Below are 129618 nucleotides of genomic sequence, written 5' to 3'. Positions count from 1 at the left end.
ATTCAGCAGCGAGGTAGGTAGTGGTTTGCTGAGTTCGCGAACTTAATTGTCCGTCCTCATACCTCTTCCCTAGACCTCCTTGTCACCAATTTTTAAATCGGGTTTCTTTCAAGTCCCTGACCATTCATCTAAATCATTGGCCGCAGCTTATGAGTCTGTGCAGACTTGTACCTCTAGTCACTTCTTCCAAAGAAAATGGTAAGGTACACTGCTTAAAGTTCTGCCCACTGGGAGCATTCCTTTCATCATGGTCCCTTAGGGATGTCTCAGAAAGGACCTGCAGGGCAGCACTGTCCACCTCCAGGTGGTAGCCACACAGCATACACAACTGTCTGTAAGCTAGTCTTCTCTCCCTGTCACCTGACCATGGGGAACTCCCCATGAGGTGATAGGTACTGGCTGAGAGAGAGAAGGCAGCATGGCAGGAGTGGGTGCCTTGGGCATTTTGGCCACTCCTTCACGTTAACTTACTTGTGTCTTCAGGTTCTGTTCATGTAAAAACTTTGTTTGAGGATGGGGTACTACTCTATGTGCCTAACTTTATGGATTGCTGCATCAAATGACACTGAGTTTTGTGATGGGCAGCTCAGGTCATATGGTAACTTGGTGGGTAGGGGTTTATTATTTAGACCCTAATAAGGGTTTTGCAGGCCAAAACCTGGTTCTCAAAAGAAGAGTAGTTACCTGCATAACATGTCAGGGCTTTGCTCCAAAATACTAAGGGCCTGTGCAATGACTCACCTATATAGGCCCTCCAGTTCCAGACAGCATCCCTGTCTGCTATCAACACCTCAAACACCATTGGATCTGCTGGGTCACGTGGCTCCAGTGACAGAGAAGCCTGCACCTGTGCAGAGCTTTCTCTTGTTCTGGACCTCACTCAAAATTAACAGCTTTTTAGGTCACCCAATAAGTCAGTTGACGATCAAGAAAAAAAAAAAAAAGAGCACGTTTTAGGGTGCTTTCATGAAGACTATCTTCATGAAATGGGGTAGGGGTAAATTTTTTGACAAAAAACAAAATAGGGCCGTGCCTGTGGCTCAAGAGTAGGGTGCTGGCCCCATTTACCAGGGGTGCCCGGCCAAAACTGCAAAGAAAAAAAAAAAGCAAATTACAAATTCCAATTAGACAAAGTTGTTTACATGCACATTGCCCTAATAGCAAAATTTAATCTAGCATCTGAAGAAGCAGTGCAAATGTCCATCGACACAGGTGGAGATGTTTAACTGAGCAAGTTTCAGGCAAATCAAAGTGTGTACCATAACAAAACCCGGAAATGGAAATAATTGTCAAAGCCTGTCAGTGTGTGAGGCTTGGAGGAAATGGAAATTTTGCTGTACTTCTGGTGAGAAGGTGACCTTGTGGAGAGTCTTTGACCACATTACAATTTTGTTTGTTGTGGGCCTTGTGGGTCCATTGCAGCCATAGGAGAGTTGGTGAGCCCATACTGTCCCTCTGTAGGTGTCTGCAAAGGCATCAAGGGAGAGACTGGGAAGTCAGTGTGTTCTTTCAAATCTGGCTATAGGAACACTGTCTTTTGTGTGGATTTTAAGATGTTATTACTCTATATTTGACCAAAGGAATATAATCCTAGAACACTAGTTTCTTAAGCATTTTAATGAATTCATCAGAATGTAAATGTTTTTATTTGTTTCTTTTTTTTTTTAGAGGCAGGGTCTCTCTGTCCCTCAGGTAGGAGTACAATAGTACAATCAAAGCTCACTGAAACCTCAAACTCCTGGGCTCAAGCAATCCACTTCCCTTGGCCTCCTGAGTAGCTGGGACTACTGAGGGTGACAAAGTGAGACTCTGTCTCAAAAAATAAATAAAGGTGGGCGGCGCCTGTGGCTCAGTCGGTAGGGCGCCGGCCCCATATACCGAGGGTGGCGGGTTCGGACCCGGCCCCGGCCAAACTGCAACCAAAAAATAGCCGGGCGTTGTGGCGGGCGCCTGTAGTCCCAGCTGCTCGGGAGGCTGAGGCAAGAGAATCGCTTGAGCCCAGGAGTTGGAGGTTGCTGTGAGCCGTGTGAGGCCACGGCACTCTACCGAGGGCCATAAAGTGAGACTCTGTCTCTACAAAAAATAAATAAATAAATAAATAAATAAAGGTTTCTGATTTTTAGAATCAAACTGTGGATAAATTGCCAAAATTTTTCTTGTAAATTCAGAATAGGACCAATGTTGTAATCCTAACCTTATGAGGAGAAAAAGCACAGCTGATAAAGTTGTGGAAAGGACTTGGGAGAAGTGCTGGAAAGAAGGGTGGGAGGGCTGATCCTATCTTAGAAACATGGAAATGTTTTAAATATGAAGAAATTGGCATAAGGAGGACATCTGAAGAGATAGCAGTGACAAGAGATGAGACTGAGCAGTGGCACAGTCTACTATAGGTAGACTGGAAAAACAGATTAGAGAAGAAAATTGAGTTATGTTTATTTTATTTTATATTTATTTATTATTTATTTTCATTTATTTTTTGAGACAGAGTCTCACTTTGTCATCCTCAGTAGAGTGCTGTGGTGTCACAGCTCATAGCAACCTCAGACTCTTGAGCTTAAGCAATTCTCTTGTCTCAGTCTCCCAAGTAGCTGGGACTACAGGTGCCTGCCACAATGCCCGGCTACTTTTAGAGACGGGGTCTTGCTCTTGCTCGGGCTGGTCTCAAACCTGTGAGCTCAGGCAGTCCACCTGCTGGGATTACAAGCGTGAGGCACCATGCCCAGCCTATTTATTTTATTTTATTTTTAAATTTCAATTAAATTAAATTTTATATTTCATATTATTGTCTTGCTATGTTGCCCAGGCTGGTCTTGAACTCCTAGCCTCAAGGAATTCTCCTGCCTTGGCCTCCCTAAGTACTGGGATTACAGGTGTGAGCCACTGTGCCCAGCCTATGTTTTATTTTTAACAAAAAACAAAGATCATGTCTGAAGTTCTAAAATAAAAAAGTTGGGTTTTTTGTGTGTGTGTTTTGAGATAGAGTCTCACTTTGTTGCTAGGCTAGAGTCCTATGGTGTTAGCCTAACTCACAGTAACCTCAAACTCCTGGGCTCAAGCAGTCCTTCTGCCTCAGCCTCCTGAGTAGCTGGGACTACAGGCACCTGCCACAACAACTGGCTAATTTTTCTATTTTTAGTACACTTGGGGTCTTGCTCTTGCTCTTGTTGGTCTCCCTTGAGCTCCTGAGCTCAAACAGTCCTCCTGCCTTGGCCTCCCAGAGTGGTAGAGTTACACGTGTGAGCCACCTCACCTGGTTTAGAATCAAAAAGTTTAACACATTACTTATAGATTTGAAATTCACAAATGAAGAAATAAAAACAAGTGATGAAAATTGGTTGCTTAGTCCCAGCACAGTGGCTCAGGCCTATAGTCCCAGCTACTGGGGAAGCTGAGGCCAGAGGATTGCTTAAACCCTACAGGTTGTGGTTGCTGTAAGCAGGCGTCCTCAAACCTTTTAAACAGGGGGCCAATTCACTGTCCCTCATACCGTTGGAGGGCCGGACTACAGTTAAAAAAAAAACAAACTATGAACAAATTCCTGTGCACACTGCACATATCTTATTTTGAAAGTAAAAAACAAAATGGGAACAAATACAATTCACATCGCTTCATGTGGCCCGCGGGCCACAGTTTGAGGATGCCTGCTGTAAGCTATGATGCCATGGCACTCTACCAGGGGTTCTCAAAAGAAGAGTAGTTACCTGCATAAAATGTCAGGGCTTTGCTCCAAAATCCTAAGGGCCTGTGCAATGACTCACCTACAAGGGCCCTCCAAGGGTTCCAGACAGCATCCCTGTCTGCTATCAACACCTCAAGCACCATTGGATCTGCTGGGTCATATGGCCTACAAGGGCCCTCCAAGGGTTCCAGACAGCATCCCTGTCTGCTATCAACACCTCAAGCACCATTGGATCTGCTGGGTCATATGGCTCCAGTGACAGAGAAGCCTGCACCTGTGCAGAGCTTTCTCTTGTTCTGGGTCTCACTCAAACTAACAGCTTTCAGAGTAAGACTCTGTCTCAAGAAAAAAAAAAATTGGTTGCTCACAAGCTACAGCAGAATTGAGGTTTATGAAAACAGGGGAAAATCATATATATTTTTAGCTTTAAGTTGCTTCCTATTTCACAAATGGTTATTTTGATAATGTTATTAAATAACATAGTCCTTATAATAACTTGCTTCTAATGGAGATGTGTATTACATAAGCACTACTGTTTCTCCTAGAATATAGCTGACATCATAATTAGTAAACACAATATTATCTACAGTGAATTCAATTTACATAAATTTTTCAAAAGTCAATTTCATAAATACACTAAACTTCAACATTTGCTAACATCACAGTGACTTATGAAAAAGTTATATTTGTCAATAATTAGATTTTAAGACAGTTCATACTTGGATGGGATGATCTCTAACTTTGAGGCTAACCAGGAAGTTTTAATTGAACCAGTTATATTTTGTTTTAATGGGACCATTAAAAATTATGTATTGACTGTCAGGGTGATTTAGTCTTCTAATGAATATAATATTTACTTGTAAGTGTATACTTTGTTGTTAGTACCCCAGATTCAATGACAAACTGGTAGAAAGGGAGATAAAATCAGAAAACCTACTCAGAAAAAACTTGCCATAATAGAATAAAGTGTCCCCATCTAGAGAAATTTCTATGAGTCCGATAGTTAAAGAAAACAAAAAGCTCTGTGTGACCAGGATACTAAGGGAGAATTCAGACTACAAAAGAAAGGCCACATAGGATTCAGATAAATACAAGACACCATATTTATATACATAGTTAGATAAATCTTTAAAGTGAAACTCTAGTATTCTGGATGTGGGAACTCATATTTCATGTAGTTCAATTATTCACTTGAACTTCATACAGTAGGTATATTCTACTTTTACTAGTGATTTAAAATTATTCTCTCCTTTCATAAAAGGAGATGTGCTCATGCAACTTTCTATTTTGATGTTCCTTTCTAACTACTTCTAGTCCCATCCCATGTCCCACCTGCTGTCTCTGAGAAAACCCCATTCAGAAAGCCCAAAAGCTCTTCTTTAAGTCAGATAGGTGATGGACCAGCCTTTGTAGAAATTTAGAAAAGGTACATTAGCCAGTTTTTATAAGCAAAATGTCAAATGTCATATAAAAATGAAACTCTGCTAAATTTGCTAAAATGAATAATGTATTTTAAAATTTATAGTTAAGAATCAAAATAAAATAAGAATGTCCATTAGTAAAGATTTTAACATGGTGGCATATATTCCTACATGTAAGTTACAAACAAGGGATAAAATAGAGTACAAATCACACACAAACACACACACACAAACACACAAAGCCAGGAACACAGAAACACAGATGACCCAATTGTCAGATCAGCTGGCTAAAGAAAGCTACCCGGGAATAGTATTTATTTATTTATTTTTATGTTTGTTTGTTTGTTTTTTGGAGACAGAGTTTCACTTTGTCACCCTACGTAGAGTGCTGTAGCGTCACAGCTCACAGCAACCTCCAGCTCTTGGGCTTAGCCAATCCTCTTGCCTTAGCCTCCCGAGTAGCTGCAAGTACAGGAACCCGCCACAATGCCTGGCTATTTTTTTATTGCAGTTTGGCCAGGGCTGGGTTGGAACCCGCCACCCTCGGTATATGGATCAGTGCCCTACTCACTGAGCCACAAGCGTCACCCAGTTTTTTTGTTTTTATTTATTTTTTTGAAACAGAGTCTCACTTTATCGCCCTTGGTAGAGTGCTGTGGCATCACAGCTCACAGCAACCTCCAATTCCTGGGCTTAGGCGATTCTCTTGCCTCAGCCTCTTGAGTAGCCAGGACTACAGGCGCCTGGCTATTTTCTGTTGCAGTTTGGCCAGGGCCAGGTACAAACCTGCCACCCTTGGTATTGGGGCTGGCACCTTACCCACTGAGCCGCAGGCGCCGCCCTGTTTTTTTTTGTTTTTTTATTTTTGAGACAGAGTCTCAAGCTGTGGTTCTGGGTAGAGTGCTGTGGTGTCACAGCTCACAGCAACCTCAAACTCTTTGGCTTAAGTGATTCTCTTGCCTCAGACTCCCAAATAGCTGGGTCTACAGGCGCCTGCCACGATGCTCGGCTATTTTTTGGTTGTACTTGTCATTGTTGTTTGGCAGGCCAGGGCTGGAGTATGTGGCTGGCACCCTAGCCGTTTGAGCTACAGGCGCCGAGCCCAGGAATAGATTTTAATAAACCCACAATGGGGGATTCATGTTGTTCCCATACAGAAAGCCAATTACTGAGACAGCTAGGATTGAGAAGGAAGAAAAGATGTATTGCAGGAGAGATGCATTTGCTGTGAGGGAGAGGCACAGTCTGCCTCAAATCTGCCTTCCAAATCAAAAGGGTCCAGGGTTTTTTTTCTGGTGGTGAAAGGAATAATGTAATGAGGAGAGTGAACATCATTGCGTTTTTGAGGTGGAGTGTGGGGCACGTAAGCATAATGAATATTCATGCTAGTACACACATCCTGTGAACAAAAAATGGTGGAAAATGGGCGGTGCCTGTGACTCAGTGGATGGGGCACCAGCCCCACATACCGAGGGTGGCAGGTTCAAACCCAGCCCCGGCCAAACTGCAACAAAAAAATAGCTGGGCGTTGTGGCAGGCACCTGTAGTTCCAGCTACTCTGGAGGCTGAGGCAGGAGAATCGCCTAAGCCCAGGAGTTGGAGGTTGCTGTGAGCTGTGTGATGCCACGGCATTACCAAGGGCGATAAAGTGAGACTGTCTGTACAAAAACAAAACAAAACAAAACAAAAAAAAGGTGGATAAGTCCCTTCCAATGCAGGGATTTTAGTATTATAATGAGCTAGGAGTTACTATTGGTCATTCTTGCAGCCTTGTGTGCAGGCTCAGTGTGTCCTTGGGCACCATCTGTGTTGGTGTACAGCGAATTTTGTCTCTTCTAGACAAACTGGTGGGGTAAAGCTCTTTAGTAATCTCATGGCTGCAAGGAAGTTTTACCATTCCTGAGAAAGAAACTTCAAAAGTTTCTTAGTAATTTTCAGTGCAACAGAAAGTTACTAAGTCCTTGTCAGCAAATCTTACTGGCCTGGGAACTTGAAACATAAGAGAACTACAAAGTTATTATTATTATTATTATTTTTTATTTTTGTAGAGACAGAGTCTCACTTTATGGCCCTCAGTAGAGTGCCATGGCATCACACAGCTCATAGCAACCTCCAACTCTTGGGCTTAAGCCATTCTCTTGCCTCAGCCTCCCGAGTAGCTGGGACTACAGGCGCCCGCCACAACGCCCGGCTATTTTTTGGTTGCAGTTCAGCCGGGGCCGGGTTTGAACCCGCCACCCTCGGTATATGGGGCCGGCGCCTTACCGACTGAGCCACACAAAGTTATTTTTTAAAAAGTTGGGAGTGGAGATGAGACATGATTCTAGAGGTCCAATTGAAAGATTTATGTGATGGATGTAAACTACACAGAAGAGAAAACATAGTATTGTCTTGCACTGGGACTCAGAGGTTCACTTTCTGGCTGCCCAAGGACATCTGTGTACAACCTCAATTTCCTGTTGAAACAACAAGGGGTTAAACTAGATGACCTTAAAAGGGTCTTCCAACTCTCACATTCTTTTTTTTTTTTAATTTTTAATTTTTATTATTATTTTTTTGAGACAGAGTCTCACTGTGTTGCCCTTGGTAGAGTGCTGTGGCATCACATCTCATAGCTACTTCAAAATCTTTGGGCTTAAGTGATTCTCTTGCCTGAGTAGCAAGAGACTTGAGCCTCCTAAGTAGCTGGGACTACAGGTGCCGGCCACAATGCCTGGCTATTTTGGTTGTACTGGGCTGGATTCAAACCCGCCAGTTCCAGTGTATGTGGCTGGTGCCTTAGCCACTGAGTTGCAGGCACCAAGCCCTAATTCTCATATTCTAAAGGAGAGGAAAAACTTGCAGTAGCAGAAAGACCCATTAATAACAATATTCATTTGGCCCTTACTAAGTGCAAAGAATTCTAAGTAACTTATACTTACTGCATTCAGTGCTCAGAGCGATCATGCATTATGCACTATTATCATCACCATATATGCTCACACATTAGGAAACTGAGAGACTGAGTAGTGCTGAAGTTATTCATTTAGTGTGTGTCACATTCAGGACTTGAGCCAGGCAAAGCCTGCCATGCAAGCCACTGTACTCTGCTGGCCCTATACTGCAGGCCAGAGCAGTTGTGTGGCAGTGAATCATTAGGGGACTGACATGATGTATTGAAACAAGAGCATAATTTGGTTCCAGTCTTTATATCAGGACACAAAGGTAAGGAGGACGACTGCATTCTAGCATGGGAGGCCTGAGAAATGTTGGTCCCAGTGACAAAACTAAGACAGAAGGCAGGTGGGAAAGGAAGTTAGGGCAAGTGGAGACCATTTATTTCAGAGTTACAAGAGTATTAGTATTATAATGAGCTTATAATACTATAAGAGACTATGCACTATTTTAGAGGTCTAAAAACTATTGTTTTTTTCCCTTTGTTCCTTTAAGGAACCTTGGAAATAGCTAAAACAGGTGTTATACCTACTTTAATCAATACCTTTTTGATTCAAAGAGACTGAATGTGGCTGGGCATGGTAGCTCAGACCTGTAATCCTAGAACTCTGGGAGGCCGAAGTGGATGGATCACCTGAGCTCAGGAGTTCAAGACCAGCCTGAACCAGAGTGAGACCTCATCTGGCCCTGGGAGGGGCGTTGTGGCAAGCACCTGTAGTCCCAGCTACTCAGGAGGCTGAGGCAAGAGGATTGCTTGAGCCCAAGAATTGGAGGTTGCTGTAAGTTATGATACCGCGGCTGTCTACACAGGGTGGCAGAGTGAGACTCTGTCTCAAAAAGAAGAAAATAAATTAATTAAATTAAATAAAGTAAAAGATGTGTGTACTACTAAGTGCAGAGCTTATCTAGCACAAACATAGGCCTCCTCCAACCCCCCACAAAAGTGGTGCTGTGTTAACAAATGTGTGAGCTAGTGGTTTCTCATCCTTAGTTAGGATTATAAAACCCTAACTAAGCCTCTCAAAGGCAAAAGCATGCAGTACCCACACTCAAGTATCAGTCAAGAAAGGGGCTTCATTATGTGGATGCCACTGGAGTGAGGCATTAAGGCAGAAAAGGAAGCCAAGTCTCCTCATAGGCAGAGCGCTGGATATGGAGATAGGGAGTCCAGTCTGGCATTGACAGTGATTTAAGGTGTGGTTATTGGCAAAATGCCACCCATATATTCAAGGAGGATTTGGATTAAGTGGTATCTGATGGAGCTTCCAACTTGTAAAGCCTGCATTCCTGGCCAGACCTCCCTTCTCCAGAAGGCACAGAGTAGATGTGGATAAATCTTATATACTGTGCCTTATTTCAGCTTTCCTTGTTATGCTCCTGATACCCTTAGATTATTAGCATACCACCCATTTAAGCCTCAAAGGATTAGGGGAGTCCCCAGTGTAGTTTGTAAGAAAAGTAGGACATTTTCCTTCTGTGCAGACCCCAGCCACCTAAGATAATCGCAGGGCGCAGCACCAATTCTTAACAGCATTACCACTATCACCATCATCACCAACTGAATTGTGAGGTTCTTTTCTCTTTGTGTTTTAGGTGTATCTGGATTACATTTTGGAAATTGATGATGCAGATTTAGTTTGGGATAATTAGTTGGACTGGAAGCCAAAGTTTACTTGCAAATTATTCCCAATGACCACACTCACACACAGAAATTCATTAAATAGTTTACTCAGTAAACACATGAGTACACAGATTTTTCTTTTTCGTCAACAGAGTCTCACTGTATTCAGTGGTGTGATCAATACTCACTGAGGGCAGTGCCTGTGGCTCAGTGAGTAGGGCGCCATCCCACATACCAAGCAACAGAGTCTCACTGTATTCAGTGGTGTGATCAATACTCACTGAGGGCAGTGCCTGTGGCTCAGTGAGTAGGGCACCGTCCCACATACCAAGGGTGGCAGGTTCGAACCAGGCTCCGGCCAAACTGCAACAAAAAAATAGCTGGGCATTGTGGTGCCTGTAGTCCCAGCTACTCAGGAGGCTGAGACAAGAGAATTGCCTAAGCCCAAGAGCTGGAGGTTACTGTGAGCTGTGACACTATGGCTCTCTACCAAGAGTGACAAAGTGAGACTCTGTCTCTAAAAAAAAAAATTCACTGTACCCTCAAAATCCTGGGCTCAAGTGATCCTCCAAGCTCAGCCACCCAAGTAGTTGAGACTACAGGTTCCTGCCACCACACCCAGCCGATTTTTTTTTTACTTTTTGTAAATACAGAGTCTTGCTATGTTGCCCAAGCTGATCTCGAACTCCTGGCCTCAGTAATCCTCCCACTTTGGCCTCCCCAAGTGCTGGGATTATAGGTGTGAGCCACTGTGATTTCCTTTTCAAACAGCACTGTAATTTTCTTTTCAAACAGCACAGAAGAAAGCATCAAAAATAGGTCTGAGCTAGCACAGCTCCCTAGCACTGATCCCCGGGTATAAAGTCCACGGTCACACAAGGTGCTCCTCACAGAGTAAAGTACAGCCAGCCATTCTTTTTTTTTTTTTTTTTTTTATTGTTGGGGATTCATTGAGGGTACAATAAGCCAGTTACACTGATTGCAATTGTTAGGTAAAGTCCCTCTTGCTGGCCAGCCATTCTTAATTAGCTTTTCACCCTGTCTTTGTATGTGACACACAGCTGACCATAGATCTCAGATATCATCTCTTCTGATACATTCTGCTTCATACAAACACATTATACACAACAGGATATAGTGCACATAATTTGTTCATACCTTCAGAGAGCTGCCTTGCAGTCATTGTGGTTTGGGAGGCTACAGTGGTAACACTATATGTTTAAAAGCTCCCTGCACATGACCACTCTCTAATGAACACTGAAATGTTAATTTACTTCCTACCATTCCATATTGTTAAGTCTGAACTTAATCTGGTTTTTATGAGTATTTTTAATGATAGGACAGTCTTTAAATGAAAACCTCAAGTTTTAAATGTCCCTTCACGTGTCCCTTCCCTTTTCATCTTACCTGTAACTGTAGCTTTTATAGCTACATTTCTTTTTCCTGGGCACTTTTAGTGATTTAGGTATCATTAAATTAATATTTCTTGGTTTATTTCATCTTAACATTCTGACAAGATGTTAAAACTACCTGGCTATAATGAGTAATATATATATATTTTTTGAGACTGAATCTCAAGCTGTCACCTTGGGTAGAGTGCTGTTGCGTCACAGCTCACAGCAACCTCAAACTCTTTGGCTTAAGTGATTCTCTTGCCTCTGCATCCCAAGTAGTTGGGACTACAGGTGCCTGCCACAACGCCCGGCTATTTTTGGTTGTAGTTGTCATTGTTGTTTGGCAGGCCCAGGCTGGATTCAAACCTGCCAGCTCTGGTGTGTGTGGCTTGTGTCCTAGCCGCTTGAGCTACAGGCACCAAGCCTATAATGAGTAATATTATACTCTAAGTTGTGAAGATCCCACAAAGAAAATAATTACTAGATAGTATCACCAAATTCACATCTTTGGTCTCACAATAAATCCACTACTCAATAAGATATTTGAGTTGATATGGTAATGGGTGTGGTATTAGAAGGAAACTTGTAGAAGAAAGCAGACTTAACTTAGTTGAATTTCATTCTTTTTAGCTAGTGAAGACTTGTTATATTGCCTGCTTCTAAACTGTAGACAGACATCATTGAAGTAAATAAAATTTTTTTTTTTTTAATTTGGCCGGGGCTGGGTTTGAACCCGCCACCTCCGGCATATGGGACCGGCGCCCTACCCACTGAGCCACAGGCGCCGCCCGTAAATAAAATTTTTTAAGATAATGGGAGAATGGCTCTTCTTTCACTATACAGCAAATAAACAAAGCCATGGGAGAATTCCAAGGGTGGAAACCATTTATTTTCACACATAATACAGTACTATTACAAAGAAACAATTACAGTGATTCACATGCTATATTCCAATTATGCCCACATCCCAAAATATTCGTTTCATTTGCTAGATCATTCCTTAAAGATAGGATAAAAGGGATACACATTTATTAACACAGACTGCAACGTGAATGAAGTCTCTTGGATTGCTCCAGATACAAAACCTGCACAAAGAGCTCCTTCAAAATGCAGACTGAAGTGCAAATCCATCTGAAAGGAAAGGCACTTCTGTGTAGCCTGGTGGTAACTGTTTCCCTTCTAAGGTCCTCTGTGTGCCAAGAGGAGAGAATAATTGGTTGAGAGAGGATATAGTGAATTTTTTTTATTATTAAATCATAGCTGTGTACATTAATGCAATCATGGGGCACCATACACTGATTTTATATACCATTTGACATATTTTCATCACACTGGTTAACATAGCCTTCCTGGCATTTTCTTAGTTATTGTGTTAAGACAATTATATTCTACATTTACTAAGTTTCACATGTACCCTTGTAAGATGCACCTAAAGTGAAATTTTTAAGTGAGATGTTTAACAAATTTTTAAGTGAGATAGGGGATGCTGCCATCTACATTGAGCCTCTTTCGTTAGTATGTGTATGTGTATTTTTAGACACAGGGTCTCACTATGTTGCATTGCCTGGTCTCAAACTGCTGGGCTCAAGTGATCCTCCTGCCTCGGCCCCCTAGGTAGTTGGGACCACAGGCACACACCACCATATCCAGCTTGAATTAATTATGTCATGAGATCATAGGTAAAGCAACTCTGGAGACAGAGTCTCACTTTATTGCCTTTGGTAGAGTGCATCACGCAACTCACAGCAACCTCCAACTCCTGGGCTCAGGCGATTCTCTTGCTTCAGCCTCCCAAGTAGCTGGGACTACAGGTGCCTGCCACAACGCCCGGCAATTTTTTTGTTGCAATTTGGCTGGGGTCAGGTTTGAACCCGCCACCCTCAGTATATGGGGCTGGGGCCCTACCCACTGAGCCACAGGTGCCACCCAAAAGTTGATTTTCTTTCTTTCTTTTTTTTTTTTGCAGTTTTTGGCCAGGGCTGGGTTTGAACCCGCCACCTCTGGCACATAGGACTGGCGCCCTACTCCTTTGAGCTACAGGTGCCACCCTGATTTTCTTTTTGACATAGTTTGTGATGGGAACTGATAGGAAAGGTGGTATGGAGGCGCTGAAGAAGTCCCTGAAGTGGGAAGGAAGTCTTGCCCATAAGTTACAGATGACATAAATTATACATAATAAAGAACAGATTATGACACAAGGTTATTGTACTTGCATGGCACAACTTTTCAGAGCACTGAGAAGTATGGTACATCATTCCCTCCTTTCTTCACTCAGTAACTGGTTATCTTGCTTCCTGTTCATATATATTTAACCTAAGTACCAATGTTTTCTTCAGGTTGTACAACTAACCCAGAGGTAGCATAAGACTTCATAAGCATTTTAGTTTCTACTACTGATGAAGAGTTTAGTAATAACTGCGACATCTTTTACATATGTAGCAGATGGCAACAGTCTCCACAGCCATTTATATATTAGTACAAAAGCAAAAAGAACTTTATTTGGTATAACTTCTATTGCACTGTTAAAAAATACAAAGAGGAAATATTGATGTTTAGTGTAGGAAATCTTGGTAAATGGCAGTCTATGCCCTGTGAGGCATGTGCACCACTAACTAATGTTCACAATTTTATTAAATGCTTGTCATTTAGTAAATGGCACAGAAAACATAGGGCACACTCAAAATATTCACTCAAGAATCTTTTAAAGAGGAACTATTTACAGATGTGTTCAACTTAAAGAAATCCAACCAGTAATGGGGAAGTACCCTGAAGTAGTTAGTCTAAAGCAGGGGGTTGCGACCCACAGGAACTGAATTAAAGGGCCACAGCATTAGGAAGGTTGAAAACCATTGGTCTAAAGAGTAAGAAGAGGAAATGTTAGCTGAGAGCTGGAAAGACCCACAGCTAAAGAAGGGAGCTGCAGCATATAAGAAGAGGAAACTGGCAGAATCACAGTCCAGAATAGACGGAGGGAGGGTGAGGTAATAAAAATTCCCACCTCTCCACTCCCATGCTTTTATTTCTTTCTGGTACCTCTCATTGTTCAAATCTAAGAAGAAACCCCAGTGAAGCAGTCTCTTGAAGATAGGCTTGGGCCATGCAGGGCAGACAAGGGTGGAAACCTGCTCTGGAGAAGCTGAGAACAATCAGTGTGTATACAGAGCCATAACGGGTGAACTTCCTGTTGTGTACAGAGCCACTATGGGTGTACTTACTGTTGTGTACAGAGGACAAGCACAATTCCTGTTGGGTAGCTGCTGCAAATCCAAATCACCTGAGCTCTCTAACTCAGATGATACAGTCTGTTCAATTACTTTTAAAGATTTATATGTAAGTGCTGTTCCAGTCATATACTACTTCTAAATATATCATGAGCCCCAAATATGCTACCATTATTTTTGACTTTAAAAAGTCAATTACCGGTGGTGCCTGTGGCTCAAAGGGGTACCGGCCCCATGTGCCAGAGGTGGTGGGTTCAAACCCAGCACTGGCCAAAAAAAAAAAAAAAAAAAAGTCAATTACCTTGTTAAAAGATTTAAAAATGAGAAAAATATCTTGTATATCTACCCACATATTCACTACTTCCAGAACTTCATTCCATTATGTAGATCCAAATGTCCACTTTGTATTATTTTCCTGCTGCCCCCAGACTTCGTTTAATGTTTCCTGCAGGTAGGTCCACAAGTGGTAAATTCTCTGACTTTGCTGATTTCAAATAAATGTTCATTTATGAAAAAAACATTTTTTTGAGACAGAGTCTTACTTTCTCACTCTTGGTGGAGTGCCTTGGCGTCATAGCTCACAGCAACCTAGAGTGCTAGATTTACAGACATAAGACACCTGCCACAGTGCCCAGCTATTTTTAGAGATGGGTCTGGCTCTAGCTCAGGCTGGTTATGAACTCCTGTGCTCAGGCAATCCACCAGAGTGATAAGATTACAGGCATGAACGACTGTGCCCAACTTTGAAAGATGTTTTTGATGGAAACAGAATTCTACTTTATAAGGTTCATTGTTTATTTTTCCCCTAGTAATATAAAGATAAAATTCCTTTGTCTTCTTCCTTGTGTAGTTCTGACCAGAAGTATGGTGCATGTTATTCTTTTCTCTAGATGTCTTTTTTTTTTTTTTTTTTTTTGAGACAGAATCTCACTCTGTTAACCCTGGGTAGAGTGCTGTGGCATCATAGCTGACAGTAACCTCCAATTCTTGGGCTCAAGCAATCCTCTTGCCTCAGCCTCCTGAGTACCTGGGACTACGGGCGACCCACCACAATGTCAGGCTACTTTTCCCTCCTTTTAATAGAGATAGGGTCTCACTCTTGCTCAGGCTGGTCTTAAACTCAAGAGTTCAAGCAGTCTACCTGCCTGGGCCTACCAGAGTGCTAGATTTACAGACATAAGACACCGCACCAAACCGAATTATTCTCTTTATGGTTATTTTTGATCAATGTGACTGTGATGTACATTGCTGTTATTTTGTTTATTCTGCTTTGTGTTCTTTGAGCTTCTGGAGTATCTGTGTTTTCATCATATTTGGAAAATTTTCTGCCATTATTTACGCAAATACTTAAGCCTCTTCCCTTTCTCCTCTTTCTGAAACTGCAATTATATATATATATGTATGCATATACATATATATATACACTATAATTGTTTTCCTATTCTCTATTTTTAAAAAGTCTTTTTCCGGGCGGCGCCTGTGGCTCAGTGAGTAGGGTGCTGGCCCCATAAGACGAGAATGGCGGGTTCAAACCTAGCCCCAGCCAAACTGCAATAAAAAAAATAGCCGGGCGTTGTGGCGGGCGCTTGTAGTCCCAGCAGCTCAGGAGGCTGAGGCAAGAGAATCACATAAGCCCAAGAGTTAGAGGTTGCTATGAGCCATGTGCCATCATGGCACTCTACCCAAGGGTGGTACAGTGAGACTCTGTCTCTACAAAAAAAAAGTCTTTTTCCAACAAAATGTGGTACATGTCTACTATGAAATATTATCCAGCCATAAAAAGGATGAATTAATGCCTTTTGAAATAATTTGGGTAGAACTAGAGACCATTCTCCTAAGTGAAGTATCTAAAGAATGGAAAAACAAACACCACACATACTCACTATTGAGGACTAAACAATGTGTACACATGTGCATAGAAGGGAGTAAAATTCAGTGTCAAGCAGGGTGGAGAAGGAAGGAGAAGATGGGGGCAAACCTATCTCATGGGTAATAATGAACACTATCTGTGTGATGGGCATACTTAATAGCACTCAAGCAGTACAAAAGTGATCCATGTAACCAAAAACATTTATACCCCTCTATTATTTTGAAATTTTACAAAAGGTCTTTTTTTCTCTATATACATTATTTGGATAGTTTTTCTTACTTTTCAAGTTCATTGTTATTTTCTTCCTGTCTAATCTGACTACCCAGCATTTTTTTAAAAATTAAGATACTGTTATTTTTATCCTCGGAAGTTCCATTTGGCCTGTAAGAATATGTCTTACACCTCAGTTTTTGTCACATTTGTGTTTTCCTCTACCTTATCTATATTAACATTATTGTCTAGTAATTCCATCACCTGTCTTTCTGGGTGTTTCTATTGACTTTTTTCTCGTAATTTTGAGTCCTATTTTGTTGCTTCTTTGCACATCACATACTGGAATGCCAGACTTTCTGGGTCCACAACAGCTATTAACCTAGGGCTAATTAGCCTCATTACCATGACAATATCCTTCTGAAAATTCTACTTAATGCCTCAAGTGTTAGACTTTGCTACTCTGACTGGTGGGAACATGAGCTATTCCCAGTCCTGCATGCGCCCCAGGGATTGTTCAACCTACTGCTTTCCAGTACTTCTTTTTTTTTTTTTAATTTTTTTTTTTGTAGAGACAGAGTCTCACTGTACCGCCCTCGGTAGAGTGCCGTGGCGTCATACAGCTCACAGCAACCTCTAACTCTTGGGCTTACGCGATTCTCTTGCCTCAGCCTCCCGAGTAGCTGGGACTACAGGCACCCGCCACAACGCCCAGCTATTTTTTTGTTGCAGTTTGGCCGGGGCTGGGTTTGAACCTGCCACCCTCGGCATATGGGGCCGGCGCCCTACTCACTGAGCCACAGGCACCGCCTCCAGTACTTCTTTTCCTGGCCACAGGAAGTTTCCTTTCACACATGTGTAAATCATTACTAGGCTGGAATGCTCAGGGGACTCCTTGATTATTTGTGGAGCATTCACTCTGGGAAGCTCCCTCTTCTCTAGTATTTCCCTTTGCAAATTACAGTTACTGTGGCTTTCCCAAATACCACTCCTACTTCTTCAACTCAGCAAGCTTTTGTTCCCTTCTCTGAACTACAACTTGGTAACTGTCACTTTACAGTAGGCTGGGTAGTCATGGAGTTCACCTCACTTTGTCTGTGTCATCCAGGGATCACAAATATGCTTCCTGTGTGTCTAAAAACCATTATAGTTCATATATTTTTTAGCTTCTAGCTGTTTAAGGCAGGAGTGTTAATCTGATTCTTGTTATTCACCACAGCAGAAAGCAGAAGTCTTCATATTCAGGTAAATATACCTGCCATTTAAAATTCACTGCTATTTCTAATAATTTATATACAGTGAATATAATTTCCTTACAGAATTATTTCAATAAGGTGATGCTTATCAAATTCTTAAAATTATTAAGACTACTCTTTTGTCTGAATCTCTAATACTTCATATTCAGCATTTTCTTTCTGTAACTATTCTCTAATGTATAGTTAGTTATACTTGCTTGATGAAATCTTTCACCCATTTGTTACAGCATTACTTTTTTTCCTTTTTAGGTCTTTGTAACTTTTGACTGAAAGTGTCTATACTATCACAATACTATCAGTATTCACCCTGATGACTAACCCTGAGTGTAATACATTATCTTCTGGGAGAAGGCTTTTCTATATCATGTATCTTTTAAAAACTTTTCTCCTTTCTGAATTTTTTTTTAGTGATTTAACTCCACAATTACAGCTTTTCTAACAGTTACTGCCTCAATAGGATTTCCCTCCTATATGTCTCCTAAGAAGTGTTAGAAAATAACATCTGAGACAAGGTCTCTCACATTCATTACTCTCACATGGTTTCTTTTTAATCTTTTTGTTTGTTTGTTTGAGATAGAGCCTCAAGCTGTTGCCCTCCGTAGAGTGCTGTGGCATCACAGGTCACAGCAACCTCCAACTCTGGGGCTTAAGCAATTCTCTTGCCTCAGCCTCCCAAGTAGCTGGGACTACAGGTGCCCTCCACAACGTCTGGCTGTTTTTTGGTTGTAGTTGTCATTGTTGTTTGGCAGGCCTGGGCTGGATTCGAACCCGCCAGCTTTGGTGTATGTGGCTGGCACCTTAGCAGGTTGAGCTACAGGCACTGAGCCATGGTTTCTATATTATATGATTTTTCTGATGTATCATAAGCTGTGACTTCCTGTTGAAGGTGGTCCCACATTGACTGCACCCATAGTACTTATCTCCTGCGTGAATTCTCTGATGCCTCATAAGGTGTGACTTTCTAGTAAAAGACTTTCCACATTCACCACATTTATAGGGCCTCTCTCCTGTATGAATTCTCTGATGTATAATGAGCTGTGCCTTCTCAAAGAAAGCTTTTGCACAATCACTGCATCTGTAAGTTTTCTCACCTGTATGGTTTCTCTGATGCTTAATGAGCTGTACTTTCTGAACAAATGCTTTCCCACATTCACTGCACTCATAGGGTTTCTCCCCTGTATGGATTCTCTGATGTCTGAGGAGCTGTGGCTTCCAGGCAAACGCTTTCCTACATTCACTACACTCAAAGGGCTTTTCTCCAGTATGGGTTCTCTGATGATGAATGAGACTCGACTTCTCGCTAAAGGTCTTTCTGCATTCACTGCACTCATAGGGTTTCTCCCCTGTATGTGTTCTCTGATGTGATATCAAGCTTGATTTCTGGGTGAAAGCTTTCCCACATTCACTGCATTCATAAGGTTTCTCCCCAGTGTGAGTTCTCTGATGTGTTAGGAGTTGAGACTTCCCAAGGAAGGTTTTTCCACATTCAACACATCCATAGGGTTTCTCTCCTAAATGAATTTTCTGATGTCTCATTAACTCTGACTTCTTAAAGAAGGCTGCCTCACAATCACTGCATTGATAATTTTTCTCTCCTGTATGAGTTACCTGATGCTTAATAAGCTGTGGTTTTCTGATGAAGGCTTCACCACATTCATTGCACTCATAAGGTTTCTCACCTGTATGAATCCTCTGATGCCTAATGAGAAGTGAGTTCCTACTGAAGGCTTTTTTACATTCACTACATGCGTAAGGTTTCTTCCCCGTATGGGTCCTCTGATGAGTAATAAGCTGTGACTTCCAGAAAAAGGCCTTTCCACAATCACTACATTGATAGGGCTTCTCTCCTGTATGTGTTCTTTGATGTGTAATGAGCTTTAATTTCTGGGAGAAAGCTTTCCCACAGTCACTGCAACAATAAGGTTTCTCTATTGTATGGGTTATCTGATGTCTTTTAAGCTGTGACTTTCTGCTGAAAGCTTTTCCACATTCAGTGCATGCATAGGGCTTCTCTCCAGTATGAGTTCTCTGATGTAAAATGAGCAGTGACCTCCTACTGAAAGCTTTTTGACATTCACCACACCCATATGGTTTTTCTCCTGAATGAGTCCGTTGATGAATAGTGAGCAATGACTTCTGTGAGAAGGCTTTTCCACATTCATTGCACTGATAGGGCTTCTCTCCTGTATGAGTTCTTTGGTGTATAACAAGCTGTGACTTCTTGTTAAAAACTTTGCCACACTCCATGCACAAATAGACTCCTGTATGTGTTATATGATTCATTATAAGCCATGACTCTTTTCCACTGGTTTTTCTACATTTCTTGCAATTGCAGCATTTTACTCCACCATGGGTTCTGTCAGCTTTAATATAACATGATATTTTCTTACTGAGCTCCACAAGTTTCCTTCTTTCACAGTTATTTTTTGAAATAAGAAAATCAAAAGGATGTTTTAAACGTTTTTCACCTGTGCCAAATTTTTGAGATCTTATTCCTAAATGAACAAAGTTCATGCTTGAATTAAATATCCTCCCCAAAACATCATATTCATGGCCACTCTCCATACTTTTAAGCTTGTCTTGATTATCCTGGTGCAGCATTTTGCATTTATTATCTAGCCAGACTTCTAAAAAGGAAAAGAATAAACCATACTGTGTAATTCCCCCAGTGATTATGCTTACTGAATAGAGCTTCTGAAATGGAGCCAGGATCCCTGTCCCCCCCCAACCCAAAACAGTTCCCTCAAATAATGTCTACTTATTGGGCATTGAAATTTTTAAAAGAAATGAAAATGTATTTAAAAATCATAATTGTTTAAAATATAAAAACATAATAAGAAAAAAGAAATATTCTCAAGAAAGAGTAATCATAAGATTAAAAAATATGAGCTCGGCACCTGTAGCACAGTGGTTACTGTGCCAGCCACATACACCGAGGGTGGTGGGTTTGAACCTGGCCTGGGCCCGCTACACAACTGCAACAAAAAAAATAGCTGGGCATTGTGGCAGGCACTTGTGGTCCCAGCTACTTCGGAGGCTGAGGCAAGAGAATCGCTTAAGCCCAAGAGTTTGAGGTTGCTGTGAGCTGTGACGCCATGGCACTCTACTGAGGGCAACATAATGAAACTCTTTTGAGACTCATAGTGAGTCTCAAAAAAAATATGGAACAATATCTAATTAAATGCTGGGATGACTGATTTACTTATTCAATAAGAATATTCTCTGTATCCATATCTTTATTAATAAAAGATCAGTCAAGAAGATAAGTAAGTACCCTACGACCAGAGAGCTTCACAATATAGTTAAGGTAAATAAAAAGAACACAAAAGAGCAACATTAACATACATTGTTGAATTATATAAAACAAGAAATACTGGCTATAATAAAGAATAAACATATATTAATAAAGAATAAACTTTATACCTGAAAAATTATAATAAAGAATAAACTTTATACCTAAAAGATGAGAAATATTAATTTGCTGTACTGTTACATTGTAAAACATTCTCGTTCAAAGTAATTACCAGAATCACTGATGTCCATACTCACCATTACTAAAGCTACTTTTTTGGAATTATCTATGAGTTCTCTGGAGGTCAAGATCACCACTTAAAATTTCTTGCAATTTACTCCTTTTGTATTGGATCTATAACTGAATCTATGTTTTCTATATTGAATCTATATATAATGCTATCAATGGAAATCAAACCACAATAATTTTTTGAATAATATTAGGACAGATTTTTTTCACTCTGTAAGTATAAGTATTTTTTATTTTATTTTATTTATTTATTTACTTTGTAGAGACAGAGTCTCACTTTATGGCCCTCAGTAGAGTGCCGTGGCATCACACAATTCACAGCAACCTCCAACTCCTGGGCTTAAGCGATTCTCTTGCCTCAGCCTCCAGAGTAGCTGGGACTACAGGCGCCTGCCACAACGCCCAGCTATTTTTTTGGTTGCAGTTCAGCCGGGGCCGGGTTTGAACCCGCCACCCTCAGTATATGGGAACGGCGCCTTACCGACTGAGCCACAGGCGCCACCCGATTTTATTTTTTTTTTGAGACAGAATCTCACTATGTTGCCCTCAGTAGAGAGCTGTGACATCACAGCTCACAGCAACCTGAAACTCTTGAGCTTAAGTGATTCTCTTGCTCAGCCTCCCAAGTTGCTGGGACTACAGGTGCCCACCATAATGCCTGGCTATTTTTTATTTTTTGGTTGCAGTTGTCATTATTGTTTAGCAGGCCCATGCCAGGCTTGAACTCACCAGACATGGTGTATGTGGCCAGCACCCTTCTCACTGAGCTACGGGCACCTAGCCCAAGTCTTTATGATTTCCACGACATGACCATTTATTGAATATTTTAAAGTGATATTTTAAAGATTTGTTTACTTTTTCTTTTTCTTGAGATATTCTCACTTTGTTGCCCTTGGTAGAGTACCCTGGTGTTATAGCTTACAGCAATCTCAAACACCTAGGCTTAAGCAATTCTCTTGCGTCAGTGTCCCAAGTAGCTAGGACTACAGGCACCTGCTACAATGCCCAGCTATTTTTACAGACAAAGCTCTGTAAAAGTTCTGGCCTTGAACCTGTGAGCTTAGGCAATCCACCTGCTTCAGCCTCTCAAGTGCTGGGTTTAAGGCGTGAGCCACTACTCCCAGCCTACTTTAATTTTTAATGATATTCTTTTCTAGCAATTGCGTGGTAATATTCCCAGGAAGTATTCTGCCAGATGAAAGATTTGGCAAGTCTCAAATAGAAAACAATTATTTCCTGAGGAATAATCACATTAGGGAAAAAAGCCCCATCTAATTCTCAGACATCAAAATTTCAGATTAAGCACCAAGTAGAGCTGCTGATACAGAGAAGAATGAAAGGAAGACTTGATGTCTTGGGCATAATTAAATGAAGATGATAATATTAAGATGAAAAAGACTATGGAAAGAAGTTTGGAGATCAAAAGCAAGAGTCATGGGCGGCGCCTGTGGCTCAAGGAGTAGGGCGCCGGTCCCATATGCCGGAGGTGGTGGGTTCAAACCCAACCCCGGCCAAAAAAAAAAAAAAAAGCAAGAGTCATATGTAGACCAAATGGATCTCACTTGAAGAGGTTACAGAAAAATTGTTTTATGAAGTATGAGAACAAAGAAAAGCAATTCTAAATTAAAATCTAGCCAAGAAATAAGATCTAAAAAGTATGTTTATCCACCTTAAATTAAATTGTATTAAACAACAAAGTTGTTCATCTATAGAGTTAGATATTCAACTGCATCAAACTTTAAAAAAATTTTAAATCTTGTTTTTTTAGAAAAGAGGTAGATCACCTTTTATTGGAATTATATAGGGGTACATGTATATCTCTCCACTCCCTGTTTTTGCCTCACTATGGTTCATACAACCTTCATTTCATCCTATTTCTCCAAACTTTCCTCTTACTTGCAGTTTATCTCTCATTTCTAGTCACCAGTAATCTTCATAAATGTATTTTTTGAGACAGAAATACATCTGTCTGTCACCCAGACTAAGAGTGCTGTGGCATCAGCCTACCTCACAACCACCTGAAACTTTTTTTTTTTTTTTTTAGAGACAGTCACACTTTGTCACTCTCAGTACAGTGCTGTGGCGTCCATCACAGCTCATAGTATCCTCCAGCTTTTGAGCTTAGGCGATTCTCTTACCTCAGCCTCCTGAGTAGCTGGGACTACTGGCACCCGCCACAATGCCTGGCTATGTTTTGTTGCAGTTTGGCTGGGGCTGGGTTCGAACCCGCTACCCTTGGTATATGGGGCCGGTGCTCTACTCACTTAGCACAGGCACTGCTCCTCTTCATAAGATGTAATCAGACCTGTTCATACCCCTGCTCTCTTTGATAAACTCAAACTGTTACCATGGCCTGCATGACCTGGTTTCTTCCAACCCCCCCCAACTTTATCTTGTAATATTCTCACTCACCACTCCTTGGCCATACTGGATTCCTTCCCACTCCTGTGATCACAAAGACACTTTTTAGGGATTTTGCATTTGCCATTCCATTTATTTAGTATCTCTTCCCAATTTTTAGCATGAGCACCTGGCTCATTCAGATCTAAAGATCATTTTGGCACAGTAACAAATACCCTGCTTATTTCCTACATAGTCTTTATCAAATAGATAATCCTCTTCTGTGTCTCCTACTAGAATGTAAACCTCATAATGGCAGGGGATAGGTTTGTATTTTTCACTGATGTACCCCAACCTCATAGCACATAAGCCCTCAATGCTTGGTAGAAGAAAAAACGTTCACTTATCATAGTACTTTTTTTTTTTTGAGAGAGAGTTTTACTTTCTTCCACCTCATAGAGTGCCGTGGCATCACAGCTCACAGCAACCTCAAACTTTTGGGCTCAAACAATCCTCTTGCCTCAACCTCCCAAGTAGTTGGGACTATTAGTGCTCTCCACAATGCCCTGCTATTTTTTTTTTTTTTTCTTTTGAGAGACAGGGTCTTACTCTTGCTCAGGCTAGTCTGGAACTCATGAGCTCAAATGATCCACCCACCTCAGCATCCTAGAGTGGCTGGGATTACAGGTGTGAGCCACCACAACTGGCCCCTATCATGGTACTTCTAAAGCATTTCCTTTCTGCATCATTAATCTTTATCATTAACTTTGTACTTTCACACAAATACTAACTTACAGAATATTTTACAGTTTTGTATTTCCCTCTAAATTAAAATTCTATGCTGTGGCATCATAGCTCACAGCAACTCCAACTCTTGAGCTTAAGCAATCCACCCGCCTTGGCCTCCCAGAGTGCTAGGATTACACGTGTTAGCACCAAGCCCGGCCTAAAAAATGATGAATTCTTAAAGAGGAGGAAACAGGGGTAATGCCTGTGGCTCAAGGAGTAAGTTGCCAACCCCATATAGTGGAGGTGGTGGGGTCAAACCCAGCCCCGGCCAAAAACTACAAAAAAAAAAAAAAAATTGCGCAGTGCCTGTGTCTCAAAGGAGTAGGTCACTGGCTCCATATGCCGGAGGTGGCGGGTTCAAACCCAGCCCTGGACAAAAACTGCAAAAATAATAATAATAATAATAAAATAAAAGAGGAGTAAACAAACTTAACTCCACAGGTTGTATTGGGAGCCAGGACAAAGAAGGAATGGGGACTAAAGAAGCTAAGAAGCAGCACCTTATGTAAGAAGGTAGGGTCTTGAGTGACTGGTCTCAAACTCCTGAGCTCAGGCAATCTGCCTACCTTGGCCTCCCACATGAACAAATTTCAAAAGTGCCTCATTAAAAACCTGAAATTTCAGTTTGGCACCTATGGCTCAAGCAGATAAGGCGCCAGCCACGTACACCTGAGCTGGAAGATTCAAATCCAGCCTGGGCCTGCCAAACAACGTCGGCTGCAACCAAAAAATAGCCGGGCGTTGTGGCAGGTGCCTGTAGTCCCACCTACTTGGGAGGCAGAGGCAGGAGACTCGCTTGAGCCCAGGAGTTGGAGTTTGCTGTGAGCTGTAACGCCATAGCACTCTACCCAGGGTAATAGCTTGAAGCTCTGTCTCAAAAAAAAAAAAAAAAACAACCTGAGATTTAGGCTCCACGCCTGTGGCTCAAGGGGTAAGGAGCCAGCCACATACACCTGAGCTGGCAGATTCGAATCCAGCCTGGGTCTGCCAAACAACAATGAGGGCTGCAACCAAAAAATAGCTGGGTGTTGTGGCAGGCGCTTGTAATCCCAGCTACTTGGGAGGCAGAGGCTAGAGAATCACTTGAGCCCAGGAGTTGGAGGTTGCTGTGAGCTGTGATGCCATAGCACTCGAACCAGGGCTACAGCTTGAGGCTCTGTCTCAAAAAAAAAAAAAAACAGATCTGGGCAGCGCCAGTGGCTCAAGGAGTAGGGCGCTGGCCTCATATACTGGGAGTGGCGGGTTCGAGCCTGGCCCCGCCAAAACTGCAAAAAACAAAAACAAAAACAAAAAAAACCTGAGATTTAATTTTCACTGTATGCTGTAAACCTGATTATTTCTCACCTGAAAAGTTTTGACTCAGGATTTCTTTATCCATTATCCATGCCTCTTCTTGCTCCAGTTGGAAAATCCCAGAAGGTTTGACAATTTGATAACCTGTTGATTAGAAACACAGAGGACTTAGACACAATTGTTTAGGCTGAGAGACCTGTAAATATGAAGAATGTTCTATTACAAAGAATGTTAAATAAAGCAAGTCAATAAAAATCTTTCAATTTGGCATAGAAGTCAAAGAATAGTTGACATCTGAAACTTACATCCAAAATTAGTAAATACCACAGAGGCCCCACAGATACTAAATTACATAAGAAGAATGTTCTTACCCAAGAAAATTAGATGGCTATAGTTCTCCAGCATCACATCTCTATAGAGGTTCTTTTGGGTAGGATTAAGAAGCTGCCATTCCTCCCATGTGAAATCCACAGCCACATCCTCAAATGATATCTGGAAAACCATAATCTCAGTTAAATCTGAAGCAATTCTGATTAGGTCTCATAAAATACAGGCTTTCTTTTCTCCTTGTGGTGGGAAGGTTCTATGATGGCCCCAGTAACCTTGGATCCTGGTATTCATCCTCTCCTCCTTAGTGTGAGCTGGACTTACCCACTTCCACTGAACAGAATAGGGGAAAGTGATGGGATGTTACTTCCAAGACTGGATTATAAAGCATAAGTGATTTCCATTTTAGGAGCTCTTTCTTGCTTTCTCTAGGGGAATCTGGCCACAATACATGAGGCAGCTGGGAGGAGAAGCTCTGTGGCAAGTAACTGCAGCTATCAAGAGCCACGTGAATGAGCTTGGGGAAGGGGTTCATCTCCCCATTGCACCTCAGATGACAGTAGCTCTTCTCAGTATCTTGATTAATGCATCATGTGAGACCCTAAACCAGAGCCCATTGAGTAAGGGACTGTGATTCCTCAACCACAGAAACTGTGAGATAAATATTTATTGTTTTAAACACTGAGGTATCAGATAATCTGTTATATAACAATTGATAATACATTATGCTTGAACAAAGAAACAAAAATGTTATTAAAGTATTTATTATTGTGAATTCATCTAACCATCCACCCATCCTTTGAAAAAGAAATAAGAATACAGCTCAATTTACAATCTCTAAGACGTGGAAACAATCTACTTTTTTTAAACTTTATTTTATTTTTAATTTTTGTGGAAACAATCTAAATGCCTATCAATTCAGGAATAGATTAACAAATCTGTGGTATTTGCATACCATGCAATACTATTCAGCCATAAAAAGATGATGATTTTATATCTTTTGTATTAACCTGGATGGAGTTGAAACACATTTTTCCCAGTAACGTATCACAAGAATGGAAAACCAAATATCCAGCGTACTCAATACTAAAAAGAAGCCAGTAGATTAATTCACACCCACATAGGAGTAAAACTCATTTCAATTCAAGTTAGGGGGAGGGGGAACGAGGAAGGAAGGACAGGGAAGGAGGATTTTGGGTGCTTCCACTGAATGAGCACAATGTAGGAGTGTGTGGCACACCTGTTGGGTGTAGAACATAAGCTACAAGAGGGCCTCTGCCTAACAAAATAAAATATTGGAATTTGGTTGTTTGTACCCTCACATTTGCCTGAGATTAAAAAGATTTTTTAAAAAGGGATAAAATATGAAGAATGTACAGTTCTTCCATGCAATCAGAAAACTTCTTCTGTAGTACTTTTGAGCCTCAAAGCTTAATTTATGCTTATGTGTTCTAATGATGTCTTTAAAATAACCTCATACTTTATAACCCTTCATCACTTGATCCTGGAGAGAAGTAATAATCTTCTGTTTAGGGCAGCGCCTGTGGCTCAGTGGCCAGCCCGCCCAAACTGCAACAACAACAAATAAAAAGATAGCTGGGCATTGTGGCGGGCGCCTGTAGTCCTAGCTACTCGGGAGGCTGAGGCAAGAGAATTGCCTAAGCCTGGGAGTTGGAGGTTGCTGTGAGCTGTGATGCCACAGCACTCTACTGAGGGCGATAAAGTGAAACTTTGTCTCTGAAAAACAAAACAATCTTCTGTTTGTTGCATAAGAGTCTGAATTCATTAAAATCATCATAAGACTATAAAAGAAAATGAAATCAGGTTAGCTTTTCCTTAAATAAGCACAGTGCTTCTCAAAGTAGGTGCCCTGGTATTTGAGAACAGTCCTTAGCTGAGCAAGACTGCCACCCACAGTGTAAGGCCTTCAGTGTGACTGGTCTCCAATTCTAAATGACAATATCTCAGCCACTATCAAAACCTAAACTGCATGTACGTATTTAAAACAGTCTTCTCCTGGGGCATGGTGGCTCAGGCCTGTAATCCTAACTTACTCTGGGAGGCCAAGGCAGGGGATTACCTGAGCTCACAGGTTCGAGACCAGCCTGAGCAAGAGTGAGACCTCCCCCTCTAGCCTCTAAAAATAGCCGGGTGTTATGGTGAGCACCTGTAGTCCCAGCTACTTGTGAGGCTGAGGCAAGAGAATCACTTGAGCCTAAGAGTCCGAGGTTGGTGTGAGCTGTGATGCAATGGCACTCTACTGAGGGCAACAAAGTAAAACTCTGTCTTAAAAAGGCAAGAACAACAACAAAAAGTCTCCTCCCTCTGTGGGTAGTTCTGCTCCCAAGTAAGGATACCTAGCCACCTCTTTTAGATATCTGGTACCACGTAAATATTGAGCAATTGAAGTTCCAGGAACTGTAACAGGTACTAGAAATAAAAATGAGTAGAAAAAAATCATGTTATTAGACATTTGTCTGGCCAGAGGTAATAAGGTGTTACTGAGGCTATGAAACAGGAATTCACAGAACATGTAGAGAAAACAAGGGTAAAAAATATTGGCTATGAGAACATTAGGTTAGGTGTATTAAAGAGGATAAGGCTAAGGAAGAGTCCTAAGAAAGCCCTAACTACAGAGCTGGGTAGGGAAAAAACATGCCAGGGGCAGCAGTATGAACAAAGGCACAGAAACAAAGTTTGTTTCCTTGGTATTCAGGAATATAAGAGACCATGGGAGAGATGTGGTTTCTTTTTCTTTTTGAGACCTAAGCCTCAAGCTGTCGCCCTGAGTAGAGTGCTGTGGCATCACAGCTCACAGCAACCTCTAACTCCTGGGCTTAAGTGATTCTCTTGCCTCAGCCTCCCAAGTAGCTGAGACTACACCGGCCACAATGCTGGCTTTTTTTTTTTTTTTTTTTTTTTTTGGTTGTAGTTGGCATTGTTGTTTGGCAGGCCTGGGCTGGATTCCAACCTACCAGCTCTGATGTATGTAACTGGCACCTTAGTCAGTTGAGCTATGGGCACCGAGTCGACGTGGTTTCTTTTAAAGTGAACTGAAACTGAGTGAGGTAAGCTCAGGCCAGCTTTTATCTGAGCTCAGGTAAACTTAAACACTCTACCCCAACATTAGAAAGGACATAGAAGGGGCAGCCCTTGTGGCTCAGTGAGTAGGGAACCGGCCCCATAAACCAAAGGTGGCAGGTTCAAAACCACCCCTGGCCAAACTGCAACAAAAAATAGCTGGGTGTTGTGGTGGGTGCCTGTAGTCCCAGCTACTCAGGAGGCTGAGGCAAGAGAATTGCTTAAGCCCAAAAGCTGGAGGTTGCTGTGAGCTGTGACACCATGGCACTCTACCAAGGGTGACAAAGTGAGACTCTGACCAAAAAAAAAAAAAAAAGGACACTGAAGACAGGAGAAAAGCTTAGAGCAAGTCCAAGAACAGAGGCACAATGTGATAGCTTCCCTAATAAACTGGAATGCCAAAGGAGTACTCAGTGTTTGCATCAAAGAAAAACAAACATGAAAGAAAACTAACTGCTTGCCTCAAACCCTGGTGTTACAAGAAGTGGTTAAAAATTGGCCTCTGAGAATTCATGTATGAGCTAAATTGCTATGGGTGTGTGTGTTAAATTCACAGTAAGGTTTTTGCAAAGAAAGTCTTAAAGTAGTTTCGGGTTGGAAGTGTATTCAGGTATATGGAAGAATCAAATGTATATGCTTTTTTTTTTTGAGACAGAGTCTCAAGTTGCCCTGGGTGGAGTGCCAGGGCATCATAGGTCATAGCAACCTCCAATTCTTGGGCTCAAGCGATCCTCTTGCCTCAGTGTTTCTACTTTTAGTAGAGACGGGGGTCTCGATTTTGCTCAGGTAGGTCTTAAACTTGTGAGCTCAAGCTGTCCACACGCCTTGGTCTCCCAGAGTGCTAGAATTACAGGCATGAACCACCTCTCCTGGCCTCACATGTGTATTCTATCTACAGAAAGAGATCCAAATAATTCCCATGAATTAAGTTTCAAGAAAAATGAATGTGGAGTAAAAAAGATATCAGACTGCATACAAAAAATAAAGCATCATGAGAGAAAATTTAAAACCAGTAGGGATATGTAAAGACTTGAAGTATTTGAACTTTCAGCATAGAGAAGAAATTTCTTTTATACACAGAAACAAAAAAGGTTTAAAAAGTATGAAAAAGGATCAAAGGACTATATAAATGCATAAGGAGATCTGAAAAAGAACCAAATAGAACTTTTAGCGATAAAATGTATGATAAGTAAAAAGAAGAAGTCAATGGATGGGTTTATGAGTAGATTAGAAGGTGTGGGGGCTAACACCTGTAACACTAGCACTCTGGGAGGCCAAGGCAAGAGGATCCCTTGAACTCAGGAATTCGAGACCAGCCTGAACAAGAAAACTAGCTGGGTGCATTATGGCAGGTCCTTGTAGTCCCAACTACTCAGGGAGAAGCTGAGGCAAGAGGATTGCTCAAGCCCAAGAGTTTGAGGTTGCTGTGAGCTATGATGCCACAGCAGTCTCTACCAGGGTGACAAAGTGAGACTGTCTAAAAAAATAAAAATTAAAAATAAAATATAAGAGTAGATTAGAAAAAGATGATGAAGAGGGAATAAATGAACTGGGAAATCAGAAGAAATTCATAATGAAGCAAAGACATAGAAATGGAAAATAAAGCAATATGCTATCTAGAAATGGAAAATATAAAGCAATATGCTACAATATGCTTACAGGAGATGCACATCAAAGACAAAAGTAGTTTGAACATAAAAAAAACTACTACTACTTGATTTCTTTTTTTTTTGAAGTTTTTGGCTGGGGGCGGGTTTGAACCCACCACCTCTGGTATATGGGTCCAGTGCCCTACTCTTTGAGCCACAGGCACTGCCTCACTACTTGATTTCTTATATAACCACAGTTATTAACACAGGGTGATATAAGTGAAAGGATAAATAAATAGATCAATGGAACAGAATGGAGAGCCCACAAATATATTCAATTTTTTGCAAAAGCACAAGAAAGCAGTACCACAGAGAAATGAGTCTTTTCAACAAATATTGGAAGCACAATTGTATGCTTATAAGCAAATGAATAAACCTCAACACATTCATACCTTTTATCAAAACTAACTCAAAATAGGTAACAGATCTAAACATAAAACATAAAAAAGTATAAAGCTTTTAGAAAAGAGGAGAAAACCTGTATGATCTTGGGTTTGGCAATGATTTTTTTTTTTTTTTTGCAGTTTCTGGCCGAGGCTGGGTTTGAACCCACCACCTCCGGCGTATGGGGCCGGTGCCCTACTCCTTTGAGCCATAGGCACCGCCCAAGCAATGATTTTTTTTTTTTTTTAATACAACACCTAAACCCTGATCAATTTAAGAAAAAAAAATTGATAAATTAGCCTTTTTCAAAATGAGGAGCTTTTGCTTTGTGAAAGACAATGTTAAGAGAAAGGAAAGACATGGCATAGACTAAGAGAAAGTATTTGCAACTTACTTGCTAAAACAGTCATATCCAGGATATAAAGAATTCTTAATAAGAAAACAATCTAATTTTAAAAATGGGCAAAAATCTTTTTTTTTTTTTTTTGAGACAGAGTCTCACTATGTTGCCCTCGGTCGAGTGCTGTAGCGTCACAGCTCACAGCAACGTCAAACTCTTGAGCTTAAGTGATTCTTTTGCCTCAGCCTCTCAAGTAGCTGGGACTACAGGTGCCTGCCACAACGCCCAGCTATTTTTTTGTTGCAGTTGTCATTGTTGTTTAGCTGGCCCAGGCTTGGGTTCGAATCCACCAGCCTCAGTGTATGTGGCTGGCACCCTAACCACTGAGCTATAGGTGCTGCCGAAAAATGGGCACAAATCTTAACAGACACTTCATCAAGGAAGACATATAGATGGAAAATAAACATATGAAAAGATGTTCAGTATCATTTGTCAACAGAGAAATGCATATTAAAACTGTGTGTTACAGGGCTGGGGTGGTGGCTCATGCCTGCAATCCCAACACTTGGGAGGTCAAGGCAGGTGGATTGCTTGTGCTCAGGAGTTTGAGACCAAGCTGGGCAAGAATGAGACCCTATCTCTAAAAAATATTGGGCATTGTGGCGAGCACCTGTAGTCCCAGCTACTTGGGAGGCTGAGGCAAAAGAACTGCTTGAGCCCAAGAGTTTGAAGTTGCTGTGAGCCGTGACTCCATAGCACTCTACCCACACGGTAGATCAGCTAACAGACTGAACTTCCTTGTAACATGAAGGCAGACAAAAATGCCTTCCACTCCAAGTGAGACTCTGTCTCACAAAACAATAAAAAGCTATTAAAAAAAAAAAAAACCTGACAAATGCTGGCAAGAGTGCAGAGCAACGGCACTGTCATTCTTTGTGGTGGGAATGCAAAAGGTACAGCAAAGTTAAACACTCACCATACAACCCAGAAATCCCACTCCTACCTGTTTACCTAAGTGAACTGAAAATTATGTTCACTGAAAGCTTATGTTCAAATTCATAGGCAGATGAATGCCTTATTCATAATTGCCAAAAAGTGGAAGCCATGAAGACATCCTTAAACAAGTGAAGGATAAACAAATTGTGGTGTATCCAAGCCATGGTATACTATTCAAGGATGCCAATCAGCAATAAAAAGGAACTACTGATACAACATCGATCAGTCTTAAAGACATGAGTGAAAACACCAGTGCCAGAATGGCACTTATGATACTTATGATCCATTTATATGATATTCTGGAAAAGGCCAAACTGTAGTGACAGAGAACAGGCCAGTTATTTCCAGGGTTTGGGGATGCAGGACCCAGCTACAAAGGGGTAGCACAGGGAGTTTCTTTGGGATGAGGGAACAGTTTTAAGTCCTAAACTTATGCATATTTTAAAATTCATATGAAGAAGCCAGTCCCTAGTTAAAAACCTCTGTGTGAGTTTTCAGGCCCAACCTTAGTTACGTAATCAAAAAGGCTTGCCCCTGTAGCTTCACCAAGCAGCTGTCCCCTTGTCAAATAGCACTTTGGAAGGCTGAGGTGGGTGAATTGCCTGAGTTCAGAGGTTCAAGACCAGCCTGAACAAGAGTGAGACCCTATCTCTAAAAAATTATTTGGCATGTGGCAGGTGCTTGTAATCCCAGCTACTAGGGAGGCTGAGACAAGAGGACTGCTTCAGCCCAAGAGTTTGAGGTTGCCTTGAGCTATGACGCCACAGCACTCTGCACCACAGAGACCCTATCTCAAAAAACAAAATCCAGACTCTGCAGTGTAGACTCTACAGAGTTGTCACCAGGACACGTTACTTAAGGTAGGAACATCTGCCTCCCACAAGCCTTTGCCCATGCCCTAAAGGGCACTGCTGCAGTTAGACCTCACAGAGTGGCACAGGGAAGATTGTGAACCCACTGACTCAGGGGCATTGCTAATATCCCTGGTTGTTTAATCAGGCCACTGGGAAGCCTAAGGCTGTCATATAAAACAAGGTCTAGTAGAAACAAGACATTTGGATAAAAATCAGTTCTGTTCCTAATAAGCTTCTGCATTCCCCACATGGATGCTCCAGACCAAAGAGACAGACCAGCTAATAGACTGCTCTTGCTTGTAACATAAACACAGACTAAAATGCCTCCCACTCCAGAGCCAGTAGATCCATGACTGATCACCTCCTGGATCTACAAGTGAACAGAGATTCAGACTTGAAAAACATCAGTCCTATTTCCCAGACTCTGGCTAAGGCTAAAACACTGCCCAATGACAGTCTGCCACATTAATGGGCAAAGATATTGTTGGCAGGTAGATCAATTTTTATTGGATCCTGACTACAGTCGATACTTTCTCAGGATTTAGCCTGGTTATCCCCACACCATCCACTGATAGTATGTTCCAAATGGCCCTACAAGACCAAGACCACACATCTGTTTCCTTTTCTGGCTTCCTGAGCACTCTTCATTTGACAATAGCCACAGATTTTCAGTCCAAGCTATTTATCAGTGAGCCAAATCATGGGGAAGTCCATGGACTATATCACCTCCCCATCAACAGGGGTAATTGAGAAATTTATGTATGTATGTATTTTTTTTTTTTTTTTGAGACAGTCTCATTATGTCACCATTGGTAGAGTGCCATGGCATCACAGCTCACAGCAACCTTAAACTCTTGGGCTTAAGCGATTCTCTTATCTCAGCCTCCCAAGTAGCTGGGACTACAGGTGCCCACCACAACACGTGGCTTTTTTTTTGTTTGTTTTTGTTAGAGTTGTCAGAGTTGTCATTGTTCAGCAGGCCTGATCCAGGTTCGAACCTGCCAGCCCTAGTGTATGTGGCTGGCACTCTAGCCGCTGCGCTACAGGCGCCAAGCCTATGTATGTATGTTTTTAAGACAGAGTCTCATATTTTTTTTTTTTTTTTTTTTTTTTGTGGTTTTTGGCCGGGGCTGGGTTTGAACCCGCCACCTCCAGCATATGGGACAGGCACCCTACTCCTTGAGCCACAGGCACCACCCGACAGAGTCTCATTTTTTGACCCTGGTAAGTGATATGGTGTCATAGCTCACAGCAACCTCAAACTCTTGGGTTCTAGCTGTCCTCTTGCCTCAGCCTCCTGAGTAGCTGGGACAATAGGCGCTCACCACAGTGTCCAGGTAGTTTTAGAGACAGGAGCTCACTCTTGCTAAGGCTGGTCTGAAACTCGTGAGCTCAGATGATCCACTTGCCTCAGCCTCCCAGAGTGCTAGGATTACAGACATGAGCCACCAGGCATGGCCCTAATTGTGCATTTTTTTTTTTTTTCTGGTTTTTTTTTTTTTTTTTGGCCGGGGCTGGGTTTGAACCCGCCACCTCTGGCATATGGGACCGGCGCCCTACTCCTTGAGCCACAGGCGCCGCCCCTAATTGTGCATTTTAATACACAATTAAAGAGGCTTGGTGCCTGTAGCTCAAGGGGCTAAGGCACCGGCCACATACACCAGTACTGGTGGGTTCAAAGCCAGCTTGGGCCTGCCAAACAGCAATGACAATTACAACCAAAAAATGGCTGGGCATTGTGGCGGGCACCTGTAGTCCCAGCTACTTGGGAGGCTGAGGCAAGAGAAATGCTTAAGCCCAGTAGTTGGAAGTTGCTGTGAGCTGTGATGCCACAGCACTCTACTCAGGGTGACAGCTTGAGGCTCTGTCTCAAAATAAATAAATAAATAAATAAATAAATAAATAAACAATTAAGTACAGGCTTCAGTGGCTGATGGGAGGGACAAGATGACTTCAGCCTAGACGGTGCAGCTCAGTGGGTAGGGCGCCAACCCCATATATCAAGGGTGGCAGATTTGAACCTGGTCCCGGCCAAACTGCAACAACAACAAAAAATAGCTGGGCATCGTGGTGGGGACCTGTAGTACCAGCTACTCAGAAGGCTGAGGCAAGAGAATCATCTAAGCCCAGGAGTTGGAGGTTGCTTTGAGCTGTGATGCCACAGCATTCTACTGAGGGCAATAAAGTGAGACTCTGTCTCTAAAAAAAAATTTGCCCTGCTGGGAACCCTGCACATCTGCTTTGTTTGGGGCCTGGGGACCACAGATTTACTTCTGTGTACCCTATCACCACACTATCTCGAGTGGAAAGATGTTCAGGTTAGTTTCCACCTTCTAGCCAGAGTTCTGCTAGGCCTAAATTGAAGCCTCCGGCTAGTTTAAAAAGATACAGGCAGAAATTCAGGAAGCCTCCTAACTCTTTGATGGGTTATGAGAGGTCTTTTCTTGACATGTAATTGTTGAGGCTACCTTTGGTCCCATAGGCCAAGTCACCATGCTCAGAGTGGCCTCAGTTATGGCCTTGGTCTGCTGTTGTCACAGCCCCTCAAAGTCTGACTATTAGGGCCCACAATGAAGTTGTCCATTTTTTTCACATTCAGGTTCTGAAAAATCAAGGAGTGGAGGTAAGGAGTTCAGTTCCCAGTTAAAAACCTATATGGGAATTTTTACATCAAACGGCAGGCAATCACAAAGGTATTCTCTGGCAGGTCTCTAGGGAAAGCTGCCTGCCCCACACAGATTTGGTGTATCCACTGGAGGGAGATGCAGCCTCACATCTTTTTTTTTTTAAAGAACTCTTTTATTTTATTTATTTATTTATTTATTTTTTGTAGAGACAGAGTCTCACTTTATGGCCCTCGGTAGAGTGCCATGGCATCACACAGCTCACAGCAACGTCCAACTCCTGGGCTTAAGCGATTCTCTTGCCTCAGCCTCCCGAGTAGCTGGGACTACTGGCACCCGCCACAACGCCCGGCTATTTTTTGGTTGCAGTTCAGCCGGGGCCGGGTTTGAACCCACCACCCTCGGTATATGGGGCCGGCGCCTTACCGACTGAGCCACAGGTGCCGCCCCTCACATCTTTTTTTTTTTTTTTTTTTTTTTTCTGTACAGACAGAGTTTCACTGTACCACCCTTGGGTAGAGTGCCGTGGCGTCACACGGCTCACAGCAACCTCTAACTCTTGGGCTTAAGCCATTCTCTTGCCTCAGCCTCCCGAGCAGCTGGGACTACAGGCGCCCGCCACAACGCCCGGCTATTTTTGACATCTTTTTTTTTTAATAGAGACAGAGTCTTACTTTATCACCCTCGGTAGAGTGCTATGGCGTCACAGCTCACAGCAACCTCCAACTCCTGGGCTTAAGCGATTTTCTTGCCTTAGCCTCCCAAGTAGCTGGGACTACAGGTGCCCACCACAATGCCCAGCTATTTTTTTTGTTGTTGTTGTTGTTGCAGTTTGGCCAAGGCCGGGTTCAAACCCACCACCCTTAGTGTATGGGGCCGGCACCCTACCCACTGAGCCACAGGCACCACCCTCTGCGCAGGTTCTTGAGCTCCTATGTCTTCATTTGAAGCCTTTCTCAGGTGCTTACACCAAAACCTCCTTGGGGAGGGGAATCTTGAAGGTGGAGAAAATCCTGATGATTCCTTCTCGCTCTGACTCAGTCCCCAGTGCTTTCCCACTCCCAGCCCTTCCGCCACCCCCAGAATCCATAAAACTGCTAGAGTGTTTTGTTTGGAGCTCCCTCAGCAGTGGGTAATGAGGAGACCCCCCCCCACAATCCACATCTTCACCAATGGACCTAACCCTGACCAGTGTGCTATTCCTGTAGGGTAGCAGTTCTCAATCTATGGGTCGTGACCTACAGTTATGAAGTAGCAACGAAAATAATTTTATGGTTGGGGGCCACCACAACATGAGGAATTATATTAAAGGGTTGCGGCATTAGGAAGGTTAAGAACCACTACTGTAGGGGACATGGAACAAAGAAGTCAGCATGTCTCCAGTTCTAGGCTCTGCTTGTACCAACACAGTGAGTGATAAAAGGGTTCTCTGCATTTTCATTTTGACTGGCTCCCTTAACTGACCACTCAACACTTCTCAGCTCAGCTGAGCTCTTGGTATGGAACTGTACATCAAAAAAGGGAAAAAGTCAGAAAAAAAGGGATGAAAGGAGGGAAAAAATGAGAGGGGAGAGGTTAGCTAGGTGAATAATAAATCCTTCAAAAGGTGAGAGGACACTACGATCTGTTTCTTGAGTATTAAGTGTGGAAACTGAGCTAAAGGCAAATCCCTGTATGCCAACCTTTTGCCTACAGAAGCAACATTTCTACCTAAAACACATCAAATTCCAACTAAGAGACTTTTTATGGGGATTAATTGACAGTTTTCTAATGATCAAGTCTGCCAGATGACTTAGGTCTCTTTCCTAAAACTAGAACCTAGGTAGAATGCATACTCAAGGCCTGTGTGTCATTCCTGGAAGAAATGGTGTTCTGAGTTCTTTACATTCATGCTCTGAGCTGACACTGAGGAACTCTAAGAAATAGTCCTAGGAAATATGTTTGTTTATTACTAGGTTGCTAGTTAGGACGTTGACCACTGTACCGCCTATATAAATAGTTATCAAAATGTTTTCTTGGGGCGGCGCCTGTGGCTCAGTCGGTAGGGCGCCAGCCCCATATGCCGAGGGTGGCGGGTTCAAGCCCGGCCCCGGCCAGACTGCAACAAAAGAATAACCGGGCGTTGTAGCGCGCGCCTGTAGTCCCGGCTCGGGAGGCTGAGGCAAGAGAATCGCTTAAGCCCAAGAATTAGAGGTTGCTGTGAGCCGTGTGATGCCACGGCACTCTACCCGAGGACGGTAAAGTGAGACTCTGTCTCTACAAAAAAAAAAAAAAAAATGTTTTCTTGGCTCAGCGCCTGTGGCTCAAGCGGCTAAAGCACCAGCCACATACACCTGAGCTGGTGGGTTTGAATCCAGCCCGGCCCACCAAACAATGACAGCTACAATCAAAAAATAGCTGGGCGTTGTGGTAGGCGCCTGTAGTCCCAGCTACTTGGGAGGCAGAGGCAGGAGAATCGCTTGAGCCCAGGAGTTGGAGGTTGCTGTGAGTTGTGATGCCACGGCACTCTACCCAGGGTGACAGCTCTGTCTCAAAAAAAAAAAAAAAAAAAATGTTTTCTCTGTGTAATTAGAAGGAAATGTTTGCTTCTCTAAAGTAATTGGTCTGCTTTTTCCTTTTGACAGAGGAAACCACATAACTATTCCTGTTTCCCTCTCTAATATGGATTCTGGGAATATCTGAGAGAAACCTGCAGCTTAACTCTGCAACAATGAAAGATCCTATTATTTATCTATGTTCCAACTTTAAGACTTATGTATGTAGCCGGGCGTTGTGGCGGGCGCCTGTAGTCCCAGCTGCTCGGGAGGCTGAGGCAAGAGAATCGCTTAAGCCCAGGAGTTGGAGGTTGCTGTGAGCTGTGTGAGTCCACGGCACTCTACCGAGGGCCATAAAGTGAGACTCCATCTCTACAAAAAAAAAAAAAAGACTTCTGTATGGTTCGATAATCTACTTTGTGCTTCTTCTGACACCTTCTTTCTGAGTTTATATTGTCTCTTATTTAAATGTATTGAGACCTTTCTGTTTGTTGCAGATTCCTGTAAGCCTTATCACATCCCTGAAAAAAAATTGCTAGAGGATAAACAAATAACTTACCTGTGATTTGATCATTTTCTGCTGCTCTTGGGAAATCTTTTGTTTCATTATTTCTCTCTGCCCTGACACTCTGGAGGGAGGCCTCTGGTCAGAGGTCTGTAAACTGAGACTGCATCCTCAGTCTTGTGGCCTCTTCTTTCTTGTCTCACACGAACTGTCCTGTTCCTGCGAGTTATCACCTGTGTATGCAGTAGAAATATTATTTTAGATGATGTAATTTATTGGGGAACTTAAATCTAGGTTTTCTCTTGCTGGGAACTTAGATCATTTAAAGGCTCACACTAAGCTGTCTGGCACACTCAAATCAGGGCTAGTGCTCAGCTGGCATGTCTCAGCTGCTGCGCCAGGTCTGCACCAGATACTGCATTTAATAACCCTGGCTCTGGTCCAGGCGCAGAGGTTTATGCCTGTAATCTTAACATTCTGGGATGCTGCAGCTCACAGGTTCAAGACCAGCCTGAGCCAGAGTGAGATCTTGTCTCTAAAAGTAGCTGGGCGGGTGGCGCCTGTGGCTCAGTGGGTAGGGCACCGGCCCCATATAACGAAGGTGGTGGTTTTGAACCCGACCCCGGCCAAACTGCAACAAAAAATAGCCGGGCGTTGTGGTGGGCGCCTATAGTCCCAGCTACTCAGGAGGCTGAGGCAAGAGAATTGCCTAAGTCCAGGAGTTTGAGGTTGCTGTGAGCTGTGATGCCACAGCACTCTACTGAGGGTGATAAAGTGAGACTCTGTCTCAAAAAAAAAAAAAAAAAAAAAGTACCTGGGCGTTGTGGCGGGCATCTATAGTCCCGGCTACTTGGGAGGCTGAGGCGAGAGAATCACTTGAGCCTAAGAGTTTGTGGTTGCTATGAGCTGTGACGCCACGACACTCTACCAAGGGTGACAAAGTGAAACTCTGTCTCAAAAATAAAAAAATATAAGAAATAATCTGGGCTCCTACCCACAAATGCCAAGTTGAAGCCACTGACCTCACTGGTTCAAGCAAACACCCCTAAGAAAGCACTACCACACCAAACTGCTCAGCAGAGACCTCAAGAAGTGCTGAAATACAATGATGTCTCACTCATTCTGCTGTAGTATTTTCTGGGGGTACCCAAATTATTTGCATAGGTGCTACTGAGTAAAATGTAAAAAAAAATGACTTTTAGATCAAGACTGAATTAGTCCAGGCTTTTGGCTCCTTATCTGTAAATCAGCCCTATAATAAAAGAAAAGCATAAATCAAAATAATTAATAGTAATAGTAAGAAAAAGAGAAAAGAGACACCAGGGCAGACTAGGCTGTGGTAAGGTTGGTGTCTGGGTTGGGGGCTCAGTAGGGCTTGCTGCAATGTCTACAGTGGATGGTAGCTAGACAGAAGTCTAAGGAAATCTTTTATGTTATCTCTTCCTAAGTTGACACTGGGACAAATACTGCCTAACTCAAAGATCAGTTGTAATAAATAAATAAATACGGGCGGCGCCTGTGGCTCAGTGAGCAGGGCGCTGGCCCCATATAACGAGGGTGGCGGGTTCAAACCTGGCCCCGGCCAAACTGCAACAAAAAAATAGCTGGGCATGGTGGCAGGCGCCTGTAGTCCCAGCTACTCGGGAGGCTGAGGCAGGAGAATCTCCTAAGCCCAGGAGTTGGAGGTTACTGTGAGCTGTGTGATGCCATGGCACTCTACCGAGGGCGATAAAGTAAAACTGTCTCTACAAAAAAAATAAAAATAAATAAATAAATAAATCAGTTGTAATAGGTTTCCAAGGGGTAACTGAGACAACTAGAATGAAACCATCTACATTATAATAAAACAGTGTTAGAGACATAGGTATAAAGTTATCAAAAGTAGATTTTTATAAAAATATAGATACAGGTAGAAGTTAACCATCATTGTTCCCAATTTCCTTGCTGCTGTAACTGGTCACTGCACCATCCTCCCTGAAAGGCAGAACATTTGTGACTCCCCAACACAATTCCTAAGACATGATTCCAAAGATATCACTGCTGTTGTAAATCTTATGACTGGTCTTTGAGGTGTTTTTCCGACTGTACGTCTGGAAGCCCAGATGGGTACCCATAGGAACAGGTGACTGGAGTTGTCTAGGGATCCTTGGGACTCAGTGTTTGGAGGTTTAACTGATTTCATTTATAGTCAGTGAATAGACAATCGTGGTAATTATTTCTGGGGGGTTAGAGGAAACCAGTAATTTGGATATCCAGACAAATGTGTTTAGAAGCCTGTGAGACTTAGTGATTAGGGGAGATAGCAAATAATCTACCATGAGACCTGTAGAGATGACACTGTGGCTGGTCCATGGGATTGAGGTACTGAGGGATTGAGAGAATTGTGTGGTGTGCTCTCACCACCACAGACTGCCAAAATTAGCCCCAGTCCCAAAACTCCCAGGAAACCACAATCCTTCATCCCACAGGGCCTCCAGGCATTTATCCCCATGATATCCCATTCTCTAATCCACTCCATGCTAACCCCCATTTGCCGACACCCCACAGGTTCTCCCACTCATCACCTGGAAAGGCTTTGTTCTGCACTATACAACCATTGAGCCCCTCCAATGACTCCAGTTCCTACCCCCATTGTCTACTTACAACCCAAAGAAGCCAACCTCTAACCTATACCCAGGCTCTCTTGTCACAGACAGTGTCCCCATCTCTGATGCTTCTTTTTTTTTTTTTTTTGGCCGGGGCTGGGTTTGAACCCACCACCTCCGGCATATGGGACCGGCGCCCTACTCCTTGAGCCACAGGTGCCGCCCTCTGATGCTTCAAATATGCCATCCCCCAACCACTCTCCAGCATAGGTAACCCCAGTCATTCACCTACCCTGAACAGCAAGCACTTTTACTCAAGTAAAACACAATTCCAGATGGAGTAAGGAAAGACTTTATTCCAAAGGATAATTTGTGGGGTAGGGGGAAAAGGGGGACCTTTGCATTAGGGAAAACATTGAGGCCATGAGAAGTGCATCTTCCCTAGGCAAAAAAGGTTTTTCTTTTATATAGAGAAGTAAATCAGAGAGTAAATTAGAAAAGACCAGGTGTGTTGGAAGGTAAGACATACAGTAGAAAAAAAAAGAAAAGACCAGGTGTCCGTGAAGTAGGATGGAAGGGGTGGAGTAACCCAAGAAAAGAGAAAATTTTACCCTGAGCCAGCCTGTTCTCAGGAGAGGCTGTGTGTGTGGTGGGTCAGGTTGGCAGTTGGCCAAGTTGCAGGAAAGAAAGAAGCTTAACCAAAGTTTGGTTAACATTCATTTTGTCCTGCGTGATCAGTGCCTGCAATTAGTTGAGTTAATCACTGATGAGGCAAGGAATGAAAATTTGGAGAACCTGTATCTGACCTGTCATAGGTAAATATGGGGGCATGTTTGGAACCTATCTAAGTCATATGGGGGACCCGGCTCTTCACAGTGAGCAATGTCCTGGGACACAAAGGGGTTGGAGATTACTGAGCCTTCTGCTGTTTTCCAGGAGCACAGGGCTCAGGTAAAATGCAACAATGTCAATAAAGATCAACAGGCTTCCAGTTAGTAAATTAAATCCACATACAATCCCGAGTCCTCTAAAACCCACTAAAGCCTTAGCATTCACCGCACTGGCCTCCAAATTTGCTAACCCAAAGGCATCCAAATCACTGATAAAGAATCCTCAATTTACAGCAGCTTCCGGAGGCTGAGGCAGCGGGGTGCCCGCAGCCCCAGTCTGAGGTTGTGGTGAGCTACCACGCCCACTGCACTCTGCTCAGGGACATAGGGTGGGACCCTGTCTCAACAACAACAAAAAAGAATCCTCAATTTGTATCCCCAGAGTGTCACCGCAGCCTGCCCCTCCCACCACCGTTTACAAGTTCGCTCCCCGAAAGTTCACTACTCCGAGTGAGTCGCCCATCGAATTCCTTCCACTGGCCTCACAACCACCAAAGACTGATTTACAGACATTCCAATATCCGACACTCAAGTGTCCCCAAATTAATCACTGGCAGTCAGCCCAGCAGTCTCTGTCCGCCCCACAAGCTGCTCGGTCACTGTCTCTATCTCCCCCCAACGTAACATTCACCGCCCCCGCGGGCCCTACAGACCCGGGTCCAGCGATCCCGCGCGCCCCTGGGCCACCCCCATCCGGGCCGGGTCAGCGCATGCGCTGCGGGACCGCATCGAGGGCCTTTTCGCACCAGGTCCCGCACCCGTTCGTGCTCACGCCGGGACCATCGCGGGCCGGTCCACGCCGGGGTCAGCGTGAACCCTGAGGCAGACTCAGAGGCTGCCTCATCCCCCGCAGCACTGCTGTCCTGTCCGGCCTAACACACCCTTACCCACTTTGGCCTCGCAATGCTGGGCGGACGCACCCAATGGTGGAAATGTCCACACAGAACTACATCTCCCAGACTCCCGCTAGCCTGCGAGCTGCGTTTCCCAGAGGGCCGCGCGGGCCGCCGGGACCGGCGCTTGGGCTTCCGGTTTGGGGCAAGCCTGGCGGTCCTCGTGGGCGTGGGCGTCCCGGAGCAGGTGCTACCGCCGGGCCTCAGCCCTGGACGCGTGTCACCCGGGGAAGCTTCTGCTTTTCCACTTGGGCCACAGACGTAAGTAATGTAGGTAAACTGCAGTTCAGTCCAGCAGTACTGAAGGAAAAGACTGAAAACACACGGGGAATTTAGGAGGTAATAAAACACAGTTGTGGAAAGAGAAGAAAATTAGTGACTATAAAATCAGAAATTAAGGGGCGGCGCCTGTGGCTCAGTCGGTAAGGCGCCGGCCCCATATACTGAGGGTGGCGGGTTCAAACCCGGCCCCGACCAAACTGCAACCAAAAAATAGCCGGGCTTTGTGGCGGGCGCCTGTAGTCCCAGCTGCTCGAGAGGCTGAGGCAAGAGAATCACCTAAGCCCAGGAGTTGGAGGTTGCTGTGAGCTGTGATGCTACAGCACTCTACCGAGGGCGATAAAGTGAGACTCTGTCTCTAAAAAAAAAAAAAAAAAAATCAGAAATTAAGGAATTAAAAGTAGGAAGAAAGATAAACTTACAAATACAACTTTGAAAAAAATTACAATAAATACATATTAAAGTTCCTTACCCCCAAATGGGGAGAAAATGGATCGCCTGAGTTCAGGAGTTGGACCAGCCGAGCAAAACTGAGAACCAGTGTCTACTAAAGAGAGAAAAATTAGTCGGGTGTTGGGCCCGACGCCTGTGATCCCAGCTACTTGGGAATCTGAGGGAGAGATCGCTTGAGCCTAAGAGTTTGAGGTTGCTGTGAGCTAGACAAGACACCTTGGCACTCTACCCAGGATGACAAAAGTGAGGCTGTGTTTCAAAAAGAAAGGGGGGGGGAGGGGAGAGAAACAGGAAAAAGACACAATTAGCAATGGAAATACCCATGAAGAGGAAATTAAAATATTTGTGAGGTTTGATGCCCTTTCCCCAATGGTTAGAGCGTTGGCCACGTGCACTGCGGCTGGTGGGTTTGAACCTGGCCCGACCTGCTAAACAACAACAAACAGCCACTTCGGAGGTTGAGGCAAGAGAATCGCTTGAGCCTGAGAGTTTGAGGTTGCTCTGAGCTATGATGCTACCACACCCTAATGAGGGCAACAAAGCGAAACTCTGTCTCAATAAAAAATAAATTAATTAAAATATTTGTGAAATATTTTGCTCAATTTCATGTTAATAAATTTGGGCCCTAATGAAATAGATGATCTAAAGTTATAGTTAATTAGCTTTTAAAAATATCCTGTTAATGGGTGGTACCTGTGACTCAAAGGAGCAGGGTGCTAGCCATATATGCCAGAGGTGGCGGGTTCAAACCCAGTCCCGGCCAAAAACTGCAAAAAAAAAAAAAAATATCCTGTTAAGATCTAAAGTCATTGAGAAATTTAAAAATCCTTAAGCTCCACGCTCAGCTTCTGTAGCACAATGGTTACAGCACCGACCACATACACTGAGGCTGGCAGGTTGGAACCCAGCCGGGGCAGCTAAGCAACAATGACAACTGCAACAAAAAAATGGCTGAGCATTGTGGCAAGCATCTGTAGTCCCAGCTACTTGGGAGGCTGAGGCAAGAGAATGGCTTAAGCCCAAGAGTTGGAGGTTCACCTACATGCATCTTACAAAGGTACATGTGAAATTTACTAGGTGTAGAATATAAATGTCTTTTTTTTTTTGCAGTTTTTTGCCCGGGCTGGGTTTGAACCTGCCAACTCTGGCATATGCCACCGGTGCCCTACTCCTTTGAGCTACAGGCACCGCCCAAAATATAAATGTCTTAACACAATAACTAAGAAAATGCCATGAAGGCTATGTTAACCAGTTTGATGAAAACATTTCAAATTGTATATAAAACCAGCACATTGTACCCTATAATTGCATTAATGTACACAGCTATGGTTTAATAAAAAAAATTATAATAACGAACATAAAAAAAAAAAAGAGGGCGGCACCTGTGGCTCAAGGAGTAGGGAGCCGGTCCCATATGCCAGAGGTGGCGGGTTCAAACCCAGCCTCGGCCAAAAAAAAAGAACATTTAACATGAGATCTATCCCTTAGCAAAAAAAAAAGTTGGAGGTTGCTGTGAGCTGTGACACCATGGCACCCTACCTAGGGTGACATAAGGAGACTGTCTCAAAAAAACAAAAATACTTAAGCTGCAGGCACTTTTTTTTTTTTTTTTTTTTAGAGAGTCTCACTTTATTGCCCTTGATAGAGTACCGTGGCGTTACACAGCTTATAGCAACCTCCAACTCCTGGGCTTAGGTGATTGCCTCCCAAGTAGCTGGGACTACAGGCGCCCGCCTCAACACCGGCTATTTTTTTGTTGCAGTTTGGCCAGGGCAGGGTTTGAACCCACCACCCTCGGTATATGGGACCAGCACCTTACCACAGGCGCCACCCAGGCACATGTTTTAATTGGGGAAGTTTCAAAGAATATAAATCTTTCTAGACACTTACAGAAAAATGTAGAATGATCACAAACCATTCTTGACACAAAGCTTGCAAAATACTTATTCCATAACGAGACAAAGGTAGGATTAAATAAACAATAAAGCAATTATGTGAAATTCCTGGAAAATAGCAAATAAAATCAAACAGTACATGTAAAAATACATAAGTGCAGAGGTTACAGCACCAGCCACATACACCAGGGTGGCAGGTTGGAACCCGGCCCCAGCCAGCTAAACAACAATGACAACTGCAACAAAAAATATCTGAGCGTTGTGGTGGGCATCTGTAGTCCTAGCTAGTTGGGAGGCTGAGGCAAGAGAATTGCTTAAGCCCAAAAGTTTGAGGTTGCTGTGAGCTGTGACAACATGGCACTCTAACAAGGATGACATAGTGAGACTGTCTCAAAAGAAATAAATAAAAATACATAAGTAGAAGCTACAGAAATGCTGTATAAATTACGAACAAAATTCACTGTATCAGTAGATTAAAGGGGGAACATGAATTATCTCAATGGATAGTGAAAAATCACTTAATTAAACTTAGACAAGAATATGTATTTTTTAAAAATGTACACAGAAGTATTGCAATATTAACATATGAAGTAAATATGTCTCATAAATGGGTAACACTTGTAATCCTAGCACTCTGAGAGACCAAGACAGGTAGATTGCTTGAGCTCAGGAGTTCAAGACCAGCCTGAGCAAGAGAGACCCCATTTCTAAAAAAAGTAGCTGGATGTTATGTCAGGCACCTGTAGTCCTAGCTACTTAGGAGGCTGAGGCAAGAAAATCACTTGAGCCCAAGAATTTGAGGTTGCTGTGAACTGTGATGCCACAGCACTCTACCAAGGGTGACAAAGTGAGACTCTGTCTCAAAAAATAAATATATTCATAACACTATAAGAAGTATTGCTGGCTCCATGCATGTAGCTCAAGTGGCTAGGGTGCCAGCCACCTACATCTGAGCTGGCAGGTTCGAATCCAGCTTGGACCTGCCAAAGAACAAAGACAACTACAACCAAAAAATAACTGGGCATTGTGGTGGGCGCCTCTAGTCCCAGCTGCTTGGAAGGGTGAGGCAAGAGAATCGCTTAAGCCCAAGAGTTGGAGGTTGCTGTGAGCTGTGACGCCATGGCACTCTACCCAGGGTGACAGCTTGAGACTCTGTCTCAAAGAAAAACAACAAAAAAAGGAAGTATTGCTATTAGAAATTATAAAACTAGGCTCAGTGCCTGTAGCTCAGTGATTAGGGCGCCAACCTCATACACCCAGGCTGGTGGGTTCCAACCTGGGTGGGCCTGCCAAACAACGACAACTAGAATAACAACAAATAGCTGGGTGTGGTGGCGGGCGCCTAGCTACTAGGGAGGCTAAAGCAAAAGAATTGCTTTGAAACTGTGGAGGGTTCCCAATTAAAACATGTGCCTGGGCGGTGCCTGTGGCTCAGTCCCAGCTACTTGGGAGGCTAAAGCAAAAGAATTGCCTAAGCCCAAGCGTTTGAGGTTGCTGTGACCTGTGATGCCGCAGCATTCTACTGAGGGTGACATAATGAGACTCTGTCTCAAAAAAAGAAAAAAAAGAAATTATAAATCTATAAACCACTAGTGTTTGCTTAAATTTAGATTTTTTTTTTTTTTTTTTTAGAGACAGGATATTGCTCTGTCACAGTGGCTAGAATGCAGTGCCACAATGATAGCTCAGTATAACCTTAAACTGCTGGGCTCATGTGATTCTCCTACCTCAGCCTCTGGAGTAGCTGGAACTACAGGTGTTTGCCACTGCACTTAGCTAATTTCTTTATTTGTTTTGTAGAAACAGGGTCTTACTCTGCTTACTATATTGCTCAGGCCTCAAGTAATCTTCCTGTCTTGGCCCCCTCAAAGTGCTGACATTGTAGGCATGAACCAACGTGCCTGGTCCAGAATATCTTAAAATACACAAGAAGAGTTCTCTCCAGGGGCGGCGCCTGTGGCTCAGTGAGTAGGGCGCCGGCCCCATATGCCAAGGGTGGTGGGTTCAAACCCAGCCCCGGCCAAACTGCAACAACAACAGCAAAAAAAATAGCCAGGCGTTGTGGCAGGCGCCTGTAGTCCCAGCTGCTCAGGAGGCTGAGGCAAGAGAATCGCGTAAGCCCAAGAGTTAGAGGTTGCTGTGAGCTGTGTGATGCCACGGCACTCTACCCGAGGGCGGTACAGTGAGACTCTGTCTCTACAAAAAAAAATAGTTCTCTCCATGATACTGACCCTGGACTTGGACTGAGCTACTGGACTCATATGATCTTTTTGCCTTGGCCTCCTGAGTAGCTGGTAGTACGGGTGCATTCCACCATGCTTAGCTAAAAAAAAAAATTTTTTTCTTTTTTTTTTTTTTTTAGAGACAGAGTCTCACTTTGTCGCCCTCAGTAGACTGCCCTGGCGTCACAGCTCACAACAACCGCCAGCTCTTGGGCTTAGGCGATTCTCTTGCCTCAGCCTCCTGAGTAGCTGGGGCTATAGGCGCCTGCCACAATGCCCAGCTATTTTTTGTTGTTGTTGCAATTTGGCCGGAGTCAGGTTCAAACCCGCCACCCTTGGTATATGGGGCCAGTGCCCTACTCATTGAGCCACAGGCACCGCCCTAAAACATCTTTTGAGCATATAGTAGGCATTGGAGCAGTAAGAAAGATACCAACCCACAAATAAAGAGGAGTCCACCAGTGTTGTTGGATTGTAGCTAGTGGCTGAAAATGTCCCAAAACTAGGGAAAGAGATGAATATTCATATATATGAATCTAAAAAGTCTAATTAATTTCGACTCAAATCACTTCCAAGACATACTGTGATTAAATTGTCAAAAGTCAGAGATAGACTGGGTGGAGTGGCTCGCTCCTACAATCAATCATAGCACTCTGAGAGGCTGAGGCCAGTGGATTGCTCAAGCTCATGAGTTTAGGATCAGCCTGAGCAAGAGCAAGATCCCATCTCTACTAAATATGCAAAAATTAGCTGGGTGTTATGGCAGGTTCCTATAGTCGCAGTTAACTTGGGAGGCTGAGGCAAGACAATGGCTTCAGCCCAAGAGTTTGGAGTGCTGTGACCTATGATGCCACAGCACTCTACCCAGGGCAGAGTGAGACTCTGTCTCAAAAAAAAAAAAAAAAAAAAGTCAGACAAAATTTGGAAAGTAGCATGAGAGAAGAGGTTCCTTATGTACAAGGATACTTCTGTAAGACTATCAGTGGATTTCTCAGCAGAATTTTGCAGGCTAGGAGAAAGTGGGATGATGATTTCCAAGTGTTGAAAGAAACAATAAAGCTCTGCTAATCAAGAATACTTTAACCAACAAAGCTTGGGGCAGCGCCTGTGGCTCAAAGGGTAGGGCGCCAGCCCCATATGCTGGAGGTGGCGGGTTCAAACCCAGCCCTGGCCAAAAACTGCAAAAAAAAATAATAATAATAACAAAGCTGACCTTCAGAAATGAAGGAGAGAAAGATTTTCTCAAACAGAGGCTGAGCAAGGTCATCCCTTCTCTTATTTAATATAAGAAATGCTAAAGGGAGTTCTTCAAGCTGAAATGAAAGGTTCTTAATTAGTAACATGAAAACATATGGAAGTATAAACTCACTGGTAAAAGTAGTCATATTACACTGCAATCTTATGTAAATCATTTAATCTCTAGTAGAAAAGTTAAAAGTAAAAATTAAAAATAGGTACAGATATAGTCATTTGTTACAGGACATACACTGTAAAAGAATGAAGGTTGTACCGTTAAAAATAAAATGGAGGGGGCGGCGCCTGTGACTCAGTCGGTAAGGCGCCGGCCCCATATACGGAGGGTGGCGGGTTCAAACCTGGCCCCGGCCAAACTGCAACCAAAAAGCCGGGCGTTGTGGCGGGCGCCTGTAGCCCCAGCTACTCGGGAGGCTGAGGCAAGAGAATCGCTTAAGCCCAGGAGTTGGAGGTTGCTGTGAGCTGTGTGAGGCCACGGCACTCTACCGAGGGCCATAAAGTGAGACTCTGTCTCTACAAAAATAAATAAATAAATAAAATGGAGGAAGAATAAAAAATCTAGAGATTTTAGGCTGAGTGGAGTGGCTCACACCTGTAATCCTAGCACTCTCGGAGGCTCAGGCAGGTGGATTGCTTGAGTTTAGGTAGCATTCTGGGAGGCTAAGCAGGTGGATTGCTTCAGTTTGGGAATTCAAACCAGCCAGAGCAAGAGCAAGACCCTGTCTCTACTGAAAATAGAAAAATTAACCATGCGTTTTGGCACGTGTAGTCCCAGCTACTTGGGAAACGGGCAAGGAGTTTGCTTAAGCCCAAGAGTTTGAGGTTGCTGTGGTCTATGATGCCGTTGCATTCTACCTAGGGCAACAGAATAAGATTCTGTCTAAAAAAAAAAATAATAATAAGAGATTTTTGTATACAAAGGCAATTTTTTTTTTTTGGGTTGCAGTTTGGCAGGGGCTGGGTTTGAACCCGCCACTTTCGGTATATGGGGCCAGTGCCCTGCTCACTGAGCCACAGGCGCCGCCCCAAAGGCAAATTGTTAATCAGCTTAAAATAGGCTTATGGCTATGTTATATGTAAACCTAATGGTAACTTATAAAACCTACTCAAAAAATAAAGGAAAATGAATCAAAGGTTACTACTACAGAAATCATTATCACAAAGGAGAACAGCAAGAGAGGAAGCAAAGAAAAAAGAATCTATAAAACAGCCAGATAAGCAATTAGAAAAATGGGAGTAGTGACTCTTTACATATCAGTAATTACCTTGGATATCAATGTATTAAATTATGCAATAAAAAGACATACAATAAAAAGACAAAGATTGGCTGAAAGGATTAAATAAGAAAACAAAGCCCAAATATATGCTGCCTACAAGAGACACACTTCAGCTTTAAGGATAAGGATTTACATAGACTGAGAGTGAAAGAGTGGAAAAATATATTCCATACAAATAGAAACTACAAATATGTGAAAATTATGGCTCAGTACCTGTAGCTCAAGTGGCTAAGGCACCAGCCACATACACCAGAGCTGGTGGGTTCAAATCCAGCCAAGCCTGCCAAACAACAATGACAACTACAACCCAAAAATGGCTGGGTGTTATGGCAAGTGCCTATAGGCCCAGCTACTTGGGAGGCTGAGCCAAGAGAATCGCTTGAGCCCACGACTTGGAAGTTGCTGTGAGCTGTGATGCCCCAGCACTCTACCCAGGGCGATAGCTAGAGGCTCTGTATCAAAAAAAAAACAAAAAAATAGGGCAGCGCCTGTGGCTCAAGGAGTAGGGCACTGGCCCCATATACCGGAGGTGGTGGGTTCAAACCCAGCCCCGGCCAAAAACTGCAAAAAAAAAAAAAAAAAAAAAAAAGGTGAAAATTAAAGAATATACTCAGGGTTGGCACCTGTGGTTCAAGTGGCTAAGGCACCAGCCACATACACCTTAGCTGGCAGGTTCGAATCCATCCTGGGCCCGCCAAACAACAATGACGGCTTTAACCAAAAAATAGCCTCACATTGTGGTGGGTGCCTGTAGTCCCAGCCACTTGGGAGGCGGAGGCAGGAGAATCGCTTGAGCCCGGGAGTTGGAGGTTGCTGTGAGCTGTGATGTCAAGGCACTCAGCTTGAGGCTCTGTCTCTAAATAAATAAATAAATAAATAAAAATAAAGACTATACTCATGAATAACTAATGAGTCAAAGAAGAAAACAAAGGGAAGTTTCTTAAAGATCTTGAGATAATGAAAATGGAAACACAATTTATAAACACTTACGGAATGCAGCATAGGTTAATTCTAAGAGGAGCATTTATAGTGCTAACTGCCTACATTAAGAAAGATCTCAAACAAGCCAATATTACACCCTCAGAATCCAGAAAAAGAACAAACTAAGCCCAGTGTTAGTGGAAGTAAGGACATGAAAAATACATGAAATAGAGACTAGAAAAATGATGCAAAAGATCAAAAAAACTGAGTTGGTTTTGAAAAGGTACAGAATTGATAAATTTTTAGCAAGACTAACTTAAGAATAAAGAAAAGGGGCAGTGTCTGTGGCTCAGTGAGTAGGGCGCCGGCCCCATATACCAGGGGTGGCAGGTTCAAACCCAGCCCCAGTCAAACTGCAACAAAAAAATAGTCGGGTGTTGTGGTGGGCGCCTGTAGTCCCAGCTACTCGGAAGGCTGAGGCAGGAGAATCACCTAAGCCCAGAAGCGGGAGGTTGCTGTGAGCTGTGATGCGACAGCACTCTACCAAGGGCAACTAAGTGAGACTCTGTGTCTAAAAAAAAAAATAAAAGACTGAAAATCAGAAATGAATGAGATGTTACAACTAATACCATAGAAATAGAGGATCATCAGAGACTACTATGAAAAAATTATGCACAAAAAATTGGAAAACCCAGAAGAAATGCATAAATTCCTAGAAACATACAACTTAAAAAGACTGAATCACAGAGAAATAAGAAATCTGTACAGATCACAAAATATCTATTACAAAGATCTTTTACCATCTGCTCAACCAGACCTCACAGGAAGGCTGGGAGCCCAGCTGGTAAGTAAAATATCTCACCACGTCTCGGCTGGTGTCGGGGTTCCACTCCTGCTGCAGCTTTCAGGACAACAGCCTGATTTGGGGGATCCTGCTGACTACACCAAACTGAAGGGGAGTCTCAAGGAAACTTGTCCTTTTCCCCTAGGTTGGTTTGCTGAAAAGATCAAGTCACAGTTACAATATATTAGTAAGAGAAAGGTTTATTTCCAGATACCTGGGGGGTATGCACCTGGGGGGAACCACAAAAATGATTTCCCAAAGTTTCAGTGATTTTTTTTTTTTTTTTTTTTTTTTTTTGTAGAGACAGAGTCTCACTTTATTGCCCTCAGTAGAGTGCTGTGGCGTCACACAGCTCACAGCAACCTCCAACTCCTGGGCTGAGGCAATTCTCTTACCTCAACAAGAGAAGCAAGAGAAAAATAGCCGGCCACACACCCAGCTATTTTTTTGTTGCAGTTTGGCCAGTGCTGGGTTTGAATACGCTACCCTCGGAATATGGGGTTGGCACCCTACTCACTGAGCCAGAGGCACCGCCTTTTTTTTTTTTTTTTTGTGACAGAGCCTCAAGCTGTCGTCCTGGGTTGATGTCACAGCTCACAGCAACCTCCAGCTCTTGGGCTTAAGGGATTCTCTTACCTCAGCCTCCTGAGTAGCTGGGACTACAGGCATCCGCCACAAGACCCGGCTATATTTTTGGTTGTAGTTATCATTGTTTGGCAGGCCCGGGCTGGATTCGAACCCGCCAGCTCTGGTGTGTGTGGCTGGAGCCTTAGCTGCTTGAGCTACAGGCGCTGAGTCAGTGATAGTGGTTTTTAAAGATGCCTTTTAGAAGGGAGTGGGGAGAGAAACTGGAAAGTATACGTGCAGCAGGTGGTTGCTAACGGGATGGATAAATGGAGGGAAACAGATTGATTAGTAAATTAACCTAAGAGACAGGTATTGTGGTTTAAATGACCTTAGGGCCAGGTCTACTAGCATGTGATAAGGAGTCCAGAAGCCCTTTTTCTGATTCTAAACCAGGTTAACTCAGGTTTTATAGAGGAGAGGGTGGTGCTTTCTAATCAAAAATAACCTTTTCACTGAAAATATTCTTTATACCAAGGTATCATATTTTGGGTTGGAATTTTCTTAGCTCCTTCAGTAACTTTGGTTTATAACTCCACATTTTGTTTTCTACATAACTTAAGCGATTAATGTATTTAAAAGAATTATTAGTTTATGTTTAGGGAAACACCATGTATAAGGATGTACTGTTATGACATCAACAATCCAAAATGCAAGAGAGGGAACAATGCTGGAAAGGAGCAGAATTCTCACTGCTGTTATTATGGATGTTGAGGTCATAAAAATTCAAATTGGTGATTTATAACTTTAGTCCCCATGGCAGCTGAAATTGCGGCACTTGACCGGCAGAGATCTCACAGACCACCAAGGCTCGTAAGAAAGGTCTTTATTGGCAAGGGATGCTGCAGAGCAGCACCAAGGAGGAGAAAAGAGAGAGAGAGAGAGAGACCAAAAGAAAAGTGCACCTTTATAATAGGATCGGTTAGGGGAAGTCTCAGAATGGTGACGGAACGATAGAATAGCCAATAAGGAGTTACTGCTCTGGCGGGAAGAGCCGTTAGGGGTGTGAGGAAAGGTAGAAGTGCAACCCAGAGGGGGTTTTGAGTGAACCTAGAGAAGTCTGATGACTCTGATTCACATTGTTTTTTTCCGAGTTAGAGGCTTTCTTGGAGTGATTGGACTTTGTTAGTGATGATTCCAGACTCACTACCAAAGAAAAAACATTCTTCTTGGAATGCCAAACAAAGTCCCCCCTTTTCTGCCAAAAGAAGTTTTAATTCCTTGCGGTTTTGTAGGACCACCTGAGCTGAGCTAGTGAATTAATTTGTCGCTAGAGTCCTAAAATCATTTCACTAACCTGTTGAATGTCTTCTTCATGTTGACGCTCTAATTCTTTTTTTTTTTTTTTTTTTTTGCAGTTTTTGGCCAGGGCTGGGTTTGAACCCACCACCTCTGGCATATGGGGCCGGTGCCCTACCCCTTTGAGCCACAGGCACCACCAGACGCTCTAATTCTTTTTTTTTTTTTTTTTTGTAGATACAGAGTGTCACTTTATGGCCCTTGAGTAGAGTGCCATGGCATCACACAGCTCACAGCAACCTCCAACTCCTGGGCTTAAGCGATTCTCTTGCCTCAGCCTCCCGAGTAGCTGGGACTACAGGCGCCCCCCACAACGCCCAGCTCTTTTTTGGTTGCAGTTCAGCCGGGGCCGAGTTTGAACCCGCCACCCTTGGTATATGGGACTAGAGCCTTACCGACTGAGCCACAGGTGCCGCCTGCTCTAATTCTTTATAACGAGTTATTGCGTAGGAAATGCCAGCTGTTCCTGTGCCTATGCCAGCTGCAATTCCCACCACTGTTAGTAAGGGAAGTATGGCAACTTGGACAGCCCGTTGCATACAGTTTGTTGAATAGAAAGAGGAGGCAGTGGAACAGGTTCATCTCCTACAATAATTTTAAAATCAGGTAGCAACACAACTACAGAACAGAGATTCTGAATGTGGACAGGGGGAATTCGGTACAATTTTTTCCTGCAGAGAAACTGGAAGGAAGGATGGGACTTTCTGTGTAACTTCTTTTTTGGCTTGGAAGGGAAAGTGACTATATTTGGGCACTTTGATGGGTTCAGACCCAATAGGTGAGTGGTGCCAGTAAAGTTGAAGCAAAGAGGGTATAACTGGATGACTTGATTGAGTGAGGGCACAAAAGGTTTAGTTTCATGTGTGCAAGTTGTTAAATTAAGAGATGCAGGGTCTGGGCGGCGCCTGTGGCTCAGTGGGTAGGGCGCCGGCCCCATATGCCGAGGGTGGCGGGTTCAAACCCAGCCCCGGCCAAACTGCAACAAAAAAATAGCCGGGCGTTGTGGCAGGCGCCTGTAGTCCCAGCTGCTCGGGAGGCTGAGGCAAGAGAATCGCGTAAGCCCAAGAGTTAGAGGTTGCTGTGAGCCGTGTGACGCCACGGCACTCTATCCAAGGGCGGTACAGTGAGACTCTGTCTCTACAAAAAAAAAAAAAAAAAAAAAAAAAAGAGATGCAGGGTCTGAAAGGTTGAAAGACAAAATGTTAGGAATCATGCCTGGGACAGCTTGAAGTTTAGTGTGTAAGAGACGTTGAAGACTTAATCCAATCCAGCAGCCCAGCCTATATTTAGGGTGATGTTTTAAAAGAGAGTACGTTCGTAAGATAGAATCATAAGTTAGATTAAGATTTAGTTGGGGTGTAAGGGTGGAGAGATTGAAACCTTGGATTTGATTTGGGCCAATTTCCTTTTTTAAAATTTGAGAATGAGGGCGGCGCCTGTGGCTCAGTCGGTAAGGCGCCGGCCCCATATACCGAGGGTGGCGGGTTCAAGCCCGGCCCCGGCCAAACTGCAACCAAAAAAATAGCCTGGCGTTGTGGCGGGCGCCTGTAGTCCCAGCCACTCGGGAGGCTGAGGCAAGAGAATCGCTTAAGCCCAGGAGTTGGAGGTTGCTGTGAGCTGTGTGAGGCCACGGCACTCTACCAAGGGCCATAAAGTGAGACTCTGTCTCTACAAAAAAAAAAAAATAATAAAATAAAATTTGAGAATGAGTATTAATGATTTTCTTTTCTTTTCTTTTCTTTTTTTTTTTTTTTGCAGTTTTTGGCCAGGGCTGGGTTTGAACCCACCACCTCAGGCATATGGGGCTGGCACCAATGATTTTCTCAATGTCTGTCAAAGGAGGGGGAATAAACTTTGGTTTTTCCCTTGTGATGGTAAATTCTGAATATGCATTTTCTGGACCAGCCTTCTTATATGTTCTTATTTCCCACTTTTGTCCCTTAAGCCAAGCAGGGTTATTTGGTTTTAACACTCTTTTGGTGAGTTTGTAAAAGTATGGCCAAGGGCATGGAAAAGTAGTTGTTGATAGTTGTATGTTAGTGTCGGTGACCTTCTAGGGGGCTGTGGACTCACAGCCCCAGTAGGCACATCTTTTTTACATTTTGAGTCAGGATTTTGAGTACTGCAAGCATATATTTGGAGGTTATGGTTTAAATCACGGTGTTTGCCTAAAGAGGTTAAGGTATATGAATCACATTTTAACAACTCACATAAGGTGACATTAAACAACACATTAGAGTGATTTGATTTTCTAGTTAATGTTTTATCAATGGAGGCATGATATGACTTCCAGAAGTCTGCCCAGGAGTCGATGTGTAATTTCCATGTTTCCTCCCAGTGGCCAGAGAGTGAGGGAAGTTGAGAGTCTTGTAATTGAGATCTGTAAGTGTTAGGAAAGGTTATTAGGAATAAGAGAATTATGAGAGACTACTTAGGAAGGCAAGAGAACCTATTATGAACATTGAGTAAAGGGATAGAGAGTAATGACCATTTTAGTGGAGTAACTGCGATTGGATTAACTTTAAAGAGTAATATTAGAAGTATAATTATTATTACTATGAAGATGCCTATTGGACAGCAATAAGGGAGGCAACAATCGAAATTTATGAGACCTATCTTTTAGAGCAGGGGTCCTCAAACTGCAGCCTACAGGCCACATGAGGTGGTGTGGTTGTATTTGTTCTCATTTTGTTTTTTTACTTCAAAATAAGATATGTGCAGTGTGTATAGGAATTTGTTCATAGTTTGTTTTTTTTAAACTATAGTCTGGCCCTCCAACGGTCTGAGGGACAGTGAATTGGCCCCCTGTTTAGAAGGTTTGAGGACGCCTGTTTTAGAGTGTTGGGACCTCAGGCAGAGGATGGATTTTGGTTTCCTGGACCTCTGGAACTTGAGTGAGCTTAAGCTTCAGGAGGCCTGTTTCTTGAGCTGAGTATGAGGGAAGATTTCCTGGTGTCGTCTGTTGACCTGTAGCAATAGTTGGATCAAGGAAAGGCTTAATGCGAGACACATGAAACCACCCAGGAAATGAGGTCAATTTTATTGCAGTGGGTGTTGATGAAACTACTCTATGAGGTCCTTGCCATTTTGGCTCAAGTTGTCTCTTGGGATGACTAGGAGGAGCTACTAGAACTCCTGGGTGAAAAGAGGTGGGCAAACGAAGGTGTCAGGATAGGAAGAAGTGTGTCTGTTTGCTTCCACAAAAGGGATCGGACATACTGAAGAAGAGAGGACAAGATTGAGGGAGATAATGGGCTATCTGATGGTGTAAGTCCTGGAGGAAGAATGGGTTTACCAAACATCAACTCAAAAGGAGAGAGGTTGGAGGGTTTCTTTGGCAGGAAATACAGGTGTAGAAGTGCCAGAGGTAGAAGAGTGACCCAGTCTAAGTGAAGTTCAAGTGAAAGTTTGGTTAAGGTAGATTTTGGGGATCTGTTAGACCTTTCAACTTTCCCTGAAGATTGAGGATGGAAAGGAATATGGAAGTGCCATGTAATACCTAAGGCTTTGTTTAAGGTTTGAGAAATGGTGAAGGTGAATTCAGGTCCATTGTCAGACTATAAAGAACAGGGGATCCCAAGCGGGGAATAATATCTTTGAGTATGATAGAGGCAACATAATATGTGGTAGCCCTCTTGTTTGTAGTAGGAAAGGCTTCAATCCAACCTGAGAAGGTATCTACTAATACTAAGAGGTATTTATAACATTTGATCTTAGGCATGTGTGTGAAATCAAGTTGCCAGTCTGTTCCAGGAAGAAATCCCCTAGCCTGGTGAGTTGGAAAGTATGGGAGGTGAGACTTTGTTTGTGGGTTGGAGCGCTGGTAGATCTCACAGGATGATGTAAGTTGATTTAGAAATTCTGAATCTATCTGTGAGAGAGGAAAAAAAGCTTTGAGAAATTGTAGTAAAGTTTTGAAAGATGAGGTGAAACAACTTGTGGAGATAGATGAGGGAGGTCATGAGTGGGAGGTTGATTCATTTCCTTTACTGCAGCAACAATGGGAGAAGAAATAAGTAGGAGGTGAGAGGAGGTGTCAGGAGATGAGTGTTGGAGAGCAGCTACACATGCTGCATGGTCAGCTCGGTTGTTACCCTTTGATATATGCGAGTGGTTAGATTGATGTGAACGGCAATGGACAATGCCTATAACCTTAGGCAATTTAGAAGCTTCTAGTAGTTTAACAATAAAGTGAGAGTTAAGAATAGGGTTACTTTTGGGGTTACATAAGCCTCACTCTTTCCATATAGCTGCATGGGATAATAATATGTGGAATGCATACTTAGAATCAGTATAGATAGTGAGAGATTTATCTCATGCTAGGGTGAAGGCTCTGGTTAGTACTGTTAGTTCTGCTTGTTGGTTAGTGGTGGAAGAGGGAAGAGAGTGTGCCTCGATGATCTCATTGGAGGACACAGTTGCATAGCCTGCTCTACGAGTTCCCTCATACATAAAGGAACTGCCATCTGAAAACCAAAGGAGACCAGTATCGGGTGGCGCCTGTGGCTCAGCGGGTAGGGCGCCGGTCCCATATGCCTGAGGTGGCGGGTTCAAACCCAGCCCCGGCCAAATTAAAAAAAAAAAAAAAAAAAAAAAGGAGACCAGTATCAGGAAGACGTCCTTCTTATAAGCAACTGGAGCAAAGGTGGGGCCTAGTTGATGTCCAAGCATGCTGAGAGCAAACCCACGGTTTTCTGTGACATATAGGAGGAAGTGGCGAGAAAGATCAGGAAGGTGCACACTGTAGAAATATAAAGGAAGTGGAAATGGAGGTTAGGAGAGGCTCATGAGGGTCACCTCGAGTACCATTATATAAAGGAGCAGCTAGGAGAGAAAAGTTTGGAATCCATGCTCTGAGGTATCCAGCTAATCCTAAAAAGGAGAGGAGTTCTTTTCTTTTGTGTTGGGTAGGGGAAAGTCGCAAAGAAGGCTTTTTCTGTCTATGGTAATGGCTTTGAAGCCTGGGGACTAAAGGACACTAAGGTAAATGGACTTCCTGTTAGAATAATTGAACCTTGGAGGGAGAGACCCAATATCCCCTATCTGCAAGGAAATTAAGGAGGGAACAGGTCTCTCGCTTAGAGTCATGTAAGGTGGGACTATAGAGCAGGTCATTGACATACTGAACCAAAGTTGAAGGAGAGGGATCATAGGACTAGAGGTCTTGTGATAATGTCTAGCCAAATAAGTGGAGGCTGTCACTAAATCCCTGGGGGGAGTACAGTCCAAATAAGTTGGGAAGAAGTCTGAGAAGTAGGGTAGTCCATGTGAAGGCAAATAGGTCTTGACAATTAGGGTGTAAGGGAATGGAGAAGAAGGCATCTTTGAGGTCTAGCACAGAGAAATAAGAGGTGAGTGGTCTGAGGTGAGTGGTCTTGATAGGAGGGTATATGGATTAGGAACTACTGGGTGTATAGGAATGACCACAGAGTTGATGAGTCTTAGATCTTGTACTAAGGCTAAGCGATAGGTGCCATTAGGTTTTTTAATTGCTACTATGGGAGTATTATATGGTGAGTCGCAAAAATCCTTTTTCTAGGACATGGTGTATAATAGGTTGAAATCCCAGGAGACTAGATTGGGTAAGTGGATATTCACGTTGAGAAGGAAAAATGGAGGGGTCTTTTAGCTTAACAAGAACTGGAGAGCAGGAGGCAATTGAGAGGGTTTTAGTATCCCAAACCTTAGGATTTACTTGCTCTGGTGGAATGGGCCAGGGTGACGAGTCTTTGATGGCTTGGGAAAGGACGAGGCAGAGTGAGACAGAAGGAGATGGGTCAGCACCTATTAATTTAAAATCAAAAGTGAGGGTGGTACCTAATTTGGAAAGTATGTCACGTCCCAGAAGGGGAACTGGACAGGAAGGCAACACCAAAAAGGAATATATAAATGAGAAATTGCCAATCATGCAGTGTAAAAAAGGAGTTTGACATGGACGGTGGGAAAAACCCTCTACCCTGACAATAGAGGTAGGCGTCAGGGAGGTAAAACTGTTGAACTCTTTAAGAACTGAGAAGCTATCTCCTGTGTCTAATAGGAAGACGATCATTCTACTTGCCACCATCAGGGTTACCCTTGGCTCTGCAGAGGTGATCTTCGTCGGGTGAGAGAAGCCAGGGTTTCGTCAGTCTTCAGAAGAGGCAAGCCCCAACAAGTCTGCTATAGGTGCTGCAGGTTGGCTGGCCCCATGTCCTCTCTGGGCCAAGAGGCAGTCAGCCTTCCAATGGCCCTTTATTTTGCAGAGAAGGCATGGCCCTGGCGGGGGCCTGGGATGGGGACAACATCACACCCAGTGGCCTTCTTCACTGCATTTGTAGCATGGTCCAGGTAGTTGAGTCATGAAGTGGTCCTTGGCCCTTGATGACTTATGCAGGTTAGGAATGATGGCCTTAGTGACATTGTTTGTAATGTTTTGAACTAGCATTTGATAATCTTGGGTTTGAGATTTTTTTATTTTCTCTTCGGAAAATTCATCTCGCCCCATGTAAACCTTAAAGGCTGTGTCTAAGATCACGGCCTGGGGTGTCAGGGGTCCGTGCTCCAAGCACTTTAGCTTAAATTTGATGTTGGGGTAACTTTGGTTAAAGAAATAAGTCATAAGAACATTTTTCCCATTATTGTTTCAGGATCTAAGTTAGTATACTTAACAAAAGCTTCGATAAGGCGTTGGAGGAAAGCTGAAGGATTCTTAGACTCATCTTGTATGACTTCCTGTAATTTATCATAATTGATAGCCTTTTTGGCAGAAGCTCTAAGTACGCAAAGAATGCAGGTAATAAAAATGTCTTGGCTTGGCGCCAGTGGCTCAAGGGGCTAAGGCGCCAGCCACATACACCTGAGCTGGTGGGTTCAAATCCAGCCTGGGCCTGCCAAACAACAATGATGGCTGCAACCAAAAAATAGCCAGCCATCATGGCGGGTGCCTGTAATCCCAGCTACTTGGGAGGCAGGAGAATTGTTTGAGCCCCAGAGTTGGAGATTGCTGTGAGCTGTGATGATGTGGCACTCTACCCAGGGACACAGCTTGAGGCTCTGTCTCAAAAAAAAACCATATGTCTCTACTTTTTTCCCCAGCATTATTATTATAATTCCAATCTGGCTGGGAGTTAGGGACTGCGGTGTGACCTGTAGGATGCTCATTGTTTGACACATGAAATTAATCTGCTGCCTCTTTCTCCCTCTCCCACACTCATTTGCGCTCCTCAGAGGTCAGGGTATTACCTAAAATAACAAAAACATCATTCCAGGTAAGTTGATAGGACATAGTAATAAATTGAAACTCTTGAATAAAATGAGAAGAATTAGAAGTAAAGGAACTTAGTCTAACCTTAAGGTATGTGAGTTAAGTCATGGGGAAAGGAACATAAACAGAAACTATGCCATCGACTCCAGTTACCTTGTGGAGCAGAGCCAGGAAGTGAGAGGGCGCTGAAGGTCCCTCTAATTCTGGAGACCGATGGGAATGGGATTGGGTGAGGGGACTGGAGGGAAGTGAAGGATGAGTAGTGGACACAGTAGAATTAATTTGCAATTTGTCTACATTGCTACATGGTGGCACTATAGGACCATCATAGAAGGAGCTGGAGGAAGAAAGGGGTAAAGAGGTCCAGAAGTGTTTTTTGGAGCAGTCAGCGGTGGAGTGAGAGACAACACGGAGGAACTGAGGGCTAGTTGGAAGGGATGAGTTAGGAGACAAGCTTAGATTGGTTGACAGGAAAGTAGGAGGGAGAGAGAGTGGAGGCAACTGTGTGGTTGAGGAAGGAGCCGAATATGGCAGGGCCAGAACAGGAACTACTCTGGTTCTGGAACTGGTGGCCATTTGCCTGCATGGCAGAGGTTCGTCTGCTGGGTCGAATAGGTCTGGTTCAGGGGGATAGAGAGCAGAAGAACCCTTTGCTAAAGAATTTTGGAATCAACCCAAACACAAATTAGGCTTGGTTCTAACATATGAGAAGCCCTGAACATAGGGGACCTTGCTCCATTTGCCAAGGCGCTCAAAATAGTTATATAAGTCTCTAATTAAAGAAAAATCAAATGAACCATAGCTTGGCCAGATACTTTGGTTGTCTAGTTTGTAAAGTGGCCAAACCTGGGTAGAGAGTTTAATTAATTTTTTTGGCTTTAAGTCTAATCCTAATTCTACCAGGTGGCGCAGTAAGCACCCCAAGGGGGAGTCAGGTGGGACAGAATGGCCTGCACCCGTGACGATTCGTTGCAGGAATAAAGCGTGAGCAGAATCACGCAAGGACCAGGACAAAGGGCAAACGTCTCCGCTGCTTTGTTTCTTGCCGTGAAGACGAGAACACAGTCATCACTGTACCCCAGATCAGTGTCAGACCCTTGGGGCCGAGGAGGGCTTGAGAATTGGTGCCAGGAGTTTTCATGTGAGGCGTGGAAGCCCTGGGCTAGGCCACACAAGGTCAATGGGAATAGGGAACTCAAGCCTCGAGAAATGAGTGAATCGCCAGTAATGTAAGCAACCCAGCCCACGATTAGGGAAAACTCGCTCCCATAGTGGTACTCACCAAGTCTGGATGAGGCCAGTGTTTTGAGTGCTGGTTAGAGCGCCTTGGCGAATGGACACAAGCCAATGCAGTGCTGAGCACCCGGAGTGCAAGAACAGGACAGGGCAGCTACCCTTGGGAGACTTCCCTAATTAGATCCCACTTCTGACACCAGATGAAAGGATGAACCTTGACCGGCAGAGATCTCACAGACCACCAAGGCTTGTACGAAAGGTCTTTATTGGCAAGGGATGCTGCAGAGCAGCACCAAGGAGGAGAGAAAAGGGAGAGAGAGAGAGACCAAAAGAAAAGCACACCTTTATAATAGGTTCAGTTAGGGTTAGTTTCAGAATGGTGACAGGACAGTAGAATAGCCAGTAAGGAGTTACTGCTGTGGTGGGAAGAGCCATTAGGGGCAGGCCATAAGTTTGAAATTTTCAGCAGGTAAGTTTTGGGACTGGGAGATAAGGAGATGTCTAGTAGGCAACTCCCTGTTGTTCAGAGGGCAACTCCCTGTGCTTGGAAAGGAGCTGTAACCTTAAGAGTGAGACAGTGTTCTGTTGAAAGCAGGAAGGGACTTTCTGGGGAAGGGGCTTTTCTGGGGCAGTTACCTAACAGCAGCCACAAAAATATATATAAAATATATATAAAATGATTTTTTTTTCTTTTTTGGTGGTACAGACTCTCATTCTGAGAGAGGATACCCGAGAAGATTGAGATCTAGGAGAACAGGTCTTGTCCAGGAGACCACAAGGATACACCTGCATGGTGACTCAGCTCTTGGGAATTTGTAAACTTAATTTCCTGAAACTTGGAAATTTCCAAGTTCTGTGAAATCCTGTAGTTATGTAGGGGCTGGAATAGCATCTCCCACTTGATTCACACTGGCCAATGAGAAGGGTACCTATGGGGTGGAACTTTTTGACTGCCAATAAAAAGGGAAAGACCAAGCCAGTGAGAGAGCATGGCCATTTGGAATTCTTCTATGCTGTAAGCTTCCAGCTGGTGAATAAAGCCCTTCCTCTTATAAATGTGGTATTTGGGTGCTCTTTCTCTCCCCTGGGCCTCATCTTCCTGCAACGTTTTTGGTTCCCTGATCGGGAAGCAAGATCACCCTTGGAGAGAACGTGCACCTGGTAGTTGCCGCCAATCCTCTGGACACCCACGTGGGGGCCCCTGATTGGCCTGGGCGACGTGAACCACTGAGCAATCCAAGGAGGCAATTTGGCCTCCGTGTGTGGATGCCTTGGCTGGGTGGAGAAAGGATCCCATCGGTGGGTCTTCAAGGAGTCAAACACCGGGAGGAACTGGCATCCAGGAACAGGTGCCTGCACAGGGAAACGTCTAAGGCAAGGTATGATCTTTCTGGGGTTCCCTCTACAATTTTAGTGGAAGAAGGAGCCCGATTAACTCCTTGGGTGTTAGATCACCAGCAGGTCTGTTGAGAGGTGTGACTGAGAGAACTCTGAGGGTGGAGTTGGACCTCCCTTCACAGGGCCTTGGGGCATGTTGGTTTGCCTCCTATGGCTAAGTGACGGCTAGAGGGGGAAATTGAGGTTGCCCAGGTTAAGAAATGGGTTGGAGGGCGGCACCTGTGGCTCAAAGGGGTAGGATGCCAATTCCATATGCTGGAGGTGGCGGGTTCAAACCCAGCCCTGGCCAAAAACTGCAAAAAAAAAAAAAAAAAAAAAAGAAATGGGTTGGAATTGTGTGCATGTGAGTGCTTGGAGAATGACTGAGATGGGTAACAATAGGTGGAGTTTTGCCCTGCCCCCCCATTCACGGGGTGAAATGAATTTGTGAGTGTGCCCTTCTTCCCTGCTCCAACTTTGCCCCCTGGCTATTCTGAGAGAAACTGGAAGTTCCCGGTTTTCTGCTTTCTGTCTATGGCGGCGTGCACGTGGCCATGTGGGACTTGGGGGAAAATGAAAAGACATTAGAAAGGATGTTGTTTTGGTTTTGTTACTAGGATTTCTTCAGTGAATCTTTGGTCTCAGGAATTTTAGAATTGAACCTGCAGGCCACAGATCAGTGATAAAATGGAATTTTGTTGGACTGAGGGGCATTTAGAGGGAGTGGAAAGTGTCAGAGCTATTGGCAGAGGGGCCATGCCTTGGAAAGTGTTGCAGTTCGGGCAGTCTCGTGAGCTCTGGATGGCCCTTGAAAATCTGGGGAAGAGAGTGTAAATGTCATGCTGGACGAGGCTGTATCCATATAAGCAACAGGTCTCCAAGATGAACAGCCTCTGGAAGTGGGGAGGAGGCCTAGGTTAGAGGTTTCCTGCATAAGTCCTTTTTCTAGGGGTAAATAATTGGCCCTGAGAGATATTTCGGCCAGGACTTGGTAGATGGAAAAATACCTTTACAAACTGAAGGGGTGTTCTAGCAAATGAATGAATGCAGCCCCTCAACTTGGACAAAGTTATTAGGTCTTTGCTGCAGTTTTTGTCTGGGGAGGGGATTAGGGTGTGTGCTCCTTAGTTGGGATGGAGCCATCCAAAAGGTTTCGGGCTGCTTTATCCATGACCTTGCTGGGACTTAGAGAGTTTGTACCTGGAATTGGGAGTCTGATATCTGAGCTCGCCTGAGCCTGAAAAATGGGGGTTCCCTGTCTAGCCCTGAGTGGGAAAATTCAGTATCAATGTTATATCTCATAAAACATCTCTCATTTGTAAAATGTAATAATTCAGTTATTTAAATTGTTGGGGACACTGAGTCTTGGTCAAAGGATAAGATTCTTGCTTTTTAAACCTACTAATTATCAGTTTGGCCAAGTGAATGGGTGACTTCATGGTAAACTGGGATCCTGTTTTGTGGGAAGTGAGTTTTTGAGGGTAAGAGAAATTAGGCAGAAAGGAAAATGGCATTGTGTAAAGAAAGAATCTTATGTGATAAATTTTGTCCTGAAACAGAACGGTTGTGTAAGAAAGCGAAAGGCAAGGCAAAAGTTAAAGTTTAGAATGTTTATAGATGGTCTGGGTTAAATGAAGCTCATAAAAGAGAATTTGTGAAAGAATTTGCATGTAATCTAGTTGACTATGTATTTCCTTTAAAACCTTTTGGCTTGTAATTTTGTTTAAAGAAATGTTTTAGGCCTTTGATATTTGACAAACCTTCCAAAATCAAAACTCTAAATTTGGGGCTTGGTGCCTATAGCACAGTGGTTGTAGCACTAGCCACATGCACCGAGGCTGGCGGGTTCAAACTCAGCCCAGGCCAACAAAATAAAAAACCAAAAAAGCACAACTGAAAATTTGGTCTTCTTGAAATATTAAGACCACTGAATGTCATAGGAAAACAAATGAAACTTACTTGATTTATTAAAAATATATAGGAAACATTGTCAAATATGAAATGGTGATTAATTTTGTATGGGTTATGGATATTTATATGTTGCAATATTATAAAGCATTTGATATATCCTATTGTATAAAGCATTGGTCTGTCCTAACGTATAAGACATTGGTCTGTCCTAACATATATTGTTGGTAATAATTTTAATTCATCTAAAAAAAAGGAAAATGTTTTTGTAACTGATTGAGTCCAAAGTTTGTCCCTAAAAAGAAAAAGAAATATTAAGAGACACTGACGAATTCTCTTGAATTCAAATTCCTGATGTCTTTAGAAATTGAATACCTTCAGACTAAAAGCAGATTTTTAGAACTTTCACTGGAAAGTTAACATGTCTATGAGTATTGCTAACCTAACTTCAAAAAGAACAGAAATCAGTTACGTGGAACTGAGCTAGTTTGTTATGGCTTTTTGTTTGAAATATTGTTGATTCTTTCTATGTTCTGTTTTCCAGAAGTCAAGAAAAACATTTTCTGTCTTTTGAGCTATCTGTAGCTTTTCAAGCAATGTATGTACTTATGAGCAGAATTTGGAACATGTATTTTTTTCTCTCTCCTTGATTTCTCCAGACTTCGAAAGCCATTTGTAAGTATTCTATATTTCTATATTGTAAGTATTCTATATTTCAGTTATTTGCATAAGTTCAGTAAGAATCTGTTTTGTTCTATAGGACATGATGAAGGCACTGGTTATTTTACCAAGGCTTTGGCTGGAATAGTACTTCTGGCGTATCCAGACTGTGTTAAGTAATTAAGGTTGACTATATAAAGCCAATAAAAAAAGCCCTTTGAAAAACTGGCCAGATACCCATCAGTAACATTTCCTGATCTGTGGTAAGTAACAAAGGTCACTTGCTGACGGGTTCGGGAATCGAAGTGTGCTTGGGGACCTCAAGAAAAGAGGAATTTACCCAAATGCATGCAAGTATCTAATGGCACAGATGAAACCTGGGCTCTGAAAGGCTTTCAGGAAAGTCCAACTTAAGGTTCCTTATAAAAGATTCCAGCAAAGCCAATTTTAAAGGAAAAAAGAGCCTAGATGGCCAATAACTAATTATTCTTACTGCACTTTATGCAAATAATCAGACCCAGTATACTGAAGGTACAGTTTATTTTGTCAAGTAAGTTAGTTCTGCTATACTTTGTTTTTAGTAAAGAGAGAAATTGGACGGGCGGTGCCTGTGGCTCAGCGGGTAGGGCGTCGGTCCCATATGCCGGAGGTGGCAGGTTCAAACCCAGCCCCGGCCAAATTAAAAAAAAAAAGAGAGAGAAATTGGAGAGAGAAAAATGATTCAAAGAGAAAAGAGGCTGTGGCCCACCTGTATTAAATCCCAGCCTTGTCTGTACTATCAACTCATAAAATGAGACACAACTGTTTACTACGTTAATCTGTTAAGTGGAACTAAAAGACTGGTCAAAGAGTATAGAATTATATACAGTAGTTATATTTACTCTGAATTATATACAGTAGTTATATTTACTCTGAAGCCTTAAGACTCAACAAAGGTCGCCTGTTGGCTACACTGGAAAAATTTGTGCAGTATTAAATATTATCTACTGTGTTTATATAGATACCTCAGGAAAAATTAAAACCTAAAATGAGAATTTCTTAGTAAATGATGTAACTGTAACAGTGTATCCTACTGTGACTAATCTTTATACTCTGCTGAGTCTGCTATCACCAGAAGCCAAGTGGCCCACTTGCCTGGACTTAAAAGATGCCTTTTTCAGTATAAGGCTGGCTCCAGGAAGCCAGAGGCTATTTGCTTTCCAGTGGGAGAGACCAGTTATGGAAACTGCAATCCAGTACACATGGAGCAGGTTGCCAGAGGGGTTGAAAACACCCACGATTTTTGGAGAAGCACTGGCTTGTGACCTCCAGAAATTCCCGGCTGAGAAATTAGAATGTGTGCTGCTCCAATATGACGATGACCTCCTTTTAGGACACCCTACCCAAGAGGCTGCACCCAGGGCATGGACTGTCTTTTATGACATCTAGAGGTGTGAGGTGTGTGACTACGAAGTGTCTAAATGAAAGGCCCAGATTTGCCAGTGGCAAACACGTTGTCTAGGATTTACCATCCAGCAGGGGTAGAGGTACCTAGGCATGAAATGGAGGCAGGTCATTAATTGCCTCCTCCCCACCACGAGCCGAAAGCAGGTTCGGAAAGTCCTAGGCCCCATTGGCTTCTGTCGCCTTTGGATTCCCAACTTTGCCATCTTGGCTGTCTTGGCTAAGCCCTTATATGAGGCAACTAAAGAAGACGAAGGAGAGCCCTTAGAATGAAGGAGAACAGGAACATGCCTTCTCCCAGCTAAAGATGAGGCTGATAAATGCACCTGCACTGGGGCTACCAGACTTGGACAAGCCCTTCACTCTCTATATCCCAGAGAGATGAAAGATGTCTGTAGGTGTGTTAACCCCACTGGTTGGGTCCTGGCCAAGGCCTGTAGCTTTCCTCTCTAAGCAGTTGGAGTGGCAAAAAGATGGCCACCATGCTTTTGGGCTCTAGCTACTACGGCTCTCCTTGGGCAAGAAGCTGATAAGCTGACTCTAGGGCAGAATCTCAGAGTAAAAGTACCCTACTCTGTGGTCACTTTAATGGACACTAAAGGACATTTTTGGCTTTCTAATATAATAACACCCTGAACCAAGCCACGTTCCTTCCAGTCAGTGGAAGAGAGACTGAGCATGACTGTACAGAAGTTAATGTGTGTTCTAGCAGACCTGACTTGCGCAAACAACCTTGGACATTTGCAAACTGGGACTTGTATGTAGACTGAAACAGTTACATGAAGGCACAAGGTGAGCAGTAGGCTGGGTATACAATGGTTACCTTAACAGAGACTGTAGAGGCTAATCCCCTACCCCAAGGAACATCGGCTCAAAAAGCTGAGTTAATTGCCTTGACTGAAGCCTTAGAACTAAGTCAAGGGAAAAATGTGAATGTTTTTCTGACTCTCCAAGTACGCAGGACATTGTTCAAGGAGAAGGGACTATTAAATTCTGGGGAAAAGGACATTAAATATCAGTAGGAGATACTTCAGTTACTAGAGGCAGTATGGAAACCCTGGAAGGTGGCAGTGCTACATTGTCGTGGACATCAAGGAGATGTTTCCACCATCACTAAAGGAAACACTAGGGTTGATACTGAAGCAAAAAGGACTGCATCCAAACTGTACCAGGTGTCACGAGTGGCTCCCCTCATCCCATGGGTTCTGGAGCTCTCACCTATCTACTCCTAGGAAGAGAAGGAACAGTTGACAGCGGCGAGGAGCCAGGAAATGGAGGGAGAATGGATAAAGATGCCAGACGAACAAGTAGCAGTCCCCCAGGTTCTAGGAGCCACCATGGTGACAAGAGTATTTGGTGAAGTTGCTGGGCCAGTACCTCTACATCTCCCACCTGGCAGCCCTGGCCAAAACTGTCAGTCTATAGTGTGTCACCTGCAGCCAGTTCAAAGTGCGCCAAGGACTGATGGTACCCCTAGGAATCCAATCATATGGAGCAATGTCCTTCGAGAACTTCCAGGTAGACTTTACTGAAATGCCCAGGTTTAAAAGGAGTAAGTACTTGCTGATGATGGTCTTTCAGACTTGGAATAGGTAAAAGCCTTTCCCACCAGGAAAAAAGGACTCCTGAAGTAGTGAAGTATTGCCCAGAGAAATCGTCCCATGGTTTAGGTTGCCACGCTGGTTTAAATTTGACAATGGGCTAGCCTTCATAACAGAGCTAGTGCAAATAATAAGCTAAAGCTTTGAATAACTTATGTGCCTCAAAGTTTAGACAGGGTAAAATGCATGAACAGAACCATAAGAACAGAAATTGGTAAATTCTGCCAGGAAGCAAAGCTTAATTGGATACAGGCCTTGCCACTGGTGTTGTTCAAAGAGGCCTCTGTCAATCCTCTGCAATTTAGCAGACACTCCTAAAAGAACTGGGAAAGCATGACCTGAATAGACAAAAACCCTAGAGAAAGTATCAAGGAAAATATCCACTGGGGTAATTAACTGTGTTCTGTTTAGTCTTTTTTTTTTTTTTTTTTTTTTTTTGCAGTTTTTGGCTGGAGCTGGGTTTGAACCCACCACCTCCGGCATATGGAGCTGGCGCCCTACTCCCTTGAGCCACAGGCACCACCCTGTTCTGTTTAGTCTTTTGTTGTCTGTACATCCTTTCTCTCTGGAGGATCATGGGGACCAAGTCTAGGTCCAGAATCAGAACCTGGTCTCCCTGAAACCAAGGTAAAAAGGACTTTTCACCATCATCCTGACCACAAGCACAGCAGTGAAGGTAAAAGGAATCCTCACCTGGAGTCATCACAGCTGGCTGAATAGGGCTTTACTGTCCCTTGGAAAGTAAAGGTAACTTTTAAGACAGTCAACATGCCCTGCTCCAGCCATATACTGAAAGCTGACTGGTCAACGCATGGCTGAAGCCTGAGGAAACTCCTCAAAGGACTTGTCTGTCTTAATTGGACTTTGGACTTTGGAAAAAAGGGGTGGGGGGTTGTCACAAGGAAAAGTAAAAACTTGCATGTAAATTAGCCCACCACCATGGTACTATTAAGGCCTGAGTAGAGAACCTAAAAACCTTAGTGCTAAAAATTAATATTGGCACCTGCAGAAACAAGCTGATATTGAGACCCCAAATTAAAATATATTGGAGTCTCAAAAGGGGGGAATGAGAGAGGATACCTGAGAAGGTTGAGATCTAAGAGAACAGGTCTTCTCAAGGAGACCACAAGGCTACACCTGCAGGGTCCTCTCCACGGTGACTCAGCTCTTGGGAATTTGTAAACTTAACTTCCTGGAACTTGGAAATTTCCAAGTTCTGTGAAATCCTGTAGTTCTGTAGGGGCTGGAATAGCATCTCCCGCTTGATTCACACTGGCCAATGAGAAGGGTACCTGTGGGGTGGAACATTTTGACTGCCAATAAAAAGGGAAAACCAAGCCAGTCTGGAGCATGGCCATTTGGAATTCTTCTATGCTGTAAGCTCCCGGCTGGTGAATAAAGCCCTTCCTCTTATAAACATGGTGTTTGGGTGCTCTTTCTCTCCCTTGGGCCTTGTCTTCCTGCAACAGTTCTGTAGCCCTGGATACAGTGCTGTGGCATCATAGCTCAAAGCAACCTCAAACTCTGGGGTTTGAACAATCCTCTTGCCTCCGCCTCCCAAGTAGCTGGGACTATAGGCATGCACCATGACATCTAGCTAGTTTTTCTCTTTTTAGTAGAGATGGGGTCTCACTCTTGATCAGGCTGCCTTCAAATGCCTGAGCTCAAACAATCTACCCACCCCACCCTCCCAGAGGCTAGGTTGTAGGTGTGAGCCAGATAGTGGAGCCAGATATACCCAGCCCACAAAAGGAATTTAAACATTCCACTACAAATATTCCACACAAAGGACAACTGCAATGCAAGAAATTAGCAATTAAAAAAGCTACAAGACATCTCAGGGTGGGAGGCAAAGGCAGGTGGATTGCTTCAGCTCAGGAGTATGAAGTTGCTGTGATCCAAGATGCACTCTATTGATAATCTGTCTCAAAAAACAAAAAAGCTATAAGACAATCAGCTGAGGGGCAGTGGGGTACCAGTAGGAACAGCAGTGGCCAGTCAGCCCAGGTTGGCGAAGGCCCTAGGCATGTTTTGAGCTGCAGGTACCTGACACTCACCCTCCCTACCACCAAGATGCCCTAGAGCAGCGGTTGTCAACCTATGGGTCTCGACCCCTTTCTTCAATTTGTAACAATGCAAGCATTAGGAAGGTTGAGAACCACTGCCCTAGAGGACAGTTAGCTCTGCCAAAGGCTTAGTGAAGGAAGTACTGAGAGGAGATCTTGTGGACCTCAGCTAAACCTGCTCCACCAAAAGTGGAAATGAAGCACACACACACACACACAAAAAAACAGCAGTGAAGGATAGATCTTCAGACAAGAAAGTGTCGTGCCCAGATCTTGAAATCCCCCACAAAGAACACCAAGGAGCCGAGTCCGATGCAAAAGCCAAAGGGCCTTTTATTGCAAGTTCGAACTTGGGCTCCCAGGGACTCTGCAGCAATGGATCCAAGCCAGGAGCCCGGAGCTCTGGAGCAGGGGGTTCTTATGGTCCCGCACAGCGGGTGGGCGTGCACAGCTTGAAACAAAGGGGGCCCTAAGGGTTGGTTAGGTGGGGGGGGGTCCCTGATTGGTGGGCAGTTGTCTCATGATTTTGGGGAATTGCCTGGGCTTGCTTGGGCTGTCTGGAAAGTGAAACTTACTGAGTGAAATGGCGGGGGGAGCAAAACTTAACTCCTAAGATGGTGCTGGTCTGGTTCTTTCAAAAGCACAACCAGGGTGGCGCCTGTAGCTCAAAGGATTAGGGCACTGGACCCATATACCAGAGGTGCTGGGTTCAAACCCAGCCCAGGCCAAAAAACTGGGGGGAAAAAAAGAAAAGAAAGCACAACCAGGCTTGGCACCTGTGGCTCAAGCGGCTAAGGTGCCAGCCACATACACCTGAGCTGGCGTGTTCAAATCCAGCTGGGGGCCCACGAAACAACAATGACAGCTGCAACCAAAAAATAGCTGGGCATTGTTGCAAGCGCCTGTAGTCCCAGCTACTTGGGAGGTGGAGGCAGGAGAATCGCTTGAGCCCAGGCGTTGGAGGTTGCTGTGAGCTGTGATGCTACGGCACTCTACCCAGTAGAGTGCTCTGTCTCAAAAAAAAGAAAGCATAACCAAAAGGGAAAAGGGAAGCAAGGGGTAAAGTTAGCCACTTCAGCTTGAAACTGAAGATTTGCCTGCAGAAAATGTAGAAACTAAACCTGAGGAGAGTCCACCTGCTGACAAAGCAGGAGGCAAAAAAGCAGAGTCTGATTAATATCACCTATCATGTCTTATGGGTGTTCTCCCTTCTTGTACAATCCAGAGAAATACATTTATCAAACTGTTTTGTAAATGCAAGTTTTTTAGTAGCTCTAGAAACATTTCTAAGAAGGAGGGAATCCTACCTCATTCCAATTTTTAAGTGTAAATGCTTCTTTTTAAGAGGTGAAATCATTTGCTGGTTGTTTGCTTTTTGGTACAACCAGAAAAATAGTGTGGGCTATTGAATTATGGTATTGCAGGAAGACAAGGCCCAGCGGAGAGAAAGACTATCCAAATGCCATGTTTATAAGAGGAAAGGCATTATTTATCAGCTGGGAGCTTATGGCATAGAAGAATTCCAAATGGCCGCGCTCCCTGACTGGCTTGGTCTTTTCCTTTTTATCGACAGTCAGAAAGTTCCAATTCACAGGTACCCTTCTCATTGGCAAGTTCGAATCTAGTGGGAGATGGTATTCCAACCCCTACAGAACTATAGGATTTCATGGAACTTGGAAATGTTCAACTTCCAGGAAGTTAAGTTTAGAAATTCCCAAGAGCAGAGTCACCATGGAGAGGACCAGACAAGTGTATCCTTGGGTCTCCTTGAGAAGACCTGTTCTAGACCTCACCCTTCTCAGTTATCCTCTCTCAATGGGAGGCTTTTATTGTCGTGGGTATCAGCTTAACATTGCATGGGGTGGGGGGTTAGTTTTTAGATTATGTAATACAAAGTCTACTAAATGCCAGTATAGAGCCCACAGTCCTGCATTTAATGCCTTGAACATTTTAAATTATTTCTATTCCCATGTTGTTTTTTAGCAGAATTGTTTCCTAAAGAAAACTGCTCCCTTGATCATGGCTCTCCCTTTCAGATTTTTGTACACTCTGCAACATTTTGGTTGTGGTAATGCTATGTTCCTCATAACTTCATTAATGTGTTGTGGAAAATTGAAAATTTGAGTATGTATTGTAGGTAATAATAAATTATGAGTTGATGGGACTTATGTTATAGCTTATCAACATTTGAAGATACTGGTACTCAATAGCCTTATAAGGAAACTTTGCCTCCAAATATTAAGGTGGAATAAACTGTTTAAAAAAGAAAATAGATGGCTTTTTATATTTTGGGTACATATGTTAAGAATTGTGTACAAATTGAAATATGTGTACTGATCCTCAACACTACCAATAAAATCTCAACTACAAAGGAAGGCTATATGGCACTTAGAAAACAAATAGCAAGGCCAGTGCCTGTGGCTCAGTGGGTAGGGCACCGGCCTCATATACCTAAGGTGGCAGGTTCAAACCTGGCCCCAGCCAAACTGCAACAAAAAAATAGCCGGGCGTTGTGGTGGGCGCCTGTAGTCCCAGCTACTCGGGAGGCTGAGGCAAGAGAATCACCTAAGCCCAGGAGTTGGAGGTTGCTGTGAGCTGTGATGCTACAGCACTCTACCGAGGGCGATAAAGTGAGACTCTGTCTCTACAAAAAAGAAAGAAAACAAATAGCAAAGTGACAGAAGGAATTCTTTACCTGTAGCTAATACAAAGGTAAATGAATTAAACTATCTAATCATAAAGACTTTGATTAGCAGAATGAATAAAACATGATTTGACTATATTGTGTATATAAGAGATTGACTTTAGATCCAAAGACACAAATAGGTAGAAAGTGAATGGATTAAAAAGATATCCCCTGCACATATCCAAAAGAGAACAAGGATGACCCTACTAGTATCAGGCAAAATAGTTTTTAAATCAAAAAAGGTTACAAGAGTCAAAGAAGGACATTATATATTAATAAAATGTTCAGCAGAGAAGGAAAATATTACTGTTATAAACATTTACATACTTAACCACGTAATATCAACATTTATGTAACAAATCCAAACAGAATTGATGAAAGGAATAGGCAATTCTACAATAATAATTGGAGTCTTCAATACTCTCAGTAACAGAGCAAGAAGACAGAAGATAAGGACGTGAGGACTTAACACAATAAACCAACTAAGTCTCACAGACATATACAAAATACTATTACAACAAAAATAGTATACACATTGTTTTCAAATGCACATGGGGCATTTTCCAAGACAGTCCAAATATTAGTAAGAGTTAAAAAGATAAAGGTTTGTCAGGCACAATGGCTCATGCCTACAATACTAGCCCTCTGAGAGCCCAAAGCAGGAGGATTGCTTGAGGCCAGGAGTTCAACACTTTCCTGAGCAAGATCAAGATCCTGCCTGTACAAAAAGTAGAAAAATTAGCCAGGCATGGGGTGTGTGCATGTAGTCTTAGCTACGAAGGAGGCTGAAGCAGGAGGATCACGTGAGCCAGGGACTGGAGGTTGCAATGACTTAACGGTGGTGCCACTGTACTCCAGACTGGTCAACAGAGCTAGACTCAGTCAAATAATATTACAATATTAAAACTACTAAAAGTAATAAATGACTTCAGCATGTTCAAAGGATACGAGATCAATACATAAAAATTAACTTATTTCTGGGTGGCGCCTGTGGCTTAGTCGGTAAGGCGCCGGCCCCATATACCGAGGGTGGTGGGTTCAAACCCGGCCTCGGCCAAACTGCAACCAAAAAATAGCCGGGCGTTGTGGCGGGTGCCTGTAGTCCCAGCTACTCGGGAGGCTGAGGCAAGAGAATCGCTTAAGCCCAGGAGTTGGAGGTTGCTGTGAGCTGTGTGAGGCCACGGCACTCTACCGAGGGCCATAAAGTGAGACTCTGTCTCTACAAAAAAAAAAAAAAAAAATTAACTTATTTCTATATACTGGCAGTGAATAATCTGAAAATGAAGTTAAAATATGGTGTATCCCCAGAATGGATATTAGCCCTTAAAAGGAAGCAGTTCTGACACATGCTACACAATGAATGAACCTTGAGGCCACTGTGCTAAGTGGTATAAACTGATTGGAAAATGAACTCTATGATTCCATTCATATGAGGTATTTGGAGTAGTTAAAAACAGACAGTAGAATGAATGGTAGTTTCCACGGACTGAGAGGAGGGGGAAATTGAAAGTTAGTATTTAATGGGTATAAAGTAGTGATTTTCTTTTTCTTTTTTTTTTTTTAGAGACAGAGTCTCACTTTGTCGCCCTCGGTAGAGTGCTGTGGTGTCACACAGCTTACAGCAACCTTCAACTCCTGGGCTTAGGCGATTCTCTTGCCTCAGCCTCCCAAGTAGCTGAGACCACAGGCACCCACCACAATGCCCAGCTATTTTTTTGTTGCAGTTTGACTGGAGCCGGGTTTGAACCTGCCACCCTTGGTATATGGGGCCAGTGCCCTACTCACTGAGCCACAGGCACCACTCTAGAGTAGTGATTTTCAATGGTGTGACACTAGTGTGTCATGAAAAATTTTAAAGATCATTATTTTTGAAGGAAGTTCTAAGCACAATAAAGTGTATGTGTGTATATATATATATATAGAGAGAGAGAGAGTCTCACTGTGTCACCCTGGGTGGAGTTCTATGGCAACATCATAGCTCACAGTGACTTCAAACTCTTGGGCTCCAGAGATCCTCTTGCTGCAGGCTCCGTTAGTACCGCCTGCCAAGATACGTGGCTATTTTTTTCTATTTTTTTTAGTAGAGACGGGTCTCACTCATTTTTAAGCTAGTCTCAAACTCATTAGCTCAAGCAATCTATCTGCTTCAGCCTTCCACAGTAGTAGGATTAGAGGTGTGAGTCACTGCATCTGGCCAGTATATTCCTTTTTAAACTTTTTTTTTAAAAATCAACATAATTTAAGTGTGCCATGTAAGTTTACCTATAGGTTCAAGTATGCCGTGAGATAAAAAAAGGTTAAAAAACACTGGTATAGAGTTTCACTTTTACAAGATGAAAAGAGTTATGGAGGGCGGCACCTGTGGCTCAGTGAGTAAGGCGCCAGCCCCATATACCAAGGGTGGTGGGTTTGAACCCGGCCCCAGCCAAATTACAACCAAAAAATAGCCGGGCGTTGTGGCGGGTGCCTGTAGTCCCAGCCACTCAGGGTGAGGCAAGAGAATCGCCTAAGCCCAGGAAGTTAGAGGTTGCTGTGAGCTATGTGACCCCTTGGCACTCTACCAAAGGCGATAAAGTGAAACTCTGTCTCTACAAAAAAAGAAAGAAAAGAGTTATGGTGATGGTTGCACATCATAAATTTGTTTAATACCACTTTTAAATGGCTAAGGTAATTATGGTAAACAACAATGACAACCTCAACAAAAAAATAGGCAGGTGTTGTGGAGGGTACCTGTAGTCCCAGCTACTTGGGAGGTTGAAGCAAGAGAATCGCTTAAGTACAAGAGTTTTAGGTTGCTGTGAGCTGTGACATTACAGCACTCTACTGAGGTGACATAGTGAGACTCTGTCTCGAAAGAAAAAAAGAAAAGAAAAAGAAGAAAATTGAATCTTGAGTGAAAGAAGCATAAACCATTTGGAGCTAAATAGTTTAAAGATATTACTCTTCACATTCAATCCATTAGTTTCTACCACAAACATCTCTAAATGTACCCTGGCTTTACAAATCCTTAGTTACAAGTTACCTAGTATACTTCCAGTAAAATTGTTTTCCTGGTTTTACATTTAGTTTTTTCCCCCTTGTGGCTTACAACTAAAGTGGACTTAGTGATACATTGTATTCCTTGCCTTCATCATGCATGTGACACTCCATTTTGTATGTTTTCCTAATATAGCACAGCAATTTCCAGTCTCTGAAGCAGCCCAAGAATTTTGTGGAAATATAAGCCCTCCTGGGAATTGCTATAACCCAAAGATGATGACAGATTCTTGACTTTTCTGTCTGCTTTCTTGGTTCTCAAGAATTTCTGTGAATGCTGTAAAGAAAAATTAGCTGGGGCATTCTCAAAGGTGCTGCTTGTTTTGTATTCAGTACTCAGGCTTAGGATTTTATTGCTGTGCTGATTATGAAGTAAATTAATAAATATTTAGGAGTAAATATGCTCCATAATCATCTTTGGAAGTTTGTTTTTTAGTTTGAGGCACAGAAACCTTACTTATTCAAAGTTCCATTATAAAATTAATAATTACTGTTTGCTGCTTGTAGAGCTTGTAATGCAGTAATTACTTACAAACCCATAGTTACACTGCACTTGTGCTAAATTCAGTAAGACAGAAGTGTAAAAGCACAAAGTTAGCAATAGAGGAATACAATCTAAGCCAACTTTATCAAGAAGAAATGGTTTTTAAGATGACATTAGGTGGGCTTGAGGGAAGAAATTTGTGTTCTCCATGAGATAGGATGAAGATGGAACATTTAAGGTAAAGGAATAGCACCTGCACTGTGAGGGTTTGTTTTAATATTTTTAAGTTCCATGTTGCTGAAGTTAAAAATATGGGTTATCAGGAGAAAGGGATAAGTGTGGCTGGAAGTATAGGCAAAATATAGATAATGCTAGTGCTTGAATGTTGCAGCTGAGAGTTTGAACTTTGTTTTCAAGGCAATGGTAGGTTAGGAAACATAATCAACTTTGTATTTGAATAAACTTAGTTGTGAGTAAGGTAGAGAAAACGGAGTACACTGATGACAGGGGCAGCAATTAAAACTCTATTAGAGGCTCAGTGCCTGTAACTCTAGGGCTAGGGTGCCAGCTACATACACTAGACCTGGAAGGTTCAAATCCAGGTGGGCCTGCTAAACAACAATGACAACTACAACCAAAAAATAGCTGGGTGTTGTGGTGGGCACCTGCAGTTCCAGCTACTTGGGAGGCCGAGGCAAGAGAATTGCTTAAGCCCAAGAGTTTGAGGTTGCTGTGAGCTGTGATGGCCTAGCACTTTACCCTGGGCGACAGCTTGAGACTCAAAAAAACCCAAACAAACAAACAAAAAACCAACTCTGTTAGAATTGGCTGGGCACAGTGCCTCACACCTGTAATCCCAGTCGCAGGTTGAGGCAGAAAGGATCCCTTGAGCTAAGGAATATAAGACCAGCCTGGGCAAGAGTAGACCCCTTCTCTACTAAAAATAGAACTAGCTGGGTCACAGGTGCTGCCTGGAATTGGTTGTTTTGTGAGGCTCCTGGAGTCTCAGCTACTCGGGAGGCTGAGACAGTTTTATATTGTATTTTCTTTTGATTCAATTCAAAGTATTTTCTTTTTTTGTAGAGACAGAGTCTCACTTTATGGCCCTCAATAGAGTGCCGTGGCTTCACACAGCTCACAGCAACCTCCAACATCTGGGCTTAAGCGATTCTCTTGCCTCAGCCTCCTGAGTAGCTGGGACTACAGGCGCCCGCCACAACGCCCGGCTATTTTTTGGTTGCAGTTTGGCCGGGGCCGGGTGTAAACCTGCCACCCTCGGTATATGGGGCCGGCGCCACCCCAATTCAAAGTATTTTCTAATTTTCCTTGTGATTTCTTCTGTTATGCCCAGGAGCTCCCCCAAAGATAAGTCGAATTAAAGAGGAGTCTTTTTATTGAAGAGCCAGCCAGCAACTGCCCCAATGTTCCCAACATGGGGTTTCTGAGTGCAACTCCGAGTTGTCTAAGGCTCTGATTTTTATAAGGCGAAATATTTGCAGAGGGCAGATAAACATAGTCATAGAAGCGAAACACAGCACGTAAGGGAAATCACAAGGGGCGAAAACAGTAAGTAGGGGAGATCATGAGGGTATGGCAATTTAATTTACACAATGTTATGATGAGGAGAGCACTTAGTAATTTTTTTTATTAAATCATAGCTGTGTATATATTAATGCAATCATGGGCACTTAGTAAGTTTTACAAAACAAATACAATCTACAACGTCCTTAGGTAATGTAGGGAGGGGGACTTGCAGGTGAGGCTCATAAACAACATGATCATAAAAAGCTATAATCATAGGGGCTATGTGGTCAGTAACTTACATTACTAACAATTTTAGGTAAAGGCATTTACAGTTACACTGGGAGGGAAAAGAAGATGAACTAGTTTTGAAGGTAAAAAGGAGTAAATAGTAAAATGGAGTTAAATTTGTTCTGTTAACATTTCAATATTATATACGGATGGTATGAAGATCACTTTAACATAATCACGAAGGTGGTTTGTCACAAGGGTAGTTAGTGACTTTCTTTTTTTGTTTTGTTTTGTTTTTTGTAGAGACAGAGTTTCACTTTATGGCCCTCGGTAGAGTGCCGTGGCGTCACACAGCTCACAGCAACCTCCAACTCCTGGGCTTAGGCGATTCTCCTGCCTCAGCCTCCCGAGTAGCTGGGACTACAGGCGCCCGCCACAACGCCCGGCTATTTTTTTGTTGCAGTTTGGCCGGGGCTGGGTTTGAACCCACCACCCTCGGTATATGGGGCCGGCGCCCTACTCACTGAGCCACAGGCGCCACCCGGTAGTTAGTGACTTTCTACATACTATTAATAATTTTAACAGTTCTAACCAGGTACACGTAAAATACTACGCAATGGGCGGTGAGGCAAATGGAACCATTTTTTTTTTTTCTTTTTTGTAGAGACAGAGTCTTACTTTATTACCCTCACTAGAGTGCCATGGTGTTACACAGCTCACAGCAACCTCCAACTCCTGGGCTTAGGCGATTCTTTTGCCTCAGCCTCCTGAGTAGCTGGGACAACAGGCACCTACCACAACTCCTGGCTGTTCTTTTGTTGCAGTTTGGCCAGGGCTGGGTTTGAATTTGCCTCCCTTGGTATATTGGGCTGGTGCCCTACCCACTGGGTCACAGGTGCTGCCTGGAATTGGTTGTTGTTGTTGTTGTTGTTTTAAGCAATAACATGTAGCAAAACAACAGCATGGAATCAGGTCTATTTTGCCTTCCCACTGATTCTCTGGAAAGAGAATTATATCAAAATGGAGTTAGGCTTGCTTCTCTTTCACCTTAACACTTCTTTGAGTTAGGGGTTGTAAAAGTATAAAATATTATAAAAAGTATAATAAAAGTTGATTTCCAAACATTTGGAGATTTCCTACATTTTTCTGTTGATTTCTAATTTAATTACATTGTGGTCAGCAAACATATTTTATATGATTTTAATCCTTTTAAATTTATTGAGATCTGTTTTGTGGCTTAACATATGATCTATCCTGGAGCATGTGCACATAAAAATTAAGCATATTTAAGAGTATTTAGGTGGAATGTTTTATGTATGTCAATTACTTCAAGTTGATTCCTAGTGGAGTCTTTCCTGTACTTGCTAATTTTGCCTAATTTGCTTTTCATCTTTAATATTTTCTTTCTTTCGACTTTGTTCTTTTACTAGTTTTTTTGTTGTTGTTGTCCCAGATTTATTAAAATATTACAGCATACAGAAGATAGATTCAAACAGTTCCATGTGGTGTTTTGAAATTCATCCCAACTGTAGGCTGAGTGACCTGGAGGTTGGACAGACTGCCAAAGTCCAAAAGCTTCAGCATTTCCTTAGTGTCAGGATCTACTTCAATGATCTCCTGATCTATGGCCGAGACCTCAGGGACATAGTTGTCTCTCCTCTCTCTCTCCTCTTCCTGCAGCTTGATGGAGATGCCTGTCACTGGGCCCCTCTGGATCCATTTCATCAGGTATGTGACCCAGCCCGCTATCTTGTTGCCTAGCTCCTTGCTGGGAATGATGGTGATCTCCTTGCACTCGTTTGTTCGTGTGAAAGTTGTTGCCCAGACGGTGTAGTACTTCTCGATGATGACCCCAGCTGCCTTCTTCACAGTTTTGGTGTGAACGTGGCCCATGTTTGCAGGTCCTTGGCAAAAAAGAGAGCATTTACTAGTTTTGAGAATTTAATTCACTTTGTTTTTTTTCTTTTCCTTCTATAATTGCTCAAGATTATGAACTTTCCTGGCTTGGTGCCTGTAGCTCAGTGAGTAGGGCGCCCGCCACATACACTGAAGCTGGTGGGTTGAAGCAGTCTCGGCCTGCTAAAGAGCAATGACAACTGCAACCAAAAAATAGCCAGGCGTGTGGTGGACACTGTAGTCCCAGCTACTTCGGAGTCTGAGGCAGGAAAATTGCTTAAGCTCAAGAGTTTGAGGTTGCTGAGCTGTGACACCAGAGCACTCTACTGAGGACAACAAGGTGAAACTCTGTCTCAAAAAAAAAAAAAAATTATGAAATTTCCTGTGACCACAGCCCTGTTTCTTCCATAAATTCCTTTTATAAAGTGTTGTCTAGTTTTGCCTGTATTTCTTTAGTTCACTTAATATTTGTGTAATAGAAAGCTTTTGAAAGAAAACAAAATTTTCAAGAAAAGAAATTTATTTTCTGTTGCCCTGGGTAGAGTGCTCAAGCCATCCTCTTGACTCAGCCTCAGACCCCTCAGTAGCTAGAGGGACTATAGGCGCCCATGGCTATTCCTGGTTAACTTTAATTATTAGTAGAGACGGCTCTGGCTCTTGCCTAGGCTGGTCTCCCAATTCCTCAGCTCAGTTAATCCACCTGCCTCAGCCTCCCAAAGTGCTGGGATTTACAGGCATACGCCACCACGCCTGGCAGTAAGAAAGGACTTTTTATTTATTTATTTATTTATTGTACCAAAAATTGTTTTAATTTTTTAGGGGGGGTTCATAATGAACATATAAATTACCTAGGCTTTTTTTTTTTTTTGTGGTTTTTGGCCGGGGCTGGGTTTGAACCCGCCACCTCCGGCATATGGGACCGGCGCCCTACTCCTTGAGCCACAGACGCCGCCCAATTACCTAGGCTTTTTATTCTTATTACTTTTGGTAAACTTTATTTCTTGAAGACCAACATTATTATTATCACATGGTATATTAGTTTCCTGTGGCTGCTATAGCAAATTATCACAAATGTGGTAGCTTCAAATAACAGAAATATATTCTCCCACAGAGTCTGAAATAAATTACACTGGGCCAACATTAATGTGTAAGCAGAGCCACACTTCCTCCTGAAGCTCTAGAAGATAACCTGTTCCTTTCCTCTTCCAGCTAACTGCTGGCTGCTGACACTTCTTGATCACATCACTCTGATCACTATCTCCATGATCAGTCCCATCACTTTCTCTGCTGTGGTAGCATTTTCTTCTGCCTCCTTCTTAAAGGATGTAAGTGACTGCATGTAAGGTCCACAAAGATAACTCAGATAATCTCCCCATTTCAAAATCTCCCATTTAATAACATCTTTTGATTTACAATATTCACCTTTTGTCATGTCAAACAACATGTACAGATTCTAGGGATTAGGCTCTGATATCTTTGCGGACTACCATTTAATTTATCAAACCTGTGAACTTGTTGGAAATGCACATTCTCTGGTCCCACCCCAGACCTCCTGAATGAGGAACTCCAGGGATGCTATCCTCTACCTCAGTGGTATATCAACTCTCCAGCTCCATGTCATAATTTATTTTTCAGGGATTCTGATCACCTTTCCCTTCATGATATCACACTGACTTCTTATATATATATATATTTTTTTTTTGCGTTTTTTTTTTTTTTTTTGGCCGGGGCTGGATTTCAACCCACCACCTCCGGCATATGGGGCTGGTGCCCTACTCCTTCAGCCACAGGCACTTCCCTTGACTTCTTATATTGATGACATTTTGCTGAATGGACTTAGTGAAGTCAAAGTAGCCACTATTCTAGACTTACTGGTAAAACATTTACATGTCAGAGGGTAGGAAATAAACCTGACTAAACTTTAGCAGGAAACTGCTTCTGTTGGGGATTAGGATAGGATAGGTACAGAGAAAAAAGACATTTGCCAGATGAACAGCTGCAAAATAGGCACCAGGGGATGTGTTCATTTGCTCAGTAATGAAACCACATCTGGTACAACAGTTCCAAGTGGAGTCACCACCTGGTTAAGCTTATGAAAATCCACTGTCATTCTCCAACATTATCACTGTGCAAATGAAAGGCCACCACCAAAGTTCCTCCATTCCCATTTTCTATTATCTCCAAGATGCATTTATATACATAAACATCCCTCATTGTTGGTTTTTTTAAAATATGCATATAGCAAATATCATTCTGCAACTTGATCTCTTCACATCATGGATCCCCTTCTGGTACAGTACATACAGACTGACTCATGTTCAATGGCTGCAAGTTCAGTGAAATGAACATGCTGTAATTTATTTAACCAATCTCCTTACTGCTGGATAGTTAAGTTGATTCTATTGTTTTGCAATTATAAACAGTGCTGAAATAAACATCCTTTCATACATATCTTTTATATATAAAATGTAAATATCATGCACATATTTACTTGCACTTGTGCAAATAACTCTGTAGGCCTGATTCCTGGGTGAAAGGAAATACCCCACCTTTCCATCTTCTTTGAGAAATTTGAAATGACTCAAATGTCGTTCATTAATTAACAAGGAAATTTGTTTATAACAAATTCTTATATTGATGATATGTAACAAACTTCTTATATTGATGACATTTTGCTGACTGGACTTAGTGAAGTCAAAGGAGCCACTATTCTAGACTTACTGGCAAAACATTTACATGTCAGAGGGTAGGAAATAAATCTGACTAAACTTGGCAGGAAACTGCTTCTGTTGGGGATTAGGATAGGATAGGTACAGAGAAAAAGACGTTTGCAAAGATGTACCTTTTATGTTTAAAATAAAAATATACACATAGTTCCTTGCACTTGTGTAAATAACTCTGTAGGCCTGATTCCTGGGTGGAAGGAAATATCCCACCTTTATATCCATAACAATATAAGAAACTGTTATATATAAAAGGTATGATAACAAAGAAATTTTGAGAAATTTGAAATAACTCAAATGTCATTCCTTGTTAATCAAGACATTTGCCAGATGGACTTCAGTTCCAAAACATGCTGAATGCACTGTTTCCAGTAGCACTCAGAACGCACTGTCAGGACTTGGTGAACTTGAGGACTGAAAGGACTTCTTGGCCTGTTTGCCTGGAAAGTGCAGTGGTCCTTCGCAGACCTTTTGTCTTCATTGTTTTTAAAATGTCCTCTGGGTTGTTTTCTTTATTGGTAACTAAATAGAATAATCCTCTTGGTGAAAGGAGATCTGAAGCCACTGGGAAGAATCTGTCCATGACTTCTCCACCGTTTCTGCCGCCAGCCCAGGCTGCTGTTATTCCTTAACTTCCTACCTCTTCAGGGGGAGTCACTACATATGGGGGATTAAACACCAGAAGATCCACTTTTTCCTTCAATCTCGGTAGCAAGCCTTTGACCAAATCTGTAATTACTGGTTGAATGTGGACTTGGTTACAGTGTGCTGTCTCCAGGGTTCAAGCTGCTGCCTCGGGGTTGTTATCAGTGCACATGTACAAAGCCTGAGGACCTATCATGGTGGCTAGGAAAGCAGATACTACACCAGATCCTGACCCTACTTCAAGGCATATTTCTACTCCGGTTAGGTCGGTCGTTGCTGCCTCAAGCGCATCCAACAGCAAGAACATGTCCTCCGCGGGCTTGTACACATCACGAAAGCAGCCGCGGCCCATGTGCCCGTGCTTTGGCGTGGGTAAGCTGGGCGCTGCCATCTTCTTTCTAAGAAAGGACTTTTTAAAAATCAAGCTATTAATTTATAGTTTTATTGCATTTTTATCAGAAAGGATCGTTTGATCTGTCTTGGACCCGGAGTTTTAATTTTTTTTTTTTGTAGTTTTTTTTTTTTGGCCGGGGCTGGGTTTGAACCCGCCACCTCTGGCATATGGGACCGGCGCCCTACTCCTTGAGCCACAGGCGCCGCCCGAGTTTTAATTTTTTTTTTGGAGACAGAGTCTCAACCTGTCGCCCTGGGAAGAGTACTGTGGTGTCACAGCTCACAGCAACCTCAAACTCTTGGGCTTAAGCCATTCTCTTGCCTCAGCCTCCCAAAGTAGCTGGGACTACAGGCGCTCGCCATAACACCTGGCTAATTATCTCGTAGTATTAATGTGTTTCTTTTTATTTCTCTGTACTTACACTGTGGATTCTCCTTTATGAAGTTGATTTCTGTATTATTTGACACTCAATGGTATTCTGATACTGAAATGGTTACATAACTTTGTGAACTGCTGCTTTTAGCCTGGCAAAGTGTCCTTTTTTGCTATTCCTCTACGATTTAGAGTCTAAACCCTGACTTATGTCATATAGAGATCTGAGCACACCTGAGTCCCAAGTCTGAGTCGGCTCCACCCACCACTGGCACTGGCGCCAGGCTCCCACTCAGAGCGACAGAACCGATCGCTGCCAAGAGCCGTCGCTCGCTGCTCCAGGATTGAAACCAGGCGCTCTTCACAGAGAACGGTGGGACATGTAGTCCTGCCGGCGCCGTATGTCCCTGCGTCTCAACACGTGACGCACTTCCGTACGCGTCGCACTCCCTGCGGTAATTGGTGTGCACTTGGGAGGCTGTTTCCGGTTCGGACTCAGAGGCTCGCTGCTGGGAGAGGGCATTCCTTCTTTGAGAGTCTGTGGCGGTGGATTACACGAAGTTATCTGGCCAAGCGCATCCTGGGCCGACCGGGAACTTGACCGTCTGACGGTCCGGGTAGCGGACCGCGCCTGGCCGGCTTCGGTACCTCTCACGTAAGGGAAATCTATCTACCCGACTCCTTGTGCCAGGCTGGGAAGTCGCCGGCCACTCGCGGTTCGTGCTGGGGAAGAGCTGAGGACGCCGTGTCCCTGCGAACAGCTCACAGCTCAGCCCCGGCACCGTTTGGTGCTGGTGCCTGCACCCGCCTCGGAGGCGGGCGCAGCAGGGACGCTCCCTTTGGCACGGATCACTCCTCACAGCCCACGGTCCTCCACGCCCAGGCGGTGCGGACGAAACCCGGCGCGGGATGGCCAGCAGGTTCGGGACAGCTTCGTGTTGGGTAACTAGGCACTTTTTCTCACTTTTTAAAAGCTGGCACGACACTGAGAGTCGGCATGTTCATCTCCAGGATCACATCCAGGACCTGAACTCACATGTTCCCCATCCCCGCCCCCACCCCGGCTTGTGGGCCTCCAGATAAGTTCCTTCTGGTATTTTGAGTCCAGTGTCCTGTCCTTCAGTAGTAACCCTGTACTTTATTGCCAGCTGGGAACCCTGAACTTTTGAGAGTCCTTTTTAAGGTAATGCTCATACTCTTCCATCGTTTTGTGTTTTCTGCAAGAGTTGTTTCCTTATGCAGTCTGTTAGGAGTTCATTAAGGTATATATACCTTTCTCATTTTTCGTTTGCCCAAAGGCTTATTTACTGTCTTTGTGTGCAGGACCTTTTGTGCTGGCAAGGATAAATTGTGTATGTCCCTTGTTTTAGAGGAGCTTTGGTCTGGCCTGGGAGGAGAGTAAGTAATTAAGTTGAACCATGGGCGCCATTACAGGTGCAAGGGGAAGGAGAGGAACTTGAAGGTCCAAGGAGAAAGGAGAGATCTGCGGGGAGGGCTGCGCCAGTGCATCACCTGCATGAAGTGAATGAGAGGGGAGACTTCATAATGATTTGATTGTCCAACCCATTGCCCTTAGTGGTGGTGAAGTTTCTCAGACTAGGAACGCTATTTTGAGAGGTGTTCTGGAAAGGACTTTCTCAGGTGTGGACACACAGTGCCTATATTTGAGTTTATGACTGTAGTTTGTGGGCTTCTAAAGCGGAAATATACAGATTAAAAGCACCTGTATATTGGAGGAAGCTCAGGCTGTGACCAACTACAGTCCTGAAGAGGACCAAGGAGAGGACTCAGGTTAATGACAAGGATAGGACATCAGGTGAAGAAGGACTGAAGTGCTAGAGAAGTCGGAGAAAGAAGTGGATCGCTCCCTCCCGCTGAAGATTGAGAAAAGAGTCTCGACGCCCGTAGCTCAGCGGTTCTGGCGCCGGCCACATACATCCAGGGCTGGCGGGTTAGAACCTGGGCCTGCCAAACAGTGACAATTACAACAAAAAAATAGCCGGGCGTTGTGGCAGGCGCCTGTAGTCCCAGCTACTTGGGAGATTGAGGCAAGAGAATCGCTTAAGCCCAACGGTTTGAGGTTGCTGTGAGCTGTGATGGCATGGCACTCTACCGAGGGAGACATAGTGAGACTCTGTCTCAAAAACAAACAAAACAAAATAAAAAAAAAAGATTGAGCCGGGTGCGGTGGCTCACACCTGTAATCCCAGCACTGTGGGAGGCTGAGGCGGTAGGATTGCTTGAGTTCAGGAATTCTAGGCTTGTCTGAGTGAGAGTGAGACCCCCGACTCATGAAAAAAATTGAAAAAACCAGCCGGGCTCCGCGCAAGCATCTGTAATCCCAGTGGCTTTGGAGGTTGAGGCAGCAGGATGCATGAGTCTGAGGTTGCAGTGAGCTACCACGCCATTGTGCTGTGCTCAGGGCATAGGGTAGAACTCTGTCTTGACCCCCCCCCCAAAAAAAAAATTGAGAAAAGAAACTTCTTAAAGGCAGTGATATGAAATGCCTCAGAGAAGAAGTTCATGAGATGAAAAGTTATATGTTGAATTTTGGAATTATAGGTCTTAAGGCATTTTTTCCAGAGGAGGGAGAATTTTGAGGATGGTGCAGGTGATAACTTCCTGAAAGGTAAAGGGGTGCTGCAGGGTGGATTATTGTGGAACTGGTTAGGAATAGTATAGCATTTTTAGGTGGTCAACTGTGAAAGGAAGAATTAAGGTGCCATGGATAAGGGATTTCAGTGAGGTAGTTAACTGAACAATGCAATTAACTGTAAAATTTATGTACCTTTTATTTGAAAACGGTAATTATGCAGAAACTAATTCTATTTACAATAACAGTAAAAAAAAAAAGTCAAGTATAGGGTACCTAAATAAAAGACTTTTTTTTTTTTGACACAGTCTCACTTTGTCACCCTTGGTAGAGTGTGGTAGCGTCACAGCTCACAGCAACCTCAAATACTTGGGCTCAAGCGATTCGCTTTTCTCACCCTCCGGAGTAGCTGGGACTACAGGTGCCTGCCACAAAGCCCGGCTATTTTTTTGTTGCAGTTTGGCCCTGGCTGGGTTCGAACTCGCCACCCTCGATATATGGGGCCGGCGCCCTACTCACGGAGCCACAGGCACTGCACTTAATCTGCTATTTTGCATAACACTACTATGAACCTTTTTGTACATTTCTTCTGATATCACTCATTTTTGTAAAGCATATACTGGGATTTGTCAATATCAGTCTATTGACATTTTGGGCTGAATAAGTCTTCCTTGTGGATGAATGTCCTGTGCTTTATCCACCTTGAGCAGCATTCTTGGCCTCTACTCATTTAGATGTCAGTAGCACTACCCCAGTGTGATAGTCATAAATGGCTCCAGACATTGTTAAATATCCCCTGAAGGGCAAAATCCCCCTCCTCCCTCTTAAGAACCACTGGACATATATTTAAGAGTGATAAGGTTGGGTCTTTGGGTCTATATATATTTATATTTAGTATTTACTACCAATTCCAAAAGTGGTGAAGCTACTTTGTAGTTCCACCACTAATATATGAGAGTTCCATTTGTTTTATGTTCCTACCAAACTTGTATTGTCACCTTTGTTTTTAACCTTTTCTCATGGAATGGATATACTACACTGTATGCAACCATTCTCCTTTGATGTTCATTTAAAATGTTATCAGCTGTTTATTTCTAAATGACTCCTTTTTTTTTTTTTTGAGACGGTGTCTCCCTTGTCACCCTTGATAGAGTGCTATGGTGTCACAGCTTCCAGCAACCTCAAACTCTTGGACTTAAGTGATCCTCTTGTCTCAGCCTCCCACATACCTGGAACTATAGGTGCCTGCACAAAGCCTGGGATCTCACTCTTGCTCGGGCTCGTCTTAAACTGCTGAGCTCAGGCAATACACACTACCTATCTTGGCCTCCCAAGCATTGAGGTTATAGGCATGAGCGACTGCGCCCGACCGCTTCTTTTTTTTTTTTGTAGAAACAGAGTCTCATTTTATTGCCCTTGGTAGAGTGCCATGGCATCACACAGCTCACAGGAACCTCCAACTCCTGGAGCTTAGCCAATTCTCTTGCCTCAGCCTCCCAAGTAGCTGGGACTACAGGTGTCTGCCACAATGCCCAGTTATATTTTTGTTGCAGTTTGGTTGGGGTGGGATTTGTACCCGCCACCCTTGGTATATGGGCTGGCGCCCTACCCACTGAGCCGCAGGTGCTGCCCTCTCTCCTTGTTTTTTTAAAAATAAATTTCCGGTTCTCTTTTCATCCACTTCGTACAGCCTTTACTCTGTATTTGTAAGTGTTTATAATAGTTATAAAGTATGACATTTGTGATATTCCTTGTCTACTAACAACTTCTGGGCTTTCTGTTTATCTGTATCTATTATCTGCTTCATTCCTTTGTCAGTCATATTTTCTTGTCTCATGTCTTGAAGTTTTAAAAGAATTTTTACTAACTTTGCTTTAAAAGGAACAACCACAGGCTCGGTGGTTAGGGCACCAGCCACAGGCAGCAGTGTGCCCTAACCGTCGAACCCTGCTCCAGCCTGCTAACAAACAAAAAAATAGCTGGGCGTGTGGCGGGTGCCTGTAATCCCAGCTACAGGGGAGGCTGAGGCAAGAGAATCGCTTGAGCCCAAGAGTTTGAGGTTGCTGTGAGCTGTAACACCACTGCACTCTACCGAAGGCAACATAGTAAGAATCTGTCTTAAAAAAAAAAGAAAAAGGAACAACCGCAGAGACTGAAGTGCGCTATTATTTTTGACCAATTTTTTTTTTTGAGACAGAGTCTCACTGTTGCCCTTGGTAGAGTGTTATGGCATCACAGCTCACAGCAACCTCAAACTCTTGCGCTTAAGCAATTCTCCTGTCTCTACCTCCCAAGTAGCTGGGACCACAGATGCCCACCACAACGTCCGGCTATGTCTTTGTTGCAGTTGTCATTTTTGTTCAGCTGGCCCTGGCTGGGTTCGAACCTGCCAGCCTGGGTGTATGTGGCTGGCACCATAACTACTGTGCTATGGGTGCCGAGCCCGTACCAGATTTTTTTTTCTCTTTTCTTCTGTCGTACAGATAGGAAGAAAGCCTGGCTGGTCACCTCAATCTACACAGGAATTGAGCCAATTTAGGGCTGGCTTGCTACTTTAGTTAGATTCCACTCATCTGTGCTTGTGGGTGTCTGGAGGATGTGTTTGTGTTTCAGGCCCCTCTCTAGTAGTACTTTGTGTCTGGAGCACCTTGAGACTGGGAGACTCAATCTGTATTCCAGCTAAGGTGGCGGCCTTCTCTACTGACAGGCACTCAACAGGTGTCCTTAGGAAAAACTTGCTGTCCCCTGAGGCACATCAGACCTCCACTGTTTTCTCTTTCTCCTAGTATATTCATCTGTCTGGGCTTGATCCTTCTGCCAACTATTCTCAGGTTGGGCAGATGGTCTAGGGAAGTGAGCAGTCAGCAATTTTAGCCCACCTAGGAGGAGCAATTTTAGTTCATTTACTACTACTTCCACAGGTCTCTGATTTTTTCTTTTTAAGATATGAATATTGTAATTTATTTTTACCAAGCATATAATTTTTTATGATTTTATGTTAATAAGAGTTAGATAATATTGGCCGGGCATGGTTCACACCTGTAATCCTAGCATTCTGGAAGGCGGAGGCAGGTACCCACCAGGAGTTGGAGACCAGCCTGAGCAAGAGCTAGACCCTATCTCTAAAAATAGCTGGGGGTTGTAGTGGGTGCCTATAGTCCCAGCTACTGGGAAGATTGAGGCAAGAGGATTGCTTGAGCCCAAGAGACCATGGGCTATGATGCCATGGCACTCTACTCAGAGCAACAAAGTGAGACTCTAATCTTAAAGAAAAAATAAGTAAAAATTTAAAAAATGAAAAGTGTTGGGTTGGGTGGCACCTCTGGCTCAGTGAGTAGGGCACCGGCCTCATACACTGAGGGTGGTGGGTTCAAACCCAGCCCTGGCCAAACTGCAACAGAAAAATAGCCCAGCGTTGTGGGCGCCTGTAGTCCCAGGTACTCGGGAGGCTGAGGCAAGAGAATCACTTAAGCCCAAGTGGTGGAGGTTGCTGTGAGCTGTGATGTAACCGCACTCTACTGAGGGCAACAGAGTGAGACTCTGTCTCTAAAAAAAAAAGGGGTGGTGGTGGTGGCGCCTGTGGCTCTAAGGAGTAGGGCGCTGCTGACTCCATAAGCCAGAGGTGGTGGGTTCAAACCCAGCCCTGGCCAAAAATGGCAAAAGAAAAAGGAGGGGGGGTTGGGTTAGACGGCACTGGGTGGGCTCTGCGCAGCAGGGAGCTCAGCTTGGGTACTGGTTCCGCTCCACCACACCCCACCCCACCCTCTGGGAGGAAGGGAGCAGGGCTCCCACAGAGTGGTGCCACGCCCTCCTTTCTCTTGGCCAGCAGCTCTCTGTTCTCCGCACCCTGCTTCCCTGACGGGCTGGTCCCTCAACTCCTAAACAGTTCGATCCTTACCTTCTGCCGGATAACTGGCTTTTGGGTATCTGAAGGGGAACAGTGGAGTTGGGTAGAGCGATCAGTAGGGGCAGTTTCATTCGTGTCCTTAAGTGACAAAACACACAAGGTTTTATTGTATTTTATTTTGAGACAGAGTATCACTCTGTTGCCCTTGGTAGAGTACTGTGGCGTCACAGCTGACAGCAACCTCAAACTCCGGCTTAAGGGATTCTCTTGCCTCAGCCTCCCAAGTAGCTGGGACTACAGGTGCCCGCCACAATACCTGGCTATTTTGTTGTTGTTGTCATTGTTTAGTAGGCCCATGCCAGGTTAGAACCCACCAGCCCCGGTGCATTTGGCCGGCACCCTAACCACTGAGCGACAGCGCAGAGCCAACATTTAAGGTTTTAAAGCAGGGCTAAATGGGGCAGCGTGTGAATATTTCTGGAGTCAGAAAAGGACTGAAGAGAGCATTTGGAGGCAGGGGCTGAGGTCAGTGCAGCCATTCCCTCTGTGCTTGAGCCCTGTACCTGGCTCTGCTGGGTGGATGAGGGACCTATGGGGACCAGTCAGGGCTCAGATGTAGGGGTAGGGGATAGGCAGGGTGTGTTGGATAGCTAGGGAGAGGCATGGGTCCCTCATTCCACTTGGCCTGAGGGACCCTGACACAGAATGGGTTTTGGGTTTGGGTGCACCTGTGCCTTGCTGGAGAAATGGAACATTGGTGCTTCTGAGACCAGCTGCTAGAAGTCCAGGTTGTTCTGGGCCTGCCAGGATCTGGCTAGCACTCAGGCCTTAAAGCCCTAGGCCTTGTGAACACTTGGCATCTTAAAGAAGGGCCTTGGAAGGGAGCTGAAATGGGTGGAGAGCTGAGGGAGCCTGTTTTTCCCTTCTGGGCTAGGGAATTAATTGCTCTTAGTTGAAAGGCATGAAGTACCTTTGCAGCTTCCCTCCCCAGATCTTCAGGTCAAGGTCATGTGTCCCTGGTTTGGGCAGAGCCTGACTTTGACATCCATGCATACACATGCCTGAACCTCCTACATTATTGCCTGTGGGCCTGTCTCTCAGGAAGAGACTCACACACCTGGCACCTAAGTGCTTTGCCCCTCTCCCTCTGGCTATATCCCAGGGATTTTCTCTCACTAAACTGAAGGCATTTGTCTAGTTTGGCCAGTCACCCACTGCCTGCCTTCCCAATTTATTAGGGAAAAGCTGCTACTCTGTGGTAGAGGCAGGTAGAGAGTAATATCACATGGGATGTGGGTAGCCCCAAGACTTGCCCCCAGGCTAGCTAAGACCTTGCTCTGAGGGGCTCCCCACCATCACTAGGCCTAGGACAGGGCAGGTGCAAGCTGCTGGGGAAAGGAGGCAGAAGAGTTTCTTCTGGCAGCTGGAAGTGGTAACCGCCTATGCAGGAGTCCTCAAACTTTTTAAACAGGGGGCCAGTTCACTGTCCCTCACATCATTGGAGGGCCGGACTATAGTGTAAAAAAAAAATTATGAACAAATTCCTATGCACACTGCACATATCTTATTTTGAAGTAAAAAAAAAAATGGGAACAAATACAATCACACCGCCCCATGTGGCCCACGGGCCATAGTTTGAGGATCCCTGGATGGGGAAATGGGGCTTGTTCTCCCCTATGGGACTGAGCAGAAGGGAAACAAATATAATAAAATGAAAAAAAAGTGTTGGAGTTTATTATTCATTAATGTGTTAATGTTACTTATTTTATTGATAGGATTTTTTTGTTTCTTAAACATTGGACTATCCTCTAATTCTTTGGATAAACTGTCATAGTTTTCTGTGTAGTGTGTATACATACATATGCTTTGTGTATATATACAGGATTAGTTTTATTTTGCTAATATTTTATCTAAATATTTTGATCAATTTTAATAATAAATGAGATTAGATTAAAATTTGTGCTGTCTATGTTTTGTCTATAGGGTCACCTAATTTTGTGTAATGCATTGTGCAGGTGTTACATCATATTTTGGCTCTACGTCAGGTGTGAATTTTCTGCCTTTGGAAACTTTTTTTTTTTTTTTAAACAGAGTCTCCTTCTGTTGCCCTAGGCTAGAGTGCTGTAGCATCATAGCTCATAGCAACCTCAAACTCTTGGGCTCCAGCGATTCTCTTGCCTCAGCCTCCCAAGCAGCTGAGATTACAGGTGCCTGATACTATGGCTAGTTTTTTCTGTTTTTAGTCGAGCTGGTGTCTCAATCTTGCTCAGGCTGGTCTTAAACTCCCAAGTTTGTGTGATCCACCTGCCTTGGCCTTACAGAGTGCTCGCATTTATAGGCATGGGCCACTGGGCTTGGCCCTAGAACTTACATTTAGAAATACTGTGGCGGCTGGGCACAGTGGCTCACGCCTATAATCCTAGCACTCTGGAAGGTTAAGGTGGGTGGATTGCTAGAGCTCACAAGTTTGGGACCACTCTGAGCAAAAGAGAGACCCCATTTCTACTAAAAATAGAAAAACAGAGGCAAGAGGCTCACTTGAGCCCAAGAATTAGATATTGCTGTGAACTGTGATGCCACAACACTGTACGCAGGGTCACAGCTTGAGACTCTTGCAAAAATACACAAAGTACTGGCTGGGCATGGTGGCTCATGCCTGTAATCCTAGCACTCTGAGAGCCTGAGGTGGGTGGATAGCTTGAGTTCACGAGTTTGAGACCAGCCTGAGCAACAGGGAGACACTGTCTCTACTAAAAATAGAAAAACTGAGACAAGAGGATCACTTGAGCCCAAGAGTTGGATGTTGCTGTGAGCCATGACGCCACGGCACTCTACCCAGGGCAACAGCTTGAGACTCTGTCACAAAAAAAAATAAAAATAAAAATACTATGGGGCTTCTGCGTTAGTGGGAGGCTATACTTTTGGTTAGTACTTTTTATTTTTTGAGACAAAGTCTCCCTATGTCAACCTCAGTAGAGTCCTGTGGCGTCACAGCTCACAGCAACCTCAAACTCTTGGTCTTAAGTGATTCTCCTGCCTCAGACTCCCAGGCGCTGGGACTACAGGCGCCCACTACAACACTTAGCCGTTTTTTTGTTGTTGTTGTTGCAGTTGTCATTGTTGTTCAGCAGGCCCAGGCCGGGTTCAAACCCTCTATCCTGGTGCATGTGGCCGGCGCTGCAACCACTGTGCTACGAGGCGCCACCGAGCCTTTTTTTTTTTTTTTTTTTTGAGACAGAGTCTCACTTGTGGCCCTTGGTAGGGCGCTGTGGCATCATAGCTCACAGCAATCTCAAACTCCTGGGCTTAAGCGATTCTCTTGTCTCAGCCTCCCAAACAGCTGGGGTTACAGGTGCCCTGCCTGGCTATTTTTAGAGACGAGGTCTCACAATGGCTCAGGCTGCTCTCGAACCCGTAAGCTAAAGCAATCCATGTACTTCGGCCTTCCAATTTCTGGGATTACAGGTGTGAGCCACCATGCCTGGCCCCCCCTTTTTTTTTTGAGGCAGAGTCTCAAGCTGTTGCCCTGAGTAGAGTGCTATGGCATCACAGCTCACAGTAACCTCTTGGGCTTAAGCAATTCTCTTGCCTCAGCATCCCAAGTAGCTGGGACCACAGGCGCCCACCACAATGTTATGCTATTTTGTTGTTGTTGTTATTGCAGTTGTCTTTTTTTTTTTTAGCTGGCCCAGTCCAGGTTTGAACCTGCCAACCTTGGCGTATGTGGCCCTTGCCCTACTCACTGAGCCATAAAGACTGCTTTTTTTTTTTGAGACAGGCTCAGTTTATTGCCCTGGGTAGAGTGCTGTGGAATCCTAGCTCATAGCAATTTCAAACTCTTAGGCTCAAGAGATCCTCTTGCCTCAGCCTCCCCAGTAGCAGGGACTAAAGTTGCCCACCACAATGCCCAGCTATTTTTAGAGATGGGGTCTAGCTTTTGCTCAGGTTGGTCTGGAATTTTTGAGCTCAACCAATCCTCCCACCTCAGCCTGTAAGAATGCGACTTACAGGCATGAGCCACTGTTCCCAACCCAATGTGGTGACTTTTTGCAGCATGTATGTTTCATTAAAGCATAACTGACTTTTTATCATGATCTCTTATGAGTATTTAAGTCTCTTAGACCTTTGAACTCCTTCTAAGTCACAAAAGTTTTCTTTGTTCCAGTTTTCTTTTTTTGTTTTATGAAGATATGGTATCTTGCTATGTCACTTTCTTGCAGAAGCTGGACTTGAACTTGTGGGCTCAAGTTATCCCTTCTGAACTTTCTGAGGAGCTGGGACTACAGGCGTGCACCACCATGCCTAGCTTTAATTTCCTTGTCATGCTAGAACAATTAAAAAAGCTAACGGGCAGCACCTGTGGCTCAAAGGAGTAAGGTGCCAGCCCCATATGCCGGAGGTGGCGGGTTCAAACCCAGCCCCGGCCAAAAAAAAAAAAAAGCTAACAGGGGCTCGGCGCCTATAGCTCAGTAGTTAGGGCGCTGGCTACATACACTGAGGCTGGAAGGTTCGAACCTGGCCCGGGACTGCCAAAAAATAATGATAACTACAGCCAAAAAATAGCCAGGCATTGTGGTGGGCCCTGTAGTCCCAGCTACTTGAGAAGCTGAGGCAAGAAAATCGCTTAAGCCCAAGAGTTTGAGGTTGCTGTGAGCTGTGACTCTGTCTGAAAAAAAAAAAAGCTGACAGGTCTTAGCTTAATTCCACTTGGTCAAAAAGAAAAACTATAAAAAATATTAACAGTTCCTGGTGGTGCCTGTGGCTCAAAGGAGTAGGGTGCTGGCCCCATACGCTGGAAGTGGTGGGTTCGAACCCAGCCCTGGCCAAAAACTGCAAAAAAAAAAAGAAAAAAATTAAAAAAAATTTTTAACAGTTCCTTTTTACTTCTTTCTTATTAAACTTAAAGAAATAGTAAAAGACTTAAAATAGAAATAGAGCTATAAACAAACAGACAAAAAAGAAATAGTCGTATAGTTTGGATGTTTGTCCCCCCAAACCTCATGTTGAAATTTGATCCTTGGTGTTGAAGGTGGGGCCTGATGGTTATGGAGGTGAATTTCTCAGGAAAGCCTTGAATGGCTTGGTGCCCTCTTCCTCATTAAAAGGGGGTTCTTTTTTAGTTCCCAGGAGAGTGGACACTTCCCCACATCCTGCCTTCCTCTTTGAGGTGTGACCTCTGCACTTGGCTGCCCTTGGCCTTCCACTGTAAGTGGGAGCAGCATGAGACTTTCACCAGATGCCCATTTTCCCAACCATCAGAATTCTGAGCCAGATAAACCTTTTTCTTTTCTTTTCTTTTTTTTTTTTTTTGAGACAGAGCCTCAAGCCATCCTCCTGGGTAAAGTGCTATGGCATCACAGCTCACAGCAACCTCCAACTCCTGGGATTAAGTGATTCTCTTGCCTCAGCCTCCCAGAAAATAGCTGGGACACAGGTGCCAGCCACAACGCCCAGCTATTTTTTGGTTGTAGTTGTCATTGTTTTGGCAGGCCTGGGCTGGATTCAAACCCGCCAACTCTGTTGTATGGCTGGCGCCTTAGCCGCTTGAGCTACAGGCGCCGAGCCCAAACCTTTTTCTTTTTTCTTTTTTTTTTTTTTAACAGTGATAAAATATAGTTTTATTTACTTTGTTGAGTCAGAGGGTTGTAAGAAAAATTATTGCTAAGTAGATATGAAGCAAACAGAAAGGTGCTTTAGAAGTCCAGTTACCTTAGAGTTTATTTAAACTAAGAGAAAAGGGTCATAACGTTTTCATGCAATACATACTTGGTTTTTTTAAATAACAATTGTGTAACAAATAGCAGAATGAATTAAGGAAAGCTGCACTTGTGATCTATATAAAACACCAACATTTAGGGTTGTACATAATTAAAGAAATATCTCAAACACTTTTTGAAACACTGTAGAAGCCAATACATACAGGCATGCCTTAGGTGGCCATAGGAATGCAGTTTAGAAAAGAAAAAAAAAAAAACCACACACACAGGAACTACTCAACGTCTTTAAAATCACTGAGCAAGAAAAGCGACATTGAACTTCCATACTGATTTTACATAATTTTTATACAGTACCTTGACTTTAATCCAAGAGCAAAAGTTAAGACTCTCCTTCTCTATTTTTGGTAAACGACTGCATGGTAAACTTAGATGACTTCCCCCTGGATTTTACCTGGGAGCGGCCTTTTGAATTTTTTATTTAAAAGAGGGCAGGTTTGGCACTTTTATACTGATGTCACCAATGTTAATATTTCTTGGGATCTCAGGAAGATTCATATTCTTTACAGCTGAAACAGCATGGGCTGGAGCTCCTGCTAAGCCAGCCTCAGATTTCTCCAGTTTATTTTGTGCATCAATTTGCGTAACAATCTCATTCATGTTGGTCTCCAGTACCATTCCCCCCCATCACCATTTCTGCAAGAATATTGTGAACCTTGTCTACATGGAAAATCAAATCCGCGCCCCACCCCCGCCCTGGCCCCCAGCGCCCACCCGGTCGGCCCGGCCCAGCCATGATCAAGGCTATCCTCATCTTCAATAACCACGGGAAGCCGCGGCTTTCGAAGCTCTACCAGCCCTACAGTGAAGATACACAACAGCAAATCATCAGGGAGACTTCCCATTTGGTATCTAAGAGAGATGAAAATGTTTGTAATTTCCTAGAAGGAGGATTATTAATTGGAGGATCTGACAACAAACTGATTTATAGGCATTATGCAACGTTATATTTTGTCTTCTGTGTGGATTCTTCAGAAAGTGAACTTGGCATTTTAGATCTAATTCAAGTATTTGTGGAAACATTAGACAAATGTTTTGAAAATGTCTGTGAACTGGATTTGATTTTCCAAGCCTTTTTCTTTATAAATTACCCAGCCACAGGTGCTCATTGGTAGTGGCAAGATGTGAACTAAGACCACAGCTTTTTCTTCACCCTCACTGTGCTCTGCACTTTTCCTTCTTCACCCTATGTTCTGGAAGCAGCCTCTTTGGCTCTATTCACTCTTCTGATGTCTACCTCAAGTTTCTAATACTGTCCCGTTGATATGCCTTGTTTCAAGTTTCTCTTCCCTCTGTTTTAAAGTTACACTGCCATAAATGATCTTAACTTGATAAATGTACTGAGAGTGGCTTTTGCCATACAGCCTCAGACTTGTTGTCAGCTCTTCCTTCCCTGGACATCACCTTGGGAGGAGACAGTGATATTTTGTGGAGAACCTTATTAACTCTCAGTGACTTTTAGGCACTGGGAAATTCAGTGTACACTCTAATTCCAAGCCCCCCGATGACCCCACCATTCTTGCTTATAGAGGGTCTGTGGGGAGGCTTGTCTCGTATTTCCATTTCATGTACTTGTTGCCCTCCCACAGGAGCTCATTCTGGGCTTGGGTAGGAAAACTAGTAATCAGAGAACAGTCACAAAGGCTCCTGTTGTGTGGTGATCAATACCCAGTGTTAGGGTAGGCATCTGTGGTGGACAGTGGGGATTGTTAGGAGCCTGTGGCAGAGTTCTGCCCTATAGTTGCATGTTGTGAACCATTCTCTCCCTCATCTCTCTCAGACTCACTGTCTCTTTCCTCTGGGGTCCTTTTCCCTTCGGGAAATGCTAATGGAGAGGGACCTGCCGTGACCACTTAAATATTAAGGTATTGAATCTTCTGGGCATCCCCTGGTGCCAGGGAAACAATCCGCTGCACAGGGTGAACTTTCTGGCCTCACTTATGTTTTGCAGGGCACTCCAGTAGTCTCCACCGTCCTGAGAATTCTCAGACTTAGCCGTGACCTGTGGGCTCTGTAGACATCCAAGTTGTACATGAGACACTTAGATAGTCCCCTTTTCTTGGAGCCCCTCTTACTTAACTTGAGAGAATGGGTACTTTTTTCCTTTTCTTCCCACACTGCCTCAGTGACTCAGCCTTCTGATCTCTTTTCTAGTTGCATCTTTACTACCTTTCAGTACCTCGAAGATGGTTATTTACATTCTCATTCCCTTCATTTCTGTCCTTGAGGTGTCCCTACCTCCTTAAGGAACACCTTCTTTGGTTTACTTGGCCAAGAGGCTTGGTGTCCTGCTCCATACATGCTGTCAATGCGCCTTGAGGAGGTATTGTGGCTCTGCACTCACTCAATGTCCAGAACCCAGCCATTGCTTTCACCGCCATCGCTATGGTTGTGGCAATATCTAGTCCCAGCCCCAGCCTCTTCCACTGGACTAAGGCAGTGGCCTCCTAACCAGCCCCTGATGTCTCCTCCCTTCCTATGGCTGTCAAAATGATCTCCTGAAAATGTGAGGCAGAGTGAGATGCCACTTAGTGGCTGTTCAACTATGTGAAACAAAATTCCTAACCCCACTTTTTGAATCTGGGACCCTGAGCCTTTGCTTTCACACTGCCTGGAATAGAAGGCTCTTTCAGCACATGTACCAGAACTCAAGCTCATTCTCACCACACTTGGATTGTTGTCCCTGATCATTCTTTCTTAAACAGCACCTATGTGCCCCTCTGCCATGACTCTTTCCTTCATCTGCTCAAACTTTGTTAAGAGCACCTGTCACCGTGGACTACTGTGAAGTTCAGTGTTTCCTGATTAACATTCACCTCTGACACCCTGAGTAGGTAGGACATGAGACTCTAATTTGTATGTATTTTCCTTTTTATTTTCTTGAGACAGTCTCACTTTGTCACCCTCCATAGAGTGCTATATGGGATCATAGCTCACACCAACCTCAAACTCTTGGGCTCAAGCGATCCTCTTGCCTCAGCCTCTCCTGTAGTAAGATCGGACTACAGGTGCCTGCCACAATTCCTGGCTAATTTTTTGATTTTTGTTAGAGGTGGTGTCTGGCTCTTGATCAGGCTGGTCTCTAACTCCTGAGCTCAAGCAATCCCAGAGTGCTAGGATTACAGGCATAAGCCACCAGGCCTGGCCACACATCTTTCAATTGTTTTCAGCTCAGATCTCTTTCCTGCCATACGGAGTACCTGGTCCCAGAGTGCTTTGGGGTTTCTGTGGGATAGCTGTTCAGTAGCTCCCTCTGCTAGTTTCTGCTCTGTGATTTCAGTTACTACTTTTTTTACTTTCTAAAAATTGGTTGAAATATCTTACCAGCTTCTATTTACTCTTCCCTTTTTTTCAGTGAAGTATGTTTGCATGTACCCTACTCCTGTAATGTAATTTAAGTGGACATGAGTATGTAAAAGAAAAATAGAATTTTTTTTCAGGTGTAGTAATCTATCATGTTTAAATTTTTCTCTCTCCCTTTTTTTTTTTTTTTTTTTTTTTTTGAGACAGAGCTTCAAAGCTGTCACCCTGGGTATAGAGCCGTGGCATCACAGCTTACAGCAACCTCCAACTCCTGGGCTCTAGTGATTCTCCTGCCTTCACCTCCCAAGTAGCTGGGACTACAGGCACCTGCCACAACGCCCGGCTATATTTTGGTCATTGTTGTTTTGGCGGGCCAGGGCTGAATTCAAACCCGCCAGCTCAGGTGTGTGTGGCTGGCGCCTTAGCAGCTTGAGCCACAGGTGCCGAGCCAGTCTTGATCTCTTTTAAACTTAAATTCATCTTTTCTGCTTTCGACTCTTAGCTGCATTCTATGTAATTTCTTCAGGTATGTTTTTTCCATACCAATTTTTTGTTCTTAACTATGGCTTAATTTTCAGGAAATCTCTTCGGGACATTTTCGATATACTTGATGTTTTTGATAAAGTTTTGTTTTTGTTTTTGTTTTTTTGAGACAGAGTCTTACTTTTTCGCCCTTGGTAGAGTGCCAAGGTGTCACAGCTCACAGCAACCTCAAACTCTTGGGCTCAGGCAATTCTTGCCTCAGCCTCCCAAGTAGCTGGGACTACAGGCACCCACCACAACACCTGGCTATTTTTTTTAGAAATTGTGTCTCACTCTGGCTCAGGCTGGTTTTTGAACCTGTGAGCTCAGGCAAAATACCCTCCTGGGCCTCCTAGAGTGCTAGGATTACAGGCACGAGCCACCATGCCTGGCCCCAAGTATGTTTTGTATTATTTTAAGAATTCTTCCTGGGCTAGGTCTGATGGCTCATGCCTGTAATCCCAGCACTGTGGCAGGCCAAGGCAGGTGGTTTGCTGGTTCAAAACCAGCCTGAGCCAGAGTGACACCTTGTCTCTAAAAATAGCTGGGTGTTGTGGTGGGTGTGTGTAGTCCCAGCTACTTGGGAGGCTGAGGCAAGAGAATTGCTTAAGCCTAAGAGTTTCAGGTTGCTATAAGTTGTGATGCAATAGCACTCTACTGAGGGCAATAAAAGGAAACTCTAAGAAAATAAAAATAAAAAAGAATTCTTTCTTTTGTCTTTAATCATCTTACAACTATCTTAATTTCTATCTGTTGTCTAAAGTGTGTTGGAGCTTAATCCTATTTTGTTATGTTTGTGCTAGCAGAACCACTGTTACCTGCTCTTAGCAGGTCATTTCCATTACTTAGTTTGTGATTGTTGACTCGTGTTTGGCAAGACTATGTGGGAATACCATGCAATCTAGATGGACATTGTATGCCTTCCATTAACCAAATCGTAGTTTAGAGGTGAATTCAAAACAGGTAACACCTACCAGGATATGCTTGATGTTTCCAATTTTTCACTAAGAACCTTGACTGAAATAGACAACTTTTTAGCTGACCCCTTCTACTAAGTTCCCTTTTGTAGTTTACCCTTTTGCGTGTGTTTACCTTTTCTCCCTGCTGTTACTGGGATCTCAGTTTCAAACTCCTCCACTTTAGGTGATTACAAGGTCTTGCTATAGTGAACCCCTTTATTCTGGGATTCCATACTTAGGAATTTGCCTATGTGTTAAAAGAAAAAATATATTTGTAACTCAAAATCAATACAGTGCTTTGACTGTCATATCATGGATACTTGCACAGCAGCGGAAAGTTTGTCAGCATTTGTTCCCGGGTGAGATGGGAGTAGGCCACATTCTGCCTTCTGTTCCAGTTCTTACACAGAGGGGACCAGAGAGTAGAGATTGGTGGGCAGCCCCAGAAGCTCAATTTCTGGGGCCAGTGGACTGGGCTTGAATTGCAACTCTGCCACTCATCAATGAGGTGGTCTCACACAAGTCACTTACCACTTCTGAACCTGTTTTCTAAAAAAGATAGAATCTAATTTAAGATTGTAATTTATGTTACATACTATATATAACATATAACGTTGTGTTTGACACACACATCTCCTCTAAGAGCAGTAGTTTAATGTTCACAAATTGAGTGTTTATCACAGACAATGGGAATATACCTACCTTCCTCTTATGCTTATGAAACTCAACCTCTTCCTTGTGAGGCTAGCATCCTCTTTGCCATGTTCCCTTGGACAGCTTTGTTTTCAGCTTAGACATGGTTTGGTCTTCGGTTATCTCTTAATTTTTGAGATTTCCCTTCCTTTCTTTAGATTTTAGATGTGCTACATTTTACCCATCTTGTGTGGGTGACTTTATGTCACCCTCAGTAGAGTGCCATGGACTCACAGCTCATGGCAACCTCCAACTCTTGGGCTTAAGCAATTCTCTTGCCTCAACCTCTTGAGAAACTGGGACTACAGGCTCCTGGCACAATGCCTGGCTATTTTTTGGTTGCAGTTGTCATTGCTTTTTAGCAGGCCTGGGCCAAGCTTGAACCTGCCAGCCTTGGTGTATGTGGCTGGCACCCTACTCACTGAGCTACAGGCGCCAAGCCTATAGGTGACTTCTAGGGTGAAGATTACCAGATTATTTGCCATATTACCAGAAAGATAATTTTTTTTTTTTTGAGATAGAGTCTTACTTTGTCGCCCTCGGTAGAGTGCCGTAGCATCACAGCTCACAGCAACCTCAAACTCTTAGACTTAAACAATTCTCCTGCCTTAGCCTCCCAAGTAGCTGGGACTACAGGTGCCTGCCACAGTGCCTGGCTATTTTTTGGTTGCAGTTGTCATTGTTGTTTAGTTGGCCTAGGCCGGGTTTGAACCCGCCAGCCTCGGTGTATGTGGCTGGTGCCGTAACCACTGTGCTTTGGGCACAAGGCAGAAATAGAAATTTATGTTTGGTTCTATGTTTTTATTTTTTATTTTTTGTAGAGACAAAGTCTCACTTTATGGCCCTCGATAGAGTGCCATGGCATCACACAGCTCACAGCAAACTCCAACTCCTGGGCTTAAGCGATTCTCTTGCCTCAGCCTCCCGAGTAGCTGGGACTACAGGCGCCTGGCCACAATGCCCAGCTATTTTTTGGTTGCAGTTCAGCCGGGGCCGGGTTTGAACCCACCACCCTCGGTATATGGGGCTGACGCCTTACAGACTGAGCCACAGGCGCCGCCCGGTTCTATGTTTTTTTACACAGTCATGTCCATTTTCTTTAAGAGTTATATTTCAAAGAGAATGTGTAAGTCCAAATTCATATAAAAGCAAAATAATAATTTCCTACATCAGAATAGCAGAGACTTCATAATTCGTAAAGAAAAAATTATGTAGCTCAAGGTTCTGGGCATGGAATTCCACGGGCATGGTGCCAGCATCTGATGAGGGCCTTCCTTCTGTTTTATATATGGGAAAGGATTACTTGGTCAGAGATAGTGCATTTGCTCAGGTCTCTCCTTTTAGAGCTGCTGGTCCCATCATAGGGCCCTACTCTGATGACCTTCTCTAATCCTGATTACCCTTGAAAAGCTTTACCTGCAAATATTGTTAACATGTGAATGTGGGGATTAAGTTTCTCACGCATGAAATTTGAGGGACACTTTCAAACCATAGCCAAGAAAGATGGGTGAATGGGTAAAAGCGAGATGCAAAACAAACCTGGAATGTTTTTCCTGCACAGAAGAATAGCCCATGTAAGTTTATATAAATAAAAGAAATAGTACCTCAAATACATAGGTGATACCTGTGTTTTCTATTGCTGCTCTTTCACTGTCCTAATAAAACATGTTTCTATCATAAAAAAAAAAAAAAAAGAAAGAAAAAATAGGATAGTGTTTGCAGAAATACAGCCTGAAAACTTCTCAGGAGTAAAGATGAATGTGGGAGATCATGTTAGAAGGACTTAACCAATTGGCAAGATCAGTCATCAAAAAAATAGGTCCAAATTTATTTAAGCAGACAGTAATGAAACTACTCAAAAAGTATAAAGAGAACATCTGGAAGGAGCAAGATGGTGGCCGAGTAACAGCCTCTTTATAACTGGGCACAGTGAGATTGGGGAGAGAAGACTTCAGGCATCTCTGGCTTGGGGGCTCTGCTCAGAAACATTCCTTTGGGGATGCAGAAAGACAGCCAGAGACTTCTGGACCCCAGGAGGAGGACAAAACCAGTGGAGAACTGGCGAGTGGTTGCCATCAGTCTGAGGCTACTGCAGCTGTAACTACAACAGCAGCGAGATTGCAAATGGGGAAGGCCTGCCTTGTGGGTTGTTTTGTGTTTGTGCACTTGGGCACTCATTTGATTACCTTGGGGGAACGTAGGCGAGAGTATGTGTCACTTTAAGTGTTGTCCAGGGTCCTGAGCCACTGGACCGGAACGGAGTGTAAGCGTTGTCCAGGGTCCTGAGCCACTGGACCAGAACGGAGTGTTCAGCAGCCATTGTGGGAGAACTGCCCTGCGTGCTCTGCCCTCAGGGTTGCAGAGCGAGGCTCAGGCTGGGAGACCTTGGGTGAGTGATCTAGTGACCTAGCAGCACTGAAGGCTGAGGCTGAGACGCCAGGGAAAAGCAGAGCTTTCAGTGTTTGGCCATAGGAGGACTGCCTTTCAGCCTTGGCCCTCAGGGGCCTAGACTGAGGCTGGTTTTGCCACACTGGGTAAGTGGGCAGTCATTTCAGGAGAGATCCCAGTGACGACCTTTCCTGAGAAAGCTTCTGCTTAGCCAAGGTTAAGGGTTTAAAGCAGTGGCTCTCAACCTTCCTAATCCCTCAGCCCTTTAATACAATTCCTATGGGTCACCCCTCACAGGTTGAGAACTGCTGGTTTAAAGTGTCTTTTAAGTGGGCTGAGGAGAGATCCAGGCTCTCAACCCTGCAGGGTTTGAGGGCAAAGAAGTTACCAGAGGCCTCCAGTCTCCATCTCATACAGCTGTATCAGCATTGTGATTAGCATCGCATATACCCCAGAAGATCACCTATTACGTCCAGACAATATTCAGCAAGATATATATACTGCCTTTTTTATTTCAACATTTTCCCCCTAGTTTTTTTTTTATTTTTTCTTTCTCATTTTTAGAGTTTAAATATAAATTTCCGTTGTTGCCTTCTATAATAACAACTTCATTTTTTAAAATTAAATCATAGCTGGCGGCGCCTGTGGCTCAGTGAGTAGGGCGCCAGCCCCATATACCGAGGGTGGTGGGTTCAAACCCAGCCCCGGCCAAACTGCAACAAAAAAATAGCCGGGCGTTGTGGCGGGCGCCTGTAGTCCCAGCTGCTCAGGAGGCTGAGGCAAGAGAATCGCGTAAGCCCAAGAGTTAGAGGTTGCTGTGAGCCGTGTGACGCCACGGCACTCTACCCGAGGGCGGTACAGTGAGACTCTGTCTCTACAAAAAAAAAAAAAAAAAAATTAAATCATAGCTGTGTACATTAATGTAATCATGGGGCACCATGCATTGGTTTTATATACAATTTGAAATATTTTCATCAAACTGCTTAACATAGCCTGGCATTTTCTTAGTTATTATGTTAAGACATTTATATTCTACATATAGTAAGTTTCACATGTACCCTTGTAAGATGCACCATAGGTGTAGTCCCACCAATTACCCTCCCTCCACCCATCCTCCCCTCCCTTTCCCCTTTCCCCATATTCTTAGATTATAATTGGGTTATAGCTTTCATATGAAAGCTATAAATTAGTTTCATAATAGGGCTGAGTACATTGGATACTTTTTCTTCCATTCGTGAGATACTTTAATAAGAAGGATATGTTCCACCTCCATCTATGTAAACATAAAAGAGGTAAAGTCTCCATCTTTCTTTAAGGCTGCATAATATTCCATGGTGTACATATGCCACAATTTATTAATCCATTCGTCGGTTGATAGGCACTTGGGCTTCTTCTGTATTTTAGCAATTATGAATTGGGCTGCAGTAAACATTCTGGTACAGATATCTTTGTTATAATGTGATTTTTGTTCTTCTGGATATATACCTAGTACAGGAATTGTAGGATTGAATGGCAGGTCTATTTTGAGATCTCTAAGTGTTCTCCACAAACATTTTTCCAAAAGAAACATATTAATTTGCATTCCCACCAGCAGTGTAGAAGTGTTCCCTTTCTCCACATCCATGCCAACATCTCTGGTTTGGGGATTTTGTGATATGGGCTAATCTTACTGGAGTTAGATGATAATCATCTCAAAGTAGTTTTGATTTGAATTTTTCTGATGATTAAGGATGATGAACATTTTTTCATATGTCTGTAGGCCGTGCACCTGTCTTCTTCAGAGAAGTTTCTCTTCAAGTCCCTTGGCCAACCTGAGATGGGATCACATGTTCTTTTCTTGTTCAGATGTTTGAGTTCTTTGTAGATTCTGGTTATAACAACTTCATTGTTGCTAGTGTTTCTGCCCCTGTTAATTTGGTTTTTCCCCCAATTTTATCCTGTAAGATTTTCTGTTCATTTTGGTTTGATTTATAGTATTTTTGTCTTTCTTCTCTATTTGTTGGAGGTGGGGTACCGTGTCTTCTCAGGCTGGCAAAGAGCTGCTGACCTCAAGGAAACCACCCAACCCGGCACCCCCAGAGGTTGGGGGTTTTTAAGGTGTGCGTCAAAGTACCCTACTATATACCTTTATTACTCCTGTGTCCCTCTTTCTGTGCCTCTCTTTTGGTGAATATTACCTTTTACTCATGCCCTCTCCTTTGTCTTTATTTATTTATGTATTTTTAAAATCTTTTTGTTGGGCGGCACCTGTGGCTCAGTCGGTAAGGCGCCGGCCCCATATACTGAGGGTGGCGTGTTCAAACCCTGCCCCAACTGAACTGCAACCAAAAAATAGCTGGGTGTTGTGGCAGGCGCCTGTAATCCCAGCTACTCGGGAGGCTGAGGCAAGACAATTGCTTAAGCCCAGGAGTTGGAGGTTGCTGTTAGCTGTGTGAGGCCACGGCACTCTACCGAGGGCCATAAAGTGAGACTCTGTCTCTCCAAAAAAAAAAAAAAAAATTAAATAAATAAATAAAATCTTTTTGTTATGGTGCCAGCCACATACACCAGGGCTGGCAGGTTCAAGCCCAGCCAGAGCCTGCTAACCAACAATGACCACTGCAATAAGAAAATAGCTGGGCATTATGGTGGGCACCTTTAGTGCCAGCTACTTGGGAGGCTGAGGCAAGAGAATCACTTAAACCGAAGAGTTTGAGGTTGCTGTGAGCTATGATGCCATGGCACTCTACCAAGGGCAACATAGACTCTTGTTTCCAAAAAAAAAAAAAAAAAGCCACTTGTTTTTCCCTTCTTACTCTTCAGTCTTCTCATCCTTTTACTCCTATATCAAAAGAATTCATCGAAACCTTAGGCCAGAGGCCTGGTAACTTGAAGAACAAGAGGAAGTGAAAGGAAAATTAGGGCAAAGAAACAGATAAAAGAAAACACTCATGAGGAAGAATTAGCAGACAAATCCTGGAAACGTGAAAAACCAGCCTAGAGCAACCCCTGCCCCCATAGATTATGAGGTACCTGCTGCAGAGGATTCCACCTATACGTAAATGTCAGAAATGATAGAAGGGGGATTTAAAACACAGATGATGAAAACAATGAAGGAAACTGCTGAAAAAGTGGAAAATAACCAAAAGGAAATCCAGAAACACAATCAAGTGCGAGATAACAATGTGAAGAATATAGAAAGGATATAGCAGAGCTGAAGGAATTGAAGCCGTCAATTAGGGAACTTAAAGATCTAATATAAAGTATCTACAACAGATTAGAACATGCAGAAGAAAGAATCTCAGAGGTAGAGGACAAAGCTCTTGAGATAACAGATAATTGAAGAGGCAGAAGAGAAAGCAGGGCAGCGCCTGTGGCTTAGGGGGTAGGGCGCCAGCCCCATATACTGAGGCTGGCAGTTCAAACCCAGCCCCAGCCAAACCAACAAAAACATAGCCAGGTGTTGTGGTGGGCACCCATAGTCCCAGCTACTTGGGAGGCTGAGGCAAGAGAATCGCCTAAGCCCAGGAGTTGGAGGTTGCTGTAAGCTGTGTGACACCATGGCACTCTACCAAGGGACTTCATGAAGCATTCAAACATATGAGTTATAGGTATCCCAGAAGGGGAAGAAAGAACAATGCCCCAGAGGAATGGAAGCCATGCTAGAGAATATTACAAGTGAAAATTTCACAAATATCACCAAAGATTCTGACACACTCCTTTCAGAGGGTTATTGGACCCCAGGTTGCCTCAACTCAAATAGAGCTTCTCCAAGACACATCGTGATAAATCTGTCCAATGTCAAGACAAAAGAAAAGATTTTGTAAGATGCCAGGAGTAAGCGCCAATTGATCTCCAGGGGTAAATCCATCAAGGTGACTGTAGACTTCTATAATGAAAAAAATTTTTTTTTCTTTCTTTCTTTCTTTTTTTTTTTTTTAGAGAGAGAGTCTCACTATGTTGCCCTTGGTAGAGTGCTATGGTGTCACAGCTCACAGCAACCTCACACTCTTGGGCTTAAATGATTCTCTTGCGTCAGCCTTCCAAATAGCTGGGAATACAGGGGCCCACCACAATGCCTGGCTATTTTGTTGTTGTTGTTGTTGTTGTAGTTGTCATTGTAAGCTGGCCTGGTGGGTTTGAACCCATCAGCTTCGGTGTATGTGGCCAGTGCCCTACCCACTGAGCCACAGGTGCCACCTCTAATGAAATTTTTCAAGCCAGAAGACAATGGTTATCTACCTTTAATCTACTTAAACGAAACAATTTCTAGCCCAGAACGGCACCTGTGACTCAAAAGAATAGGGCACTGGCCCCAAAGGCCAGAGGTGGTGGGTTCAAACCCAGCCCCCACCAAAAACTGCAAAACAAACAAACAAAAAAACTAATTTCCAGCCCAGAATTCTGTATCCTGCTAAGCTAAACTTTAAAATTGATGGAGAAATCAAATCTTTTACTGATATGCAAACTTTCAGGAAATTTGCCACAACAAGACCATCTCTACAGGAAATACTTCAACCTGTTCTACATGCAGACCATCACAATGGACCACCAGCAAAGTTAAGTACCCAGAAATTAAAGAACAGAACCTAGCTTCCACAATGATGCAAAAGATAAAACTAAGCAATTTAATTTCACAAAATAAGATGAATAGAATGCTACCACACTTATCAATAATCTCAATAAATGTTAATGGCTTGAATTCCCCACTGAAGAGGTTGAGGGATTGGCCCATTGGATTAAAAAAAGACAAACCAGGCTCGGCGCCTGTGGCTCAAGTGGCTAAGGCGCCAGCCACATACACTTGAGCTGGCAGGTTTGAATCCAGCCCAGGGGCCCACCAATCAATAATGACGGCTACAACCAAAAAATAGCCAGGTGTTGTGGCAGGTGCCTATAGTCCCAGCTACTTGGGAGGCAGAGGCAGGAGACTCTCTTGAGCCCAGGAGTTGGAGGTTGCTATGAGCTGTAATGCCACAGCACTATACCCAGGGCAACAGCTCGAGGCTCTGTCTCAAAAAAAAAAAAAAACATCTGTCTACCAGGAGACACACCTGGCCTCAAAAGGTAAATTAAAACTCAGAATTAAGGGTTGGAAGACAATTTTTCAGGCAAACAATTCAGAAGAAAAGAGGGGTTGCAAACTTATTTCAGGTACAAGTGGATTTAAAGCAACTGAAGTCAAGAAAGACAAAGATGAACACTTTATATTGGTCAAGGGAAAAATACAACAAGAGCACATTTCAATTCTCAACAGAATCAAAAGAATTGAAATTTTACCTTGTATCTTCTCAGACTACAAGGCATTAAAGGTGGAGCTCAACTCCAACAAAAACATTCAACCTCACACAAAGGCATCAAAATTAAACAACCTTATGCTGGTTTGGCACCTGTGGTGCCAGCCACATACACTGGAGCTGGTGGGTTTGAATCCAGGCCGGGCCTACCAAATAACAATGCCAACTACAACCAAAAAATAGCCAGGTGTTGTGACAGGTGCCTGTAGCCCCAGCTACTTGGGACACTGAGGCAAGAAAATCACTTAAGCCTAAGAGTTTGAGGTTGAGCTGTGAGCTGTGAGCCACGGGACTCTACCCAGGGTGACAGCTTGCGAATCTTTCTAAAAACAAACAAACAAACAAAAACCCTTATGCTGAATGAGAGTTGGGTGCAGGAAGAAATAAAAGGAAATCATTAACTTCCTTGAGCATAACAACAATGAAGACACAAGCTACCAAAACCTGTGGGATACAGCAAAAGCAGTCCTGAGAGGAAAATTTATCCCTTTAGATGCCTACATCCAAGGAACAGAAAGAGGGTGCCTCAACAAACTCACAAGCCACCTTGTGAGTGGAATTGGGGAAAGAAGAACAATCTAAGCCTTTTCCTAGCAGAAGAAAAGAAATTTCCAAAATTAAATCAGAGATTAATGAAATTGAAAACAAAAGAATCATTCCGAAAATTAATAAAACAAGGAATTGGTTTTTTTAAAAAATAAATATAATCCGTAAACCTTTGGCCAGACTAACTAGAAATAGAAAAATAGGGTGGCGCCTGTGGCTCAGTGAGTAGGGTGCTGGCCCCATACACTGAGGGTGGCAGGTTCGAACCCAGCCCTGGCCAAACTGCATAAAAACATAGCTGGATATTGTGGCTGGCGCCTGTAGTCCCAGCTACTGGGAGGCTGAAGCAAGAGAATGTCTTAAGTCCAAGAGTTGGACATTTCTCTGAGTCGTGATGCCATGGCACTCTACTGAGGACAAGAAAGTGAGGCTCTGTTTAAAAAAAAAAAAAAAAGGGCAGGGGGTGTGGCCCGCGCGGGGGTGGGGGGGAGGGGAGGCGGGCAAGATGGCGCCCAGCGAGTAAATTCTCCCTAATCCCCCTGGGGCTGCTGAGAAACCGGGGCGGGGCCCCCACTCCCTCCGCTCCTCCTCTCCCCAGCCCCTGGAGGTCTCCTTCCCTTCCTCTCTCCACCTGGGGGGGGGGGGGGCGTTGCGGGCCTGCTTCCCGGGACACCATGTCGGACTCTGAGGAGGAGAGCCAGGACCGGCAACTGAAAATCGTCGTGCTGGGGTTCGGCACCTCCGGGAAGACCTCCTTAGCTACGAGTTTTGCTCAAGAAACTTTTGGGAAACAGTACAAACAAACTATAGGACTGGATTTCTTTTTGAGAAGGATAACAATGCCAGGAAACCTGAATGTTACTCTTCAAGTTTGGGATATAGGAGGACAGACAATTGGAGGCAAAATGTTGGATAAATATATCTATGGAGCACAGGGAGTCCTTTTGGTATATGATATTACAAATCATCAAAGCTTTGAGAATCTAGAAGATTGGTATACTGTGGTGAAGAAAGTGAGTGAGGAGTCGGAAACTCAGCCACTGATTGCCTTAGTTGGAAATAAAATTGATTTGGAGCACATACGAACAGTAAAACCTGAAAAACACGGTTTTGCCAGGAAAATGGTTTCAGTAGTCACTTTGTCTCCGCCAAGACAGGAGACTGTCTTCCTGTGTTTCCAGAAAGTCGCTGCTGAAATCCTTGGAATCAAATTAAACAAAGCAGAAATAGAACAGTCACAGAGGGTGGTGAAGGCAGATATTGTAAACTACAACCAGGAACCTCTGTCGGGAACTGTCAACCCTCCTAGAAGCTCTATGTGTGCTGTTGAGTGAGTGTGCTCTCCTCTGGGTCGGCAGCCCTGGCTGCCCTTCCCCGCTGGGTGGGCCTGTGGACTTCTGGGAACCTGTTTTATCAGTGACCATCTCCAGTTCAGTTAACACATTCCTCCCAACGCCCTTCAACATTAAGTGTTGCCGCACAGCCATAGCTCCTTGGATTCTAAGGAACTCATCTTTGGGACCACACACCTTGAACTCAGCACGCAGAGCCCATTCTCTGGACTTAGATCGCTTCATCGAGGAAGAACAATGTTGCTTCTCTCTGTGTTCTCGCTGCTTTTCTCCCCGATGTAATTTTTTTATTCACTAAATATGAAAACTCTCCAAGTCTTAACCGCCAGCCAGGATTTTGCCACACACAGTTCCATGCTTTTATCTGAAGTCATACATGTCGAAGTATCCTCCGGAGTGCAGACATCAAACAAGTAACATGTTTTACGTATAGATACTTGAGAAGGCGTTCTCTTGCTGTCTTTTGTAAGTGAAAATGTATAAAGCTGTATGTAACTGAAAATGCTTGAAATAAGGCTGTAACAGAAATATTTTTTCATTTTTTAAAAAGGGGCCTAAATTGTTTCTATAGTAGTCTGTGACTCACAAAGTGGTGAGTATTTGATATTGTGTTTTTATGACTGTATCATGTTCATTATGCATCGTGTGATGCCCACCTCAGATGGCTTTATGAATTCTGATGGATGTTCACCTAATGTTCCCCGGGACTCTCTCCTGCAGGCTGTGTGACTGCACTCCCATGATGAGCTGGGACTGCTGCTGGGTCACTGTGGGCCAACTGTACCTGACGTTCAGATGTTTTTCTCTCACAAATAAATTTATTTAAATTACAAAAAAAAAAGAAAGAAAAAAGTAAAATCTCTAGTAACCTCAATCAGGAATGATAAAGGGGAAATAACAATAGATGCCACAGACATACAAGAGATTATCTCTGAGTGCTACAAGAAACCCTATGCCCAGAAATTTGACAATGCTGAGGAAATGGATCAATAGTTGGAATCATACCCTCCCTAGACTTAGGCAGGAAGAAATAGATCTCCTGAACAGACCAATTTCAAGCACTGAGATCAAAGAAACAATAAAAAATTCTGCCAACAAAAAAAATGCCCTGGTCCGGATGGTTTCCCACCACAATTCTATCAAACCATCAAAGAGCTTATTCCCATACTGCTGAAATTATTCCAAAAAATTGAGGAGGAAGGAATCTTCCCCAACACATTCTATGAAGTAAACATCACTCTGATACCAAAACTAGGAAAAGACCCAACTAAAAAGAACTTCAGACCAATTTTACTAATGGATATAGATGCAAAAATTCTCAACAAAATCCTAGCCAATAGATTACAGCTTATCATCAAAAAAGTCATACATCATTATCAAGTAGGTTTCATCCCAGGGATGCAAGGCTGGTTTAACATACCCAAGTCCATAAACATTATTCACCATATCAGCGGAAGCAAAAACAAAGACCATATGATCCTCTCAATAGATGCAGAGAAAGTATTTGATGAAATCTAGCATCCTTTTCTAATTAGAACACTGAAAATTATAGGCATAGGTGGTACATTTCTTAAACTTATCCAAGCCATCTATGACAATCCCACAGCTAATATTTTACTGAATGTAGTAAAACTGAAAACTTTTGCACTTAGAACTGGAACCTGACAAGGTTGTTCTCTATCACCAGTACTGTTCAAGATAGTGCTGGAGGTACTCACCAATGAAATCAGGGAAGAGAAGGAAATAAAGGGCATCGAAATGGGAGCAGAGGAGGTCAAATTTTTCCTCTTTTCTGACAGTATGATCTTATACTTAGAGAACCCCAAAGACTCAACCACAAGTCTCTTGGACGTCATCAAAAAGTACAGTAATGTCTCAGGATATAAAATTAATGTACGCAAGTCATTAGCCTTTATATACACCAATAACAGCCAAGATGAGAGACTAATAAAGGACACAACTCCCTTTACCATAGCTTCAAAGAAAATGAAATACCTAGGAATATACCTAACAAAAGAGGTGAAGGACCTTTATAAAGAAAATTATGATACTGTAAGAAAAGAAATAGCAGAGGGTATTAATAAACAGAAGAACACACCATGCTTATGGCTGGGAAGAATTAACATTCTTTTAGAAATATAGACTATTCTTTAGAAATATAGACCATTGTTAAAAGGTCTATATTTCCCAAAGCAATCTGCAGATTCAATGCCATCCCTATTAAAATACCAACAATGTACTTTCAAGACTTGGAGAAAATAATTCTTCATTTTGTGTGGAACCAGAAAAAACTCTGTGTAGCTAAGGAAGTTCTTAGTAATAAAAACGAAGCCCGGGGCATCAACATACCAGACTTGAGGCTGTACTACGAGGCCATAATGGTTAAAACAGCATGGTACTGGCACAAAAATAGAGACATAGACATTGGAATCAAATAAGAAACCAAGAAATGAAAATAACATCTTACAGCCACCTAATTTTCAATAAACAACAAGAACATACACTGGGGCAAAGACTCCCTGTTCAATAAATGGTGCTGGGAGAACTGGATGTCCACATGTAAAAGACTGAAACTGGACTTGAACATTTCTCCACTCACAAAAATTGATTCAAGATGGATAAAAGACCTAAATTTAAGGCATGAAACAATAGAAATCCTCAAAGTAAGTATAGGAAAAATACTGTAAGATATCACCCTGGGGAAAGACTTCATGAAGAAGACTACCATGGCAATTGCAACAACAATAAAAATAAAGAAATGGGACTTAATTAAACTGAGAAGCTTATGTACAGCTAATCAAATAGACAACCTACACAATGGGAAAGGATATTTGCATATTTTGAATCAGACAAAAACTTGATAACTAGGATCTATAGAGAACTCAAATCAATCCACATGAAAAAAGCCAACAATCCCATATATCAATGGGCAAGAGACATGAATAGAGCCTTCTCTAAAGAAGACAGACGAATGGCTAGCAAACATGAAAAAATGCTCATCATCCCTAAGTATTAGAGAAATACGAATCAAAACCACCCTGAGATACCATCTAACCCCAACGAGAATGGCCCACACCACAAAAATCTCAAAACTACAGATACTGGTGTGGATGTGGAGAGAAAGGAACACTTTTACACTGCTGGTGGGACTGTAAACTAGTACAACCTTTTTGGAAGGAAGTATGGAGAACCCTTGAAGAACTCAAGCTAGACCTCCCATTTGATGCTGCAATCCCATTACTGGGCATCTACCCAGAAGGAAAAAAATCCTTTTATCATAAGAACACTTGCAGTAGACTGTTTATTGCAGCTCAATTTACAATTGCCAAAATGTGGAAAACGGCCTAAACATACACCCACCCAGGAATGGATTAACAAGCTGTGGTATATGTATACTGTGGAATTCTATTCGGCCATTAAAAAAGATGGAGACTTTACATCCTTTGTACTAACCTGGATGGAAGTGGAACATGTTATTCTCAGTAAAGCATCACAAGAATGGAGAAACATGGCTCAGTGGCCATAGCACAATGGTTTCAGTGCTGGCCATATACACCAAGGTTGGTGGGTTTGATCCTTGCCTGGGCCAGCTAAACAACAATGACAACTACAACAACAATGCCTGGGTGTTGTGGCAGGTGCCCGTAGTCCCAGCTACTTGGGAGGCTGAGGCAAGAGAATTGTTTAGCCCAAGAGTTTGAGGTTGCTGTCAAACAAAGCTGTGACCCCATGGCACTTTACCCAGGGCAACATAGTGAGCCTCTGCCTCAAAAAAAAAAAAAAAGGAATGGAGAAACATGAATCCTATGTACTCAATTTTGATATAGGGACAATTAATGACCTAGTACACAGTGGAGGGTGGGGGGAAAGGGAGAGCAGAGAGAAAGAGAAGGAGGGCAAGGAGTGAGGGAGAGGGAAGGAGGGAGGTGATGGGAGGAGGGGAGAGCATAGAGAGTGAAGCCGGGGTGGGGTTCTCAGTGTGTGACACTCCTTGAGCCACAGGTGCGGAGCCAGTGTGTGACGCTTCTTTTGGGGCATGACCCAATTATAAGAGGGACTTTATCTAACAAATGCAATCAGTGTAATCTGGTTTCTTGTACCCTCAATGAATCCCCAACAATAAAAAATAAATTAGGGGCAGCGCCTGTGGCTCAGTGAGTAGGGTGCTGGCCCCATATACTGAGGGTGGGGCAGGTTTGAACCCAGCCCCAGCCAAACTGCAACAAACAAAATAGCCGGGCGTTCTGGCAGGCACCTGTAGTCCCAGCTACTAGGGAGGCTAAGGCAAGAGAATCGCCTAAGCCCAGGAGTTGGAGGTTACTGTGAGCTGTGTGACACCACGGCACTCTTCCTACCGCGCAGCGCAATAAAGTGAGACTCTGTTTCTACAAAAAAAAAAAAAGAGAGAGAGAGAGAAAACATCTCATAACCAGCTAAAAGGAAAGAATAAAACACTTCCTGAAAATGGAAGAGAGACAGTACTGAGGAACAATAATTTTCACTGTGAAGTCTCACACCAAACTAAAAGGCAAGAATAAGAGAAAATAAGATTTTGAAATACACATGCCCTTAGAAAATATGCATCATATAGAAACACACAAAAAGCTTCTCAAGCTCAGGATAGGATTTTCTTCATCCTGAAATCTTTGGAAACCAAAAGTGTATCTGTCACATAGAAGCTCATATTTGATTGGTTGGTTGTTTGATTTATGTTTGTCTCACAAAGTAAATGTTGAACTAGGAACAGGAGACAATCGGTGGAGGAACACGTCTCCTTTCCATGTCCTCTACGTCTTTTCCATGTCATGTAATCAAACTGCATCCAATTGAGTGGGTGTGTATTATTACAGGGATTATTGTCATTCATGGATGTATCTGTGGAGTTCACTTGGGAGGAATGGCAGTTACTGGATCCTATACAGAAGTACCTCTATAGGGATGTGATATTGGAAAACTACAGCAACCTGGTATCAGTGGGTAAGTGCAGCTTATCAATTTAAGTTACCTTGTAAGACATCAATTGCCATTCTGGGATTTCTGACATGCTTAATGATTATGAAGGTGAACTTCAGGGCTCAAATGTCCTATTTAGCCCTCCTAATTGTAATCTTTGCTCAGGTTCAAATGAGCCTTTTTGTTTTTTAGCTTCTGTTTCTTCCCTGACACCTTGGTTCATTGTCCTTTGTGATTTTCTGTTAATAGGATATCATGACACCAAACCTGATCTAGTCTTCAAGTTGGAGCAAGGGGAAGAGCCATGGATAGTAAACACCAAGGTTTCCTGTCATAGCTGTCCAGGTGGGTGAGTGAGAACCAGGAAGCTAAAAGGTGCAGAGTGAAATGTGGCTCCTTGAAGAGTTGGCACTTGCTGGGTATGTCACTCTTTGTGTTTTAGGGCTCTCCTTCTTTCCTTCTTCTCTAAACTCTGCTCATGGTTTGCTTTCTGGGTTAGTTTCCCTCCTTCACATAGTTGCAGGCTGTACAGGCATGAGGTCCTCAAAGGTTCCTTTTCCCCTCTTATGGGCTGACTCGTGCTCTTCTTACAGCCTGTTTTCAGCTGCTTCTTTTGCCTTCCACAGTTAAATGCCTTAGACTTTACCACTCTGAAACCTGGTCTCTCGCGTATCATTGAATGATTTTACACACTTTATGCTTCCTTTTTGAGTTGTCCAAGGAGGTTTGTTTCCCAATTTGGCTGTCCTATCCTATGTTTTAAGTATTGAAAAGCTTTTCCTAGCCGGGCGATGTGGCGGGCACCTGTAGTCCCAGCTACTCGGGAGGCTGAGGCAGGAGAATTGCCTAAGCCCAGGAGTTGGAGGTTGCTGTGAGCTGTGTGAGGCCACGGCACTCTACCGAGGGCCATAAAGTGAGACTCTGTCTCTACAAAAAAAAAAAAAAAAAAAAGAAAAGCTTTTCCATTCTGAAGATTTAAGCTCTTTTCCCTTCAGTGTTAATGGTATCAAAATTGTCATCATGTTCCTCTTTTTCTGTTGCACTTGGGTCCTAGGTTTTTTACACGTTCAGGAGAGCTCCCCTGTGCTTTCTCAGCTTTCATTCTTAGTATCAGAAATGGGAAGGAACTTCTTCCTCAGTTTCTCCTAAATTAAAAAAAATTTCTTTCCCCAGAGTCTTGCTCTTTTACCCAGGCTAGAATGCAGTGGTGTGATCATAGCTCACTGCAGCCTTGAACACCTGGGCTCAAGTGATCATCCTATCATAGCTTCCCAGTAGCCAAAACTACAGGCATCACCATGCCTAGCAAGATTTTCTTTTATTTATTTATTTATTTATTTAGAGACAGAGTCTCACTTTATTGCCCTTGGGAGAGTGCCGTGGCATCACAGCTCACAGCAATCTCCATCTCTTGGGCTTAGGCGATTCTCTTGCCTCAGCTTCCCAAGTAGCTGGGACTACAGGTGCTCGACACAATGCCTGGCTATTTTTTGTTGCAGTTTGGCGGGATCCAGGTTTGAACCCCCCACCCTCCATATGTGGGGCTGGCGCCCTACACACTGAGCCACAGGTGCCACTCTGCTTTTATTTTTGCTTTCTGACAGTGTCTCACTCTTTTGCCCAGGCTAGAGTGCCATAGTGTTAGCCTACCTCACAGCAACTCAAACTCATGACTTCAAGTGATCCTCCTGTCTTAGTCTCCTGAATAGCTGTCACAACACCCAGCTTATTTTTCTGTTTTTAATAGAAAAGGGGTCTTGCCTCCCAGAGTGCTAGGATTACAGGGCTGAGCCCAGGTTTTTTGTTTTTTTGGCCAGGGCTGGGTTTGAACTCACCACCTCCGGTATATGGGGCCAGCGCCCTACTCCTTTGAGCCACAGGCGCTGCCCCTGTGCCCAGGTTTTTTTAATTTTTTTACATTTGGAGACAAAGTCTTGCTCTGTTGCCCCAGCTAGAGTACAGTGGCATCATCATATTTTCATAGCTCACTGCAGCTTCCTGGGCTCAACTTCTGGGCTGAAGTGATCCTCCTGCCTCAGCCTTTTGAGTAGCTAGAACCATAGACACATGGCACCATTCTTGGCTGATTTTATTTTATTTTTTTCTTTGAGACAGAGTCTCACTATTTTTCCCAGGCTAGGATGCCGTGGCATCAGCCTTGCTCACAGCAACCTCAAACTCATGAGTTCAAGTGATCTTCCTGCCTCAGTATCCTTTGTAGCTCATCACAACACCCAGCTAGTTTTTCTATTTTTAGTAGAGATATGGTCTCGCTCTTGCTCAGGTTGGTCTCAAACTCCTGAGCTCAAGCAGTCCACCCATCTCAGCCTCCCAGAGTGCTGAGATTATAGGCTATTGAGCCATCTTGCCTAGCCTGATTTTTTTTTTTTTTCTTTCTATTTTTTTGTAGAGACAGGATCTTGCTCTTGCTCGGGCTGCTTTTGACCTCCTGGCCTCAAGCAATCCTCCCGCCTTGGCCTTCTAAAATACAGGGATTAGTGGGCAGCGCCTGTGGCTTAGTGAGTAGGGTGCCAGCCCCATATACCGAGGGTGGTGGGTTCAAACCCGGCCTTGGCTAAACTGCAACAAAAAATTAGTCAGGTGTTTTGGCGGGCGCCTGTAGTCCCAGCTACTCTGGAGGCTGAGGCAAGAGAATCACCTAAGCCCATGAGGTGGAGGGTGCTGTAAGCTGATGCCACAGCATTCTACTGAGGGTGACAAAGTAAGACTCTGTCTCTAAAAAAAAAAAAAAAAAAAAGTACTGGGATTACAGGTGTGATCCACTACACCCATTTTCCCTATTTTTTTTTTTTTTTTTGTAGAGACAGAGTCTCACTTTATGGCCCTCGGTAGAGTGCCGTGGCCTCACACAGCTCACAGCAACCTCCAACTCCTGGGCTTAAGCGATTCTCTTGCCTCAGCCTCCCGAGTAGCTGGGACTACAGGCGCCCGCCACAACGCCCGGCTACATTTTCCCTATTTTTATTACCACTCTTATTACAGTTCTAATCTTGTATCCTGGCTTCTGTGGACTCACTTTGGATATCCTGTCTCCTTCCTCCTTTGCTAATCTTGCTACTGTTTCTGTTTTTATTAGTATTTTATCCTTTGAAAAGTATCTTATAGGTCTTGTCTCTTCATTTATCAGCCAGACTAGATCCCACGCTTGCCTAGATAGCTTAAATTTTTTTTTTTTTGTAGAGACAGAGTCTCACTGTACTGCCCTTGGGTAGAGTGCCGTGGCGTCACACGGCTCACAGCAACCTCTAACTCTTGGGCTTACGCGATTCTTTTGCCTCAGCCTCCTGAGCAGCTGGGACTACAGGCGTGCGCCACAACGCCCGGTTATTTTTCTGTTGCAGTTTGGCCGGGGCTGGGTCCGAACTCGCCACCCTCTGCATATGGGGCTGGCGCCCTACTCACTGAGCCACAGGCGCCGCCCTTAGCTCAAGTTTTTAGTCATATTACAGAAATGTCATCTTCTCCTTAACCATTGCTGCTGGATTTATTTGCATTAGCATCATAACACTAGTCTGAGAAAATAAACTAGTATGTTACTGATTCAGGCAAAATAGAAGAACAAGAAATTTTTAGTCTCTGTAGGCCAGTTCTAACCATGGCTTAATTCAGAATCTTTTTTTTTTTTTTACTTTTTTTTTTTTGTAGAGACAGAGTCTCACTTTATGGCCCTCGGTAGAGTGCCGTGGCATCACACAGCTCACAGCAACCTCCAACTCCTGGGCTTAAGCGATTCTCTTGCCTCAGCCTCCCGAGTAGCTGGGACTACAGTTAATTCAGAATCTTGATTATGTCAGGAATCCAGCTTCCATGTGCACCCCCGCCCCTTGTTATCCTCAGATGTTTTATTTGCACATTCATCTTATTGTTTAATACATTTAATTATTGTTTTAATTTAATTTAATTTAATTTAACAATAATTAATTAAACAACTTATTAATACTTATTTTTTAATACTAATATTGTTTAGCACTTAGTGAGTGCTGACCCTTTCTCTGCCTGCTTGCTTTCTCCATTTGGATGTTGAACTGAGATCTCAAATATAGTAATATCCAAAACAAAATTTTTCTTTTTCTCCAAACATTATTCTCTCCCAGTGTTTTCCATCTCTAAAGAGCAGTACCACCTTGCTGTTCAAGCTGTTAATTGTTGTTAATTCCTCTCCTTTTCTCAGCTCCCACATATAGTCCTTCAGTAAATTCTTATAGCTCCCTCTCTAAATATTTTTCACATTTCATTAACTCTAGAAGTTAGGCCCAAACCATTATTGTTTCTTCCTGGACTGCTGTAATAGGTCCCTAATGTATCTCTCTGCCTTTCTTTTACTTAATTTTTACATAACAGCCAAATGGGTCTTTTAATACCAGAAGACTCTTGGAGATCTCCTCTATTAAAATCTTTGGATGGGGGCAGCGCCTGTGGCTCAAAGGAGTAGGTTGCTGGCCCCATATACCAGAAGTGGTGGGTTCAAATCTGGCCCCAGCCAAAAACTGCCAAATAAAAAAAAAACTTTGGATGGGGTCAGGCACGGTGGCGCACGCCTACACTCTGGGAGGCTGAGGTGGCCGATCCTTTGAACTCAGGAGTTTGAGACCAGCCTGAGCAAAGAACAAAAATACTAAAAATAGAAAAATTAGCTGCGTGTGCGGTAGGCACCTGCAGTCCCAGCTCTTGGGAAAGCTGAGGCAAAAGGATCACTTGCCCAAGAGTTTGAGAGTTTGAGGTTGCTGTGAACTATGATGATGCAATAGCACTCATTTTTCTTTTCTTTTTTTTTTTTTTTTGAGACAGAGCCTCAAGCTGTCACCCTGGGTAGAGTGCTGTGACATCACAGCTCACAGCAACCTCCAAATCCTGGGCTTAAGCGATTCTCTTGCCTCAAGCCTCCCAAATAGCTGGGACTACAGGTGCCCGCCACAACGCTTGGCTGTTTTTTGGTTGTAGTTGTCATTGTGTTTGGCAGGTCCGGGCTGGATTTGAACCTGCCAGCTCTGGGGTATGTGGCTGGTGCCTTAGCCAGTTGAGCTACAGGCACCCAGCTGCAATAGCATTTTAATAAAAATTAAAAAATAAAATATTTGATTAAAATAAATGTATATTTTTGCCACAACCTTGCGTAATTTATTTCTAGTTTCACTGTATTCACTCAGTGGGTTTTAGCTATTCTGGTCTTATTCTGTTTCTTAAACCACATCTAGCAGGTATCCTTAGGAAATTTATACTTAGTATTCCTTTTGTTTGGAGTGTTAATTTTTTTAGGGCTACTTTGTTCTCATTTTAATGTATTGTTGTCATCTGACCTAAATGTCATGGCCTAGTTATTCTATTTCCTATGAATTCACTTTTTAATTAAGCAAAATCTTACAATAAAAAAAAAAAATACAGGCTCAGGTGGCGCCTGTGGCTCAGTGAGTAGGGCACCGGCCCCATATACCAAGGGTGGCGGGTTCAAACCCAGCCCCGGCTGAACTGCTCCCAAAAAGTAGCTGGGCGTTGTGGTGGGTGCCTGTAGTCCCAGCTGCTCAGGAGGCTGAGGCAGGAGAATCGTGAAAGCCTAAGAGTTGGAGGTTGCTGTGAGTCCTGTGACATCATGGCACTCTACCGAGGGTGGTAAAGTGAGACTCTGTCTCTACAAAAAAAAAAAAAATACAGGCTCGGCGCCTGTGGATCAAGTGGCTAAGGCGCCAGCCACATACACCTGGGCTTGCAGGTCTAATCCAGCCCTGGTCCACCAAACAACAATGATGGCTGCAACCAAACAGCCGGGTGTTCTTGCAGGCGCCTATAGTCCCAGCTACTTGGGAGGTGGAGGCAGGAGAATCACTTGAGCCCAGTAGTTGGAGGTTGCTGTGAGCTGTGATGGCATGGCACTCTACCCAGGGCAACAGATTGAGGCTGTGTCTCAAAAAACAACAACAGCAACAAAATACAGATATAAAATAATTGGTACTTGGCTCCTTATGTGCAAGCTTAATTCTTTTTTTCTTGTTTAGAGACAGAGTCTCACTTTGTCACCCTTGTTAGAGTGCTGTGGCGTCATAGCTCACAGCAACCTCCAGCTCTTGGGCTTAGGTGATTCTCTTGCCTCAGCTTCCCAAGTAGGAACTACAGACACCCGCCACAACACCAGGCTATTTTTTGTTGTTGTTGCAGTTTGGACAGGGGCGGGTTTGAACACACCACCCTTGGTGTGTGGGTCCCGTGCCCAACTTAGTGAGCCACAGGCGCCTCCCCCACAATCTTAATTTTTTTTAACCTTTAATTTAAAAATCATTTCGAACACTGCTAATTTGCTACCAGCATTTATGAGGCGCCCTGTTGTGGTTTTGTTTTATTCAGTTCCTTCACCCCAGTGCTTGTCCAATATTTCTTTTGAACCAGTTTCATAAGCTTGTAAAACTCTTTAATTCCATAACAAGTTCATTTTATGATTTGAAAGGTATGTTTTATTTGTTTTTTTTTTTTTTCTAGAAGGCTGGGAAGAATGGTACCAGAAAGATCAAGATGAACTTGAAAGTGTTGAGAGAAGCTATGCTTATAATGTGTTTGAAAAACTTGATCTGAGCAAAACCCATCTTTCTTCAATACAAAGACTCCATAAGTATAACATACATGGAAAAAGTTTGACACAATACTCAGGTTCAAGCAGAAGCTATGTAAGAAAGAATCCTGATAAGTTCCATGGCTATGAAGAAACATATTTTCTTAAGCATCAAACAGCCCATAACATAGAAAAGAACTGTGTGTGTAGTGAATGTGGGAAAGCTTTTCGTTGTAAATCACAGCTTATTGTACATCTCAGAATTCATACAGGGGAGCGACCTTATGAATGCACTAAATGCGAAAGAGCCTTCAGTGCTAAGTCAAACCTTAATGCTCATCAGAGAGTTCATACAGGAGAAAAACCCTATTCATGTAGTGAGTGTGAGAAAGTTTTCTCTTTCAGGTCTCAGCTCATTGTCCATCAGGAAATTCATACAGGAGGGAAGCCTTATGGTTGCAGTGAATGTGGGAAAGCATACAGTTGGAAATCACAGCTTATTTTACATCAGAGAAGTCACACAGGGGTGAAACCCTATGAATGTAGTGAATGTGGGAAGGCCTTTAGTTTGAAGTCACCATTTGTTGTACACCAAAGAACTCATACAGGTGTGAAACCCCACAAATGCAATGAGTGTGGGAAAGCCTTTAGGAGTAAGTCCTACCTCCTTGTTCACATCAGAATGCACACAGGAGAGAAGCCCTATCAGTGCAGTGATTGTGGGAAAGCCTTCAATATGAAGACACAACTCATGGTCCATCAGGGAGTTCACACAGGAAATAATCCTTATCAATGTAGTGAATGTGGGAAGGCCTTTGGTAGGAAGGAACAGCTTACTGCACACCTGAGAGCTCATGCAGGAGAGAAGCCTTACGGATGCAGCGAATGTGGGAAGGCTTTCAGCAGCAAGTCATACCTTGTCATACATAGAAGAACACACACAGGGGAGAGGCCTTATGAATGTAGTTTGTGTGAGAGAGCCTTTTGTGGGAAATCACAGCTAATTATACATCAGAGAACTCACTCAACAGAGAAACCCTATGAATGCAGTGAATGTGAAAAAGCCTATCCTAGGAAGGCATCACTTCAGATACACCAGAAAACTCATTCAGGAGAGAAGCCTTTCAAATGCAGTGAGTGTGGGAAAGCCTTCACTCAGAAGTCATCTCTCAGTGAACATCAGAGAGTTCATACAGGAGAGAAACCGTGGAAATGCTCTGAATGTGGGAAATCCTTCTGTTGGAATTCAGGACTTCGTATACATCGGAAAACTCACAAGTGAGAAATCAAAGTGATGAAGTAAATGTGAGAAGCTAAAGCTGATGCTCACAGTTCAGATAATAATAATATACAGGATTTATAAGCAGGAAGTCTTAAAATAGCATTCATGTCAAAAAAGTCTTACAGGAAGAGAGACCAATCTTATTTGGAGTGAGTATGCAAAAGCTTTCAGAAATAACTCAAAAATCTTTGTAGACAAGAGAATAATTGAAGGAATGAGGAGCAATAAATGTATCAAATGTGGTAGCATCATTATAAAGATTCAGAGAATTCATGCTGAGAACACTTTATAAATTTAACAGATCAGAAAAGCATTTCCCCATCGAAGGTGTTACATGGAAAGTCACATTCCAAATTTGAAGCTGTGTTTTTATAAAATAAAATATCAATTATAAATAGTAGGCTTGGGTGGCGCCTATGGCTCAAAGGAGTAGCGTGCTGGCCCCATATGCTGGGATGGCAGGTTCAAACCCAGCCCCAGCCAAAAACCGCAAAAAAATAAATAAATAAAAATAAATGAATAAATAGTAGGCTTTTCCCTGGTGAAGTATCAAGTTGTTTTTTTGTTTTGTTTTAGTAAGTAAATTAAATAATGGTCAGGAAAAGTACAGTAACATTATTCTGAAAGTTAAGAGAGAATTTAGTGTGACTTTCTCAGTTAATACTGACTAGCATTTTTTTTTAATGTTGGTATTTTATTTTTTAAAGTAACTTGTTTTATATACATATATATATTTTGATAGTTTGTGGAATAACATCCCTCAGTATACTAAATATTAAATGCTAAATATCAGCATTGTCTATTTCTTGGCAATATAACTAAAATAATGTGGTTTATAACAAAAGGATGCAGTTCTTACTCTATGTTTATTCAGTAGTCCACATAAGCAGGTTTGGCAGTTGTTACAGGGCTGCTGCTTAAGAGAAGGCATCATAATGAATATTTATTATATTTTAGCAATACAGTGTCTGTTCTTCATTGGTTGATATGAGCACCCTAGTTTTCTCTGGAGAAATGCCTCCCCTCTCTCAAGTGCTTCTGGTGGTGGTATCTTTCAGGTATCCTTTCCACTGGCCACAGGTAAGCATTATACCCATTGTTGAATAATGGTAATCTCTTTTTCAGGATTTTGAGAAAGGAATTGTGAGAACCCATTTATTCTTGTCTCAGAATTCCTTTGAGACCACCAGTTCTGCTACATTGATTCCCAGAATAACTTTGGATTCTATACCTTTTTGAACCTGGTTCTCTGGCCTTCTGTGTGCTTCCTCATAACTTCTCAATAAAAATGTTTTCATTGTTTTGGGATTTTTTGCTTAAGAGGAATGAATTAACTATTTCTTATAATCTGAAGCCTTTAATTAATGAGTTGTTGCTCTGAAGTAGCGTGTAGATAATAGTGAGTTGAAGAAAAGTGGAATATACAGTTTAGGGTTTTTCCCCTAAGATTAAGAAAAATTATATTCCAAGATATGAATTTTTTAGCTCATCTATGAAATAGTATAATTAATTTTGTTTGCATACACTGGGTCCTTGTGGCCCCTGATAAGATTCTGGAACATCGGAGACCTATGGCTTTATAAGAATTTTAAATTTGTGAGGAAATCCAGGACAGGAGATGAGGTGGCTCATTTTGATCATCCCAGATCTTAGGCCACAAGAATGATAGGTGTGAAGTCCTGGAATTTCATCTCAAGGTGGAGTTATCAGACTCACGAGCTTTCTGTGATGTTGCTGAAATGACATTTCACTTATAATCACAGGGTTGAGATATTAGAAACCAAATAGTATATTTGGTGTGGCGAATTAAAGAGTCAGTGCACCTCAAATGCTTACTAAATTTCTTACATAAATGTGAACTGAAAACATTATCCCTTGATAATATGAATAGGAATATCTAGGAGGAACCTGAGGCCTCAGCCTCTAGCAATTCTTATGATACACTTTGCATTGTCTGTTCTTCATTTAAGGATATAGACTAGATTTTGGCAATATATTAATATGCAATTTAAACTTGAGTGTCAGTTTTTCTTGGAACATGTCTAAATGTATTTGTGTATTTGATGCTGTTGCACTGCAATGGCAGAGTTGAATATTTGTGTCAGACTCTGCATTGCCCACAGAACCTGCCTACTCCTGTGTCTTGCAGGAAGAAGCTTATTTTGCTAGTGTCCCATGCCTCATTGTTAGCTGTTTGGTAATAGTAATCTACACTAAAGATGCCTGAGATGGAATTGCTCATCTCAGGATAGAGTATAGATACTACAGAATGTTAAAAGGATTAGCAATATAGCGAAACATCTGCAAAATACTTGTGAAAATGATTTTGGAGGGTATTTAATCAAAGTTAATTATCTACCCAGTCAATATGTATTTAATGTGCTAATAATACACTAAAGTTATTATTTTCGTGGTTATGGATTTTTTTTTTTTTTTTGCAGTTTTTGGCTGGGGCCAGGTTTGAACCCGCCACCTACGGTATATGGGGCTAATGCCCTACTCCTTTGAGTCATAGGCACCGCCCTATGGTTATGGTTTTTAAAGTTAGCTGCAGGCCAGGTGCAGTGGCTCACATCTGTAATCTTACCACTCTGGGAGGCCAAGACGGGTGGATTGCCTTAGCTCACAGGTTCGAGACCAGCCTGAGCAAGACCATCTCTAAAAAATAGCCAGGCATTGTTGGGATTGCCTGTAGTCTCAGCTGCTTGGGAGACTGACACAAGAGAATCACTTAAACCCCAAGAGTTTGAGTTGCTGTGAGCTATGATGCCATGCTACTCTATTGAGGGTGACAAAGTGAGACCCTGTCTCAAATAATAAATAAATAAATAAATAAATAAATGATATGTTCCATGCTTGTGACAGTTTAATGCTAGCATATGCAAAAGCAAACAGCATCAGACTATATGGGATTTCCCCAGGTAAAACTTGATCAAAATAGAGCTAAAAAAAAAAAAAAAGACCCTAGTATACAGTTAGTAACCACATTCTATGGCAATCTTTGGTTACTCACCAGAATATCCTTGCTAAGAAATCCACACATTTATTTGGTATTGGGATAGTAATATGTGCAGAATCGTGGGAAACCACATTTCCCTTTGCTAGTGATTGGTTTAGGAGTCATGTATCTGAGTCTCTGTCAATGATGTAAAATTGAAGTCTGCTGGTTATTTTCCAAGACTGGCTTTTTCCTTTCTAAATTTATTTTGGTAGGAAACAGGGTCTTGCTTGGTTATCCAGAGTGCAGAGGTAGGATCACAATTCACTTCTGCCTGGATCTTGTAGCCTCAAGTGATCCTCTCAATTTGTCCCCTTGAATAATAGGGACTACAGGCAGAAGCTACCATGTGTGACCCAGGAGTGGTAGTGTTCTGTTGGCATTGTTTGCAAGGTTATTTTCCTCTTTCTGCCTTTTTTTTTTTTTTTTTATTTCAGATTAATGTGAGGGTATAAACAACTAGGTTACAATGTTTGAATTTGTTAGGTGGAGTCAACCTTGTAGTTGTATTCCACACCCAAGAGGTATACCATATACACTTATATTGTGCCCATTAAGTGGTAACACACTAGTCTCCCTCCCTCCTTCCCTCTCACCTAATTGAACTGAATTTAGTTTTTCTCTTGTGTGGGCCTGTATTATTTTGTCTACTGTTTTCATATTCGTATTGAGTACATCGGGTAATTGCTTTTTCATTCTTGTGATACTTTACTAAGAAGAATGTGTTTCAACTCCATCCAGGTTAATACAAA

The 129618-nt window shown here is 43.2% G+C and overlaps 3 protein-coding genes, 1 long non-coding RNA gene and 2 pseudogenes across 12 annotated transcripts; 3 read left to right on the top strand and 3 right to left on the bottom strand.

The window, feature by feature from the left end:
* Positions 1 to 18114: 18114 nt before the first annotated feature.
* Positions 18115 to 86182, bottom strand: ZNF605 (zinc finger protein 605). Of its 4 annotated transcripts, none has more exons than XM_053587571.1 (5): positions 86056 to 86182; positions 38918 to 39096; positions 25941 to 26061; positions 25621 to 25713; positions 18115 to 20233 (listed from the first exon to the last, which is right to left on the bottom strand). In XM_053587571.1, the coding sequence occupies exons 2-5, from the start codon at positions 38963 to 38965 to the stop codon at positions 18441 to 18443; spliced, it is 2055 nt and encodes a 684-aa protein (XP_053443546.1). In that variant the 5' UTR covers positions 38966 to 39096; positions 86056 to 86182; the 3' UTR covers positions 18115 to 18440. The 4 variants fall into 4 exon arrangements, with proteins under 4 accessions (XP_053443546.1, XP_053443545.1, XP_053443544.1 ...); XM_053587570.1 differs by lacking the exon at positions 86056 to 86182 and adding an exon at positions 43226 to 43268; XM_053587569.1 differs by lacking the exon at positions 86056 to 86182 and adding an exon at positions 42992 to 43253.
* On the top strand, positions 43367 to 71528 carry LOC128583395 (uncharacterized). The gene is made up of 3 exons (XR_008379453.1): positions 43367 to 43492; positions 66608 to 66738; positions 66824 to 71528. It is a non-coding gene; the product is annotated as an uncharacterized LOC128583395 (long non-coding RNA).
* On the bottom strand, positions 81233 to 86221 carry LOC128583393 (40S ribosomal protein S17-like). 2 transcript variants are annotated; one of them, XM_053587606.1, is made up of 2 exons: positions 86088 to 86221; positions 81233 to 81695 (listed from the first exon to the last, which is right to left on the bottom strand). In XM_053587606.1, exon 2 carries the CDS (start codon positions 81682 to 81684, stop codon positions 81280 to 81282), a length of 405 nt encoding a protein of 134 aa, XP_053443581.1. In that variant the 5' UTR covers positions 81685 to 81695; positions 86088 to 86221; the 3' UTR covers positions 81233 to 81279. The 2 variants fall into 2 exon arrangements, with proteins under 2 accessions (XP_053443581.1, XP_053443580.1); XM_053587605.1 differs by having other exon boundaries at positions 86056 to 86175.
* LOC128583391 (methyltransferase N6AMT1-like) lies at positions 84748 to 86169 on the bottom strand (annotated as a pseudogene).
* Positions 86222 to 86601: 380 nt separating the features above from the next.
* On the top strand, positions 86602 to 126251 carry ZNF26 (zinc finger protein 26). Of its 4 annotated transcripts, XM_053587587.1 has the most exons (5): positions 86731 to 86763; positions 107906 to 107997; positions 117925 to 118051; positions 118277 to 118372; positions 124517 to 126251. In XM_053587587.1, exons 3-5 carry the CDS (start codon positions 117940 to 117942, stop codon positions 125866 to 125868), a joined length of 1560 nt encoding a protein of 519 aa, XP_053443562.1. In that variant the 5' UTR covers positions 86731 to 86763; positions 107906 to 107997; positions 117925 to 117939; the 3' UTR covers positions 125869 to 126251. The 4 variants fall into 4 exon arrangements, with proteins under 4 accessions (XP_053443560.1, XP_053443559.1, XP_053443561.1 ...); XM_053587585.1 differs by lacking the exon at positions 107906 to 107997 and having other exon boundaries at positions 86602 to 86763; positions 124520 to 126251; XM_053587584.1 differs by lacking the exon at positions 107906 to 107997 and having other exon boundaries at positions 86602 to 86763.
* On the top strand, positions 112386 to 113077 carry LOC128583389 (ras-related protein Rab-28-like; annotated as a pseudogene). The gene has a single exon (XR_008379452.1). The product of XR_008379452.1 is annotated as a ras-related protein Rab-28-like (transcript).
* Positions 126252 to 129618: the final 3367 nt, after the last annotated feature.

This window comes from Nycticebus coucang, chromosome 4 (genome assembly GCF_027406575.1).
Source record: "Nycticebus coucang isolate mNycCou1 chromosome 4, mNycCou1.pri, whole genome shotgun sequence".
Taxonomy (NCBI): domain Eukaryota; kingdom Metazoa; phylum Chordata; class Mammalia; order Primates; family Lorisidae; genus Nycticebus; species Nycticebus coucang.
The sequence above is the reverse complement of the archived record's forward strand: the minus strand, read 5'-3'. Positions and strand labels throughout refer to the sequence as shown.

What these genes read in the sequence shown, in the direction of transcription:
- ZNF605 (XM_053587571.1), bottom strand. Translation starts at nt 38,965, where the DNA reads ATGAAACAAAAGATTTCCCAAGAGCAGCAGAAAATGATCAAATCACAG. An exon ending in TAGCCATCTAATTTTCTTGG is followed by an intron (nt 25,714 to 25,940) that starts GTAAGAACATTC and finishes TCTAATCAACAG; the next exon opens with GTTATCAAATTGTCAAACCT. An exon ending in CCTGAGTCAAAACTTTTCAG is followed by an intron (nt 20,234 to 25,620) that starts GTGAGAAATAAT and finishes TTTCCTTTTTAG; the next exon opens with AAGTCTGGCTAGATAATAAA.
- LOC128583393 (XM_053587606.1), bottom strand. Translation starts at nt 81,684, where the DNA reads ATGGGCCACGTTCACACCAAAACTGTGAAGAAGGCAGCTGGGGTCATC.
- ZNF26 (XM_053587584.1), top strand. Translation starts at nt 86,731, where the DNA reads ATGGCCAGCAGGTTCGGGACAGCTTCGTGTTGG. An exon ending in CAGCAACCTGGTATCAGTGG is followed by an intron (nt 118,052 to 118,276) that starts GTAAGTGCAGCT and finishes TTCTGTTAATAG; the next exon opens with GATATCATGACACCAAACCT. An exon ending in TTCCTGTCATAGCTGTCCAG is followed by an intron (nt 118,373 to 124,516) that starts GTGGGTGAGTGA and finishes TTTTTTTTCTAG; the next exon opens with AAGGCTGGGAAGAATGGTAC.